The 143,427-nt window shown below is 39.3% G+C and overlaps 11 protein-coding genes, 1 non-coding gene and 1 pseudogene across 16 annotated transcripts; 6 read left to right on the top strand and 7 right to left on the bottom strand.

Moving 5' to 3' along the window:
* The first annotated feature begins 5,363 nt into the window (after positions 1-5,363).
* LOC112170991 (putative proline-rich receptor-like protein kinase PERK6) lies at positions 5,364-10,265 on the top strand. Of its 2 annotated transcripts, none has more exons than XM_040508263.1 (9): positions 5,364-5,516; positions 5,769-6,793; positions 7,381-7,896; positions 7,978-8,064; positions 8,275-8,345; positions 8,558-8,634; positions 8,751-8,898; positions 9,137-9,298; positions 9,594-10,265. In XM_040508263.1, the coding sequence occupies exons 2-9, from the start codon at positions 5,857-5,859 to the stop codon at positions 9,822-9,824; spliced, it is 2,229 nt and encodes a 742-aa protein (XP_040364197.1). In that variant the 5' UTR covers positions 5,364-5,516; positions 5,769-5,856; the 3' UTR covers positions 9,825-10,265. The 2 variants fall into 2 exon arrangements, with proteins under 2 accessions (XP_040364197.1, XP_040364198.1); XM_040508264.1 differs by having other exon boundaries at positions 7,387-7,896.
* A 1,985-nt stretch (positions 10,266-12,250) lies between these two features.
* Positions 12,251-19,197, top strand: LOC112171839 (coatomer subunit gamma). The gene is made up of 18 exons (XM_024308956.2): positions 12,251-12,453; positions 12,934-13,028; positions 13,139-13,189; positions 13,344-13,457; positions 13,546-13,746; positions 13,838-13,939; positions 14,350-14,457; positions 14,536-14,769; positions 15,010-15,260; positions 15,381-15,552; positions 15,658-15,813; positions 15,954-16,004; positions 16,233-16,373; positions 16,539-16,736; positions 16,837-16,968; positions 17,046-17,219; positions 17,721-17,960; positions 18,625-19,197. The coding sequence occupies exons 1-18, from the start codon at positions 12,408-12,410 to the stop codon at positions 18,817-18,819; spliced, it is 2,661 nt and encodes an 886-aa protein (XP_024164724.1). The 5' UTR covers positions 12,251-12,407; the 3' UTR covers positions 18,820-19,197.
* A 969-nt stretch (positions 19,198-20,166) lies between these two features.
* Positions 20,167-22,765, bottom strand: LOC112173083 (laccase-11). Its single transcript, XM_024310630.2, has 6 exons — positions 22,610-22,765; positions 22,366-22,517; positions 22,022-22,266; positions 21,779-21,907; positions 20,621-21,544; positions 20,167-20,520 (listed from the first exon to the last, which is right to left on the bottom strand). Exons 1-6 carry the CDS (start codon positions 22,715-22,717, stop codon positions 20,390-20,392), a joined length of 1,689 nt encoding a protein of 562 aa, XP_024166398.1. The 5' UTR covers positions 22,718-22,765; the 3' UTR covers positions 20,167-20,389.
* A 3,607-nt stretch (positions 22,766-26,372) lies between these two features.
* LOC112174106 (epoxide hydrolase 4) lies at positions 26,373-31,506 on the top strand. 2 transcript variants are annotated; one of them, XM_024311806.2, is made up of 4 exons: positions 26,373-27,090; positions 27,187-27,276; positions 30,847-30,914; positions 31,135-31,506. In XM_024311806.2, the coding sequence occupies exons 1-4, from the start codon at positions 26,476-26,478 to the stop codon at positions 31,268-31,270; spliced, it is 909 nt and encodes a 302-aa protein (XP_024167574.1). In that variant the 5' UTR covers positions 26,373-26,475; the 3' UTR covers positions 31,271-31,506. The 2 variants fall into 2 exon arrangements, with proteins under 2 accessions (XP_024167574.1, XP_040365569.1); XM_040509635.1 differs by having other exon boundaries at positions 26,373-27,015.
* Positions 31,507-50,275: 18,769 nt separating this feature from the next.
* On the bottom strand, positions 50,276-64,166 carry LOC112170993 (annotated as a pseudogene).
* Positions 64,167-67,232: 3,066 nt separating this feature from the next.
* On the bottom strand, positions 67,233-73,384 carry LOC112172926 (guanine nucleotide-binding protein subunit beta-2). The gene is made up of 6 exons (XM_024310429.2): positions 73,047-73,384; positions 72,841-72,935; positions 71,225-71,649; positions 70,244-70,601; positions 68,335-68,448; positions 67,233-67,570 (listed from the first exon to the last, which is right to left on the bottom strand). The coding sequence occupies exons 1-6, from the start codon at positions 73,150-73,152 to the stop codon at positions 67,535-67,537; spliced, it is 1,134 nt and encodes a 377-aa protein (XP_024166197.1). The 5' UTR covers positions 73,153-73,384; the 3' UTR covers positions 67,233-67,534.
* A 17,273-nt stretch (positions 73,385-90,657) lies between these two features.
* On the bottom strand, positions 90,658-90,729 carry TRNAE-UUC. Its single transcript has one exon. It is a non-coding gene; the product is annotated as a tRNA-Glu (tRNA).
* A 463-nt stretch (positions 90,730-91,192) lies between these two features.
* LOC112169935 (glucan endo-1,3-beta-D-glucosidase) lies at positions 91,193-95,480 on the bottom strand. The gene is made up of 5 exons (XM_024307043.2): positions 95,103-95,480; positions 94,282-94,946; positions 93,022-93,345; positions 92,021-92,327; positions 91,193-91,464 (listed from the first exon to the last, which is right to left on the bottom strand). The coding sequence occupies exons 1-5, from the start codon at positions 95,167-95,169 to the stop codon at positions 91,289-91,291; spliced, it is 1,539 nt and encodes a 512-aa protein (XP_024162811.1). The 5' UTR covers positions 95,170-95,480; the 3' UTR covers positions 91,193-91,288.
* A 2,711-nt stretch (positions 95,481-98,191) lies between these two features.
* LOC112169937 (mitochondrial import inner membrane translocase subunit TIM14-2) lies at positions 98,192-98,771 on the top strand. Its single transcript, XM_024307045.2, has one exon. The coding sequence runs from the start codon at positions 98,244-98,246 to the stop codon at positions 98,580-98,582; it is 339 nt and encodes a 112-aa protein (XP_024162813.1). The 5' UTR covers positions 98,192-98,243; the 3' UTR covers positions 98,583-98,771.
* A 265-nt stretch (positions 98,772-99,036) lies between these two features.
* Positions 99,037-103,577, bottom strand: LOC112169936 (cyclase-associated protein 1). The gene is made up of 10 exons (XM_024307044.2): positions 103,204-103,577; positions 102,440-102,608; positions 102,283-102,347; positions 101,794-102,109; positions 101,572-101,719; positions 101,367-101,476; positions 101,142-101,197; positions 101,007-101,063; positions 100,571-100,714; positions 99,037-99,539 (listed from the first exon to the last, which is right to left on the bottom strand). Exons 1-10 carry the CDS (start codon positions 103,474-103,476, stop codon positions 99,450-99,452), a joined length of 1,428 nt encoding a protein of 475 aa, XP_024162812.1. The 5' UTR covers positions 103,477-103,577; the 3' UTR covers positions 99,037-99,449.
* Positions 103,578-105,308: 1,731 nt separating this feature from the next.
* On the top strand, positions 105,309-111,051 carry LOC112170994. The gene is made up of 5 exons (XM_024308244.1): positions 105,309-105,477; positions 105,562-105,956; positions 106,200-106,677; positions 106,956-107,362; positions 110,761-111,051. Exons 1-5 carry the CDS (start codon positions 105,309-105,311, stop codon positions 111,049-111,051), a joined length of 1,740 nt encoding a protein of 579 aa, XP_024164012.1.
* A 9,686-nt stretch (positions 111,052-120,737) lies between these two features.
* Positions 120,738-124,436, bottom strand: LOC112174870 (cyclic nucleotide-gated ion channel 1). The gene is given in 8 exon segments (XM_024312701.2): positions 120,738-121,171; positions 121,174-121,264; positions 121,354-121,608; positions 122,183-122,297; positions 122,630-122,916; positions 123,179-123,382; positions 123,547-123,761; positions 124,391-124,436. Coding segments are annotated over 8 exon segments (1,647 nt in total).
* An 8,158-nt stretch (positions 124,437-132,594) lies between these two features.
* LOC112174128 (LEAF RUST 10 DISEASE-RESISTANCE LOCUS RECEPTOR-LIKE PROTEIN KINASE-like 2.8) lies at positions 132,595-137,675 on the top strand. 3 transcript variants are annotated; one of them, XM_024311845.2, is made up of 4 exons: positions 132,596-133,273; positions 133,396-134,087; positions 136,140-136,172; positions 136,265-137,675. In XM_024311845.2, the coding sequence occupies exons 2-4, from the start codon at positions 133,496-133,498 to the stop codon at positions 137,389-137,391; spliced, it is 1,752 nt and encodes a 583-aa protein (XP_024167613.1). In that variant the 5' UTR covers positions 132,596-133,273; positions 133,396-133,495; the 3' UTR covers positions 137,392-137,675. The 3 variants fall into 3 exon arrangements, with proteins under 3 accessions (XP_024167612.1, XP_024167613.1, XP_040365034.1); XM_040509100.1 differs by having other exon boundaries at positions 132,615-132,713; XM_024311844.2 differs by having other exon boundaries at positions 132,595-134,087.
* The last annotated feature ends 5,752 nt before the right edge of the window (positions 137,676-143,427 follow it).

A 143,427-nucleotide genomic window follows, 5' to 3' on the forward strand; every position in this document is an offset into this window, starting at 1 on the left:
AGCAAGAAGTTTTATGCCTACTTGGACTGCTCCAATATGCATAAATTGATAATTTTTTGCTTTTGCTCTAGCAACTTCTTGAGGAGTTATCACTAAGAGATCTGTTTCTCCTGTTGTGGATGGAGTTGTAAATTCTAATAATTTGAAATGATGGCTATCCATCAATTCAAACTTTCCTGTTTTGTAGATTTGTTTGAAATCTAACTTCGGAATTGAAGAGTTTTTTACCTCTTGTTCTATTTCATTATATTCAAATTCTTCAGCATTTAGGAGTTGTACTCCTTTCTTTTTCCCAAAGATGCTCATCATTTTAACATCTCTTGCTACCAAGTGTTTTGGTTTTTCATATTTGATACTAGTCAAACTAGTAGTTGGTTCTAGAAAAATCATATTTGGATTAAGATTCTTCTCAGGTTTTTCTAATGGTATGAACCCATTAAATTTCTTGGATTTTACTGGAACCATTTTCTTTCCTTTCAGCAAATGTTTCATAGAATCCAATATTTCTGTATGTTCATTGATTTTTCTACTAACACTTGTTAGCTGTTCTTCTTCCTTTTTAGGAAGATCTTTGATATAATCTAGTTTATCTTCCAATTTTTCTAATTGGGAGACTATATTTCGTAATTTTTCTAGATGATCTTGACATCTAGATAATTCTTTTATCAAATTCTGATGTTTCTCATCAGAAGATTTTAATAGAGAGTTCATTTTCTTTATTATTAATTCAGACGTTATCACCATTGGGGATTCCGTTTGAGCTTTTTCAGCAAGCTCTGATACCAGTTTATGCGGATCTAACCGATGCTCAAATAATTAAGAGGTTTTTGTTCCTCTTCAAGAGTATCTTTCAGATCTCTAATATTTTTCTCAACTTTATAAATTCTTTTTTGGACTATGAAGATAATATCCCAGTAATCTGGCGTTTTTCTTACGAGTCTTGATATAAAATCTTTTAATTTTCTCAAATTTTCTCTTTCTTATGCTAATTCTTTACTAGTTCTACTGCAAATAGCAAGTAAATCTAGTCGGGAAAGGATTGAAATTATAAATGATAAAAATTAACTGTTTACCTTTGAATATTGAGGATGAATTTTAACTGCAATTGTTATTTAAACAAATAACTTCAAGATATGGGCCCACCTTGCTCCGTCATTAAAATTTGAAATTGAAAAATAATGTTCATAGTAAAAGTAAAATAGAAAAAGATGGTGAAAGGTAAAAGGGGTAGTAATGGTAAAATATTAAGTGGATTTAAAAGTTGGGAGGAAAAAAGGAAAAAGTTTTGTGTTAGGGATAAAAATAAGTTTGTGGGGTATATGGGAAGTATTTTGATACAAAGTGGGTAAGTGGTCATTTTCCCTAATTTTATTACATCTGGGCTTTTTTTTCCTCTTTGTACGTCTTTCTTCCTCTCTTTTCTTTCAATCTTTCTAATTCATATAGTAGCCAAGTATTTTGATCATTGGAGAAATTGTCACTTTCTGAGGAAAATATCACTTCACTCTTGTAGATTGAACATCAAACTTGGATCTAGTTTTCCTGAAATCTTCAACTGTTGGAAGTTGTGGAAATTTTACTATGCCATACGTGTTGTGATCATATTACCATGCTAGCATATTATTCCGCCTTTCGAGGCAATATGACTACGATCTTCCCGATGGAGTCACAAAAGCCTTTTTCACCTTTGTGTTGATGTGGTGCTGCCTTATTGGAGGCATCACGATAACCTAGTTTTTTTTTTCGCCTCGGTCGCTTGAGGGTACCGAAGTATAGGAGTACTTATTAGCCTGAGAGACTCACTTGTATGGCTAATACTTCTTCCCCTTGTTTTATTTTTTATTTGACTACCAGGGCTAGTTCGATTTTATTTGACCAGAGGGGCTGACCCTATTTTACTAGTTTTTAGTTTCTTTGAATGGTGGATTCTTTCTTCCCCTTAGTTTACTTTCCTATTTGACCAGTGGGACTGGTTCAGACTTGCAAGTTATCAAAATTCTCCGTTTTCTTTTGCTACTTGACTAGCGGGGCTAGTCGGTCACAAAATTTATTTTCTTTGAAATATTTTCTTAAACAATTGCATGCATTGTTAATTTTTATAAACTTTTTCAAAGTGGGAAAGTATTAAGTTCTTATTTTCGTTTTATTTACGATGATTTATTTTCGTCCACTCACGCTAACGTTTTTAATTACTTTCCCCTGAACCCTTCGGTTTCAAATGTTTAGTCTGCAGATTAGCTAGTTCGGCATAGTAGGATTCGGAGCATAGGATTAGCTGCTGTTGTATTCTATATTGTAGGTTACTTATTTACTCTATGTGTAAATTGGATTTCATTTTTTTTCCTCCTTTAGCTCTGATAACCTATGCGATTAATGTTTTTAAGTCAGGAGTTGTATTCGTATTTTTGGAGATATGTTAAATTTCAGGTACTCAGTTGACTATTGTGGAAGTGTTGGACTTGTATTTACTTGGATGTGGAGTTGATATGATTTGGGGAACAGGGTGGCTTCAGAATAATAAGGGTGGTTTTTAATTAGAAATATATATTGTGTTTTCTACAAGTCTTTGTATAGTCCATCTTTAGGGGTGATTGTGCTGAACTTTTGGTAGAGTTATCCTTAAAGGTGGGCCGCATAGGGACATGGGATTTTAGGGTGAAATTCAGGACGGGTCCTGTCAGGACACTCATGTCCAAATAGTCACATGTATGCATAATTGGTCAGTATAAGAGACTAGCAAACAAACCCACGCGATGCCGCTGCACTTTGTAGAGGCATAACATTGTTGTTTCTATTAAATATTTAACATAATCGAGGACTTATAACGCAAAGTCTTTTTCTTAACCAGGACACATGTTTTGTTCATGTAAATTAGTCTGTTTTGTTAAAATATGCAACTATATTACATACATGAACAGAGCAAAGATAAAGTTGGCAAGACTTTCGTACGCGCTCCAAATCTATCAAACTCAAACCATCAGAATTAAGAGCATTAGTTCAAATCATCTGAATTGTAACAATCACTAAAAGCAGAAGTGCGCATCTAAGCTCCTTCAACTGAATTTGTGGTACCTCAGATGATGTATCAGCCAATCAAAAGACTGCCTCAATTCAAACTCTCTAGAAGACCTTGGGATCAAAGAACAAAACTTCATAAACTACTCTCCTCATGATACATGATTCCACAGCTAATATAACTGTGAATTTGATTATACCTTGGAGTCAATGAGAAAGTAATGCAGAGCATTAACAACAGAAAATGGAAGCTGAGGTAAGGATTCAAGCATTGCAATTGCTTGTGCTGGAGTGACAACATCTTTGTCCTTCTCCAACTGATTAATCTTATATGACAACCACCACCATAAAATAATCAATGACCAATACACTTATCTAAGATGGAAGAGAAACAATCAATTGAGCATAAATTCGACGGTGATTAACTCACGTCTATAACTCCATAAAAGCATGTCAAATCACCACATCTCATATGTACCCACATTTGTACAGGTTTATTAAAATGAATTTCTACAAGGTATTCAATTCAAGATCAAAAAAATGACTAAATACATCCCAGGGCAGTGATGGTTCTTCTTCAGTAGCCTGCATTTCAAACATTGCCATACCCTTCAGATTCCCATCACAGTCTTACATTCTCAACACAAAAGCGAACTCTCAATTCAAGCAAATTACATATGAAAAGCATTGCATTCCACAGTTCAAATTCCCAGCTCAAAAATCATGATTTTCTACCTAAACTCTTCCTAGCAACCCCAACACTATACATAAAGCTACAAACGAAACAAACAAAACTAAAATCCAATTGATGAACCATACTCCTCATTCCTTCTCCAAGAAATTGCAGCGAATAGCTTCAATTTCTCCACCTAAATTCTCAATCACATTCATTCAATTAAACGGTCGAGCTAAACTTCCCTAGCTTTTTACGCTCCAAAAATTTAAAACCAAAATAAAAAACCACTCAATAATTTCCGGCTCATTTCTTCACATTTTCTCAGCCACCAAAACAAAAATGGAAATTTCAAAAAGTATATATATACTACGCACAGTTAGAGGCAGAGGATAAGAGTTGTTACCTTCCACGTCATCCGGGCCTCGGCAGATATGGCCGATAAAAAAGAGTTGAGAATCGAATCGGTAATCGAAAAAGCTTAACAATTTAGAGAATCTAACACTGCAAGCCTAAAACCTTTTGAAGCGCTTCCCTCTGCCCCTCTTGTAGATGTAGTTCCCTCCACCTGATAATCAATCCGGGCATAAAGGGAATCACCGAAGATATCAAACGGAAAACAAACGTTCAGAAGAATTGCAGGGGCAAAACAGTCAGGGAAGTATTCATTTCATTTGTCTTTTTGTGGAATGAGTTTTAGTATAGTTACTAGCAAATTGATTCGCGTGATGTTGGGAGTTTGTTTTTTTAAAGTTTCATATATAATAGATGAATATTCACAATTTAAAAAACATCGCTATTTAAAATATGATTTGTTTTGTTGTTAATAATAAATTAGCAACAAATGCAAACAGTAATAAAATTTTTCCATAATAAATAATAATGAGGTGATTTTGAGTGGTTCGCTCAAGCTCCAGAGTTAATCTTGGATGTCATTATGTACGATTGTAATCATTGTAATTGATTGATAAAAGCTCGGAATTTTATTTCAAAAAAAATAATAATAAAATTTTTCCATGATTTGTAGAAATTTACAAATACAAAACAGAATTGTTTTCCCTTAAAAAAAATGATATGACAAAATTGTAAATAAAATAAATAAATGATATGGCAGAACTGTAATTTCAGTCAAAAGCCAGAGGCAAAAACGTCACTTCACTGTTACATGAATAGTAATGAACAGTGCCATTTTTAGTATTTGTATAATATAATAATTCGTTGTATACAATCGTGTGAAGACACATGAGCGTGTGACCTAGAAAGATTAAATTTTTTTTTATCAAGCTAAATATGATTATTGTTATTTCAGTAAAACTAATTGAATAATAGTCACATGATTATTGAAACTGAGCACTCATGTCCAAATAGTCACACGTATACATAATCCGTCGATATAAAAGATTTATTGAATACAATCGTTGTACCAAACACATGAGCGTGTGACCCAGAAAGATTGAATAATATTATCTTGTTTTTTGTAAAGCTAAATATGATTATTGTTATTTTTGGCTAGAAGTTAGCTATGTATTTGTGTGTGTTAATGTACACAGATGTCATTAACATAACTTCAACAGAAGTTGTGAAGTCTCCTTGGGGTTGTTCTATGCCAAAGAAAAGTGCATGGTGGTTTCAAAAATAGCAAAAAGGAGGATGAAATTCACTTAAAAATAGAAGTTCGGGAAAAAAATAGCCCAAGTTTTATCGGAAGATGATCTGGGAGAAGGAGGACCACGGTTTCTTTGTTCTAGAGTTGAATTAGTACCATGCAACATCATTTCTCCTCTCCCTCCTTTGAGAATCCCCTCCCCTGCATGCCCTTCTTCTTTAGGTAAAACCTTTCTGTCTCGATCATTACAACCACATGCACCTAACTATTCACGTATGCACTATACTACGCATACAATACCAAGAACAACTTGATTTAGTTTGCACATTCATGCCATGCATTATGTGTATATGATCAATCAAAGGTTTTTTTTTATTTTTTTATTTCTATTTCATTTGAATTGATTTGTTTTCTATATTTCATGATAAAATGTTCTTTTCAATACAATTCCGTGTTTGAATGTTGTGGTTATAGGGGTCATCAGGTTCCACTTTAATCGAAGGAGCGGCGGGGTTTCTCCGGCACCGTCCCACGATTATATTGGTCGGGAGCTCCTCCACAAATGGCGCCTTCATCTAATGATTCGTCATCATCGAATTCTAAACAATCCTCATCAACTTCTCCATCATCATCGTCATCTTCGAGCTCAAACTCTACACCATCTAATCAAGGGAATGGTAACTCTGAAGGCAACAATAACAATTCTGGAGGTAATAGCAATAACAATTCAGGAGGAAACAACAACAATTCTAGTGGGAACAACAATGGAAACGACAACTCTAGTGGGAATGGTAACTCTGGAGACAACAATGGGAACAAAGATTCAAGTGGGAAAAACAATTCGAGCGGGAACAGCAATTCTGGGCAGAACAACAACAACAATTCTGGGCAGAACAACAACAACAATTCTGGTCAGAACAACAACAACAGTAATTCTGGACAGAATGGCAACAGTAATTCTGGACAGAATGACAACAACAATTCTGGACAGAGCAGCAATTCTGGTCAGAATGGCAATAACAATTCTGGGCAAAATGGCAACAACAATTCTGGGCAAAATGGCAACAGCAACTCTGGACAAAACAACAACAACAACAACAATGGCAACCAAAATAACAACGGCAACCAGAACAAAAACAACTCTGGACAAAATAATAACAATAACTCTGGACAAAACAACAACAACAACAACAACAATGGCGGGAATGGTAACTCTCAGTCATCCCAAGGGAATCATCCACCACCACCCAAATCGCCCAGCAATTATTGGCATGCACCTCCACCACCGTCAAAAAAGTCCCCTCCAGCACCACCAGCTCTATCTAATAAAGACAACAAATCATCGTCCAGCTCACCTTCCTCGCCACTCATAATAGGACTTGCAGCTGGAGCAGGGCTGTTGTTTGTCCTGGTTTTGCTCTTTTTGGCATGTTCTAGAAGGAGGAAGAAGCGACAGTCCTCACACCTCATGGATAACCCTGATCCTTATCGTCCTAATGGTATGTACTACTTTATAAACTTCAACTTTCAAAAGCCTTTATTCAATTAACATTGGTATGATTTTGGACTCCCTTGTAAAAAAAAAAAAATTATCTTCATTTATTTGATAACATATTAAAATAATTATTGCTATTTTGGCCATTAATTTTCACACAATAGATGAAATAATAGGATTTACTGATCTATAAAAATTAATATGATAAATTTAAAATTTCATAATCGATCTTGTTTGCTTATAATGTAAAAATAAATACTAAATGCTAGAAAAACAAATGAGATTCACTAGGCTAGATGTAGATTTATTAAACACAGATCATTAGTAATTAAATAATTAATCCTTGGGACATTTCATAATAATTACTTGAAGCACTCCAAAAGTAATACTTATATATGGGTATTATCTACAAATAGTACCCTCTCTTTTTTTGTTACATATGAGCAGATTCAACTCTTGATTATTCTGACGACCTTTCAGTCCCTTTTCTCACCAAGGGCTTAAGGAGACAAGTTGATGTATTTGGAAATATAAAGTTATAATGAAATTGTTGATGCGAAAAGATTTCAATCTTAACGAATGTGAATGTAGGAACAGGAAATGAATACTGGCAAAGTGGAGGGTACAAAACCAATGAGCACGTTATGAACATGCCTCCACCTTCTGCATTATCTGGTTGGACTAACACAGGAGCGCATCAGCCACCCATGATTAGCAGCGAGATGAACTCCTCCAACTTCTCAGGCCCTCATGGCCCTTTACAACCCCCTCCACATCCTTCAGTGGCTCTCGGGTTCAACACGAGCACTTTCACTTATGATGACTTAGCAGTTGCGACTTCAGGGTTCTCCCAGGCCAAATTGTTGGGTCAAGGTGGGTTCGGGTTTGTGCACAAAGGGGTGTTGCCAAATGGCAAAGAAATTGCTGTGAAAAGTCTTAAAGCAGGAAGTGGCCAAGGAGACCGAGAATTCGCAGCAGAGGTTGAGATTATTAGCCGTGTCCATCACCGCCACCTTGTCTCGCTTGTGGGATATTGCCTTAACGGAGACCGAAAATTGTTGGTTTATGAGTTTGTTCCAAATAACACCCTTGAGTTCCACCTTTATAGTATGTGCATATACCCTATATATCTCTTAGATTTATCAACTTATTAAGAATTATTCAAAATGATCTATTTATTTTTTCTAGGTAAGAATCGTCCACCATTGGATTGGGCCTCGAGGGTCAAGATTGCGTTAGGATCTGCTAAAGGACTTGCTTACTTGCACGAAGATTGTAAGTGTTTCATTTCTTTAAATCTAGATTCTCCGTAAACCTAATTTGCCTCTAAGCTTAATACGTATCATGTGTTCTAAGTTCTAACACATTATTTACACTGTTTTCCAAATTGACTCTCGTATGATAACATGATTGACAATCCATGAGTCACCAAATTTTGATAGACCATCATGTTATTTCTAATACATTATTCATATTTGCGCGCAGGTCATCCAAAGATTATCCACCGTGACATTAAAGCAGCAAATATTTTAATTGACCATCACTTTGAAGCTAAGGTACTTTTAGTGATTTAGATTTTATTTTCCCTAAAATGCGAAGCATAAGAAAAATTTTAACGTTTATTTTCTTTTATTTTTTAATAAAAAATATAACTTTTACCTAAAAAATGTAACTATATCTAAGAATTGTTTGTATTGGCTAGTAACTAGCTCTTCTCTAATTAATTTTGATATACACATACATACATATAATAGACTATATATTTCAGGTGGCAGATTTTGGGCTAGCAAAGCTAAACCAAGAAAACGTCACTCATGTGTCTACTCGTGTCATGGGGACATTCGGGTAAGAAACTAAATCAAGTAATTTTCAGTTCCTTTATATGATTGTCTAATTTTTACAATTAAACCATGAAGAAAAAATAAATCAATACGATGGAAATTAACAAAAGATGCCCATAGGTACTTGGCTCCTGAATACGCATCGAGTGGCAAGTTGACTGAGAAGTCTGATGTTTTCTCATTTGGTATCATGCTTCTCGAGCTGATTACTGGACGACGCCCAGTGGACACCACTGGAGAATATGAGGAGGACACCTTAGTAGACTGGGTTTGTACACTGTGTCTCATTCATAACAATTTTGACGACTAGAGAATGTAAATTAAATCGTATAGTAGATTGATGATCTGTGTCACGTTGTCTCACAAGAAAATAATTGTTTTGCATATCCTTCGTGTTTGAAATTTTTTTTTTTTTTGGTCTGAAAGATCATTTCATAATTGGTTTGGAGAGTAATAATATAATTACTGAAATTGAACTAAAATTTGAAGTAATATTTGATTTACAGGCTAGGCCTTTGCTATTGAAAGCAATAGAGGATGGGAACTACAGTGAGTTAGCTGATCCACGACTAGAAAATAAGTATGATCAGGAAGAGATTGCACGCATGGTTGCATGTGCGTCAACAAGCGTTCGGCACTCTGCAAAAAAGCGACCCAGAATGAGCCAGGTAATAAAAATGTGTAATTAGTTATCTCCTTTAATTAATTTATACTAGTTACTTAGCTTAACATATACTATTAATTGGCCTACTTTCTCTAGACTCTGGCGCTTAGTCTAATGTGGTATCATTCATAATGCTAAGTCCATGAGTTTACTCTCTAGCCTCAATCTCTAGGAGGAGGATGCATGTGAGAGAGAGAGTGTGTGTGTTAGCTAACTTGATATACATTATTGACCCACATATTGGTTTTTGAACGTTTAATGCTTGTTTAACAATATATATACGTATGGTTTTTTAACAGATTGTACGAGCACTAGAAGGAGATGTGTCGCTAGAGGACTTGCATGAAGGAATAAAACCTAGTCCCAGTGCTTTATTTGGTGGCTCTAATACTAGTTCTGAGTTTGATTCCGACTCATATAATGCTAACATGAAGAATTTTAGAAAGACGACATTGGGGGAAAGCCAAGACTATCCAAGCAGCGAATATGGGAACACCTCTAATAGCGAAGAGATGGTCAAGAAAGTATAAAGGAGTCCCGAGCTTCACTAGTAATTAAACTCCACTTTCCAAAATAATTGACAATACTTAATTTGGAGTATATATATAGACATCAAGATTGATCGATTGATCCAGGTTGCATTGTCTAAAACATCAATCCTTCTATTCATGTCAAAAGTGGTGGACATTTTTGTATTCACCACAAACTGATCAGTAGGTACGCACCTCCAATTAAGCATGTATAAAAAGATGGTGGTAGAGGTTATGAGGTTCCTAAACATGGTCATTGATGGAGGGAGTTGTAACAAGACTGGAGGTAGAAATTTTGGGGTTTCCCAAATTAAGATGACCATTAATTGATGGAGTGAGTTCTTTTTTCTTTTATTTTTCTTTGTTTGGAATATGGTTGAACCTAGCTATATGCATCTGTTTGTATTTACTTTTAATATAAAAAGCACAGATTTGTTCAAATAATTAAGTAGATTTGGTTGTATTTTTTTTTTAGAGAAATAGTAAACTAATATTGAAGTTCAGCAAAATTACATATAATGACCCGCTCAGTAGAGCTGTTAGATAGAGTTACTACCAAAGTAATTCGACATTTTTAAAGAACTAATAAGCATATCCAGAAGCTACCCTACATTACCTACAAAGAAATAACAACATAGGCTTTGTGGGTAACCCTGGCGACATTCCTCAAACCTTAAGACCTATAGACTTCCCCTTTAAAAAAGGAGAAGTCCTTACAAAATTAAATAACAAAAAATAAAACATGCCAACTGGAGCCCAAGTCTTCAACCTATTGCCCAAGGAAAAACCCTAGACCAAACAACTGATTCGCTCAATCTAGGCCATCAAGCTACACCAATCACCATAACCGATGCATGAGCACCACCGTGCAACACCACCCGCCGCCATCGATCACCTCTCGACCACCAATCCTAACACACGACGCCGCCCGAGTCATCGAGGCTGAACCATCCAAACCACCATGACATCGGCAGCTTTCCACTAAAAACTTTGAAAATTTGCAATGAGAAACCACAGCACCAGTAGCCCCATCACCGATTCCCCCTACACGATCAGGAGAGGGGTGTTCCCCTGCTCTAGTCGCCCATGTAGGCCTGACTGGACATTAGGGGAAGCTCCCCCCACCACCGCCGACCACTGCCTCTCAAGTGAGAGTAGAAGAAGAAAAAAGAGAGAATAAGTCATCTACTGATTTGGTTGTATTTTACTTCTTCTTCTCTATAACTAAATAATATCATTTGTGATTAACTTGTTTAGTTTAGGATATCTGGTGAGTACATGCATAATAAACCCACACAAAATCCTTTTTCCGATTGATTGGACACGACCAACTAACTTGTGATTTAGTTTTGAATTTCTTCTTTGTGGAAAGAGGTACAAATTTTTCTTTCTAAAAATAGAGTTCATCGTACCATAGTTAAAATGATAAATACATGTATTAATCTACACTTGTACTATAAGAGCATATTTAGCAGATTCTCTATTTTGACTCCTTAGCTATTTTAGACAACATGTTTAACTTTTTATCTATTTTAGCAGTTGCACCAGGCTTCTAAGTGGCTCTCTATTATAACTTTTAATTATCTCGCACCTAAATATAGAGAGCGAGATGAGGCTTTTATAATTTAAAACATCCATTTTGAGTTATTTAATATAGTTTATAAATATATTTAAACTATCTAATGTTCATTTAAAATATAATATAAATTCAAAATTAGCTAAAATAGAGACCACTGATACATATGTATTTCTAAAATAACTAGCTAAAATAACTTTTTAGCTATTTTGGCTAAAAATTAACTAAAAAATGATTAGCATCGCTAAAAATGCTCTACATCAGTGGCAAAGAAAATTAATAGAATTGACAAACATCATTCATTAGACAATTGATGCTTGCACTAATCTAAAGAAGAAAGGAGCATATTAATTAAGAAAATTCAACAATCTCAAGGAAAATTCATTTAGCACTCGTTTGTCCAAGCATGGAATAAAAGAAAATGCCACATCTTAAAAATGAATAGGAGTACCTCCTTGTCTATAAAAGTTGCTGATAAAAAATTAAACCAAACAAATTTATCAAACGCTCCTTAAAAATATCATGTTCACAAAATAACAAAGTGAAATTTAGGAGCAATAATTGACAAAGAACCAAACTGACCAAGGAGGTCTAACCTTGGTTAATACTAATTAACATATGTTACATAGGAAGTAGGATAGGTTTTTTTTGTATGAAGTAAATCACACGGCTTGAAATTACGCCGCGAAGCATGGGGTACTTTAGAACTTGCGCCACGGCTGTCTACTGCACACCTGACGTGGCGGGTTATGATTCACGGAAAAGCATCACCCACCAGACTCCCTCCCCGCACAGGATCCCACCTCCATCTCCTGCCTCGAGCCCTCTATAGGTTCTCTCTTTCCGTTCGTAAACAACTTCTTCACATTTGAGTCCTCCTCCTCTTCACTAAGTAACGCTCAGAGCGAGCCTAAGAGGGACGAGAGAGAGAGAGAGATATATATAGAGACAGAGACGAAGAGGTCCGTACAGTTGGTCCAGATCTCGGAGATTCATTCCGGTTTCCGATGGCTCAGCCTCTCGTGAAGAAAGACGACGATCGCGACGATGAAGGTAATGTCCGTTTTTCTGTTAGGCAAATCAATTTCCACCGCTCTCAAATTCGATCTGGTCTTTCCGCTCCCAATTTTGCATACTGTTTCGGTGCTCTGGTTTTGAAACTAGCAAATCGGCGATTCGTTTATTCAGATCTCTTTGTTTATTGCCAATCTGTTTGAACTGGTTGCGCATTGTGAGGCGTAGAAATCAGATTTGAGTGAATTGTGGTGTAATTCTTGTTGATCTGGTTCGGTTTTGGCTGATCTGGTGAAATTCTGAGTTCTGTGAATCTTGTGTGTCAATGCTGATAGTGAACTCATTGCAAATCTGCTTCATTTGCTTTGATTCAATTCCATTGGTTTAGTGATTTGGATCTTGTAGTATTCCTATAATTGGTGCGGGTTATTGGATGTTAGCAATGTTTCATTATGCGATTTGTATGGTAGTTAGCTGCTTACTGAGGCTGTAATTTGTGTAATGTTTGGTTGCAAGCAGAGTACTCTCCATTTCTGGGGATTGAAAAGGGGGCTGTTCTTCAAGAAGCTAGGGTCTTTAATGATCCTCAGCTAGACGCAAGAAGATGCTCTCAGGTTAGTGCTTTGCGACAGCAAATAATACCATCCAGTTTCATTTTTTTTCCTTGATTCGTATTTGTTATGCAGAAATTAATTGTGTATATTGTATTTTCTGGCACTTTCAGGTTATCACAAAGCTTCTGTATCTACTGAATCAGGGTGAAACCTTCACTAAGGTTAGTTCCTTCTGTACTTAAGAGTTCTTGTCTCTTCCCTGAATAAAGTCAATATTTTTTGTGTTATGCGATTGTATTATTATTAAACTTGCAGAGGTTATGTTATTGTATGATTGGTCATCGCTTGAGATGTTAATTTTCATTAAATTAATAGGTTGAAGCTACAGAAGTTTTCTTTTCGGTGACCAAGCTTTTCCAGTCAAGAGATATAGGATTGAGGAGAATGGTTTATCTGATGATAAAAGAGTTATCGCCTTCTGCTGATGAGGTACATAACTTGATGATATGATTTCAGTTTGTATTTGTCTTTGCATGATGAGAGTACTAAAACTGACTTCTGTATCTCTGGTAACAAGGTTATTATTGTGACAAGCTCCCTAATGAAGGACATGAATAGTAAAACTGATATGTATCGGGCCAATGCCATTCGTGTGCTTTGTCGGATTACGGATGGAACCCTTCTTACTCAGATTGAGCGGTATTTGAAACAAGCCATTGTTGACAAGAATCCAGTGGTTGCGAGTGCAGCTCTAGTTAGTGGGATCCATCTACTCCAGGTACTACTTAATATTCATCCTATTCAAAGTACCAGGATTATATGTGGTTGACTTTGCCCCCTTATGTTCTTTTTTTTTTTGCTTTTGACAGACTAACCCAGAGATTGTTAAAAGGTGGAGTAATGAGGTTCAGGAAGCTGTCCAGTCAAGGGCAGCCCTTGTACAGTTTCATGCACTGGCTTTACTTCATCAGGTATTACAACTGTCAGTTTTGCAAACTTAAATATCTTAAACTTAAATAAATTTCGTGTTATATTACCATATTGTTACTCAACCAATTATCCACATCCAGAAAGAATTGGTTGGTTTATCTGAGCATCTGTTTTGTTACGGGCTGACTGAATATCAGTTTCCCTAGTGATTTCTTATTTGTAAAGCCACGATTTAGCTTGCCAACCCACAGTGTCTTAATATTTGCCTGTTTGTTTTGTCATTTATGCCATATAATGTGATAATGTAGTTAAGAAGGGACCTTTATTTTGGAATTTGTATAATATATAAAGAAACATTCTTCATATAACAAATAATTGCAATTAGATTATACTTATAATGAGTATGTTTAGAACAAAAGATGTTGACTAATTTGTTATTGTGAAATTTCAGATAAGACAAAATGACCGTCTTGCTGTTAGCAAGTTGGTTACCAGCTTGACAAGGGGCACTGTCCGTTCTCCATTAGCTCAATGCCTGTTGATCCGCTATACTAGTCAGGTGCTTAGTCTGTTGGGAGCTTCTTTTCACCTGGGTTGGTGTTTTTGTGTCTTGTTTTAAATAATTATATGTGTGCAGGTAATCCGGGAGTCTGCTGGGAGTACACAAGCAGGTGACCGTCCTTTTTATGATTATCTCGAGGGTTGCCTGCGGCACAAAGCAGAGATGGTAATTTTTGAAGCTGCCAGAGCAATTACAGAGCTCCATGGTGTGACCAACAGAGAATTGACTCCAGCTATCACCGTTCTTCAGCTATTTTTAAGTTCTTCAAAGCCAGTGTTAAGATTTGCTGCGGTCCGCACCCTAAACAAGGTTTGCCTTCTTTGTTTTTTTCTGTATTATAAGTTGGGGGAAGTTTGTTTCAGTATTATATTATTTTAGTTTCTTCTTTTGCAAGTAATATAAGCTGACTGACCAGCGTACTATAATTGTGAGGTGTTTATTATTTGTGCAGATGAAGGTTCTGATCATTGTTAGATTGATTGTAGTTTCATAATTAATCTGCTTGATACATGTTCTTTTTTTATTCTGTATTAATGACTGAATTTTCAGGTGGCGATGACTCATCCAATGGCCGTCACAAACTGCAACATTGATATGGAGAGTTTGATTTCTGACCAGAACAGAAGCATTGCCACACTTGCGATCACCACACTTCTGAAGACAGGAAATGAATCAAGTGTGGATCGCTTGATGAAGCAGATAACTAACTTCATGTCAGATATTGCTGATGAATTCAAAATTGTAGTTGTGGAAGCCATTAGATCTCTGTGTTTGAAGTTTCCATTGAAGTATAGAGCTCTGTGAGTGATATATCAAATACTCTGTTTTAATTTTATTTTAAGAACATCTGGATCTCTTTGATGGGCGTTGTTTTCCTTTGTTTATATCAAGTAATGTCTCTTACCTCTTGCTTTCTACAGCATGAACTTCCTAAGCAACATTCTCCGAGAAGAAGGCGGGTTTGAGTACAAAAAAGCAATTGTTGACTCAATTGTGATTCTCATTAGAGATATCCCAGAGGCAAAAGAAAGTGGCTTGCTTCATCTCTGTGAGTTCATTGAAGATTGTGAATTTACCTACCTTTCTACTCAGGTGGCATTTCTCTCTCATAAATTTTGTTGAAGAATCTATTCAGCTCCATTTGTTCGTTCCCCACCTCTCTTATTATTTTGGTTGATTTAAATCTTCTACTATCAGATACTCCACTTTTTGGGGATTGAAGGGCCAAGAACCTCGGATCCAAGCAAATACATACGGTACATTTATAATCGAGTGCATCTTGAGAATGCCACTGTCCGGGCCAGTGCTGTGAGCACATTAGCCAAATTTGGTGCCATGGTTGATTCATTGAAGGTAGCATTTTTTCTAGTGAATTGTGTATTTTCTTATGTCCCCCTTTATGGAAACGTGTTTTTTTTTTTTATATACAAATTTTATTTATTTTATTGTTTGTTACTGATATATAGATGTTATATGATTCTTCTATGTTTCAGCCCCGAGTGTTTATTCTGTTAAGAAGGTGCCTCTTTGACAGTGATGATGAGGTATTGTATATTAACTTTTGAGGCTTTTTATATAGGATCTATAATATATGTATGAACATTCATCTAGGGAGAGATATGTGCCTCTGTTCGTATGTCAGCAATTCATTTGTTTCGCTACCATGCCTTTACTTTCGTGATTTATTTGTGTTAGTTTCATGTAATTATTACACTTTTTCTATGCTGTCCTTCAAAATATACTGAATTATTTCATTTCTTACATTTTGCCAGGTTCGTGATAGGGCAACACTCTATCTTAGTACACTTGGAGGGGATGGTTGTGTTGTTGAGACTGACCAGGATGTAAAGGACTTTCTCTTTGGGTCTCTGGATGTCCCCCTCGTTAATCTTGAGACAAGTTTGAAGAATTATGTAAGCCACCTCACTTTATTAGAACTTTCGATCACAGTCCTGAAGTTCTTATGGGAAGGAAACTGTTTCTTATAGTGACATTGAAAAAGTATATTGAACTTTCTTCTCCTGTGTGCCATTAAGGCTTTTATCTGATGCTTTCAGTGTTGTTTAATATGACTGCAGGAGGCTTCAGAAGAACCATTTGACATCAATTCTGTACCCAAGGAGATTAAGTCTCAGCCACTTGCTGAGAAAAAAGCCCAGAGTAAAAAGCCAACTGGTCTGGGTGCTCCTCCAAGTGGCCCTGCATCCACAGTCGATGCTTATGAGAAGATGCTTTCTTCTATTCCAGAGTTTTCAAACTTTGGGAAACTTTTCAAGGTTTTGTGACATGAATATTCATCTCTCCTTACTGCCATGCTTGTAACTGCTTTATTTTTACTTGCTTTTGGAATTAATTGCATTCTTTTGTACCTATCAGTCCTCAGCACCTGTGGAGTTGACAGAGGCAGAAACCGAATATGCAGTTAACGTTGTCAAGCACATTTTTGATAGGCATGTTGTGTTCCAGTACAACTGCACCAACACCATTCCCGAGCAATTACTGGAAAATGTAATTCCTGAGTGTATATGACAGCATTTAACTTTTGTAGCTCTTCTTGGGAAGTTCTTATAAGTTGCTTCTTTCAGGTTATTGTTGCTGTTGATGCTTCTGATGCAGAGGAGTTTACTGAAGTGGGATCCAAGCCTCTCAGGTCTCTTCCTTATGATACACCTGGCCAGACCTTTTTGGCGTTTGAGAAGCCAGAAGGTGTCCCTGCAGTTGGAAAATTTTCAAACACATTGAGATTCATTGTTAAAGAGGTACAAGTTCTTCTCTTCCTCCCTTGATAATGATGTAGGTTCTTAACAGGCTCTTAGGACCAGACTACTGGACATTTGACTGACTAGTTTTAACAGTTTTATAGAACCAGACTCCTAGATATTGGATATGACTAGTTTTAGCTTTAAACTTGATCTAATATTCTCTATAATGTAGTCTTGTCAATTTAAAATTACCTCATGGAAATGTCATGTTCCAAGCTTATTTCTTACTTTCTAAACTTCATATCCATAATTCTGTGTTGGTTCGCAACACTGATCTCTGCTCATAATAATAAATCACCTCCATACCTTTAGGTAAGAATGGCTTCAAATCTTTCAATTATGAGGTTTTCTTAATTCATGCCTTTCTTTGAATTGTGTGTGTGTGAAGAAACTGGGCATGCATTAGGATATACAATATCCAATAGCTAATGATTAGAATTGTTGATTTTTTTTTTTTTTCTGGTATTCATTCCTTATGAGTTTGTTGTGTGTCACCAGGTTGATCCAACCACTGGAGAGGCAGAGGAAGATGGTGTAGAAGATGAATACCAGCTGGAGGACCTTGAGGTGGTTGCTGCTGATTATATTTTGAAGGATCAAGTACTCAATTTCAGAAATGCATGGGAAACCATGGGCCCAGATTGTGAGCATGTAGATGAATATGGCCTGGGCCAAAGGGAGAGCTTGAATGAAGCAGTCTCTGCTGTCATCAGCCTCCTTGGAATGCAGCCCTGTGAGGTAATTTTGTTTTCAAGGATGTAGTGTTGATTATGCAATAATTTTTAACTATGCTTATAGAATAAGTTAATAAGAAACAAGACTGAGAAAAATGGACGGGAAGGCAAAGTGCAATTCAATTGATTAGTTCAGAAGAGTAATGAGCAAGATAAAAAAGGAAAGGCATATACATGACAGTTTTGTCTGATTGATCAACAGTAAAAATGTGTACAAGACATTTGACCGGATGTTTTTGCCCCTTCATTGTTTATTTTGTTCATGTTTTTCTGTGCTAATCAATTACATTGCACTTTGTCCTCATTTGCTGCTTGTTCTGGGAATAAAGGTTTGATAAAATTGTACACTTGGTACTTTCTGGGATTAATTTAGGATGAGCAATTTGTTTCGTAGTTTTATGATTTCCAAATTTGCTTGAAATCCTATGGACAGTTTGGTTAATTGTTTTGGAACCCAGACAGGTCCATCGACATTATCAGAAGAAGTTTATAGCACTTTGCTTAAACTTCGATGGAATGTCTGGCCTGATCATTATTACTTTTTACTTGGTCTAGTCCATCAGTTTCCCTTCGCATCTGGTTCTTTCATAGCGAGCAAGATACAACATGTTTTTTTGATACAACATATTGGGTAGTAAAGTATGTTATATTTGGTGGTATGGTTGCAGGGCACGGAGGTTATTGCCAGCAACTCAAGGTCCCACACTTGCTTATTGGCTGGTGTATACATAGGCAATGTGAAGGTCCTCGTGCGGTTGTCTTTTGGAATTGATAGTTCAAAGGAGGTTGCGATGAAGCTTGTGGTTAGATCTGAGGATGTGACTGTCAGCGATGCCATCCATGAGATTGTGGCCAGCGGCTAGTTGAGGAAACTTGAAATGTTTTCACTACACTACGGCCTTTTCTTTATTTCTCTAATGAGAGCACTGTCAGGGATGGCTGCATACAGAACAAACATTTTGTAGAAAGAATTGCACATTACTAAATTCAAATTTCGGTGAGATTGCAAGGGGTTCAAATTTGCAATTTAGTGAGCGTTTCCTGCTCATCTATTACCTGTTACACCCTTCTATTTTTTTTTTCCTTTTCTATTTTGTTTATTCAAGTGTAGTTTCAATTGCCTTTCTAATGTACAAGACCTGAATTTTGAGGCACTCTGGATTATACAGAAGTCGATTGTATTGTTTGGGTACTTATCTCAATCTGAAAAATTGGCAGATACTGTAATACTTGTGTGCTTACATTTTCTGTTAACACCTTATAATGATTTATTATTTCTTACATGAGAGTTTCTTAAATAACCAAACATGAATAGGCTGATGGCAGACTTGATTAAACCCTCCCTATTAAAACAAGTTTTCTGGTCGACTTTTTAACTCTCACTAGTTGGTTTTCATGAGAAGTAGTTGGAGATCTCAATTATAGTGGAGAAAGCGTTTTTTAAGGCTCCGATTGAGATTGCTTTGTTTTAAAAAAAATCAGTTTTTATTTAAAATTTTAGATTTTATTATGTTTGGTAAATAAATAAAAAATAGTTTTAATTGAAAATTATAGGTCACTGACAGCAGATTTTTATGTATTGACAGCACTTTTCAAAATATTATTTACCAAACACGAAACTGTTTTAATTCACAGCTGATTATTCTTACAAAACAGCAGCAATAGTTTTTTTTTTTATAAGTCATAGCAATCCCAAACTAGCTCTAAGCCTCATGTTGATCACCGCTCCTTTTTGGGTGCAGTGGATCAGCTCGCGAAGTTTTTGGCCTTTTTACATAAAAAGGTCTAATGGAGATGAAGGGAACGAAGCTGTTTACAGTTTACCTCTTTCACAATTGCAATGATCACTGTTAGAGGCTAATGGCATTTCCTTCAAACCCAGCACGACCAAATTCCACTCCGATTGGATTTATCTGTTTATTCATAGCACCATCGGAATTTACTTGAAACTTGAAAGCAAGAGTGAATGCAGTTACATTTGTATTCCGTTTTCGATCAGCAAGTTATTTACAAGGCATAGATCTGTAATGAAAATTTTTTTCATTCGGTTCTCCAAATGACCGCCATGTATATCAGTCTATGTGAACCTTTGTGCATGTGTGTTTATGTTACGACCAGCAATGTATTCTGGTATTTATTTGGCGCGTTCTTGCTGAGTTTGAATGTTGACGCCTTGACGGCAATTCATCCAGTGCTATATAATCAAGTCATTTTGGGCTAATTTGTTGCACAAAAGAGTGTTTAATTTAGCATTAGATAGTTTCTGATACAAAGCACACTTTTATTGGTCTCGTCAATTACAAGTTATGAATGAATGTTTGCTCAACTCCTGCATTTTGCAGATGTTTGCAAGAACTGTCAGCCAAAAGGCCTTAAACAAGTCTTTGTTCCCCGGTCAACTCTGTTATGAGTTATCCGTACAAAAGGAAGGAACTAACATGGTGGAAGGTCTGCAGGTGGAGGCAAGACAGATTGATCTGAACCTTTCCCATTTTCTACCACAAATGCAGTCTTCAAACCCCAGCTGGTATGCAGCTCCAAGTGACAGTGCATGAACCACACACCTATGCATGAGCAGATATTGTTTAATTAGTTTTCTAAGGATGTAACTTTGAGCTTTGAAGTTTAAGGCAGCATGCTATTTGGTCATGATGATGTATTTACCTGGATTGTCAGCCCTGAATCTTATGGCAGCCCAGCCACCGGTGGGAACTCCAACTGTGTTTCTTTCAGGAGGATCCACCAAGTTAAACTTAGCCGGGTCCTTCTTGGGGTCGAAGTTCCCAACTCCAGTCCCAACAATGAAAAAATTGTAACCATGAAGGTGGAATGGATGGGATTCCACAGTCAGAAGATTGGTATCTTGTAGCACCAACTCTACGGTTGAGTTAAATGCGATCTTGCTTAGTCGGGTGCCTAGTTTAGTCCCAAGGTTGGCAGTGAGTGGTGCACCAGTATAATTGAAAGCTGTTGGAGGACGGTCAGGGAAGTCTGTGGTAAATACCCCCTTGGTGTTGAAGTAATGAGCTTGAAGCAGCCCGATTTGGGGCATCACGAAAGTGATGTTGTTCAAAGAAGCAGTGAGCTGTGTTCCATTCAGGCAAGTTGTGCATTGGTTGATTCCTAAACCAATTGTGTAAAAAAGCTGTCTATCGACTTTAAGAGGTACATTTGCTGGGTACTTTGCTGTGTTTAGGCTTCTCAGCTTTGCATTGTAGCTCAGCACAAAAGCTGTGTCATTGAGTGCTGGAAGTTGGGAAAGAACTGGCAGAACAGAATTGGAGATGCCTTTATATTGAAGGATTGCAGTGGCGGTCTTATTGTCTATGGAAAGAGGTGCATCCATGAATGGCCTTGCAGCCATGAAGTATCTACTGGGGACTTGGTTTGCCTGAACAAGAACATTGGTGGTCTGGCCTGGTGCTATTAGTATTGCCTGAGATGTAAATGGTTTGGTATAGACTGCATCAATCTCTACCACTGTCAAGTTGTGGCCGGCTATGGCAAAGAATAGCTCGTCATTGAGTGCAGCATTGATGATCCGTAGCAGGTAAGTCTTTCCCTGTTCAACCTCCATTGCAAAGGTATCTAAGATACCAAAAAAGAGAAATGAAAATGCAAAATTTCATTATGCAGTTCTAAACAGTTGTGCTATAAAAAGAAGTGCTAGCCAAATTATGGAATCATTGAAACGTCAATTTGTCACACTCATATTTTATACTGGCATACTATATAATCATTGATTTTGTTCATTCTTGTTGGATATATGGTTGGCACTTTGGCCTAGATTTGCAGTAACATAACATGAATGACTGGACTTACGTTTTTCAGAACATGGGAAGAGCGGCCCTGGCTTCCCATTAATGGTATGTGCATCTGACATATTCGGAGGCAATCCCAGTCTGTTCCCTTGTTTCACAACCTCTTCAACATCATTATTCCACCATTCTCCTATACCATGTACAAAAACTATTGCAATTAGTTTCTGCTTTCTGATAGTTTGAGCACGTTGTTCAACATCTACTACAAATAAAAGTTCAGGCACTTATGAAAGCTGACAGTTACCTAAGACAATATTAGCTTCTCTGTAAGGCTGAGGAAAAGGAAATGGAGTGCCTTGTTTGGGCATGATGACAATAGCTCCGTATACAGTGGCTCGTAGCCAAAAGATGTGAGCATGCCACCATAGAGTTCCTCTTTGCCCTGTGATTGTCATATTGTAGGTGTAACCGTTTCCTGTCTTGATTGGACATTGTGTGATATAAGCAGGTCCATCTGCCCACCCATTCCTGTATTGCTTTAGTCCATGCCTGGAAAATTAATCCACCAAATCGTACATTATGAACACAATTATGATAATAGATAATGCTATCATAATAATCATTTACATCAATATTGAAATGTCTTACCAATGAATTGACATGTTATAGTGGGCATGATTGGTGACATTAACTAGAACTGTATCTCCTTCTCTAGCATAGATTGTAGGTCCAGGGAACAACCCATTTACTGTAACAATTGGCTTAGAATGGCACAACCTGCTCACATTCTTCACTTGAATCTGCAAATAAATGGGAGAAAAAGCATGTAAGGTTGTGTTAAACTCTGAAGAAAAATCAGAAGAGGAAGCTCAGGCATTCGTGAAGTGCTTACGTCAAATTGGTATGACTTCACAGCAGCTTTGGCTGGAATGAAGAGGAACCCAACAAAACATAAGAAGGGAAGTAAAGAACAGAAGCAGAAGTTGTTGGTTTTTGCCATGTTCGAAGCCAATTGTACTTGTATGGAAGGTCAAGAATGTTTGGTGTGACATTACTGGTCAAGGTCTAGTGGTTTTATAGGTCTGAATATAATATAAACTATCCGTTTGTAAGATGGAGGTGGTGTTGTCAACAGTAGGTAGAAATTGCAGAGGTTGCATACGAAAACTTGTAAGCAAACTACGGATTACTGGGATAGGGACTTAAAAGGGAGTTAAACCGGCCAGCTTGAATAGGGAAGAGAGTACGTAGCTGAATAACGTAATATTTTATTCTGTATTGTTTAAATAATTGAGGTATAAAAGAGCTACGTGAAGCTAAATATTTTACAGCAACTCTCAACTTTATCGTTAAGGAAAAGGGTTAGCACTAAAGAGTATGTTTCCCATTCAAATTCTGTTTTTGAGCTTCCATATCTTTGTCAAGCATTTGTTTGTTAGTACTTAGTAGTAAGATCGGCCCCTCTTTTTGTTTGGCCAATAATGTGGATATTCCTAAAAGCAACATTTTTTGCACTGTGGACCTTTGCTTAAGCAATACCAGAACCTTGCTTCTAAGCTTTGTGATAATAGGCTTGGCTAATAGGCTTGGCTTGACACAGCCTATGTACATAGGTTTTTTTTACTTTTCTGGAGTTCTAGTTTTAAGTACTATTGTTGCACATTTTCGATCTTCTCTCTCATTTTCCATATATCATTCTCTATTTCTTTCATATCTTTTTAAGTTGGAATGAATTAATATTCTTCGTACTGCAAAGTTCACTAAAAGAAAAACAAGGCCAGGTTTTCCATGCAAGGGTATTAGTTTCATGACTATTATTTTCTGTAGTATATGCTTTATATATAGAATAACCCCTTCCCTAGCTCTTTAGGATAGTTTTTTGTCGTTATTATTCTCATTTAGCTAATTATGCTACCGGTTTCACATAGGAAAAGATGCATCATGCATGTGGTACGTTATTCGCTTTTGCAAGGTTAAGTCATGGTGATTAGTGGCAAGGTCCGTACTTCTTTGTATTGAAATAACTAAACAGATCGAGTTGTAACACGCTTCTGCAATTGGAAATAACTAAAAGATGCTGCTATAATGCTTTGGACTCTTGGTGTAGTAGTGAGCTAGGTTTTCTGTTATGTGTTTCTGATATTGAAGTTAGTGTCTTTGAATTCTTTAACACTTCCACAGAATCTTTGATTATATAGCTGTTCTGTTTCATCTTCATGATTTGCGCATTTGATTAGTGAACGCAACTTAATGGTTAGTAAGGTGAGCAAGTTTATTAGGAACACTATTTGCTTTACAAATAAATCTGCCGAATGGGGAAGGATTAAAAACAATCCAGAAAATGACTCAACTCAGAGAAGTCCACCTCGTCTCTTTTGAGAGCAGTGATCAGTAGGGTGCAGTCATTTTCAATATCTATTTCCGATCAACCTTTACAGGCCTCCACTTCCATGTTAAATGGCAAGTGTGCGTGCACAAAAGCTATAGCAAGTGCTGCAATACCCATATCATCTCTGACAACTACACCAATTCCACCGTTACCGCTATCGATCGTGTAAGCCCAACGTATCCATCATATCAAATACCCAGTCGTTCAGAGAGGGTGCAGGATGAGCCCTAGCTTGCATCTTCAGTGGACAGAAAAGCCAAAAAGCACCCCGCAAAGTTTCACAATCCTTGAATAAATGCTTGCCAGTTTCCGCCACCCTATTACAAAACAGACATCGAAGAAAAGCAAGGAATCAAGCTGACGTAGTTTTCTTTTGTAAGCAAGGAGTAACAATTTGAACCATATATAAAGCGCTCAAAAGGTCTATAAGCAATTGATCTATTGGGAAATGAACGAAACCTTGGTGTCTGCATCAATGGTAAATTGGTAATCTCATAACACATATTGTCTTCAAATTACGCGTAATCTTAAATCTTTGGCTCAACACAAACAAGGAAAGAAAATAGAAGTAGAACGATTACAATTGTAAGTATGGAATACGTACGATCGAGATGAAAAAGAAAGAAGAAAAAGATCTGAGAAACTCCTTGGATAAACCGATGAAACAATAGTAAGTATGATTTGGGATAAAACAATTACACTAGTTTATGCATCAAGGCCACTCGTAAAGTAATCCAAGCAGATTGGTTATCAAAAAAGGCTGGCATCATCATATTTAACTCTAGTTTTGGTTAAGAGTTTAGGGCCAGAAGCTTCAAATTGTTGAGATCAATCTTTCTCGACCAACACTATAATTTGAACTCCATCCCTGAATTAGTAAATAAGAATGAAATAAAATAAAAGGACTAATTATGAAATGAGTTAATTACGGTTTGAGCTTGCAAATAAGCATAAAGTCGAACAACATAGCTGAAAGAGGAATGCAATTGAATGCAGATCCCACATCGAATATGAGGAGAATATAAAGGCGTTTAGGGTTTAGTCTCTGGACTTAACAATGGATTAGTCTCTGGACTTAAAAAACCTTTAAGATACCATGAACAATCAGAAAGGAGAGTGTCAAAAAAAAAAAAAAACATTTATAGTACCACTCTAGCTATTCATATGGCTTGCCTTCCTTAACAATTAATGGGACAACTAAGCAATATGATGCTAATGCTTTTTTCATGTGCGAATTCACCACATGGTTCCTAAGAGCAGCCCCAATAGTTTCCTCATATTTTGATTTTTCTCTATTTTAGAGAAAAATGAGTATTTTTTGCTCCAACATATTCCCTACAACTATTCTCATTTTAGGGATAGTGAGAAAAAAAAAAACACAAAATTCCCCAAATTTACAGCAATCTCGAAAATTTTAAGGAAGAATTATGGAGATTTTAGAGACTGCTGTAAAATAGGGAATCTGTTGAAGTTAGAGAAGAAAAATTATGAAAAATTTTGACTTTTGCTTCCTTATAATACAAATATTATAAATAAGTTATTGGAGTTGCTCTCACATCTAACTAGAAGGGACCGACAAACCATCATTTACTAGCAACAATAATGCCTCCTCTTCAAAGCGTAGCTATAGGACCACATAACACAAACGATGGCCAATCACAGCCAATTTCACCAATCCCAACGGCATATACCATATGAGCAGAACATATCGTCTTAGAGAAGCCACCAACATCAAACAACCAAAACATGGAATAGAAGAATTGCGCTCAAAGGCGCAACTGCTTCAGAAAAAATCCTTTATATTAATTTGATAAATCTTAACAATCATAGTTTGAATGAAACTTTTATTTATTTATTTTGTTTTTTGAATAAAATTTTTATTTTTTATTTTTTTATTTTTTATTTTTTTATTTTTTATTTTTTATTTTTTATTTTTTTATTTTTTATTTTTTTATTTTTTATTTTTTATTTTTATTTTTTACGATGAACAAACTGAACCTAAACAAAGAAAACAAAAACTAAGAGAAGCCACATAAACAAAAAGCCCTCATGTATGGTTCAAATTTACAGTTGAACAAATGAACAATAATAGACGTGAAAGAAAAATATGTGAGACCTACCATATTGTTATCCCATGCAGTATTTTTGCATAATCTATTACATGGCTAGGTGTACGTGCATTTCGTGCCAGCAATCATCCTTGCATAATAATATTATATAGTCGAATTCTAACGTTGACATCATCTTAGTTGTCTCATTATTTTCTTCCCCCTTGGCTCCTTTGCTTCTGCAACTTTGCCAGTTTATATCTGATACTGCTGCCAAAAGTTTATTGTTAGAGAGAGAGAGAGAGAGAGAGAGAGAGAGAGATGGGAAACATTTTTGCAATATACAAGCCCATCTTGCATGGACTAATGAAGCTGGCCGGGGTGAGACCCCAAACTCTAGAGATCGAACCAGGAACTGTAATGAACTTCTGGGTTCCTACTGAAACCAACTCGAAGAAATCGAAGCCAGCCGTGGTCTTTCTTCACGGTTTCGCGGAGGACGGCATCATGACATGGCAATTCCAAGTCCTATCTCTTGCCAGATACTACGCCGTTTACGTACCCGATCTCATCTTCTTCGGTGGATCCATTACGGATAAGCCCCACCGGTCGCCGGAGTTTCAAGCCGAGTGCGTAGCCAAGGGTTTGAGGAAGCTTGGGGTGGAGAGGTGCACCCTTGTGGGGTTGAGCTATGGAGGCATGGTGGGGTTTAAGATGGCGGAGCTGTACCCCGATTTGGTTGCGGCCTTTGTTGTGACTTGCTCCGTTATGGCTTTGAACGAGTCCGTTAGCGACGCCGGACTTGGGAGGATTGGGTTCTCACGGTGGTCGGATTACTTGCTTCCTGGCTCGGTCAAAGGAGTAAGAAACATTTTTGAAATTGCTGCCTACAAGTTTCCTCATCTTCCTGATTGGGTCTACAGACACTATTTGGAAGTATGTATATATAGAATTATAGATATATCTTTATCTTTCTTGATCAGTTTTACCTATATTTTCATGCCTTGAAATTCAATCCATGAGTGCTGGCAGGCAATGTTTGACAACCGAAGGGAGAGGGAAGAACTTCTAGAGGCTTTGGTCATCAGTGACGAGGATTTCACCGTGGCTAATTATCCACAGGTTTGATCGATCTTGCTTTATATAAACTTGATTAATTATTCATCCAAGTTTATGAATTCAAATCATTACAATTAGATTTCCGATCTTAAGAGTTTTATAACTTCAACCTTTATTGTAGTTCCACCATGCATGCATGCATGATGCATCTTTAGGTTTCCAATATTAGTTCATGCAAGTTTCATTTAATTTTTTGATTTCGAACCCTTCCATCCGAAAAAATCGATCACTATAAGTTCACACTCTAGTTTTAACTTATCAAATTGTACTCATTTATTTGATTTATTATTATGAATAAAGACAATTAGGAACAAGAACAATATTATTATAAACCCTGAACACGAATTATTAGTATGGAACTATGGAACAATAATTGTTCTATATATATATATGTATATATAATGATAAAAATGATAATCAACTTCAGTTATGGGGTACTGACTTTTTTCTCTCACACATTTTATGGCGATTCATATATACACAACTACATAATAACATCAAGGAAAATGATTTGTGGCCTCAATGAGGCCTAAGATTTGTGGCCTCAATCCTAGGTGTCATGTCATGTCACCTATACACATCACCTATTTGTCAAATCATGCCATGTAATTCTTGAGTAAAAAGACTATCTTATCCTTCCAAAATCTAATGGCTCTAAATTATTTTGGTTTTCATCTAAAAATAAAATATATTATTTTGGTTTTTTTTCTTTCTTTTTTTCGTTATAAATATAATTTGTCAAAAAAAAATTATAGACAAATATGTGTTTGTGTGTATAAATATATATATATATATATATATATATATATATATATTAATGTCATAATTCTAACCCACAAAATTAAAAAATAATTTTGATTAAAAAAAAGTCAAATTTAAAATTGATTCCACAAAAATGGAAAGAAAACATATTAATATCTTAATTATAACCCAACAAATTTGGTAAATTGAAGTAATATTCAACTCTTTTAATAAATGAATTTAATAAAATTAATGGAAGATTAGTTTACCTTACACTAACAAGTTAATTAGAAAAGTCAAAAATTAAATTGGATCCACAAAAATGGAAAGAAAATGTATTGAAATCGTAATTAAAACCTATGAAATCTGGTAATTGAAGAGGTAAGAAAATATCATTAGGAAATGTTCCTTAAAGGTCAAGTGAGACTTCATTAATACAACTGTTCGTTTATTTTTACATGAAAAAACAATTATACTGTTATTAATACTATGTAGAAATTCAATGAACAATAGGTGTATAACATAGCGATAATCAAAGAAAAAGTACAATTAAGGAAGGTGTAAAATAGAAGTCATCGTCCACATTAACATTAAAGTAAGCTAACATGTCTTACACGAACAAATAAGTAATAAGTAGCTAATAATGAGCCAGTAAAGTTTACTAGGGACTTTTCCCTAATGGCATATTTACACTGAAATAGAAATCATCATCCACACTGAAATTTAAAGTCAGCTAATATGTCTTACAATAACAAATAAGTACTAAGTAGCCAATGATGAGCTAGTAGAGTTCACTGGAGACCTTTACCTAATGGCATGTTCACACTTAAATAGAGCTATCATCTACTGAAACTGAAAGAGCTAACATGTCTTGCACGAACAAGTAAGTATTAAGTAGCAAATGATGAGTTAGTAAAGTTTACTGAGGATCTTTTCCTAATAGCATAATTACACTAAAATAGAAGTCATCATCCACATTGTCTTACAGTAACAAATAAGTACTAAGTAGCCAATAAGGAGCTAGTAAAGTTCACTGGGGACCTTTTCCTAATGACATAATTACACTAAAATAGAAGTCATCATTCACATTGAAATTTAAAGTTAGCTAGCATGTCTTACACGAACAATAGGTACTAAGTAGCTAATAATGAGCCAGTAAAGTTTACTAGAGACCTTTCCCGAATGACATATTCACACTAAAATAGAAGCCATCATCCATTGAAACTTAAAATAAGCTAGTGTACGTGTCTTGCACGAACAAGTAAGTACTAAGTAGCCAATAGTAAAGTTCAACGGGAAATCTTTCCCTAATAACATATTCACACTAAAATTGAAGCCATATATCATTCACATTGAAATTGAAAGTCAGCTAAGTACTAACATGTCTTATACGAACAAAAAAGTACTAAGTAGCTAATAATGAACAAGTAGAGTTCACTGGGAACTTTTTTCTAATGACATATTTACACTAAAATAGAAGCTATCATAGTATCATACACTAAAATCATTATTGTCTATTGAAAAATTTGGGATCAACAAAATAAGTATACTTTCAAAATTAATTTCCTCATGTGCAATATATTGTATTCCATATTAAGCAATTTCTTTTCAGATATCAACTTCCCAATCAATTTAGATATCTAGGTTTTCAATCACCAGATTTTATGAGTTAAAATTACGATTTAAATACATTTTCTTTCCATTTTTGTGAATCCAATTTAATTTTTGACTTTTCAAATTAACTTGTTAATATAAGGTAACTAATCTTCCATTAATTTTATTTATTAAAAGATTTAAATATTACTTTAATTTACCAGATTTCATGGATTATAATTACGATAGTAATATATATATATATATACACACACCACATTCATTCTCCATCGAAAATATATAAATTTTTTGGACGAATTATATATATATATATATATATATATATATATAACTTTGGTTTTAACGAATTATATATATACACCCATACTTTTTTTTTAATTGTATAAAAAAAATCCAAAATAATGAAAAAGAAAGAAAGGAAAAAAAACCAAACAATATTTTTTTTAGAAGAAAGTCAAAATAATTTAGAGCCGTTATATATTCAACAACATAAATATATATATATATATATATATATTTTTTTTTTTGACTAATTATAGATGAATATATATATATATATATTCACAAAAATATATAAATATAATTTTTTTAGACGAATTATATATATATAATAAAGAAAGAAAAAGAAAAAAAATAAAATAATGTATCTTTTCTAAAAGAAAGCTAAAATAATTTAGAGCCATTAGATTTTGAAGGGATAAGATAGTCTTTTTATTCAAGAATGACATGATATGATTTGACAAATTAGTGAGGTGTATAGGTGACATGGCTTGACACCTAGGATTGAGGCCACAAATTTTAGGCCTCATTGAGGCCCTATATCATTGCCCTAATATCAAATGCATGAATTATCTTTTATCCAATATAATTAATTAACCATAGTAATAAGCTGAGAATTAATTTCATTTTTGACCTATATTGTACCACAGTATATTCATACACAGACACACACATATATAGTTAATGTCCAGTGAGCTGTAATGTGTATTCTTCTACATAACTCGCTAAATACCAAGTCTACCCTGCAGCTACCCAGTTCTTCAATAATGATCATAATGCGAATTTTATATCAAGTAGGGTTCCTGAAGTTGGGGATGACCTTCTCTAGCTTATAAATTACTAATTAATAATTAGTCATCAGAACATCAACGAGATCGACATCTAGCTCTGTTTATATTATAAATGGATGCATATCAATCCCTTCCAATAATTTTGCAGAGGGTGTATCTTTTGTGGGGAGCGAATGACAAGATCTTCGACATAGAATCTGCAAGCAACCTCAACAAGTAATTTTTCAATTCCTTCAATTCATGCATGATCTGATTCACAATAATTCATCTACCTTGATTCTAATACAAAACAACTAACTGGTCAATTCACCGAATTTTGTCATAGTAATGGGAATTTATTTTTTATACATATCGTAATCAAAACAAAACCGTATTATCGAGATTCTCAAAATATGAAAAGAAAAATACTTATGATTTAAATTGTGATCATTGATAGGCAATTAGGCAACAACGCATCAGTCTATCATATAGAGAAAGCAGGTCACCTTGTTCAATTGGAGCGACCATTCGTTTATAACAGCCAGCTCAAGAAATTTTTGGCTTCTTTGTCCGAAGATGTGCACCAAGACTAACTAGCTACTAAATAGATTATGCAACTGGCAGCTGCGCGCTTGTTTAATTTTGAATTAATCCTAAAGTCAATATGATGTGTTTATTATTAATCATGTACGGTTTTAATCTAGTGTGTAACTGTGTATTGAGAGGCTTGGCCAAAATTGATAGTTCCATTGATAATAGCGCATGCCATTACATACTCACCCGCTGACACATAACAATGGTCAGAACAATGATTCATGGAGGAGCCACAGTGGACAAGGATTCCTTGATTGTATTATATTATGAAACAAAAATTAGTTATAATCGCTAAGTACAATTTAATTTAGTGGCATAAGTTTTCTCTTTGTAAGTGAAAGGTCGTGGATATGAGGTTTGCTAAGAGGGCGCGGGACATGCGCCTTTGAAAAATTCACACAAACAGGGAGTTTCTGCATTCTAGGGTTCCTACCTAGGGCTACCACAGTTTCGCGATGTCGGCGACAAGCGCCGGAACCTCAAGAGCGGCTGCATGTCCGTGGGCTTTCTTGTGTCCATTGGAGGAGGGTTTGCCTCATCCTCAACCTATTCCAAAGGGCAAAACATTCGCCTCTGTGCTCTCTAACTCAGTAGAGTCTTCGGTCTCTCTTAGCGAATTGCCTGCTCCAGTCATACGCGGAGACAAAACTTACGTAAAAATCAATGAAGCTCTATACCAGGATCAATTGAAAAATTTCAAAACCAATCTTATTGGTAGGCTGCTACTGCAAAAGGGTTCTGTCCCAATGAAAACATCCATCCTCAAGAGCTTGCTTGCCGATCTATGGAAGCCATCAGCACCTTGGCGCTTGGTTCGGCTTGGGAAGGGATACTTTGACATTCACTTTGGCACTGAGGAGGACCTACGACGAGTTTGGGGTGGTGGTACATGCACTCTGCCTGACGGCCTCTTCTGATTGGCTCAATGGAAGCCTGACTTTGTGCATGGGGATGTCCTTCCACAAACACATGACCAAATATGGGTCAGATTATATGGCTTGAGCCAAGATTACTGGCATCCTCAACATCTTATGGAAATTGCGCGGGGGGTGGGTACGCCCTTGCAGCTGGACAAGGTGTACATACCTCCACTATTATGGAGAATTTGCTATGTCACCAAGCATATGTAACACCCTCTTTGGGGGACCCACAAGCCATGGTGGACCCAACTGCAACATGCATCCTGTAGCCCAATGTCCAAGCTATGCCACGGTAGTCGGAATGGACCAATATCTCACCGGGAAGCCACCTTTCCGACCTTGCCAACTTGCATGTACAACATGCTTTGAAGACTAGAAGTGGGACTCTTTGTCCCACATTGAAGAAAATGTAAAGGAGAGTGGCTCCCTTCCTATAAAAGGGACCACTCCTCCCACTTAAACATCCATCCCATTACAACTCTTGTAATCTTGTTGAGTCTCAAGGCCCGACACATAGTAAAGCTTTAAGTGGACGTAGTCTCCCCCAAAGTGGGAGACGAACCACTATACTTGTCGGCGTTATCTCTCTCTCTCTCTCTCTCTCTCTCTCTCTCTCTCTCTCTCTCTCTCTCTCTCTCTCTCTCTCTCTCTCTCCTCTTTAATGTTAATTAGAGCTTTCGGTTTCTAACATCAACAATTGGCTCCGTCTGTTTACCACCCGTTAAGTCAGCTTAACGAAACTTTCTTAATTTTTCTTTGAGTTATAATTTGATCGCTCGCAGCCACCAATTTTCTTTGATCATCACTCAATAAAACAATTTTTTTTTTTACATTGACGGAGAAAACTTAACAAGCTCCACAAGGACCACCGCCATATTTTCTCTGGACACCGAGAAATGTTGGCGTCAAACTATTCTCTCTTGTTGGTTCGTCAACTACAAATTCCACCTCTAGTCAACAACAATTTAGAGCCAGTCAACGCCAACCAAAAAAAAAAAACTTACAACAGAAACTTCAAACTTTGCGGCCCGTCAACCAATGCTCCGTCAAAGTGTCAAGCACCATCCGCCAACAGCGACAACGACCATCAACTCACTCTAATTGACGGAGCACCAACTCACTCTCCTTGACGGAACTTCTTGGCGAAGCTTCACTCCAGATTCTCTTGAACAATCCACCGCCAAACTCCAAGCTCCTCCGTCAAGTACGGGTTGACGGCCGCCGAGCTCAAGCCTTATCTCCTCCTTGATGGGCCGTCAGCGTCACTCTCCGTAGCGGAACGTCAATTGTAGGAGAACTTCAATCCGTAGCGGAACTTCAATTATGGCGGAACTTCAATTGTGGCGGAACTCCAATTGTGGCGGAGCTTCAATTGTGGCGGAGTTTCAATTATGGCGGAGGGTCAACGGCAGAGAGCGTCAACTGCATGCTTTAGCAGCGAGTATCAAGTGCTCAGCACCCCAGCATTGAACGCCCAATCTTCTTCAATTACTCACCAACCAACAGCAAACATAACGTGCTCATTTCATTCACAGCGGTAAAGTGTTCTGTCCAGTAGAAAGCGGAAGCAATAAGCACTCCGTCAGCGTCACCTCAACGTGATCTTCATTGGGCAAACGACTCTTGGCGGCTTTAGCTTGGCGTCAGTCTCAGCCTTGGCCTTTGATCTAGAAACCCAAAATATTGATTTGGACCCAAGTCTCCGCCTTCAGTCGTCGCCGCTAACAAGCACCATGGTCCGTCAAAGATTTGTCCGCCAGGGATTTGTCCGTCCGCCAAGTCCGCTAAGCGTCAACTTGCCATGACATCCTCCATCGACAACGACCCAACGTCTAACTCGGTTCCCTGCCTCAATCAGCAAGTAGGAGACTGATCGATGCTCGCACACCCATGAAATCAATTACTCGATATACCCGGCCATGGAGCAATTTTTCTCTCCACCCAAATCTATGGACTTAGATGTCCGGCGCTCATCTTCCCGGCTTCTCCGCGGCGTTCAACCCAGCAACTTTTGCAATCAAGAAGCTTGCTAACTTCTATTGTTGCAACGACAAGTTTGAGTTCCCTTTCAACCACCAGATCTCAATGATGCAGCACCTGCCAATAGCCCTCGGTGACATGAACATCGAGCTCCTTCTCGGTAACTCTTCGGTGTGTCCACACAAAGATAAGCTCCCTTGTCGTCAATCGTTGATTGCCCAAAAGTCATTAAATTTCAGTACTTCACGTGCCATGAATTACAGCTACCTCACGTCTACATTATGCGCACATGACCTGCTACGCATGCTTTGTCAATTGTCATATCTCATCGTCAACTTATATATATATATATATATATATATATATATGTATGGTTTACTATGCTCTACGATCAAGTGCCACGCACCAATATCATGAGACACTTGTTTGCTAATATAGACGTACAACACACATAATCTGCATGTTTCCTATATGTTATTTATACATGATATGATATACCACACAAAGAAACTAACCAATGATCACATGTGTCATTCAAAAAGAAGTCCTTGACAACTCATGGACATGTTTAGCTTAGTTGTGTGCATAGGATCATTCAGATGGGCAATAATTGAACAAAAACTCCAATGGGTTTAGACCCTCTACTGCTTACAGACCCAACCCTACACATTATATGATAATTAATATAGCTAGCATGTTTCCACTTTGTCGTGGTTCACAAAAATTTCGGGAATGTCTCCCAGTTATGCAAAGTTCAAGAAAATTTCCTCTGTGTGTGTGTATATATATATATATATAAAATTAAAATATTATTTGTCATCAGTCACTCAAGTGGTACATAACTCAAATAATTATCTATTTTATCAAAGGACGTTTACAGGATGTTAGTGTTGATTTTACGTACTTATGTACTAATTACCTATTTTGTTTTAAGGAAATCCAAATATATTCCTATCGAGTATTTACTTACTTGCAAAGAGCACCTCTATGACGATACTTGTACCGATACTTGGACAACTTCAACATGGAGCGTCATGCTTGGACAACTCCAACATGATTTGGTACTTATATATTGATTCCAATTCCAATTACAATCTACTCTAAATCGGTGTAAGATAAGTAACCATATATCCTTCTTTATGCTTTTGCAATTAGAGGTATTTGTCATGCTTTTACTACTTTTAGGCATGCCCATTGTAACGTCCCGTATCTCAATTACCCGTTTACTAGTCATTTGGACGGTAAACGACCTTTATTTTCACTTTTACTATCGTTTCAGTACGTTTAGTGGCCCTAAAAGTCGACTTTTTGTTCGGGTCAAAATTTGAAAAAATTTCCTTCATGAAAGTTGTAGAGGACGTTAAACCGAGTGCGTGCATATGTGGTACGTAAAAATCGGAGCTCGTATGCAAAAGTTATGAGTGCAATTCAAAAATTACTGTTCATGGTAATTTTTGAATAAAAATAGAAACTTACCAGGGTAGGTTTCCAAAACCGAAAACCCACCCCCCCCCTTCTCTCTCTCTCTCTCCCCGACTCTTCCTCCCCTCTCGGCCGAATTCCTTCCCCTTCGATTTCTTCCTCTTCCGGCCGACTCCTGACGTAATCCGGCCACCCCCAAGCTCGGTTTCTTCCCCCGGTCACGTCTGTGGAGGTATCTTTGGACGATTTGGCCGGAAAAGCTCGGATCGAAGGAAATTCCTCCCCGGTTGCAGTTTTGGGATTTTGCCGATTTCCGGCCATTCCGGCCACCTCCGGCCGCCATATTCCCATCGAAGGTACGGTTTTTGATGGTGATTATTTTCCCTACGGTGGTTCGTTCCAATTTGCGTTGTAGAAGCCGAATTGACAATTTTCCATTCTAGGGTTCTTGGAGCTTCGGGGCTTTCCTTCACCGGCTCGATTCGGCCACTTAGAGGTAAAATTGATCAATGTTGTAGTTGAGAAGTTGATTGGGTCTGTTGAGATGATGTTGTTGCCGGAATTTGGTGGTCATCGGAGAAGGTCGCCGCCGGCGCGTGGGGGCCACTGTAGGTAGCGTGTGGTGGCGCGTAGACTTGTGTTTTAATTGTCGTTTTCATCCTATATACCCTATAATGATTGTAGAATGTAATGCATGAAGTTTGGTGGAAATTGGAGGATTTACAAATTGAGTTTAAATGATTAATTATTGATTATCGTGAATTCGATCGCCGGATTCCTTTCGAATTCACTCTAGGTATTGCATCAATGACAGATTATTGTTGGAGCATTAAGGATGGATATTGTAGAGGGTTGAGGAGTCGGATGTTAGGAAGGGGGATGTTTTGAATTTCCAATTAAGTATCGTGAAATTAAAATTCCGTCCTGTGGATTATATATATATTTATGATTGTTATCGTACAGGACGTGAGGAGGATTCCCTCGAGGAGGGTTCGGATCGACGGCAGGATTAGCCGTACACTGTGAGTGGACTTTTGTTTTTAAGTAATTGATGCATGCATTATTTTAAAAAAAATATATGCTCTATTTATTCATCAATTTACATTTCGAGTATGAGATTATAAATTGATTTCGTATTATCTCATATTAATACTTTGATTATTGATTCGTTTCCGAAATTGCTTTTGAGTTATAATCTTAATGGTGAAATTATCTTATTTCCGAGGTGATTTCCGGAATTATTCTCTAATTATATTTTATTTCGATTTGAGACTTTTAAAGGAGTTTCAAAATGGGATTTCGATGGAGTTGTATTTCCTCTTTTTTTTTATCGACTTCGATTTTGGCATTGAGAATGCCTTGTTGTTGATTTTGGAAATGGATTTTGTTCTGGTTTACGAATAATATTATTTCTGCCTATTTACTTTGAATTTGAGATGATCTTGGCGTGCGGGGTCACGTCTTTATACACTTGGATTCTTATTTCGTGAGATATGTGGGGAAACTATACAGATTTATTGGCTTTCTACGATCTTCTTCCTCACCATACGCGGGTCATGTGAATAGGTCTCCTCCTCACTTACTTTGTGTTTGTGAGTGGCAGTGAGGTAGCTTTCTCCTCCTCACGTGGGTGGTAGTAGAGGTGATATTCTCCTCCTCACACAATCTATGTGTGAATGGAAGTTGAGGTTATTAGTTCTCCTCCTCGCACAATCTATGTGTGAGTGGCAGTCGAGGGTAGGTTGAGCCTGAGGGGCTCCATTCCCGTATGGTGAACCCATTTTCCCCATGTTCTTTTGTTGTTGTTCTTGACTAGCGGGGCTAGTCGGTCTCTTCTTAATTATTTGCATGCATCGGAAGTTTTTAGAGAAATAAATGTGGGAAAGTATAAAATCCCTTTATTTGAAATTGTTTATTTTTGTCCACTCACGCTAATGTTTTTATATACTTTTCCCTGGGCCCTTCGGTTTCAATGCCCAGTTCGCAGTGTAGCTGTTCGGCTTTAGGAGTTGAGGCTTAGCACCACCGCTGTCATCTATCCCTCGTAGGTTACTTGCTAACCTACTATGTGTATCATTGTTCTTTTGGTGTTAGACTGCTCTGATGACCTGGAGATTTTGTATTATATTGTAACCTCTGACTTGGTTGTAATTTGTGTTAATGGGATAATTTGATACTCTAGATTGTGAAGTTGTGCGGTTTTGGGAGCAGGGTGGCTCCAAGAGTTTTGGGAGGGTTGTTTAGAAGTGAAATTGAAATGCTACAGGTTTTGGGTTACCCATTTTTAAGGGAGGTTATGCCGAATTTTTTGGTAAACCTTCTTTAAAGGTGGGTCCCGCAGGGCCACTTCGGGTTCCAGGGTGGAATCCGGGGCGGACCCTGTCACCCATAGTATATCACACTTGATATGCATTTACATGCTTTTAGTAACTTTTAAAGCATGCTTACGTTATGTACGTATCAATTTTAGTAGCACACCTACTAGGCTCACATACTATTGCCATGGCAATGCCATGCTTTACATCTCAATGATCCTTAGCATGTTTACAACAATACAAAAATGTTATTAGCAACTTTACTACAAGTACATACTATACACATGTCATGCTTAAATCAATTTAATGTGACACTCACATAAGAAAACTATGTCATGCTTGAAACTTTGTGACACTTGTGACATAATTAAACTTGTTCGGATTACGACTTTGCTTGGGTTACGACTCGCTTGGGTATCGAGCATGGCCACGACTTGCTTGGGCCCAGCCCCGCATGCTCGCACAGCGCCTACCCTCTCAACTTCACCCAACTTACTCGAACACAACCCAACTTGCTTGAACATATACAACATGCTTTAGTTAAGCCCCAAGTTCACAATGCTTCATACTATTCACCGGGAGCTACTCCCAAAAATTTATATGGACACCCATTACACTTGCCGCTATCTATTATGCATGTTACATGGCCATAAGATTTACTTAATACTACTTGCTATGCTTATTTGTTATTGTCCATACAATTAGCAAATTTTTACATGTACTCTATATGTAAGCATATTTTGTCATGCCTCCGAGGACCATACTTTGTCAAAACTCTCCATACGGGAAAAAGACCTAAATGCGTCTAGACTCCACAAATCTGTGGTCCATGACCAATCGCCAAGCTGTAAGGCAACGCCTCATAATGACAATGACCGCTATGTGACATCGCAGTCAAACTTTTCTCCTCCGGGAAAGTAAAGGGACCGGTTAACGCAACCCACGGTAGTCATTGATCCGACAGTTAACCCTCGACGCTTGGGTATCAAAGATTAGATTCGCCACCTAACGCCTACTGCTTTAATGCAGCTACCCTCATCAAACAATTTTTCCGACCACACGGAGGTCTATAGCCAAGAGTGGGGGACTCCTTGGATGGCCTAGCAGGGGCCTACCCAAAAAGGCATAAGCGTTCGCTTCGACAAATCCTAGGTGGACAACGCACTCGCACTAATTATGCTCGTTATACGGCACAAAGCTACGCTTTGGTATCAACCTCGCAAGAAAACTCTCCTTGACTGGGGACTTCAGGGACTTGTATATACAGCCCAACATAATTAGCAACGATTACGCTCATGCCTTAGGGCATTACCTTCGAGCTACCTGTTGATGCCTCATGGCATCCCTGAGCTTCAATGCTCATGCCTTCCCGACATCCCCGAGATTCACGCTCTTGCCTTCCCGACATCCCCGAGCTTCACGCTCTTGCCTTCCCGGCATCCCTGAGCTTTCACACTCTTGCCTTCCCGGTAACCCCGACCTTTATGCTCACACCTTCTTGGCATTCCTGAGCTTTACACTCATATCTCCTCGACATAATACACATTAATGAAACATTGAATTCTTTTACCATTTGTCGTTTGCAACAATCGAATTCCTTTCACGTTCCATTAATATAAGCGAAAACTAACTAACACAAATGTTTGCGTATTCATTGTTCATGAGTTACAAACTCTTGCCTTCACGGCACTCATGCAACGTACACCTCATGAGCGTAACCCCGTCAATCCGACCTCATTCGTCTTCTTGCGCACATCACGCATTTATGCACTTCATATGCTCATTAGTCGTATGCGCACACAACCATATGCATTCACGAGCTCATAACTGATCATACTCGGTGCCATTCACATATATACATCATAATGTATCATGCAGCTCGTACATTGGTATTTGCCAACGCATATCAATGCAACTCACTTGCGTTTCCCAAAACAACAAGCATTCTCCGTGCGCATGTTCTTATATTTGTTTTACAGGTTGAAGAGTCTCTTCTTTCTTACGGAGTTCGGGGACTTGTAGGGGCTTGGCACCGCCCAGACGTCACTTATGCTTGATGACATCATGTGTATAACTCCCCAACCAAGAAGCTCATCTTACTTGGGGACTTCGGGGACTTGTACATACCTCCACTATTATGGAGGATTTGCTATGTCACCAAGTATATGTAACACCCTCTTTGGGGGACCCACAAGCCATGGTAGACCCAACTACAACATGCATCCCGTAGCCCAATATCCAAGTTACGCCACGGTAGTCGGAAGCGACCAATACCTCACCGGGAAGCCACATTTCCGACCTTGCCAACTTGCATGTACAACATGCTTTGAAGACTAGAAGTGGGACTCTTTGTCCCACATTGAAGAAAATGTAAAGGAGAGTGGCTCCCTTCCTATAAAATGGACCACTCTTCCCACTTAAACATTCATCCCATTACAACTCTTGTAATCTTGTTGAGTCTCAAGGCCCAACACATAGTAAATCTTTAAGTGGACGTAGTCTCCCCCAAAGTGGGAGATGAACCACTATACTTGTCGGCGTTATCTCTCTCTCTCTCTCTCTCTCTCTCTCTTCTCTTTAATGTTAATTAGAGCCTTCGGTTTCTAACATCAACACAAGGTTACCAAGGAGCGTGAATTTGGGTACTACGCTCGGGTGCTAGTGGACGTTGATCTTGCCGGCGAGTTGCCTTCTTTGCTCATGGTAGAGCGTGAGACACATTGTTTTCCTATTGAGATTATTTATGAAAACATGTGCACTCATTGTGGTATGGTTGGACATATAGCCAATCACTGTAGACAATTATAGGGTGATAATGATTCAAAGCCTCGTAATATTGAGAAACCTACTAGAGTTCCGCAGCCGGTGGTCCGCCAGGTATATAGAGTGAAGGAGAAGACTGCTTCAAAAATTCAGACTACAGAGGTTGACCTTAGCTGAGACAACTGACACTAATGCTGTGATTCCAACACGCGCAGAAGTCATGCATGTTCATGATGGTCAAGATTCTTTACAAGTTGCCAAGAGAAATATAGAACCTACTGATAATGGGAGAGCTAGTAGTCCAGGGAACATAGTTAGGCTGGGAACTCCTACTACCAATGATAATCAGTTTGCCATTTTGGCTCAAGATGTCATTGTAGGGGCTGCCAATGATTTAATTGAGCAATTAGCAGACCAAGTGTTCCTTGAACCAAATGATCAATCCATTGCCGCAGAGCATTCACGGGAGATCACTATTCAGGCTTCAGTTGATGAGGGGGACTCAGTCCCTACCTCCCCAATTGTGATGGAGGGAAATGCAGTTGTTGTTCAAGGGCCAGAGGACGGTATGACCGTTGTCCTTTCTAAATCAAAGCAAAAGAAGATAATGCGTGAGAACATATTAGAAGAGCAAGCTTCAAACCATTACCCTGCCCGTGATAGGGCTCCCACCTCACGCCTTAACCTATGAAGATTCTGTTATGGAATGCTCGGGGCAAGGGCAATGCTCTGACTCAAAGAGTTTTGCGTAGGATGGTTCGCAGATATCAACCCTCAATTATTGGTATTTCTGAACCTTTTATTAATTTAAGTACATTTAAATCTTTCTTTTGGCGTTCTTTAAAGATGTTTCCATTTACTGTAAATGACCTGGGTGACCAACCTCCAAATATTTGACTCTTCTGTGATCAAGCTATTCAACCGACCCTATTACTAGTGACAAATCAACAGCTTACAATCTCTTGCACTTTGGACTCTATCAATTGTGTTCTGACTTGGGTTTATGCTAAAACAACTACACTGGAGCGTCGTTGACTTTGGCAAGATTAATTTCATGTTAAAATTAACTTTGTCCACGGGTCTTGGATAGTGCTGGGAGATTTTAATTGTGTTCTAGGAGCTCATAAAAAAAGAGGTGGAATTCTTCCCAATGTGGCTTCATGCTCGGAGTTTCAAGATATGTCAACTAATTGTAAACTGATTCATCTTCCTACTAAAGGCTTGCCTTATACTTAGACAAATAGAAGGGGTATTAGTGCAAGTGTCGAAATGAGGCTTGATCGGTGTCTCAGTAACTCTTCTTGGATGGATATTTGGCGTCATTTGAAATGCTTCAGGCTGCCACGTTGTTCCTTAGATCATTGTCCTCTTTTAGTGTCCTTTTCAAGGCTCATGCTTATTCAAAGATCACTACTCCGATTTCAACGCATGTGGTTGGATCATTCAAGTTTTCATTCTTTGGTGACAAATGTCTGGCAGAGTGTTCAATTCTATGGCAATCCAATGTTTGTCCTGGCTTCTAAGCTTCGAACTCTTAAGCAGTGGATTCGGGCTTGGAATAAAACTGAGTTTGGGGATGTCAACATAATGGTGGAAAATTCCTTTGTAGACTTGGATATAATTCAGCAGGAAATTGCTAGTTTGGGTCCTTCAGAAGGCTTTCTAAGGAGAGTGCTGCTAGTGCTCAAGTTCATGTGGCCCTTGCTCTTCAATAAATTTTTTTTTGTGATAAATCAAGGATTAAGTGGCTTACAAAGGGTGATCATAACACATCTTTCTTTCATGCAATGGTCAAGATTCGTCAACTAAAACAATCTTTATCCCTTATGAGAGATGGAAGCCGTATTGTTGATGACCCAAAAGAGTTAAGTGATCATGTAGTAAATTATTTCAGTGAGCTCTTCACAGCATATCCTTCAGTTAGAGATATTGGTCTGGCTTCCTAGGTAATTCCAGAACTTGTAACTAATGAGGATAATGCTCTGCTAACAGCCATTCCTATGTCTGAGGAAATTTTTCAAGCTATGTGTTCCATGGATCATAATAGCTCTCCAGGTCCTGATGGCTTTGGGGGAGTTTTCTTTATGAAATGCTGGTCAATTGTTGGTGTGGAGGTAGTCAGAGTTGTTCAGAGTTTTTTCACTAATGGTTACATTCTCCCCCATTTTAATTCAAACCTAATGATCTTGATTCCGAAAGTTCCTGGAGCAGACTCAGTAACACAGTTGCGTCCCATTTCTATGGCGAATTTTGTTTTCAAACTTATCACAAAAATTATAGCCGACAGATTGGGAAATATTGCTGCTCAGATTATATCCCCAAACCAAAGTGCTTTTCTTAAAGGCCACACTATTGCAGACCCTATTATATTGGCTTCAGAGTGTATCAACCTTCTGGATCGTAATTGCAAGGCTGGTAACATAGCAATTAAGTTTGATGTGCGAAAGGCTTTTGATACTCTAGACTGGGGATTCTTACTTCGTGTTTTGAAGGCTTTTGGATTTTCTGATATTTTTCGGGATTGGATTAAAGCTATTCTGGGTTCTGCGCACTTGTCAATTTTGATAAATGGTGCAATGGAAGGGTTCTTTTCCTGTTCGCGTGGAGTTCGTCAAGGCGATCCCCTATCACCTATTCTCTTTTGTCTTGCTGAGGAAGTATTGAGTAGGGGTCTGACCAACCTAGTAGAAGATGGACGTATTGATTTAATATCAGCTCCTCTTGGTATTACTCCGCCCTCTCATGTTCTTTTTGCAGATGATATTATGGTTTTCATGCGGGGTACCAAGCGTTCGATGAAAAATCTAATGCATTTTATGGAGGAATATGGCTTGAATTCAGGGTAACGAATCAACAAAGGTAAATCATTAGTTTTCCTGGGAAAATATGCTTATCATCGGCGTTTTATTATCCGGAAAATTCTTGGGGTCAAGCAAGGGTCTCTTCCTTTCACTTATCTTGGCGTCCAGATTTTCCAAGGTCATCCCAAAAGAATATATTTTCAGGCCATCACAGATAGAGTTCGGTGCAAATTATCATCTTGGAAAGGTTCTTTACTCTATCAAGCGGGTAGGCTACAGCTCATTAAGTCAGTGATTCAAGGAATTGTGGTCTACAGTTTTCAAATTTAGAAGTGGCCAACAGGCTTACTTAGTGAACTTCAATCTTGGATTAGGAATTTTTTTCTGGACAGGAGATCCATTAAAAAAAGGCATGCCTCTTGTAGCTTGGAGTCGTTGTTGTAAACCCAAGGAGCAAGGAGGTTTGGGACTACGTGATCTCTTTGAGGCGAATCATGCTCTTCTAATAAAAAGGTGTTGGGAGGTGCTCTCTTCTTCTTCTCCGGCTTCTGTCTTGATGCGAGCTCGATTTTTGAAGGGAGGTTTGGGACTACGTGATCTCTTTGAGGCGAATCATGCTCTTCTAATAAAAAGGTGTTGGGAGGTGCTCTCTTCTTCTTCTCCGGCTTCTGTCTTGATGCGAGCTCGATTTTTGAAGGAAGATTTTCAACCTATAAAATCTTACAAAAGATCCTCAGTTTGTTTGGGTCTCAAAAAGGTTTGGCCTACATTCTTTAATTCACTACAATGGTGTGTTGGGGATGGTAGGAAAATCTCATTTTGGCTAGATAATTGGCTGGGTGAGCCTCTGGTTTCAACTATTGGAGTCAGTGGTTCTGTTCCTCTTCAAGCCAAGGTGCACGAGTTTATTATGGATTCACACTAGGTTATTCCGGCAGATTTTACTGCTTCATTCCCTCAAGTTGCAGAGAAAATACATCAAATTTCTTTGCCTATGGAAGAAACATCTGACTCACTTTTATGGCCAGGATCCTCCTCAGGAACTCTGATAGCTAAGGAAGCCTTTATGTTCTTTTCAAATCATATTGATCGTCAAAAATGGGGTAAGGTTATATGGACAAAACAATTCAACCATGCAGAAGCCTTGTTATTTGGAAGGCTCTTCATGGGCGATTGCTAACCGATGATGCTTTACATTGGCGAGGTTTTTCCCTCCCGTCTCGTTGCTCTTTATGTGGTAGTCATGTCGAGTTGGATGTGCATCTTCTTCTATGCTGTCCTCGAGTTGTGGATTTATGAAAATGGGTTTGTCTTCTTTTTTCTCATTCTTTCTCCCCTTGGAATGCTCTTGAGGACATGTTTTTTGGAGCTTCTGTTTCTGCTCTCTCTAAGTGTAAACGTCAGCTTTGGTTTCTAGTAACCTGCAACCTAATTTGGTATATTTGGATTACTAGGAATCTGTTGCGTTTTGAAGGCAAGGATTTTAATGTGTTGGATGCCCAACGTCATCTTTTGGGCTTATTCAAGGAGTCTGCTATGCATTCCTTCCATCCCTGCAATAAACATGCAGACGTTTCTATTTACTCTATTCTTGGTATCTCGCAATTGTCAGCCATTGCTCCAAGTTTCATTCCATGCTTTAATTCTTAAGAGGTGGCGCATATTTTTCTATGTCTTCAAAGGAGCAACTGTACTATGGAAGCAAGGACAAGAAGCTGCTGTTGGTTTTGCATGAATGCACAATTAAGTGAGCATTTGTTTATCATCTCTAGTTAGAGAATTGTAAGATTTGGGAGGTCAGGTTTTGTCCCCCTCATTACTTGTACTATCTTTTCAATAAAATAGTGGGCTGTTTGCCCGCTCTTCCAAAATATAAATATATATATATATATATATATATATATATAGAGGAAGGCAAAAACACTACGTTTCCGCTGGGCTTGGTATCGCAAGCTTGTAACCGAAGTGGGGGCATTGCGGTTCTAGGACTCCAAATAGCGGGCCAGGCTCACTAGCATTCTAATCCTTACCCTTTTTTGTGTCCCCGTTCTATTTGGATCGGCTGTGAGGGGGTGTTAGTCGAGGGTTTGTGTTGTAATTTTGTCTCTTTTTTTTTTTTTTCAGTCATTGAAAAAAAAAAAAAAAACGGGCCGGGCTCGGAATAGAGAAGGCTGACCCGCCCATTCCGAGCAAAAAAAAAAAAAAGGTTCTCGGATAAGTGGAAAGAAAACGGGTCGGTCTCCTTCCGAGAGTTCCCACTCCCATTCTGAGTCATTTATTTATTTTATTTATTTCTTTCAATGTTGATTGAGAAAGAACCACACAAACAGTCAGATAGAACACACAAATGTAACGTGTGGTTCAGCAAATTGCCTGTATGTTTTGTAACCCTGAACTTGATGATCAACTAGAATTACGTACGCTTTTTGGTCTTCCTAGCAGCTTTCTTTTGGTCACTGTTCCTATGAGCCTAACACCTTTATAATGAGGAATCTAACTAGATTTGTATTCCTCATATTGGACTCGAAGTATAACATTCACCAAGAAATCCTCTCATTGTAGCATCTCCTAATTCAAACGTAGGAGTAGAAAGCTAGCTAGGTTTCCAAGTCTGGAAAGAATTCTACAGGACTCTCTCTCTTTCAACTCCAAATGAAGTCATGTGATGAATTGTTTCAAATCTATACACAATTTGTGAGTGTTCATTTTTTATTTCCAGGACACTAAATTAACGTTGTGAGATCAAGTTCTTGCATTCTCAATAGCAGCAGATGCAACTTGAGCTGATAAGCTATAGTTTTCAGTACGTTCTAGCTTATATCTCACTTGTGCATGAATTAGTTTTCTGTTATAAACAAGGAAAAACCAAATGGAACAATGACAACTTGTACTTCACGAACATGCTTGCGACTGATATTCTGTACCCTATCAGCAATTAATTATCTTGGTTCATTGACTTCATTGGATTTAAAAGAGTGGCTGATGTTTGTTAAGATCGAGTTAGTGGTTTACCTTGCTCTTTTTCTAAAGTTTAGGCAGTAGATGTTAGCTCCTTGCTTTGGCAATCAACGAATGGAAACTTTGCTCTCAGTAAGTCCCTTGACCAATTCAGCTATCTTCATGAAGTCTGGTATCTACAATTTCATCGATGCGCATCCCCAATTCAATTACAGTTTTTATAATTATGAATTGAAGATGTTGTGCTTATAGGACAGTTTTGTATCTGAACCGATAATCTTTCTTAAAGCCCTTCAGTGCTGAAGGGCAATATTGTGGGCATAGGTCTAGAGAGCATGTTCAACCAGCTAGTTTATCAGAAATTTTGGTGTTTTTTAATGGCAGCATATGATTCTTAATCATTAGTGTCTGCATCAATGTTAAGGAACAATACAGAGAGACCAACTGTAAGCACATGTTTGTAATCTTATGTATCGATCCTTAATATTCGACGCAAATATATGAGGAGAATAACAAACCGTAGGGCATAGATAACTTTTAGGAATTCCACACACGCAGCCATAAGAATTGTGGGTATGGAATAGATGGCTTAAAACTGTCTATTCCAGCCTCACTAGTTCGTGTTTGTTAACATCATTCTCTTGATGTGAAGAGCAATTGACTGGTGGATAAAAGAGCCTTTAGACTCTTGATTCACCCAATTTCAATCACGCTTCCACCAAATTTTTCATTTCATCTCCTTGAATTGGCTCTTTAATTTGAAAAGGATTAGTTATGGACTATGTTTTGAGCTTGCAAAGAAGCATCAGAGTCAAACTTCATAGCTGAAAGAAGTAGGCAACAAGGTGGACTCAAATCCCACATGGGCAAATATTAAAGAGGATGAAAGAATAAGCTGGCTGTTTGTCCCACATCGAAGACATGCTATATGCTTTCTTGTTTAAATGCTACAGACGAGGTTACCGTATCGCCGAGCTTTGTCACGCAAGCTTATAACCCAAGTGGGGGCGTGAGGGTGTTGGAACTTTGGTTCAGCATTAGCTAGTCGGGTTCGGAATGGCTGTATTCTGACCCGCCCGTTCCAAGCAAGGAGTTGGGCTATGTGGCTTGGGCGAAGGCTCTGGGCTTCATGGTTCCTAGAGAGGAGGGCAACGCGTGAGGCTGGTTTCACAGAGCAGCGATCACCTCCCTCTCTTTGCAGTGGAAAGATAACGGGTCGGTGCCTTCGGGATCCACCATGGCTCGCTGGGCTGTTCCATTTGAACCAACACTTTTTTTATTTTTTCTTTCGGAGAATATTGTAATTTCAGAGAACAAGATACAATGATGATCAAGATTAAGAATTAGAAAAATATACAGGATATTTGCTGATTCTATACAAATTACAAGAAGTTTTCTATTTCTATAAAGAATATGGACACTAATTCCATTTTCTGTAGTCTTGTAATGTCTCAAGTATGAACCAACAGATGAGGAAGATGGAAATGGGGACACTAATTCCATTTTCTGCATGGCCTTGTTTTCTTCCCCACTACTGTTTTGAATGATGTTGCACATGACAATCCAAACATATTTCACATTCTCTCTCTGGTAGGTACAATGTTGCACCAGATCCATATTACAGAAACTCATATTTCAATTCCTTTCGTTACATCTCAGATTTTGTAGGTCACTGATCTACAGGTTCAGGAAATTGACCTCTATAGTAGTACATCTCGTGTTGTTCTCAATCACAAATTTTGGTTTACTTTGTTATGGATTCTGTTTCCTGGAAGACTCTTTGATACAAATGAGTATTGACAATCAAATGTGTGTATTGTGTGGGTCTTTACTAATAGTCAGTCTCCCTTCTCAGTTTCTATCATTATATGTAGAATAATCTCCAGTTTGTTGGTTTTTTTTTTTTCTCTCCCATAGAGATTGATAAGTGCTGCATGTGCTAATGTACTTGGGCTCTCATTAGCAGCTAGCTTCTCATACTATTGTTCTTAGCAGAATGTGGATGCAGTAAACTAAGCTGCCATCTATAATTCTCAAGGTGGAAACTATTACTGAAATTGCACTCGTGAAGATGTTTACTCTTCATAATTTAACCAGTTGCTTAAAATTCCACTTTGGTGTTGAATTTGCACAGTTTAAAGAACAAGCTGCTACAGAAACCTTTGTTTAGGGTTTAGGAATACCTCCTGTTTTGAATAGAATGGAATAGAATTTTTTATGAAGTTATCACTTCCAAAGTTCAGATATATCATGTTCCAAAATTCGAATAGCAAGACTCTAATGATGATGAAGATATAACCTGTGCAGAATAGATGTTCATTCTTAACGACAAAGTACCTCTATGGTTCTAAAGTCTTCTGTTGTCTTAAGTTTGAATAAGCAGAGAGGCATCTTGCTGTATTTTTCTCATTTGATGTATATAACGCAGCTTGTTAAGGTCAGTTTATTGATAAAAGGGAAAAGAATATGGAAGTGGGGATATATTATAGGCTCTTCCACTTCTGTATGTCCATGTTTTCTTCCCCATTTCCATGCGTAATGGTGTTGCACATAATGGTCCAAACATGTTTCACACCACCAAATCCATATACAGAAACTACTTCAATCCTTTTATTGCATCTCAATCTTTTATGATTCTTAAACTCCAAAAAATTAAACTATTTATTTGTACACTTCCTACTCTAAACAGATAAACAGCCAGCGCAGCTATATTCACATTCATTTGGTTAACTTAGTTATAGAGTCTGTTCAACAAAAGACAGCCATATCGGTGTCAAGTTGTCAACAGTCGAATATTGTATCACATTCTTTTTGTTGCTTTGGAAATGATTAATCTACCTTATCCTTTCTCAATTTTCATTTATTGTTGGTAATTGCTCATCCACTAATCTATGCATCAAGGCCACTCGTAAAGCAAATTGTTTCAAAAATGCTAGCATCATCATATTAAGTCTAGTGGCTGTTTAGAGTTTAGGGATAAGAAGCTTCAAACTCCTTGATTCACCCAATTTCAAGTAGATCAACATCAAGTTCAGTCGAAGACACTTCTTTTTCTTCTTTGGCGAATATTCATTTCTATATATCTCATTGAAAAGTGACATTTGCATTTATATTTTCAGAACTCAAACCCAGCACTCAACTCCCTTTGCATCTCCTTGTTACTCAACTTGTTGAAAACCAAGCTCAAACTAAGGCAGGGCGGAGGGCTAACCCATCCTTGCCCAACAGACCTCTACTTTCATTATGCCACCAAAACCAGAACCACCCCCATGCCACTTCCACTAGATGTTTCTCTTAGTTATAGCCCCATCAAAATTTACTTGAAAAGCAAGAGTGAGTCAAGTTACATTTGCATTACCCTTTTGATCAGTAAGTTATTTTCATGACATAAATCTTCTTTAATGCAAAATTCTTTCATCGTGCTTAATTTCTAAATGATCACTGTGTTCGTGAAAATGTCCAAGTGAATGTGCATGCGTATTCACAGGTGTTTATGTTACGACCAAGAAATGTACTCTTGTATTTGTTTGGCGTGTTCTTGCTTGAGTTTGAATGTTGACAGCAATTCCACCAATGTTATATGATCAATTCATTTTCTGCTCTTCCAGTGTTAATAATAAAAATCCTGGGTAATTTGTTACACAAAAGAGGGACTAATTTAGCATTCAATAGTCTCTGATATAATGCAGACTTTTGTTGGTCTCGTCAATCACAAGTATTAACTGAACATTTTTGCAGAACTCTGCATTTTCGATAGGATTGCAAGAATTGTCAGGCAAATGACCCCAAACATTATTCCCGCTAATAACTCTGTTCTGAGTTAGTTATCCGGTACAAGGAAGAAACTAACAAGGTGGAAGGTCTGCAGGTGGAGGCAGGATAGATTGATTTGAGCCTTTCCCATTTTCTACCACAAGGGCAGTCTTCATTCCCCACATAGTATGCAGCTCCAAGTGACAGTGCATGAACCACACACCTGTACATGATCAAATATTGTTCAATGGGTCAGTAAAATAACTTGGGTTTAGAGTTGTAATAGGAAAGTGTTCTAGGTATTCAATTGTATTCGGATTCTATTACTTATTGTGTACCTTGTAACTCCCTATATAAAGGGCTCCTATTATTAATAATAAACACAATTACAATTCTCCTACAACACGTTATCAGCACGAGCCCTAACCCTAGCCCAAAAAAAAAAAAAAAAACCTAAAACCCTAATCACCAAAAACTGCCGAAAACCTCTAGCTGCAAGCCTCCTACCGCAACCTCTGCTGCGCACCTGCAAGCCCTCCACCTTGCTGTCACACTGCTGCTACAATGCACTCGAGCGCCTGCTGCCCCGCAACTCACTACAACCCTGCATTCCAGCCCTCTGCCACGACCGGGATTGCAAACAGGCTGCAATCCTAGCTTAGAATCAAACGGCCACTGCAATCCTAGCTTAGGATCGAACGGCCATTGTAATCCTAGCTTAGGATCAAACAGACCCTGCAATCCTAGCTTAGGATCAAACAGCCCCTGCAATCCTAGCTGAGGATTGAAGTGTTACCACCGCTGCAAGCCTCGCTTCAACATCTCTTCGGTTAACTTCGATCCATCACGCCTGCATCAACACGCGCGTGACTCAAACCCCGAATCATCACGTAAGTTTTTGTAATTAAAGTTGCAGCTTTCATGTATTTTAAATTCCTTTTATTTTCTGCATAATCTTGGAATATATGAATATAGGAACATGTGTGGTTTTGAGTATTTAACAAAACGGAATTGTGGGGATTCATGCTTAACGAACTAAGAGTGTTCATAATTAAACGAACTAAGAGCGTTTGTATGAACTAAGAGTGTTCATAATGCTTGGACTAAGAGCATCCGTAAGCATCAAATAGTGACCATATTAAAACATCATTGTTTGGTCTAATCCAAAAGAGATTCTTGGAAATTGATTTCTTGGTAGCATAGCTCCGAAATCTTATTGTTTTAGTTTTCGTGGAAGTTTAACTCCGAAACTAATATATCTTCTCTTCTTATTTTCAAGATGTCGAATGAACCTAGACTCGACTTTCCCATGCTTGACTCAACAAGCTCGGATTACCACAGTTGGGTAACCGATGTTGAGAACCATCTCACTTCAAAGAGAATATTACTCATAATCCAGGCACCTAACCCGGATCTTGTGTTCGTGTGAACACCTACAAAGCATGCTCAAGCAGCTATCTTGATGCGACGCCATATGGACAATGCACTCAGATTGGAGTATATGTTGATCAAAAATGCAAGAGAGCTATGGGTAGCGTTAGAAGAGCGCTTTGGCAATGTCCAAGATTCCCTCCTCCCTGACTTGAAGGTTCAATGGAACAATCTGCGCTTTGCTGATTTCAAGTCTGTTGCTGAATATAATTCAGAAGCTCTTTGCATACAGTCCATGTTAAGGTTTTGTGGACAACCTGTCACATAGCAAGAGCTAATGGAGAAAACTCTCTCCACCTTCCCCGTTTCAGCCATTGTGGTATCAAAGCAATACCGTACTGAAGTCAATGTTGGACGGATCACGAGGTTTCATCAGCTTATCAATGTTATATCTGTAGCTGAGAAACATGATAACATACTCTTGAGGAATTATAATTCAAGGCCCATTGAAACTAAGAGCGTTCATGAGGCTAATTATATTGCACCCAAAGGAGGGTGCAAGGAGCGGTACCCTAAGAATTAGGGATATGAGGGACGTATGGGCCCATATAACCACCCTAACCAGAAAGGAAACTGCAAGTTTGGTGTGGATACACGTGGTGGTAATGCCACATGTGGAAGAGGGGGTCGTGGTATCCCTAGCCGTGGTGGTGGCGCCATGGGTCATGGTGGTGGTACCAACCCTCCTAGGGAACGCCCGCAACATGCATAACGTGCACCTCAATTAAAGGGAGGCAACCACAATGATGTGTGTCATCGATGTGGATCAATTGAGCATTGGTTCAAGCAATGCAAGGAAAACGAGCAACTAGCTGCAAGATACAGGCCATATAGGGACCTAAGGGAATAAGAAGTGTACCTTACAGAAGAAGATAGTGAAGATGTCAATCTCACCATAGAGGACTTCAAAGCTGAAGATGAAGTGCACAAGGATGCAGCAGACTTTGATTAGATTAGTCCTTTTATTTTTCCAAGAAATTTTGTAATGGCAATATGACTTAGTCAATAAATGACAATTGTATTAACTCTTTCTTATGTGGCGGACCCAATAAAATGTGATGTCTAGGAAAGTCATTGAGATTATTAGTACTTAAGAGAGCCTCGCTCCACCAACATCTCTCTCTACTTTCCTGGTCATATTTGATTGGAGTTACAAAACGGATAGAGTGACTACAATGTGTCTTAGTTTGATTTTATTTTGGATTAGATTTTGGAAACTTTGATGTAATCATTGGCTATTAATAAAGTGTCAATTCTTTTATTTAATGTCTTGGACATACCTTAATTCGAACTTTATTATATAAGAGCCAATGGTTTTCATGTGGAAACACATTATGAGAATGGACAGTGTTCCTTTGCATCACCTCTAATGACTACGGACATAAACGAGTATTAGAGAAACTTATGTGTCGCTCTAGTGGGTTGTATGCAACCACTATTTGAGTTATTGAATCCAACCATGTCATGAGAGACGACTTATGAGATTCTGACACATATAGGCTTTGGCATGATGATCCGTGTATTAAAGACTTTACATGGACATCCATTTTCAGAACGAAGAAAAGTAAGAACCAAGAATTGGTTCGAGGAGCTGCACATGCGCCTCATAGCGCCATGATTGTGCAAAGACAAGCCACACATGGCCTGCGCCGCCTACCCCCTGCGGCAAATACATGGCATTGACGCCATAAACCCTTATTCAACTCCTCTCCCAACTTCTCAAGTCCATTGTGACATTGTGGCTTAACCAAAACCTTCATTGGTTGATTATAAGGCCCATGTTTCATTCTGTAAAGCCTGTTACTTAGGATTGAGACCATCCTATGCAAAGGAGATTGAGGAAATAATTCAATTCTCACAAAGAATCTAAGGGAATTCTGTGGATTTGATCAACCAACTTGTGGACCGTATAGATGTTTTATGGTGTTGGTTGATACGCAAACACGCTAGTCACGTGTTGTGCCATTATCCACTCATAATGCTACTTATACTACACTCCTAGCACATAACATATGGCTATGGGCTCACTACCAAGATCATCCCATTCAGTCAATTTAACTTGATAATGCTAGAGAGTTCACATCGAAAATTTTCGATGATTATTGCATATCATTGGGTATTGATATCAAGTATCATATTCCCATGTACACACCCAATTGGTCTGGCAGATAAGCCACCATTAAAAGACTACGATGGTAGCCCGAACTTTGGTAATGCGCACCAATATTTCTGCTTGGGCTATGAAATATATCATGCAGCTATGCTCATTCGTCTACGACTCATAGCCTCCACTCAACTTTTATTTGCATTACAGCTAGTGACTGGGTTCGAGTATAAATATCTCGGACTTATGCATATTTGAGTGCGCGGTTTATGTGCCAATTGCGCCGCCACAGCGCATCAACATGAGTCATTGCAATGAATGCATATATATATATATATATATATATATATATATTTGTGTTGGCCATAGGCCTCCAACTATAACTCCGCTACATAAAACCCTTGACAGGCGATCTCTATTTCGCTGGATTTGCGAATTGTCACTTTGATGAGATAGTCTTCCCGTCGTTAGGGGAAGATTAGAACGTCAATGTTCAACAGGAACGACAGGAATTGTCGTGGTCTATCCCCACTATGTCTCATCTTGATCCCCTAAAAGTGACCAGATCACATATACCTACTGCAAACATGCCTGTAAGGATTGATGTCCCCACAAGAGGACATGGTGCCACCCAGAGAAGATGGGTACGGCAACACCACCATGGATGGTGGTATGGTGACGCCACAAAGGTGGCATAATGGCGTCATAGGCCATGGGTTCCGCTAGAAAGAGTAGGAGACCCATAGGTTCGATGGATTCTCGCCCTAAGAAGAGAGTGAGTTTGGCACAACTTGATCCATTGATCATTGATACTCAAAATCCGTCTCATGAGAATATTTTGGATTGTGGTTATGTCCAAGAGACATCGTTGGGGGACACCTCAATGTTAGAACCAATTCCTGAGAATATAAAGATATCTACGAACTACACTAGTGTACATGAGGATGTGGATTTGTTGAGACCAATGACATCGAACCTTACTCCGTTGAAGAATGCCAATGTAGAGAAAATTGGCCTAAATGGAAAGATGCGATCCAGGTTGAATTGGATTCACTAACGAAGAGGAAGGATTTTGGGCCTGAGATGCCAACACCTCCTAATAGGTCTTCGTTAGATAGCGTGATGAGAAAAAAAGATGGTAATCTCGCCTTATGGCGCAAGGTTTCTTACAACGCCCTGGAATTGACTACGAGAAGACATATTCTCTTGTAATGGATGTCATTGCATTCTACTACCTTGTCAGTTTGGTAAATAACTGAACATGCAGCTTACGAATGTGGTCACTACGTATCTGTATGGGGATCTAGATATGGAATATAATGAAAGTTCTTGTGGACTTCAGTTACCCTAGTCAAGTGGCTCAAGACCACGGAGCGTATTTGCAACGAGGTTGAAATGCTCACTAAAATGACTACTTGATTGGGAAGGGATATGATGAACTATGCCCACGCGTTTCCCTGACAAGTTCTGGATTTGCAATTGTCGCGGTTTATGTTGATAAATATAATTGGAACCCTTGAGAGTTAAGGGAAATCATTGGACACCTGAAATTCGAGTTTGAGAGGAAAGACCTTGCGAGAACACGGTTTTGTCTAGATTCAGAACTTGTATACCGTGTCAATAGATGCTTAGGCATTTTTGATAAAGTCAAAGATGCACCATGGTCATCCGTAGTCTTGGCCCTAAAAGGGATCCATTTCGTCCCAGGGATGATGACGAAAACGTGTTAAAACAAAAGTGCTTACTTATGTACAATAGGCGCATTATTGTCCTTAGCACAATACAAGACCGAACATCTCAATTATTATGAACTTGTTGCCTGGATATAGCCCCGTGCCAACGCAACGCCATTAGATTGGTATAAAGACAATCTTTCGATATTTGAGAGGTACGATTGATATGGGCTTGTTCTACCCCTACAGAGAGAAAAGAAATTACGGAAGTGTGGGATCGGACCCCACAAGGCAAAATACCACCTTCCATGCTCCTCCTCCCCTCCATCAAAATGACAACAAGCACTTCTAAATATTGAAGTGAACCAAATCTGATCAGAGGATAATATAGCGGACTTATTTACTAAGTCGTTACCAAAATCCACCTTTGAGAAACATGTGAAGAGCATCAGATTGAGAAAGTTATTCGAACTCCCATGATTGTAGCAATCAGGGGGAGATATTGACATCAGGGGGAGACATGTTGTCTACATGTTCTATCTCAAAGAGTGACGGACGTGTTGTGCTCTTTTTGTCCTTCAACCAGGGTTATTTTTGTCCCACATGGTTTTTGTTACCTGGCAAGGTTTTTAACGAGACAACAATCAAAGCGTCATCACCAAGTTTGAGCGGCACTGTGAGCTCCGGAAAAATGTATCGAGCTTAATGGAGATCGTACGTGAAATTATTCAACGATATCGATAAATGTCAAGATGCTCGAGGAAATTTTCAGAAATTTTCATAAATTGAAATCTTCAATTTAAGTGTTGGATAATAAAGTACACGACACGACGAGTTCGTGGAAATTTTCGGAGAAGTTTTCGGATACCCGGGCTTTTTATCGTGACTTTCCGAAGTTTGGGATTTTAAAAATTAATTAGAGAAATGGAAAATAAGTGGCGCGATCCTAGCCGTCCATTCCCTCCACTGCTTAATCTTAGCCGTCCATGTTAATTGAACCAATCTATTTATATAGCTGTTGATCAGTTGGAAAAGCCAGATGGATCGAGAGAGAGAGAGAGAGAACCAGAGCTCTCTCTGACCCGAAACGCGACCCGGAGACCCGCAAAGAGGATCCGACCGGGGCTACTCCATCCGGTCACCTCACAGCGGCGGACCACCTGAATTCTCTTCGTATCGACATCGCCGTCACGCCTGTGGCCTCGAATCGTACATGCACTGGCTGTAGACGGGGGACCGACAACTGGAAGCCCCGAACTTTCTCCGACAACCTCTGCAATCTCCGATGACTCTGGTCACCGATTGGCTTGCATGAGGTATGGAAATTCATCTCCTCGTCATGCTCTACACCCCAGAATATTTAGTTTTTCGATTTAATCAACATTTGAAGATTTTGTTTCTGGGTTGCTTCTGCCTCCGTCACGGTTCGTCGACGCCGATAGCTCTCTGGGCTTGTCTTCCACCTCGACTGCATCTATAGGTGAGGACTGACCTTGATTGAGGTTAAAGTCTGGAAACTTCGAGTTGGTGACTGCCAGTCCATACTTCATCACGAGTGAGCTTGGTCGAGTTTTCCAGAAAACGTTGAGGATCAAAATAAGGTTAGTTGAGTTACTCTCGGCTTTGGTGTATTGTCATTGTTGTGACGTTGTTGATGGGTTGTTGCTTTGGTGAAGTTGAAATTTCAGAAGCTGTGCATTGGTGGACATCGATTTGGCAGTGTGTTTTTAGCCGGGTTTCGGGAAAGAGTTGAAATTAGGAGCCTAGGTTTTTCACCTGCAATTTGTGCTATCGAAGGTAAATCGAAGTTCTGCACCTTTGGCATGTTTGGCATATTGGATGAACTGTGGTGTTTTGCCTAGTTTAATCGAGTTGTGCAGTTTTGGTAGTTTGTGAATTATGGATTAAATTGGAGTGAACTGATGGATCTGTTGGTGATATTGAAATAGTTGTGTTGATGAGACTTTAGATGATTGTGAAAAGTTTGGAAAAGATCAATTTCTAATTATGGGTGTCCAGAGTAAACTAGGTACATCCATATTGAGTTGAAATCATGTTGGAAAAATATTGGGTGTGTCCTTAGTAATTCCGTCGAATTACTGCGCGACACAATGGTTAAGTAAAGTCGAACTTATTTGTTGACGAGATTGGAAATTTATTATAACTTTCGTTGTTTGAGCATTATATGAAATGGTAATAAGAAAAGAAAGGAAAATAAGTAAAGGTTCGGTAATTTGGGTTAATTATCGAACAAGTCTCAGTTGGTCAAACGTGGTCAAATTGGTCAACTCCTGGTCAAACTAGGAAAATTTGGTTTGACGATTTATTAATCGTCAAGATTTCATATAATTGTTGAATGAGATATTAACTATCAAAATGTCGGAATCTAGGATTTCCAGTTACCCGAGGAATGGAAGGTTCGTGAATCTCGGACAACGTAAAAGGGTAAAGCATCGGAATCCAGGTAGGGGACTCGGGACTCATTCGGTTAGTTGTTTTCCGTTTTGAATTAAATGTTTGTGCATATTTGAGTTGCATGGTTTGGTTATTGATGGCTTGAGAGTGAGTGGAACATAGCGATTCCTTGGGCTTCGATCCCCTAAACCTCCGGAGGGGCCGTATGGACGGAATGGTGCCTGACATCCTCTGAGATGTGGCACTATTTCTACCTGGTGATGATTTTATTTGAGGTAAGGCCGTGTAGCTTGGTCCATCGGACAGGCCATCAGGTATTATGCATTTCTTTGAGTTTCAAGCATTGGATTTTGAGTCTGAAAGATATTTAAAGTTTGTCGTTCTTTAAAGAAATTGTTTAACTTTTTCATATTGGGATCCCAAATTATTATCTTATGTGTCGATTTTCAAACCTAGTCGGGTGAAGCCCCTATTGAGTAGCGAGAACGAAAGCTCACCCCTACAATAGTGTGGTTGCAGGTACTGTGCACTGGAAATGGGATTGGAGCGGATGGAGCTGGGTGTGCATATTTCAATAGAAGTCAGGTTCTGGGTTCCAATCTTATTCCTGTTCCTTAGAATTGTGTTTTCGCAACTTGTCACAATTTGTTTGTTATATGCTAAGTCCTTTATTCCTCGGTTGTTTGCAACGTTAAGTCCTGGACGAACATTTGAATTAAAAGTTTTAAAGTTTTCACCTCAATATTATTTTAAACGTTTTCGCTGTGCGGTTTACGAAAAATTATTTAATAAAATGCCTTGCGGGTTTCTGGAATGTAAATCGAAACTTCGGTTTAATTTCGAGGTCTCGCGGCACTGTGATGTGCTCAAGCTGGTGAGGTGCAATTTGGGGCGTTACAGGCACAATGGGGAGTGTTGAAGGATGTCGACAGAATGTGTGCCTCTACAAACTGGGGTTTAGAGTTGTAATAGGAAAGTGTTTTAGATATTCAATTGTATTCGGATTCTATTACTTATTGTGTACCTTGTGACTCCCTATATAAAGGGCTCCTATTATTAATAATAAACACAATTACAATTCTCCTACAACAGAATACAAATAATTAGTTCCTTTAAGCTGAGTAAAAAATAAATCTTGCACTATATGAGCTTTGAAGTTTATTACAACATGTTATTTTGTTATTCTGATGTATTTACCTGGATTCTCAGCCCTGAACCTTATGGCAGCCCAACCACCCGTGGGAACTCCAATGGTGTTTCTTTCAGGAGTATCCACCAAGTTAAACTTAGCGGGGTCCTTCTTGGGGTCAAAGTTACCAACTCCGGTCCCAACAATGAAAAAATTGTAACCATGAAGGTGGATTGGATGGGATTCCTTAGTGAGAAGATTGGTATCTGGTAGCACCAAGGTTCTAAAAAACGCTAGGCGCTAGTCGGGCGGTGACCCAGGGACTAGCGCCTAGGGGCCTAGGCGGTTTTTTTTTTTTTAATTTTAAATTATTTTAATGACATATAATAATATAAATGACAATATTTAAAGTCTAAAAATTAATTATAAATATAAAAATAGTCAAAATATAGAATAAATTAGGGTTTATGACCGCCTAGTAGCCCAGCGCCTAAGGGAAACGCCTAGGCCAAAATCGGAGCGGTTTCTTGCCGCCTAGCTCCTAGGCATCGCCTAAGCCGTTTTTTAGAACACTGGGTAGCACCAACTCTACTGTCGAGTTAAAGGCGATCTTGCTTACCCGGGTGCCTAGTTTAGTCCCAAGGTTGGCAGTGAGTGGGGCACCAGTATAAGTGAACGTTGTTGGCGGGAGGTCAGGGAAATCTGTGGAAAATACCCCCTTGGTGTTGAAGTGATGAGCTTGAAGCAACCCGATTTGAGGCATCACGAATGTGATGTTGTTCAAGGAAGCAGTGAGCTGTGTTCCATTCAGGCAAGTAGTGCATGGGTTGATTCCCAAACCAATTGTGAACAAAAGATGTCTATCCACTTTAAGAGGTACATTTGTTGGGTACTTTTCTGTGTTTAGGCTTCTCAGATTAGCATTGTAGCTCAGTACAAAAGCTGTGTCATTGAGTGCTGGAAGTTGGGAAATGACTGGCACCACAGAATTAGGGATGCCTTTATATTGTAGGATTGCAGTGGTAGTTTTGTTGTCTATGGAAAGAGGTGCATCCATGAATGACCTTGCAGCCATGAAGTATCTGCTAGGGACTTGGTTTGCCTGAAAAAGAACATTTGTGGTCTGGCCTGGTGCAATTAGTATTGCCTGAGATGTATAGACTGCATCAACCTCTACCACTATCAAGTTGTGGCCAACAATTGCAAAGAATAGCTTGTCATTGAGTGCAGCATTGACGATCCGTAGCAGGTAAGTCTTTCCCTGTTCAACCTCCATTGCAAAGGTATCTGAGACAGGGAAAATGAGAAATGAGAATGCAAAATTGCTGGTCCAAGTAGTTGCGTTATGAAAAGAAGCTAGTGCTAGCCAAGTTATCAGTTTGAATCATTGAAATGTCATCTTATCACTTACTTTTGTTGTAAACTATTATGGCTATATTATGTAAATATATATATATATATATTAGAAGATGCATTTCTCCTCCTAGTTTTAAGGGATCCATGTTTTAAGGAGGACTTTAAGGGTCCTTGTTTTATGGAGGACTTTAGGCTACATGTTCCTTGTCTTCCACTATATATGTAGTCCATTTCTCATCCATGTTGTGAGATGAAACACAACATACTACACTCCATTCTCTGCATCAAAGCTCTCTCCATTTTCTGAAACGCTTTCACTTTCATTTCACAACACGTTATCAGCACGAATAGCTCTAGGATTCGGATTGTAGATTGCCAAGAGAAGAGGTGAATAACGGGGTTTCAGAGAAGAGGCGGTTCATCATTCAATCAACGTCAATCTACCAAGATCTACAACCAAGTAGGTTTTTCCAAACAAAAACCGATTTTGCTGTTTCATTTTACCTTCTGATCTCTGTGTTCCAGTATTTATTTGAAATAGTAATTCAACTCCAAAACTCACCAAATTTTGTATGCTGGAGCCCTTGTGTGTTTATTACGTCTCTGTAAATTTTTCATATTTTTCTAGGTAGTTTTTCTTAGTGTTCAGTTCGACTTTTGTCTGTTGTTCAGTAGGAACTGCAATCACGTTTTATGACTTTTATTGAAGCATTTAGTTTAACTTAATCCTCTATGAGAGACACTTATTTCTCTTACACTACAATTGATATATTTGAATGAGAAAAAGGAAAATCAGTAGCTTTTAATTTGGCTATCAACTTCTTCAGTTCATGTATATTGTGACAAATATTTACATATACTTGTTTAGACTTCGCAGTCAATATATATGATACATCTTTCCTTAATTATTTATTATGATAATGAATTTGTGGTGTTACCTGCTCATATTAAATTTAAATATTTTACCCGCTTAAATTCTTTGCATTAGAATATATATATATATGTGCGGAATGAAAGTACTTAACAAACCAGAAGTTCACACATGAATATTGAACCAGAAGTTCATACATAAATATTGAACCAGAAGTTCATACGTATCGAACATGTAGCTTCGATAATACCATAGAAGGAACTTGAAGTTCCCTTCACAAATTCACCATACATGTTTAATCCGATTTTTTCATACCATGTTATAGAACCGGAAGTTCTTACTGATTGCTTATGGAAGTTATTACCCATAGCACTAACTATTGTCCTTTAAATCCTTGTAGCGAATGTCAAATCTCAACAAGCTTGACTTTGTCGCTTTGGAAGTTTCCGGAAGGAACTACCTCAAGTGGACCCAAGATATCAAGCTTCATCTGACTGCAAATAAGATGAGATCAACGATTATTGCTGACAACATCACCCCTGAAGACATGAAGGCAAGGGCTATGATTTTCATCAAGAAACCTATGGAGGAAGCACTCAAAGTGGAATACTTAGCTGAAGAGGACCCACGATCTCTTTGGGTCGCTCTAGAGGAGCTATTCAACCATCAAAGGGCCATCTACTTGCCGGAAGCAAGGCACGATTGGCAGAACATACCTTTCCAAGATTTCAAGACTGTCAATGAGTATAACTCTGAAATCTGCCGGATTCAGTCATCCTAAAATTCTGTGGAGAAGAGCTCACAGAAGCTGACCTACTGGAGAGAACTTTCTCCACCTTCCCTCCTTCCTGTATGGTCCTGCAGCAACAATACATGGAGAGAAACTTTGCTAGATTCTCAGAATTAGTCACCATCCTGTTGCTTGCTGAAAAGAAAAACAACCTACTTTTGAGGAATGATCAAGCAAGGCCCACGGGTACTAGTGCAGTTCCTTTGCCTGAAGCAAATACTATTGCCCATCACAAAAATAACTGTGGAAGGAGGAACCGGGGCAGTGGAAGGGGAAGAAGGTTTGAACGTCCGAGGCATGGAAGGAGAAATGGGCCCATAAATGGCCCATATGACCGTGACCACCTAGGCAATGGCCCAAGGGGTCGAGGAGGATGTGGACAAGGCCCACGTGGTGGAAACCAAAATGCCCAAGTCCGACAAGCTCAAATTAGAGAGAACGCTGGTCCGGCCCGTCGCCCTCAAAATCAGCATAATCTATGTTATAGATGTGGAGGCACTGACCATTGGTTCCGCACCTGTCGTGCAACAGATGAAGAGATAGGAGAGTATCACGCCAGACGCAGAACTCGAGAGGCCAACCTTGTGGAAGAGTCAGTCCCTATGGATACCACCTTGGAAATCAGTAATCTCCAATAAATTAGGTTTAATCAGGTTTAATTAGGTTTTCTAGTTTTAGTCTATAAAAAATTGTTTTTTATGTTTTCTAGTTGTATTAGGTTTATGCTATATGCCATATATAAGGCACCTCTTATAATGTAATTTTCATTCAAGTTATCAATAAAAAACCAAATATTAGAGAAGTTTCTCTATGTTTCTTACGGCTGTGCCCGTAATTGATAGTAGATTATAACTTATCTCATATGGTTTTCGACTCTTGACGGAGGCTCTTGATATTGTGTTCACGCTTCCCGCATCAAAACTATTATGGCTATATCATGTAAATAGATATATATTAGAAGATGCCTTTCTCTTCCTAGTTTTAGGGGATCCATGTTTTAAGGAGGGACTTTAAGGGTCCTTGTTTTATGGAGGACTTTAGGCTACATGTTCCTTGTCTTCCACTATATATGTAGTCCATTTCTCATCCATGTTGTGAGATGAAACACAACATACTACACTCCATTCTCTGCATCAAAGCTCTCTCTCCATTTTCTGAAACACTTTCACTTTCATTTCACAACAACTTTCATATTTTATGTCCATTGCCACACTATTTTCAGTGGATATATAATGCCTAGATTTGCAGTGGTAACGTACATAACCTGAATGGCCTGACTTACGTTTTTCAGAACATGGAAAGAGCGGCCCTGGCTTCCCATTAATGGTATGTGCATCTGACATATTTGGAGGCAACCCTAGTCTGTTCCCTTGTTTAACAATCTCTTCAACATCGTTATTCCACCATTCTCCTATGCCGTTTTCAGAAAAAACATTGCAATTAGATATATAGGTAAATATCTTTTAGTACAAGAAAAAGGTGCAAGGCACTTATGAGAGCTAACAATAACTCAAACTTACCTAACACGAGATTAGTTTCACTGCAAGGCTGAGGAAAAGGAAAGCCAGTGCCGTGTCTGGGCAGGATGACAATTGCTCCATAGACAGTGGCTCTCAGCCAAAATATGTGAGCATGCCACCATAGAGTTCCTCTTTGCCCTGTGATTGTCATATTGTAGGTGTAAAAGTTTCCTGTCTTGATCGGACATTGTGTTATATAAGCAGGTCCATTTGCCCACCCATTTCTATATTGCCTTAGACCATGCCTGGAAAATAAATCCACCAGATGTTTCATTAGTAACACAGGTTGTGTTCATATATGCATCCTATCATAATATCCTTATGCCTTAACACTGAAAAGTCTTACCAATGAATTGACATGTTATACTGTGCATGGTTGGTAACATTAACTAGAACTGTATCGCCTTCTCTAGCATAGATTGTAGGTCCAGGGAACATCCCATTAACTGTAACAATTGGTTTAGGATGGCACAACCTGCTCACATTCTTTACTTGAATCTGCATATAAATGAAAAACATTTACGTACGGTTTTGTTATAGTGTAAGCAAAAGCAGTAGAGGAAGCTCAGGTTCCTGAAGCACTCACATCGAACTGGTAGGTCTTCATTGCAGCTTTGGCTGGAATGAAAAAGAACGCAACTAAACATCAGAAGAGAAGTAAGAATGCCCAGCTGAAGTTGTTGCTTTTCGCCATTCTTGAAGCCGCCAATTGTGTACTTAATTGTATGCAATGTCAAGTATGTTTGGTGTGGCATGATCAGTCGAGGTCTAGTGGTTTTATAGAGCTGGGAAGAATATAAAACATTAACATACTATCAGTTTGTTAGATTGAGGTGGTGTTATCAACAATAGGTAGAAATTGCAGAAGTTTCATACGAAACTTGCAAGCAAATTATGACTAGCTTGAATCGAGTATTAAAAAGGGTGTTAAGCCAGCTTGAATAGGTAGAGAAGAACCTAATATTTTATTTCCGTATTGTTTAAATGATATTTTAAGCTTAAGCTAGCGCTACTCTCAACGTTATAGTTAAGTTAAAGAGTTACCATTAACGGTATGTTTGCTACATATCCTCTCTCTCTCTGGCAATACTCAACGAGCTCTCCACCTATTCATGTGAAGCCAAGGTAGTCCTGGCCTTAGCTGCCTTTGTTTGGAATGTGGTGTGTTCTGGCTCCTTGCCCGATTCAGCAATCTGATCTACTTTCCAAGCCTGTCACAATCCTTAAGCGAGTGCCCATCCTCCTCTAGTCCGCTGACCTCCAGAAACGCCAGCAGGCGGTTGTCCAGCTTAATTAACACTCTTCAAGACCACATTGCAAGTGACTGAGTGCAATTTTGAGGAGGCGAAGGTTTCTGATTATGATCCAAACTCCTAAGTACGTGCCTGCATTGGGCATTGCCATGGAGTCATGGACCATACCCAGATGGCCTATCTTAACCCATTGTTGCTTGTGCCACTGAAGTCACCCTTCTCAGTTCTCACCAGTGATGAGTAAGTTCTTAATTCATGTGATTAGTAAAAGGTGCAAGAGTTGATAACGGCCAATTTATATATGTCATTCACCTCAATTTGCTCAAAACGTTCATTACATCCTAAACAAGCTTAAAATTCAACTGAAATCTGCAAATTGCAAAAACAATTATGTACTAATTGTGATTACTTCCCAGTTGTTGAATACCTTATACTACAAGCAATGCTGATGAATTCTTGTTGAAAACAGAGGTACAGACATATATGGCATCAATGTAATTAAATTATCATCTATGATCAAACAATATGGCATCAACATAATATAAATACTAATGTACCATTATACAAATTTTATCACTTGGATAACACATGAACCATTGAACCCGTCCAAAAAAGGAAAAAAAAAAAAGCACAAGCAAAAAGAGTGGGGAATCCAACCAAAACCTCTCAAACAAAAACGAAAGAAACAATAAACTAAAAATTAGAGACAAAAAAAATCTCTATTGCAAGGGATTAAACAGAGGGCTATTCCAATTAGAAACTTGGTTCAATCCACAAATGTTGCAATAAAGAATTAGGGGTTTCTTCAAGTAGTGGCTCGATTTTTCCATTTGTCATATTAAAAACACCAATGTCCTTGCGTTGGAACCCATAAAAGTCACCCGTGAGATATCTACAATTGGCGTTGCATCCAGAGTGCTTTGTTGCATCGACTGAGAATGAAGAATTAGTACCTACGAACTAGCTTCTATTTCCCAAGGTCTTTACCTCCGAGTCCAACCAATTGCCATTACCAAATGGCACCTCAAAAGCCCTAAACTCCTTGGTTTCATAGATAAATCTTTCGCTTAGCGAACTAGTTCGCGAAACCACGAACAAAGTCCCACCTCTAATTCCACCAGGTATAATTTCTGAATACAAGGACTTATAAATACCATTGTCATAGCTCAAACAACAACCCTAGTCTTTGGTTTCTTAGGACCTTCAATGTCACAAACCATTACATTGCCAGAACAGTCGACAGCATAAAATTGTCCTTGATAATAATTAATGTCTAGAAAATAAGGCCTATTAATCATGCTCCATTCATTGTCTTCTTCTGGTCTGCAAAATGCCTATATCTCTGAGCTATAAAGAACCATGACCATGTAATCCGAGGTCCAAGAAGGACTTGCTGATAGCACAAACTTTTTCACAGCGAACTGATCGTACATGTCGATTACATTACTAGCCAGATTATCATGCTGATAATACTTTTCATATAGCAAGTTATGTGGCAGCTCAACTGTCTTTTGATTTAAAGGATGCGATAAATTAAGTTTGAGATATTGAGATTGAGTCATGAGCCATCCTAAAGAAGAGCAACACAACTTGTCAGCAGTTTCTGGCAAAATTAAGTTTGCAAAGCTTACCTTTTTTCAGGTTGTGAAACTCACGGATGGTCGTTCCATCCATTTCGGGAGTATACGTCAACTTGATGTGTGGATCGGCCGGTAAAGTTTTCCTCTATGACAGCTGATTTCCATGACTGCACCTGCAGTAACAAAATCCTCAAAGGAATCCATCTGTTTGGCAATGGAGACAACATCTTAGAAGAAGATCGGACCAATGAGTCGTGGAAAGTCACTTCTTGTTAACCGGCCGTTTAGCCATCAAAGTTCAATCAGACAATATTTAATTGAAGAGAAAGAATAAGAAATTGTATAATCAGAAGAGGATATACTGAATCCACCAATCAAGTATGAATGGGTTGCTCAATGTTCACAGTCGACAGATACAAATCCAATCATTCCGAGGAAAAACATCAGTTTTCCCTGGCTGGATTTGGTTTAGGTTTTTTTTATTTAATTAATACCGATATATTAGAAGCACTGCAAATATATTACACGAGGAGGAGTACGTCGGTTGGTCTGGAATTGTTGATGGTCGGATCTTATGGTAGTGTCATAGAAGTACCCGAGAACTTTGCCAAACCACGTCACGTGTATCCTATTCCTGAATAAATCCTAGTTTTAGTAGAGGTTCATTTAACGATGGCAACAAAAAGCTCCAAACAAAATTAAGCCCGCCTTCAGGCCGAAAAAAATGTCTCTATATATATATATATACATACATACCCCAATGTCAAACCATTAGGCCAAACCAGTGGACACAACATGCTGCAGGGTGTTCAGGGCTTCAGAGTTGAGACGATAGAATAGGGATAGAGAAATCCACTTAGGAAGGGAAGAAAAATCATTCATTATAGGATTCTAATGGAGGCTACTTGGTGTGAGAGTACCTACATATCGAGGGTGAGATATACTCAGGCAAAGAACATTAAAATTGTGTGAGAGTACCTACATACAAAGACTGTTTATCCGGCCCCAAGTTCTAAAGAAATGTATACTTTTCCCAATATTAAAATGGCCAGTTTTTCAATTCGAGGTTTACAACAAGCAACACACTGGATCCTAGTTCCTCAAACTGAGTAACTCAATCAACAACAGAAAGAAAGCTACACAGGATATACTATGAGAACCATGGAGAATAATGGGTGTGAGAAGAGCTGAAATTGAGGATAGACAATATGAGATGAGAACTATGCTGCTCAAATTATTTTCCTATGCCCTCCAAAAGCCCATATCTGCAGCGCAAACACAAAACAAAAACATGTCATAAATTGTTCTCTTTGAGATGTCAAACCTAGAATAAGCAATAAACGTTATAGAACTCTTTTCTAACCAGGAACACATGTTTGCTTGATGAGAACACAAGGAAGAAAACCAATTGAACAAAAGACAACTAATACCATAATGCCTTGCAACAAAGACAACTTATACCATAATGCCTTGCAATTAATGCCAGGATCAATCAATCCGAAAAGTAATATCTTATCTAGGATTTAACTTGTTTGGAAAGGAGATGGTTGATACATGTATATCAACACATTCATTTAACAAAATTGCTGTGCAAGTATATCTCAGAGAGGTGGTCGATCAGTAAAGCTCAGTAGTCATAGTGCCTATGAAGGAAAATTGCGATAACATACTGAAAAGCTTGGACCCTATACTGCATCTTCAAATTCTAAACAGAAGTTCCTATTGTTAACATAAATCTCAGAGCATAGCATAAACTAGAAGTACCTTGTTTACAGATATAGAAATTGAACCAGACCAAAAGCATGTAACATACAATGTCTATCTTGGAAAAAGAAAAATAAAGAAATATTGCGGGTCGACGTATTATAAATAGTAAACCCTAAGCATTGATATACACTGCCTCAGTTTCTCACCTTTTTAAGTAGGAAACAGATACAATAAGAAAGAAAGAAAAAAATAAAAGAATTTAGTAAATATGGTTTTTTCTCCCAAGTACATTGCGTGTCTAAATTAAACAACAGAGCCTAACCTTTAAATTAGTATCCCAACTTCCAGTACACAATGCACTTCCATCAGCTGACAAACCCAAACAGCTAATCTGGGCCTCATGTGAGTTTTGGAGAGATCCCAAGTTCAAAACCACCTGCCACAGAACAACAGACAATATTAGACACTTGATCCTTTTACATGAACAAAATTCATCATGCACAAGTTAATGTTAAAAATACAATTGAAGACTAATCAACAGGATCACCTACAGATTATTACTAGGACATTTCAAAAGTATAATTACTTTCATTCAGAAGAATATCCGGAATCTGAATTTCACATAATGCAGCATGGATAAATAACACTTTCCAATGAACGATGTTTACTGAACTTTTGTCTTCAAATGGCATGCAAGGCTATGTTATTTTGATACTATTTAACCACCATGTTGAATGTTGGCGGCCCTAAAAGAGCGGTTTCTGCAATACTGGAAAACTAAAACTTTACCATCGGAAAGCAAAGAGATCCTGAGCTGAATCCTTGAATTGACTACATACATTGAAGTTTATATGTAGGACACTACTAGTGGAGAGAGACCTACATATGAGGGGATTTAAGAATATAAAACCATGGTTGGCCTACATCCTAACAGCTTATGGCGCTTTTACGTTGAGGATGAGGAGTCAGAGAGAGGAAGAAAAGATGCAAAGGGGGTGAACAAAAATAACTATTATTAAGATGTCTACTAGCATCCGAAATTTAAGTAGAAACACATGAGTGTTTTTTGGTTCAAAAGTTTGTGTTTTGAAAAACATAACAGTGTTTTTGGATTATTGTAAGAATATGAGGGTAATTTGGTATATAAAAATTTACACTTAAGGAGTAGGAATCAGTACCTAACACGCCCCCCCCCCCCCCCCCCCCCCCAAAAAAAAAAAAAATCAAAATGGAAAAGAGGGAGTCCCAAATTTTCTCAAAAAATAAAATAAAATAAACTCGGTGGTGTTATTATTTGGGAGCGACTATTTTCCTTCATCATGGTTAGTAAACAACCCCTTCAGCTTTTGGGAATAGCAGTAGACCAACAAACTTTATCACATGATTATATGGCTAGATAGCTAACCCAGAAATCTTGCAAAATCCAAGATGCAGTTTAAACGAATAGCTATCACAGATAAAATAATCGACTATATTTTCACCAATGAAAGTTAAACTTATATTAAGAATATATCAAGTACAACAAACTAGGAGACACATGGTTAGTGGACGATAAGATCTTCATATTACCACCACCAATTCAATGGAACCAGTTGATTTAAACCATAAACTGTTAGAATATGGTAAACCAAAAGTTAAGAGAGAAGAAAGTGGCGGCTTGCTTAATCATAGCAGAGGCCAAAGAGATATTATTTATAAAGAGAGGAAACCTCTAGCGCATAAGAAACTTTACACCTTAGGAAAAGACTACACTAACCCTTAACTAAGAAACACAATAAAAGCTTTAAATAACTAAAACTATACTACATTCACATAAACAACACCCTGCTAATTGCAGAAAAGAACTATAATTGCATAGATACAGATAACCTCATCCTAACTCCAAAAATTCACTTATTTACATTATGTTACCACTGATTCATTCAATGCAGATTAGAAGTAATACTTGACAATCACAAATTAATTTATATACAAAGAGACTGAATTATACATCAATTCTATGTAATATTGCTCACAAAACAAATGATGTATGTAATACAGAAGTTGCCATATAAACATGCTGAATGAAATCCTTTTACTTCCAAATATCTTTACTACAAGACAACATGATCATACAGCATCAGCAGTTGTTTTTCTTATACAGTAAAGTGGCCTTAACTGAAGATGCAAAAGTAAAAGGGATAAAGGTAGGCAAAAAATGAAGAATAAAATTGACTTTAAAATACACATACCCTTGCCAACAAAGTATCCCATACATAGCAATCACCATTTGTGTATCCAGCAAACAGAAGCCTTCCTGATATTGAGAATGCAATGGTTTTCACAGGTGGGCTTTCATTATCACCATGTTGCTGGTGGTATACTTGGAGTTGGTGGCCAGTCCTTATGTCAAATAACCTACAAGTTCCATCATCTGACCCAGTTCCAAATCTATTACCATCTGGAAAGAACTTCACTGCATTGACATCTCCCTCATGACCATGAAAAGTCCGCACTGCTCGACTTGCAACACGAGTGTCCCACAATCGCGTGGTTGCATCACAAGAACCAGATACAAACATTCTCGAGTTGGTTTGACAGATGGAGACACTGAAAGAATGTAAAAAACATTCCTGTTAATCACTTGCCACATCAAGTCACCATCACCAAGGTGGATGTCACATTTAGAATCTTCACGATCAGAAAATAACACAGACAACAAGGAAATATTATGGTTTTATGGAAAATTCGTCCATATTTCAGGATTAACTTATGTGTGGTATAAGATCAAATAATGTAACAAGCAACAAGAACATTAATCATAAATGACCATAATTTCTAAGAGAAACCTTCAAATGAAGGGCTACCCTGAAACTTTAACAAGGATGACTGGAAATGTAGTCACAGTTTCTCACCGCACTAAACAATTAGACCAAACATTGCCATTTGTAAAATCAATAACCTGAATGTGAAAAGATAATTCCTTCCATTAGCAAACCTAGGAAACGCTAAAACAATGAATTTCATTGTAGATTAATTAAAAAGAAAAAAATTGTTCATGAGTTATAATTTGCAAAATTATTAAGATGACTTGAACCACTTCTGTCTGTATGCATCAACTTGTAATGCTGGGAGATAAAGATGTGTTGAATAAAAATGGTTATTTTGTTCTCAACAATATGCATATGTTTATTTAATACAATCACATTCAAGAACCTGATGCAATAGCATACCTCAGTACGTCTGCAGTATGTCCAGACTGAAACTCGCCTCCAAAAACTGAAGTCCTGAGTCCAGTAGTAATATCCCACAAGACACATGTTTGGTCACCGGATCCAGTAATCAGGTGAGTATCTTCATCTGGAACATATTGGCAAGCAGAAACATAACCCTTATGCCCATTAAGCGTTCTTGACACGGGCAGATTCCCATCCTTGTCGCACGGGGAACTCAAGTTGAATATCGAGCAAACACTATCAAGACCACCACAAGCAACAGATTGACCAGTTGGTGAAAAAGCACAAGTCATGACCCATGCACAAGGCAGCTTTATGGCATGGGTCTTCTGGCTTGTTAGTGCATTCCAGACTATCAATCTCCCATCTTGGGATGCACTAACAATTCGATTCCTTTCTGGAGTCCAATCTAATGAATACACCTGAAATGGCCTTTGTGAGTAAAAATCTTAATAACCTCATCATTATCTTTCTTTCTTTCCTTTTTTTTTTTTTTTTTTTGCATAAAAAAGACATAACCTCATCTTCTTAAAGGCGCATCACAAGTTCACAACTATGATAATCAAATGAATGAAAAAAAAAAAAAAAACCACCAATGGTCCATTTGATTACTTCAGAAGGCAACCAAACAAAAAGGAAATGGAGCCATAGATAGTCTGCAGTGTTAGGGACTAGAAAGCACAATTAACCAAAATTCAAGAGCAGAAGTTTATGAAAAGGAGGGGAAAGGAATAAAAAGACTTTGTGATGAATGTGCAACTGTTACTGAATCATCCCAGTATAACTAAATAACTTGCTATCCACTCAACTTCAACAAACTTCATAAGTATACCATCCCATGGCAAAGGCAAAGGAATTATTTTCCTTTCCGCAAAACAAACCAGGCCTCCATGTCTAGCTCCATATACACCCGAAGAGTTGCTCTCTACACTAATCTTCTATTAAACGGACAACTTTAACCCTCTACACCCAAAGTTCAAAATAGACTAATTAAAAGAAGCATGGGTAGACGTAGATCCATATCCAACAGGTCATGGCTTCTTTTAATAATATATATAGTGGGTTTCAACAAGAACATTGTTCAGTTAAGAAACATTATGGATGAGAGAGCAACTCTTTGGGGTTCAATTGGGGTTTACCCTTATATTGTCCTACATATTTTTCTTGCACCATGATCTTAAGCAACTCTTGCAAATCTTCAATTTTGGTTGGACTTATAATCCATAGATAGATTTGACACATCTTTCCAATTTCTGCTCCTAGGCCATTTTTCACTTCAACAATCCTGGAAATACTATTCCATCTATCTAAAATGTCTTGAACTGTTAGGTCACTCCCTTCAACACATTTAACTTATCCACATCATTAATCAACCTACCTCACTTTTCTACTTGCTTCCTCTTCTCTCTCATATACCGCATCTAGTGCTTCTTATGTAAACAGCTAAATTACCCTAAAAAATCATCCCTAACAGTTTTTAACTTTCACAATTCACAATCTCAAATTATAGCCCGATACTCTTTAAAGGCACATTTCGCAACACCGATTCCTAGTTATTCATTCAACCCATAGAAATGTGCAGTTCATTCAAACAACTAAAGAAAGCCGAATACCTTCCCGGTATGACCCTGCAATGTTCTGCAGCAAACAAGATCAGTAGGGCCAAAAGTAAGCGCAGCCTTCCCCTGAGACCTTGCATAACCAGCCACTGCAAACAATTTCACCAATTAGATTCCCAAACCCCCAAAAACAACAACAACATTTCAATCTCTACTCTCTCTCTCTCTCTCTATTTAGTAAACAGTAATTACTTAATTACCATCGGTGTCCAGCAACGAGGCTCGCTTCTGCTTCAACCGCTCCCGGAGCGAGTTGACCGTCTCGCTGGCCGCCGCGTGGCGCTCCTTGAGCTCGGCGACTGACATTGCTCGCGGAATTCGAGCTCAGGATTCGATCATGGACCGATTCAAAGCGAAGCTAGGGTTTCCATTGCTTCCTGTTCTCTTCTCCAATTTGGAATTCTGAACTTGCGAGCGGGCCACGAGGGGGAGGAAGAGGAAGAGGAAGGGCTCTGTCAGAAAGGTGAAGAAGGCGAGAAGAGTCACCGCTCTGAACAAGTCAGTGAAGATGAGCAGAGAGAGAGAGAGAGAGAGAGTTTGAAGAAGAAGACGACGCTATGACTTGGTGAGTGGCACCGTCAAGGGCACAAGTGTAATTGCAACTCACTGACGGATACTGGACCCACCTCGATCCACTTGTCAATTTTTGTTCTATGTCACAGCTGACGTGTGAAACACTGAGAAAGTGAGAATGCTTACCGTTACAATTAGCCTTCGAAGGCTTAGAGTCCGCCATTTAATGTTTTTTTTTGAAATAAAGCCCCCACTATCTGGAGAAATGCTAGCAACGTTTCGTATCTACCTTCTCTTTCTACTTTTTCTCACTTATTAATTGACGATACATTTCACTCAAATTCATGACATTAATATTGCAAAAACTGACTTTAATTTCTTCCGAATATGCCCCTAATTATTGCTTATGAATAATTTTATCATTTTTCTTCTTTCTACTTAAATTCTTTTCTCATCACTCTCTCTCTCCCCCCAACGGGAGAAGAATGAAGAATTTCTTCCTCGTTCTCTATACAAAAATCCAATTCAGATGATCATATTAATTATAACAAATCACCATGATTGAAGAACATTGATGACCTATTATTCAAATTCTGATTCAATTTTGATTAAAACCTAGAATTAAACTACATGATCTAAGAACAGGGAATGCAAACAACAGTAAAGACACCCAACACCTATATTCGAATAACTTGTAAATTTTATGCAACCAAATATTATTGAAAGTTTCTCTCTCACCTTGAGAAACCCTAAGGCCCTCAACCGCTTGAATCCAGTCTCGTCCGACGGCGCCCGGGCCTCGGTGCTTGCCTCCAGCCTTGCCGCTGCCGTGGGGTTTGTTGCCGGATGGGAGATCTACATGTCCATAGGAGTCGGTCGGAGGAATATGCACTGGCTTAGTCAGATGGTTCGGCTGGGAGGGCGACCACGGCGGTGTTTTGTGCTTTACGGTTTGGTGAACGATCCCTGCTGCTGGGTGTTTTGGATTATCGAGTGCCATGGTTCGATTGTGGTGGGGTTCGAGGCCTGGTCAGGATTTGTTTTCTGGGCTGATGCATGTCGTGGCGGCGTGGCTCGGAACAACTTCGATCACCGGGATGATGGCGTGGAGGGGCGGCTCGTGGTGACTCCAATCGAGTGATGTGGGTGAGCCGGAACTTGGCCAGACGGTGAGGCACGACGGGGCTTTGGTGGAGAAGTTGGACTAGACTTTACCAGATTGTTGGGCTTGGTGCTATTCCTTGGTGGACTGCCCTATTGGGCCACGAACAGTTGGGCTAGGGTTCTGACCTAGTCCATTATTTGGGGCTAGGGTTTAGTCCATTATTTGGGGCTAGGGTTTAGGCCATTGGCCCAACCCTATATTTATTAGTTTTGTCTAATTTCTATGTAGGCCTTTTCTGGGGCTGTCTAATGGATTTTTTCCTATCTAGTTTAGTATTGGGTCTTGGTTTTGTCGACTTAAGTCTCAGTGTCTCTAGTTGTACACAAATTGAGGTCTATAGGCAACTAGATTCACTGGTTTTCAAAGTTAGGTTGCGAGGGCCGGGTTCTTCTATTTTCTAGCACCTCCGGAAGGGGGATCCTGCCATGTCTACGATGTATTCAATGTCAAATGAGTGGTCTAGTTCTATGTACCACTGTGGGTACTAACATATCTTCTTGTCTGTCTTATGGCAGCGGAAGGGTATGTAAGGGTCATTCTGGCTTTTGATCAATATATTGGCTTTTGCCTTCTTTCAAACAAAAAAAAAGGAATGCAAACAACAATGAAGGTTTCTAGGCTTCAATCATTATTTCTATATTTTTCGTTTTTCATTAATTCTACATTGAGAGCGTGGAAAATTTCTTTGATCTAGGCTATATAATTGAACCAGAAGGTTTATAATTGGTATTTGGTTTTGGTATTTCATTATATTGTGGGTTGAAATTTTGTTTGATCTGGTGTTGGAAACTTGTTTTGTCTGGGTGTGAAATTCTTTTTTCTTCTCAGAGCTATGCAAATGTTCCAAGAAGGTTTGTATTAGAGCAAATGCACCGGTGGTTTGATTGGTGGACCAATTGGGCAATTACTAACAATTGGGCAATGCACCAACAAAATATTGTCTGACTAATTGCTGGGGCCCACGTGGGGACTAGTTGTCTGGGCAATTGGTTGACTGATTATTGCCCAATGAAATGCCCAACTGATTAAGGTGGGCTGCATATCTTCTGCCAACAATTCTATTTTGAAAACACACAAACATGCAACGGTTTAAAATTATGGCTGTTGGATCTCAATCCAATGGTTGTAATTAAATATCAATGGTAATTTTTTTGCTTTTGTTTTTACCCAAAAATTGATTCAAAAGATTTTTTTTTTTTTTTAAATCTGAAATTTATTTCTAAAAATTCTATAAATACTCATTCCTTCCCCTTAATTTCTCACACCAAATTTAACATTATTTTGAATTATTGAATTATTCAAATTTGAAGTGTGAATAGTAGATTGGTAGGCAAATTGCCTTTCATTAGTGCATTGTGTAAGTTAGAGGCAATTGCCAATTTGAAATGAATAGTGAATTGGTAGTACCAATTTAGTTGACAAATCAGCAATTGCCCTTGGTTCACTGGTGCATTTGCTCTTAAATCAAAAAAGAATTAGTATTGCACCAAAGAAGAATTAATGATACAAACAGAAAGGAAAAGGAGGAAGACGAAGATGAAGAAGACAATGAGAGAAAGAAGAATTGTTCGGAGAGAGAAAGGAAGAGAGACTTTTTTATTATTATTATTAATCAGGAAGAAGAAGAATTATTTGAATGGAAATATAAGAAAATAAGAAATAGTTGATTCTACAATAATTAGGGGTATATCTGGAAAATATAATACTCTTTTTTTATTTTTTTATTACTATTTTTTTTTATATTTAAAGAGGATCAAAAGATTTCAATCCTACCCCCATGGTGACTCAAACCCATGATCTGGATCTTAGGTAGTGGGTGCTCTACTTAGTTTGTAAAATATTAAATGCTATAGTTTTGAGTGAAATAAGATGACACATGTCAATCAATAAGTGGGAAAGGTAGAAAGTGAAGGTGGATGGGAAAAGTTGCTAGCATTCCTCTTATCTGAAATATATTATTAGTAGACTCGGTTAGCTTCCTCTTATGAAGCCACCTCAAATATTTAGAAGATATCCGATCACGGTGAAATGCATATTTTCAAATTTTGTTTTCATCTTCAAATTCATGCCACTTCAAGAAAATAAGATTTCACCGCAATGATAAAATTTTCAAATAAAAACTGCACATCAATATTTTCTATTATCATTTGTAGAGATTCAGACTTCATTTCTTCATTCTCTAATTGTTTTTTTTTTTTGGAATTCTCTTAATAAATTTTTTCTCACAGTGTTTTTTTAAAATTCACACTCCTCATTTTACAACCTACACTTCATGTTTCCTTTTTTGGTAACTTAAATTTTTTTCTTTAGTATTGTCTTTTATATAAACTTCTACTAAAAAATGAAATGAGGAGTGTAGATTGTAAAATGTGAAGTGTGAATTTCACTACCCTAAATTAAAAACAAAAAGCTATTGGAATCAGTCCAACTGCTTAAGTGGTGGGGTTTGAGAATTAAATTAGGATTAAGCTAGATAAGGTTTCATTCTCTTTCTTATAACTAATGAATTAAAAATGAAAGACATATGTTCAATGAGGTATAACAAGGCAACAACCTGCCTAAACTTTTCTTTTAACCTTGTGTCCTAACTTTCTTCATTCTTTGGTTCTGTCAGTTTCATGATTACACATGTTAATTGCAAGTAAACTATTCAAAATATATCTAAGATAATATTAAACTTTCATAACGAACTCGTTTTAAGTAGCCATAAACATGAAAATAATTCTTGAATGATAGCAAACTTATTGACAAAATTCATTACACTAGATTTTGATGTACAACTCTGTCAATTAAAAATAATCTTAGCGGCAAGAGTTTGGTAAATCGTTGACCCGGCTAAAAACTTTGTCCTATAACTCCAGTTGCCTCGCCACACCCTTTCCCTTCCTTTTGCATGGCTCTATTACCATACTAATCAAGTGGGTATTGCTTTTCTCCCAACACTCACTCCAACCACACCCCGTGATAGGAGAGGAATTTCTTAACAAGACCCAAACATGTCCGACGATGAGGGTGCTGTGAGCCTGTGACTTAATAAAATATAGAGACACAATCAATATCACACCATGAAAACATAATAATAATTAAACTACTACCAATCAATAAACTTGGAGAAATATATCTCTGGTAAATCGTGGATCCAATGAGTAGATTATAGCCATTATCAAGCTCTCTTACTCTACAATCGTCTTCTTCCTCCTAATCATAACCTTAAGGGGGCCTTAAAAATCTTCACTATTCTCTCTATTGGAATCTAAAGCTATTAGTGATTGCAGAACTAAGGATGAAGATTGATAAGAGTTTAAGTCCTTTTTATAGGAGAAGACGAAGACTGTTTTGGAGTAAACGACTGGTCATTCGCAGAAAAAACCATGGGCGACATAATAATGGACTGATTTGATTCTAGGGGTAAAACAATGGCTGGATTTTTTTCCATTAAGATATTTCCCTCTATACTCGCTGTGTTTTTTCATTTTCTCTTGAGAAAATTCAATGTATCTGTTAAAGAAAAATTATACGTATAAAATGTAACTTCTTTATACTCTTACTGAATAAGGATGTGCTTGCTTCTAGAATCGACTGAACCAAACTCAAGCCAGTCAATAATGTTTCTATCCCAAGCAAGAGGATTTCATGGGAGGTTTGATTTACACCACACATATATTTGAGCAAATGAAAACTTCATTTCTAATGTTTTTCATGTAGTTTTCAAAATATATCTATACATGAGAAGAGTTTTCTTTACTAGCACACATAAATAAGAATTGCAATAATAATTAATTTTTCCACAAAAAGATTATATTTGGAATTACAAGGTTTATAGATTCTTTTAGGCTTAAGTCCTCTGGCGGTAACAATTTTATTTTCACAAACAATTGAAAATGGTTGGCCTAAATGCACCCCAAATAGAGGTTATTACATCCTAATCCATTTTGATTTATCAAATTATTTTCTTACCCGGACATTTGTTTTTGTTGAAATAAACTTTATTTATATCAGGGCTAAACCTCATCAAACAGTACATGTTTTAGCCATCTGGAGTTAGAACAAATCCACATGTGAAAGTTAAAGGAACATAAACGCATATTTAGCTAAGAGGTGTGATACCTAATCACAATCACAAAGATAATACAATATTACAAAGAACCATAACAAAAGCTAGACTTGATGTCTACCACAAATGCCTCATAAGTAGCTAACACTTCTCCTTTAAATTAAGGAAGAAAATCTACTTCCTTTGCATCCATCAAAAGAATATGAGCATAATTGTCAAGTGTTGGGATTCCTTGCACATTAGGTTTTTACTTTCTGTTTGAATAATCCCTATTAACTAGGGTGTTTGTTTCTTGCTTTGACTCACTCCTTTGCACTTTACCACTTTATTTGTTAGTGTAAAATGTGGGCTGCACATTTACTTTCAGTTAGTTCTTGTAAAGCTATTTATTAGCCAAAGTTGTTGATCAATAAAGTAAGTCATTCTCCCAGTTTGTTTTGAGTTCGTTCTATTCAAGTTTTGATTTACAACATTCTAGTATCAGAGCCCCCCACTAAGCCTGAAGAAACAAAGCAGCAACCTTTGTGATTTGCAGCAGTAAGAGATGACGATTGAAGGGAACTTTGTGCAACATGCCATTCCTCTCTTTGATGGTCATTATGATCACTGGAGCATGCTAATGGAAAATTTCCTAAGATCTAAGGAGTATTGAAGTCTTGCGGAAATTGGTTATGTTGAGCTAGAAAGCTGTGCAGAATTGATAGAGGTGCAACAGAAGTAACTTGATGAGGTGAAGCTAAAGGACTTGAAGGTGAAGAGCTGTTTGTTTCAAGCTATTGATCGAACCATTCTAGAAACCATCCTCAATAAAGACACATCCAAACAGATATGGGACTCCATGAAGAAGGAATACGAAGGCAATGAAAGGGTGAAGCGATCTATTCTTCAAGCACTTTGCATAGAGTTTGAAACTCTTAAGATGAAGTCTGGTGAGGGTATTTCTGACTATTTCTGTACATACCTCCAATAATATGGAGTATTTACTACATCACCAAGCATAAGTAACACCTACTTTGGGACATCCACAAGACATGGCAAGGCCCAACCGAGACATGCATCGTGTAGCCCTATGTTCAGGCTACGCGGCGGTATCCGGAAGTCGCAAATCCGCCACCGGGAAGCCACCTTTCCGCCCTTGCCAAGATGCCCCCATAACATAGCTTTCTACATGTTAAATAGACTAGAATAGTAACTTTGCTTGTCCCACATCGAAGAACAAGTAAATGAGAAGCATTCCTTCATCTATAAAAGGAATGCCTCCTCCCACAACTCAACACATTCATTACATCTCTTGTAATCTTGTTAGGCCGCAAGGCTCGACACACTAGTATAGCTTTCAAGTGGACGTAGTCTCCCGCTCATGCGGAGGCGAACCACTATACATCTTGTGTCAATCTCTCTCTCTCTCTCTCTCTCTTTATTTATAGCTAACTAGAGATCTCGCTCAATCTCTAACGTTAACATTGGCGCCGTCTGTGGGAAGCCAACACAAAGGCTTCGTCACCTACCACGAACTTTGACCCAAAAGTGTCGAGTCAACGCTCATTCAACATCAAATTTGGGTTGGTCAACGTCCAGCAGAGTCGGTCAACGCCCGGCGGGGTCGGTCAACGCCCAGCTGGGCTGGTCAACGCTCGGCGGGGTTGGTCAACGCCCAACTCACAAAGGTCAACGCCGAACAAGGCTTGGTCAACTTTTGGTCAACGCTGAACCTTCAAAAAAAAAAAAAAAAAAAAAAAAAAAAAAATTGGCCGCCAAATTTCTCTGGACACCCAGCCATCTTCTCTGGGCACCCAGGGCATGAAGATGACGATCTGCAACGCTGCCCTATGGCTCCGCTGGTCCTCTATGATCCGCCGAACAGCTCCGCCCAACTCCTCAGCATTGCCCCTGCTCCGCAAACTGCTCAACCGGTGCTCCACCGCTCAGCCCAGAGAACTGCAGCAACCCTTCTTCACCGGGCTCGATGCCAGCTCTGCTCCGCCAGCAAGCTTGACCTCTACCAGGCCTACCGCCGAGCGAGCTTCGCTAGCCAAAGCTTCACCTCCGCTCGGCTAGGCACCGCCGGCAAGCTTGACTGCTACCGCCAGTAGGCCATCCTCCGGAAACGGATCGCTAGCTAACCTCCGACGGAAAATCTTCCGCCACACTATGCACCGCTAGCCTCCACCGCTGAGTGAAACACCGCCGAGAACCTCTGCTCTAGGAAGTTACTCCGAGTCTCCACCGCCAAACTTCTTCAGCGGCACCGCCGATCTCGGTCAGCGGTACCACCGGCCATGTTCCGCTGGACTCCACTGCTGGATTTCACCGCTGAACATCCCCCACGAGCTTCTCCGCCGGACTTCAACACGGCTTCACCACTGGGTACCTTCCTTGGCAAGCCTCCGCTACCGTCGGCCAAGATACCGCTGGCCAGGGATCAACTGACCAAGCTCCGCCGCCCAACATTCGCTCCCGCTGGACTGGTCACCGTCGAACTCCTCATCCGCCGAACTCTTCCTCCGCTGAGTTACGCTCCGCCAAACTCAAAGCTCCGCTAAACTCCAATTCCGTCGAGTCTCCGCTGAGCTCGGAGTTTCCGCCACAGCCCACTGCCGGCCATGTTCCGCTGGTCCCCTCCGTTGGACTTCACCGCTGGCCAAGGCTCCGTCTAGCTTCTCCGCTAGAGAACCACCAGCGGCGCTTCTCCCGCTAATCTCTGCCAGCCACAACTCCTCCCCTCAGCGGAAACCTCCGCTCCGCCGAACTTCATCCTGCTGAACACACACCGCCCAACTACAATCAGAGCACCGCTAGCTTCAACCGCTGGGCACCCCTCAGCCAACCGCTGGGCACCCCCCAGCCAACCGCTAGGCACCCCTCCGCCACCGCCAAGCGCAAACAGAGCCACTATAAAACAGTTGCAGCGCTCGCTCGTCTTTTTGGCTTCTCCGCTAGCAAATCACCTGGGCTCATACTTTTCTCCGAATAGGCATGCGTTCCCGCCTCTGCCGACACAGCAGCACGTCCACGCTTGTGGCTAAGAGCAGGAGATAAGTTTTCAACTTTTGCTCCCCTTGTGCAGGGTCAAAGCATTTTATATACATATATAGACCTCAGACACACTGGCACGTAGCATAGCTGCTGCAACGATGCAACACACTTGTCATGTTTTCAACTATATACATGCTCCGCCATATGCATGTTTTCAACTATATGCATGCTCCATGGAGTACAAAGTGCCACGCATTAATGGCATGGACACTTGTCTGCACACCTACTCAGTTGCTTCTCACATGCATCATGACATATATTCATTGTCATGCTAATTAGCCACGTACTCCAATATAAAAGTATATCCTGCCATTTATCATTGCAACGGATAGTTTACCATGTTCCAATTATCACACAAGACAATTATAAAGACATGATGCCATGATATATGGATGCCGCTTGAACATATCTACTATATATGTCTTCGGTATACACACAAGAACTGACAAAATAGGCTCATGCTTCTGACATAGGCAGGAAATCATACGTACATATAAAGGCTATGGCATATGTATATCAAAGTGATTATCTCACTTTACCATATGACTATTGCATTTACATATAAACGCTGCCATCACGGCCATGTTTCAATTGCCCTCACATATAATAAAGAGTTTGTATATTTCCCGCAAATTCAACATTCAAAATAGATATGTATATATACAAAATACTATTGTTGATTTTACATACCCATGTACTAATCACCTATTTTGTTTCAAGGAGATATAATCACCAATTACCTCCGCAAGTAATGAAATCATCATCTCTCTACAAAGAAACTCCGCCGGAGCAATGGAGCGTCATGCTCGGCCAACTCCGCTAGCCTCCAAACCGGCCTAAGATAAGTGCCTTCCTCTTATCTTTACGCTCTTGCAATTAGAGCTACTACCATGCCAATACCATGCTTTTACTACTTCTAAGCATGACTACAATATATCACACTTGATATGCTTTTACATGCTCCCATAAACTTCTAAGCATGCCTACAACATTTCGTAGATTTGGCAACACTTTCTAGGTCTCACATGCTAGATATGCCATGCTTCGTATACCGATCTCAAACGATCTCTAAGCAAGTTTACAATAATACAATGTTATTAGCAACTTTACTACAAGTACATGCTATACACATATGCCATGCTCCTATTTAATTGCAAAATTAAATAAGTATGGGACACTCAAACAAAATTTTATTACTTGCTCTATGTGTTTATCATTTTTCATTCAACCGCCAGGCGGTAAGGCAACGCCTCATAATGACAATGACCGCTACACGGCATTGCAGTCAAGTTTCTCATTCGAGAAAACAGCTAGGGACTAGTTAACACAGCCCACGGCAGCCATTGATCCGGCAGTTAACCCCGACGCTTGGGTATCTAAGATTGGGCTCGCTACCCAACACCCTCTGCTCCGCGCAGCTCCCCTCATCAAACAATTTTCCGACCATACGGAGGTCTATAGCCAGGAGTGGGGGACTCCCTGGCGGGCCTAGCAGGGGCCCACCCGAAAGGGCAAAAGCGTTCGCTCCAACCAATTCTAGATGGACGACGCACTCGCACTAATTATGCCTGATATACGGCACAAAGCTACGCTTTGGTATCAACCCGCAAGAACACCCTCCTTGACTGGGGACTTCGGGGACTTATACATACAGCCCAGCATAATTAGCAACGGCAACGCTCATGCCTCAGGGCATCACCGTCGAGCTACCCGTTAATGCCTTCGCGGAACCCCGAGCTTCCGCTCATGCCTTCCCGGCAACCCTTGAGCTTCCGCTCACGAGCTTTCCGCTCATGCCTTCGCGGCACCCACGAGCTTCCCGCTCATGCCTTCCAGGCAACCCACGAGCTTCCGCTCATGCCTTCCCGGCAACCCTTGAGCTTCCGCTCACGAGCTTCCCGCTCATGCCTTCGCGGCACCCCGAGCTTCCGCTCATGCCTTCCCGGCAACCCTTGAGCTTCCGCTCACGAGCTTCCCGCTCATGCCTTCGCGGCACCCCGAGCTTCCGCTCATGCCTTCCCGGCAACCCTTGAGCTTCCGCTCACGAGCTTCCCGCTCATGCCTTCGCGGCACCCCGAGCTTCCGCTCATGCCTTCCCGGCAACCCTTGAGCTTCCGCTCACGAGCTTCCCGCTCATGCCTTCGCGGCACCCCGAGCTTCCGCTCATGCCTTCCCGGCAACCCTTGAGCTTCCGCTCACGAGCTTCCCGCTCATGCCTTCCCGGCACCCACGAGCTTCCGCTCATGCCTTCCTGGCACCCCGAGCTTCCGCTCATGCCTTCCCGGCAACCCTTGAGCTTCCGCTCACGAGCTTTCCGCTCATGCCTTCCCGGCACCCACGAGCTTCCGCTCATGCCTTCCCAGCAACCCACGAGCTTCCGCTCATGCCTTCCCGGCACCCCCGAGTTTCCGCTCATGCCTTCCCGGCAACCCTCGAGCTTCCGCTCACGAGCTTCCCGCTCATGCCTTCGCGGCACCCACGAGCTTCCCGCTCATGCCTTCCAGGCAACCCACGAGCTTCCGCTCATGCCTTCCCGGCAACCCTAACTTTTCCGCTCATGCCTGCCCGGCAATCCTCGAGCTTTACACTCATGTCTACTCGACACACAACACGTTAATGGAACATTGAATTCTTCTACCATCTGTCGCCCGTGACAAATTGAATTCTTTTCGCGTTCCATTAACACGAGCGACAACCAAACAAACTTAAGCGTTCACGTATTCATCATTCACGAATTACAAACGCTTACCTCCGCAATGCTCATACAACTTACATTTATCGTATGCAATCCATATGCTCACACGACCATACGCGTTCTCGAGTTTGTACATCATAAGCGATCGTACTCCGCGCCATTCGGGTGTATACATCAACATGTATCATGCACCCCGTACGTTCGTATATGCCAACGCATATCAGTGCAACTCACATTTGTTGCCCAATGCAACGAGAATCCTACATATGCCTGTTTTTTTGTCTTTGTTTTGCAGGTTCACGAGTCCCTTCTTGCTTACGGAGTTCGGGGACTTGTAGGGGCTCCGTACCGCCCGGTTACTTATGCTTGATGACTTCATGATTTGAACTCCCCAACCAAGAAGCTACTCTTACTCGGGGACTTCGGGGACTTGTACATACCTCCAATAATATGGAGTATTTACTACATCACCAAGCATAAGTAACACCTACTTTGGGACATCCACAAGACATGGCAAGGCCCAACCGAGACATGCATCGTGTAGCCCTATGTTCAGGCTACGCGGCGGTATCCGGAAGTCGCAAATCCGCCACCGGGAAGCCACCTTTCCGCCCTTGCCAAGATGCCCCCATAACATAGCTTTCTACATGTTAAATAGACTAGAATAGTAACTTTGCTTGTCCCACATCGAAGAACAAGTAAATGAGAAGCATTCCTTCATCTATAAAAGGAATGCCTCCTCCCACAACTCAACACATTCATTACATCTCTTGTAATCTTGTTAGGCCGCAAGGCTCGACACACTAGTATAGCTTTCAAGTGGACGTAGTCTCCCGCTCATGCGGAGGCGAACCACTATACATCTTGTGTCAATCTCTCTCTCTCTCTCTCTCTCTTTATTTATAGCTAACTAGAGATCTCGCTCAATCTCTAACGTTAACAATTTCTCAAGAGTGATGTTTATTGCTAATAAGATGAGGGTTCATGGTGAACAAATGAGAGATGTTATAGTGGTGGAAAGATACTTCGATCATTGAGTGACAAATTCAACTATATTGTTTGCTCTATTGAGGAGTCGAAGGACATTGATCTTCTATCAATTAATGAACTGTAAAGTTCCTTGATTGTTCACTAGCAGAAGTTCCATAGTTACAATGGATAAGAGCAGGCTCTGAAGGTAACCTATGAGGATAGATCAAGAGGAAGCCAATTATGCTAAGCTTGGAGAAGAAGAAGAGATGTTGTTGATGTCATATGTTGAGATGAATAAAGCTAAAAGAGAAGATGTTTGGTTTTTGGACTTCAATGAAAGTTTCAGACAGATGGTGAAGCTGGGCAATAACTCGAGGATGTCAGTGATAGGGAAGGGTAATGTAACGCTGAAAGTGAATCGATTCAATCATATAGTCACTGAAGTGTTTTATGTGTCTGACTTGAAGAACAATTTACTTAGCATTGGGCAGTTGCAGGAGAAAGGTTTGGCAATTCTTATTCAACATGGCAAATGTAGAATCTATCATCCTGAGAAGGGCTTGATCATTCATACCGAGATGTCTGCCAATAGAATGTTTATCTTGTTGGCTACGTCACAACCAAAGAAGCCCGCTTGCTTTCACACAACTACACAAGACCTATCACATCTCTGGCACTGCAGTACATGGACATTTGAGTCACAAAATCTTAAGGACTCTTCAATACAAGAAGATGATGTGTGGACTACCATAACTCGAAGCCTCAACAACTGTGTGCACTGACTGTATGGTTGGAAAACAGCACAGAGATCCAATCCCAAAGAAAAGTACTTGGAGAGTATCTCAAAAGCTTCAACTCATTCATGCTGACATATGTGGCCCTAGCTATCACACCTATCTCAAACGGCAAGAAGAGGTATCTAATTAGCTTCAATGATGATTTTATTCGAAAGGCATGGATTTACTTCTTGGTTTAAAAATCTGAAGCTTTAATCACCTTCAAATATTATAAAAGATGTGTTGTGAGCGAAACATGTTCTTATATTAAGTGTCTGCACACTGATTATGGGTGAGTTCACTTCACAAGATTTCAATGATTTTTGTAAAGAAAATGGCATCAAGAGGCAGTTGACTGCAGCTTACACTCCTCAACAGAACGAAGTTACATAAAGGAATAATCGGACCATTATGAACATGGTTCGAAGTATGCTTTCAGAGAAGAAGATTCCAAACACATTCTGGCCAGAAGCTGTTAACTAGACAGTGCATATTCTAAACCGAAGCCCTACTCTAGCAATGAAGAACATGGCTCCGGAGGAAGCTTGGAGTGGAGGAGTAAAGCCTTTGGTTGAACATTTTTGAGTGTTTGGTTATATTTCACATGTTCGTATACCTGATGTCAAGGGAACCAAGTTGGAAGACAAGATCTTTACTTGTGTGTTGTTGGGAGTTAGTGAAGAGTCCAAAGCTTATAGGCTCTATGATCTAATAGCCAGGAAGATTGTAGTTAGCAGGGACGTAATTTTTTAGGAGAACAAATCTTGAGATTGGGATAAGAGCTATGAAGAACAGGTGATAGCTATCTTGGAATGGGGAGATAACGAGGAAGATGCTGCTGTGAATGATGAAGGTTAGGCCGAGAGTGAAGATCGTAATAGTACAGAAGAGGTTGAGGATGGCTATCCAAATCCGGTGAATGAAGAGAGATCACCCAGCTGTAATGAAGGAAGAAGTAGAAGGCCACTAGTTTGGATGGGAGATTATGAAGTTGGTGAGGGTCTTTCTAAAGAAGATGATGAAGCTAATCTAGCAATGTTTGTGTCTAATGATCCTTTTTATTTTGAAGAACCTGTGAAAAGTGCGAAGTGGAAAGCAGCCATGGATTTTGAGATAAAAGCCATAGAAAGGAATGATACTTGGGTGCTAACTGACTTACCAGCAGGAGCAAAGAAGATTGGTGTCAAATGGGTTTACAAAATGAAGCTTAATGAGCATGGAGAGGTAGACAGGTACAAGGCACGTATTGTGGAAAAAGGATATGCGCAACAACATGAAGTTGATTACATAGAGGTATTTGCACATGTGGCAAGAATGGACATAGTTCGAATGATTATTGCACTTCCAGCTCAAAAGAGTTGGACAATTTACCAACTAGATGTGAAATCAGCCTTTCTCCATGGAGAGCTAAGTCAAGAGTTGTTTGTTGAGCAACAGAGGGGTTATGAGTAGAAAGACAATCCACACAAAGTATACAAGTTGAAAAAAGCTTTATATGGACTCAAACAAGCTCTACGAGCTTGGTTTAGTCTTATAGAAGCACACTTCATGAATGAAGGCTTTGAGAGGTGCCACAGTGAGCATACTTTGTTCGTCAAAACAAGCAAATGAGGTAAAATTTTAATTGTTAGCTTGTATGTTGATAACCTCATTTTTACTGGGAATGATGAATCAATGTTCCATGAGTTCAAAAGCTCTATGATGTGTGAGTTCGATATGATTGATTTGGGGAAGATAAGGTATTTTCTTAGAGTTGAAGTGTTGCAAAGGACTGATGGTATTTACATTAGTCAGAAGAAATATGCTTTAGAAGTATTGAAAATATTTGGGATGGAGGGGAGCAATTATGTTCATAATCTGATTGTTCCAGGTTTTAAAGTCTTCAAGGATGAAAATGGGGTAAAGGTGGATGCAAAGTTTTTCAAGCAAGTGGTAGGAAGTCTAATGTATCTAACAGCAACTCGACCCGACTTGATGTTTGTGAGTAGTCTGATTAGTAGATACATGGGGCAGCCAACTGAGCTTCACTTAGAGGCTGCAAAGAGGGCGTTGAGATACTTGAGAAGCACAGCAAATCTTGAGATCTTCTACTACAAGGAGGGAGGGAATGAAAAACTGGTTGCTTATACTGATAATGACCATGCTGGTGATTCGGAGGATAGGAAAAGCACATCAGGGTATGTGTTCATGTTGAGTTCAAAAGCTGTGTCTTGGTCCTCTAGAAAGCAACCTATTGTTATACTTTCCACAACTGAAGATGATTTTGTAGCCGCATGTCACTCCTCGGACCCAGTGTCAGTGGATTTTAAGCACCTGACCCCGAATCTGAGGTATGAGTGTTACAAAGAGCAATGTAAATAAACTCTTCCTTCTAGGCTTTTCATTATAGGATTGTCCAACCCACTTTGGCTCGTCAAAACCTAAGTACTTCTCTGCAAAAAGTACCAAAGATGGGTGGGTGAGTAAAATCACGCGCCCAATGAGTAGATCATGTAATATGGCAGTAAAGCCATGTCATTTTTCACACGCTAGAAAGTAGTATATCGTATACACATCAATTCATCACATCGCATCATCCTTTCTTATTAATTATCCTTCAATTTAGTGTACCCCACAGAAACCCTAATGGCTTTCTCTAGCCCTATACCACCATGTGACACATCTTTGCCTCGGCATAATCAATCAAGAAGTTCTCATGTTCCATGACTTGTCAAACAATATCCCCAGTACATAATATATATAAACTTTGCATATTTCGCAAATTGACATGTTTCACTTGAAAATAAGAGATATTTCACAAATAGCTAAAATCATGCTTTTCCACCATTTTTATAGAAAATAAGAATATTTAAAATATATTACACAACTCACTCACCTCGACAATGCAAATCGTCTCCTAGAACACTGATCGTAAATCGAGCCTTCTAGAAATAACCGTTGGATATATCTAACTCCAACCTCTATGGATAAGAAATAGGACATCAAGACAAATACATAGCTTTTCGCAGATCCTGAATAAGAGTTACAGATAAAAAGTTATGATCTGTCGAAGTTTTACAGAGAGAAAAGTAAAGAGAAAAACTAGAAAGAGAGTAGAGAGAGAAGGTCTCTCCTAAAAGAATGGGTACAGAAGAATAAGTGGACTGAGTCCTATATATAGGGAAAGATGGAAAATCAAAAGGTGACATGTGTCAACAAGTACAGTTCCCACCAAGGTGCTTGCACCACTTGTCAACTAAACACAAAACTTTGTCTAATGGAGTGACAAGTATCCCATGACTGTTGTAATTGTAAGTGGCACGTATGGCTGCTACTCCTTGGTCACTAAGTAAACCCTTTGACCAATGGGAAGGCGCCACATCATCAAATAAATCACTTTGCATCCAAACTTTAGAAATTCCTTAAAAATCGCTCGGGAACTTGAAAAATTCACTGGAAAATGCTACGAACTTGTGGCGACCTCTACTTCACTTCCAACCTCAACATAAGATTCAAGCAACTTTAAAATTCAGGATCTCACACCGCAGCATCCTGTGCATGTCAAGCTGTTTGGATGAGAAGAATCTTGGAGAAGCACAGTCATTCACAAGGTGAGTGCACTATTTTGTGATAATAGTTCAACAATTGAATTGTCGAAGAATCCAGTGATGCATGGACGCAACAAACACATAGATGTACGTTTTCATTTTCTGCGTGATCTTACAAAGGAGGGAGTTGTGGAGTTGGTTCATTGTGGCACACAAGAACATATTGCAAATGTGATGACTAAGCCTCTCAAGCTTGACATGTTTCTGAAGCTAAGAGAGTTGCTAGGTGTTTGTGAAGTTCCAGATGTAATCTAATTGCTGTTAGCAGTTAGTTTAAGGGAGGGTGTCAAGTGTTGGGATTCCTTGCAGTTTAGGTTTTTACTTTCTGTTTGAATAATCCATATTAACTAGGGTGTTTGTTTCTTGCTTTGACTCATTCCTTTGCACTTTACCACGTTATTTGTTAGTGTAAAACATGGGCTGCACATTTACTTTCAGTTAGTTCTTGTAAGGCTATTTAGTAGCCAAAGTTGTTGATCAATAAAGTAAGTCATTCTCCCAATTTGTTTTGAGTTCGTTCTGTTCAAGTTTTGATTCACAACAATCATTAACATTTCTTGCCAACCGAAGATGTCTAAAGGCAGCATTCAACTCTATAGCCGTAGGAGAGATGTTTTCAATAAGTCGTTTGGAAGCCGTTGCCAAAACACAACCATCCCCAATACCATCACTAAAGAACTAGAAGAACCAATATGGCCCTAAGCATGAGCCTGAGTCGTCCAATAGTCACTCTTAACCGTATATGTTTCACTATGACTAAAATGTCATATCAACTTGCAGATGCGATGGAGTGGAAATAAAAGGATCCAAATCTCTCAAAAAAAAATAATAATAATAAATCTCACAGGCAAAGAAACAATAAGAAAGTAACCACAAATTTCAATTCTCATTCAAACCAATTAATAATGATATATAAGATAAAAATCGAGAAGGCAACCAAACGTCAGACCTTTCAGATACACAAGACCTCGGAATCAGAGGCACGTACTCGCATTCAAAATAGACGCAAAAAGTTCCATTGCCGGGAATCGAACCCGGGTCTCCTGGGTGAAAGCCAGATATCCTAACCGCTGGACGACAATGGATCCTTGTTGGAATGTTGTCAGAGTATGTAATATCATTCTACTTTGGGACAGTATTTGGGTTCCTGTTATCAATTAGTATTGTGCTTTTCTTTTGTTTCCCTTCCCCACACCCCCTTGTTTTTTCTTGGCAATCAATCAATTGCCTCATAACTCAAAAGCAGAGGGTGATAAATGAACCTTGGACGATCGGTCGACCATATTAGGTTGCAATCATTTGAACAATAACACAATATCGCGGTCCCTCTCCACTCTCTTGAATCATGATTCCAGACACAGACAAAGTGTGTGGTTATTTCATGAACTCGTTATCATCATTCATCAGTTTTGAATAGTATGAGGGCAAAACTTGTACGTGCCGGCAACATGTTGAAATTCTTGGAAAAAGAATTAATACATGCATTGATTTCATTACCAATAACTGTTCTACGATTGAGTCAAACATGTGGACAACTATAATAACAGATATTAACAAGTTTTGAGCGGATTCATTATGGCCTCCTACACTTCTATTTTAAATTCTCATTTATAATATATCAAATAGAACCAGCATTCTTTACAATCAGAGGGATAAGCTATAAATTAAAAACAAAAAAAGGTACACCAGGACCTTATTCCTTATACTTAACAGATTTCCAACCTTAGAAGATCCATTAATTGACATCGTATCAACCTTCCCTGCTTCGAAAGGTAGTTTGCTAGTACTTCCTCCACCAGGGTAAACACAAGAATTGTAACCTACAATTCAAAGTGAACAATCAGTTAAAAGAGCTTCACAATCAAAATCAAGCTGATTTGTGAGATTTTCCTACTTTGATTTACATGTTTGTCTTGAAGCTTAGTAGGGCAGTAATAAAGCTCATACTCTTTATGATTTCTAATAATTGACCTTTATCAATTATTAGTCTTTGAAAGCAAAATCACCACTTTTATAAAGGCTGTTCCAAATCATGGTAAATTGGTAATGATGATTCATATAGGAAAATTGCTGCAACAAAAAAAAAAGTATATATATTGCAGCAATGAAGCTCATTCTCTTTTAGATTTCTAATCATTCACTTTATCACTTATTAGTCCTCGAAAACAATCGTGTTCCCTCATGGTTAATGACTTATTCAGATATGAGAAATGCTGAAAAATCCGCATCTTTACTCCGCATTAGTTGATCACACAATGTAACAATTGACATGTACTTTATGACCAACCGCATGATTTGATTCATATATATAGGTGGTTTCTGTAGCATTACTTTTCAGATTTATGGTATGGATATGTTCTTTTGAGGGAAACTTACTGGGGTTTGTGGAGGTCAGTGTTGCTGTTTGTGAGAAATCACAATTCATTGGATCTGTGCCAACAGTCTGGTAGTAAAGATTCATGGCGTAGGCAGCATGGGATGCTACTGTGTTTGGGTCAAAACAGGCACCTCCGGGTTGGATTGCGCTGCAATCAATTCCATGGCCACAAGCATAGTCGAGATTTGCCTGCAACTGAGCATCAGAAACGCCACCAGTTTTGGGCACGCACCACTTTGATGAAGTAGTAGGCTTAGGTGAAGGAGTAGGCTTCGGTGAAGGAGTCCCTGATGGTGTTGAGGGAGTCTGAGAATAGAGAGAACCAAGGGTTAAAATTGGCACTGCAGATGATCAGGAATAAAGGATATCCCTATTTGTCAAAAAAAAAAAAAAAAAACATGAGGCTACAGAAAGATAGGTTTTATTGACAATTTGACTCCCATCATTCTCCCACTCTAAACTATTGTTCTACCTTTTCAATATCTTACTTGACGGTCAGAATTGCGCTTACTAAAATGTAATTTGCCTCTCCATACACAGTAAACTGTGTTTCACTTAAGAGTGGCATTGACAGTTGAGCTAAGAAATAAACAGTAAGGAGTGCATAAGAACATTCTGATAACATCTCCCATTTAAACACAGATTCATTTTCTAGAAACTTAGTTTAAAAACTGATTAATTTTCTGAAACTTAAAAAACCAATACGTTTCAGATATGTCAAGGTTTTGCCATAGTAACAATCAACCGACATGTGGTTTGAGATCAAGAATTTCAGGCTATCGACCTCATAATTAATAGTCCCTTCAAGTTCAAATTTTGGTTTTCTAATTCTTTTCATAAAAATGGAAAATTGTTATTCACTAAACAACTTTCACCACTCCATAGACATGAGAATGTTAATTAAAGGACAGTCAATATCATCATCTTGAAGAGAAAAAAGGTTAGCTTTCCATGTGAACCAGATAAGTCCTATAAAGGGTAATGAGGTTATTGTGTTTACCTGGCTACTCTTTGAGAGACCAGCATCATAAGTGGGAGATAAATCAAGCTTGAACAGCCCGAACGATCGCTCAGAGGTTGGACCAGGTTTCAGATCCTCATCATAGAGTGCAAATATGTATGTCTCCACAGGTTTTCCAGGAATCAATGGAGTCCCAACCATGGATCTAAGATGCTGAATCAAATTGCCATTGTATGCCTTTGCATTCTCAACACTAGGTCCAACTTCATTGCTATCTCCGCGGTATGGCCATCCTGTCTCGGCCACCAAAATATCAATGTCATTGAATCCAATTGCATTCAGGGCAGACTTCACAGCATCAACCTGCAGAATGAAAATTGGTCACGTAACTTATTATCAATCAAAGAACTCTAGTATCATACTAACGATACACTATCAATAAAAATAAAAATAAAATACTAATGATATACACTAAAACATTGGGGACAAAAAAAAAAAAATTGGAGGCCATATCCCATCAACTATTCTCAGTCACAAAGATCGAATCTTTATTTCATAGTCATATAGTTGGCAAGCATTATTTGGCAAAATAATAACCAAACACAACACTACTATAGTTTCACTAACATTTTCTCCAATAGTAGGGGCATTAAATGTGGTCCCAAATTGAATTTTGGAGCCGATGAAAAGAAAAAAGGTTCTTCGCTACATTATATAATTGTCTTTTTTGTCTATACTTATTTTTTTCTTCACCAAATTCATTTAATCTACCAAATCAAATGACTATATAAATCATGCATCAATAGACTAGTGTAAAATTATTGTAACGGCCACCCTGTTACACTGCCACCATGCATCAGTACACTGCCACCATGCATAAGGTATAAGGTCACATCATGACTCATGACTCATGACTCATGAGTCTCTTCAAAAGCTCCCATCATATCATTGAAGAAGCAAGGACAAACTAGTGTAACGTCTGAAATCAAAACTCTATCGTATGAATTACATGTTTTTACCTCTATTAAAACTTTCATTGACCAAAAAAAAAAAATTGAACACATATAGGATGTTTCGATATGAATGTATAAAAAAAAAAAAAAAAAAAAGTCATGTAGAAGTCGTCATTTTTGTGGACTCGTAGCTTAGTTTAGTTTATGACAAAAAGATTTGATGAGAAAAAACAGAAAACGTCCTACACTTGTCCGTTGACCGTTGACTCACAAGTCGGTCATCGTGGAAAAGGGTAAAATTACGAAAAGGCCCTCCCAATTAAATTCAGTTTTCATTATTACTGACCTGAGCATCGAACATGTTCATGTACTTGATCCCGGAGCCCGGGTCGACTCGTCCCGCGTTGGGCTGGAAGAGGCAAAACGCGAGCGTGTCGGGTCTCGGGTCGCTCTGGTAGGCGAAAAACGGGTACGGGTTGATGGCGAAGGGCGAGGCATTGTCCCTCTGGAACGCCAGCAGCCCCTTGAGGACGTCAACCAACGCCGGGTTGAACCGACCCGAGGAGGGCGGGTCGGACTGCGACAGCAACGTCATGGCGTGGACGGAGGAGACGCGGACCTTCCCGCCGAGCGAAGCGGCGGCGAGGGCAGACTGGACATTTCGCATGGCGGGGAGGAGCTGCGAGATGAGGCCCTGGTCGTTGGAGAAGAGGACCTCATTGCCGACGTTGATGAGGGTGATATTGCTGGCCGGGTAGAACGGGACGACGTTCGAGTTGACCCACTGGGCGGCGGCGTTGGGATCGGCGGCGAGGGAGGGGATGGCGCCGTTGGCGATTCCGATGACGATGCCGATACCGGTGTTGGCGAGGGCCTTGATGACGTCGGGGTCGGATCCGTAGAGGCGGACTTGCTTGATGGCGGTGGACTGGAGGAGCTTGGCGGTGGCCGCCGGCGCCGGGAGGTTGTCGGCAACCTGGCCGTAGTTGACGCCGATGAACGACTGGGACTCTGCAACAGAGAAAAAAATAAAATAAAAAAAGAGTCGGTGCTTTTTGCGGTTTTCACGAGGAGAGAATAAAAGTGAGTAACTAAAAGCGGAGTGACCAAGCAGTTTTATTGTGGTTTCTGTTTTTTTTAAGTGTTTGTGGGAAAGTTGGAACTGACCTGCGGAGGTGAAAGCGGTGACAAAGAGGAAGATGAGGATTGGGAGTTGTGAGGTGAGGGATGCCATGGTATTGAGAGCTAGCTGTGTTCTGATTCTGCAGAGCGTGGAAGATGATGATTCAGAGAGAATATTTAAAAAGGACGGACAGAAGGAAGAGACGGGTCGATAAGGTTTAACGGTAAAGAAATCCAAGTGATGACTGATGCGAGAGCAAGTGTTTCAACTACCGATCTTACTGGCTTAGCTGGACAGAACTCTCTCTCTTTCTCTCTCTCTGGTGGTGATGACTGGGAGGGGATCGTGGCGTGGGACCCTTGGTGTCCGTTTGAGAAAACTTGGCGTGTGACTATTCTGTGATGAAAATGGTGGAGTTGGGAACTGACCCGTATCATAGAGTGTCGGAATTGTGATGTATATTTTAGTATTTATAGGCGCTTCTTGCGTCTTCCAGGGGTTAGGGTGACCTAGAACATGATTATAGTTCATTATTATTATTATTTTTGGTTCGTTAATATTGAGTAATTTGGTTTGCAGAAAGAAAAGGTTGGTAAATGATAGTCGATCATTTTCGGTGTTTGGCACATTTAAGGAAATGAACAACTTTCCTATAAAAAGGAAAAATAAGAAGGAAATGGATCCTCGCATACTCCATGAGATTCATTTTCCTTCATACTTTTCTTGTATTAATTGTACATTAACTACCTACTCTAAATATTATTTTAATAGTTGTTATTACTAAATTATCCAAAAAACTTTTGAATCTTGATTCTTAAATTGTTTATGTTTTGATATTAATGATATTATTGGAAAATTGATGTTACCTACTTTTCTATTCATGCACAAACCAAACATCGGAAAAGAAAGTAAAATATATTTTGCAATTACCTTCCCGATGTTTTCAAACATTAGTAAGGAAACTAGTGGGAAATTTACTTTTCCACGCTCATGGGAAAGATCAAGAAATCATTTTCCTTTCCGGCAACCAAACAAGGCCTGAGAGTTGATATTAATTAGTGTTGTTGTGTGGAAGACTAACTTGTTTCATGAGAGATTCTTACATAAGACAAACGTACCACGTGTCTAGTAGGGCTGACCATTCAGTGCACATGCAGAGAGTTGTTTTGGGTATTCACTTTAGTAAAGTAAGGATAATTTCAGAACACACTTAACATTTTTATGGATTTTGATTGGGCAGCTCTACAGCCACGGGGTATGTTTGCCTTATGTAAGAATTTATCTGGATTAAGGGCAGCCGTTTTAGCCCTACCTCAAAAAAAAAAAGAATTTATCTGGATTTCATAAGGTGACCTAATACATGATTAAAGTTTATTATTATTATTATTAGTTCGTTAATACTTATTACATTATAAGAGTTGATATTGACTTCGACTAACTTGTTTCATACATATGAGTACAATAATATCGATATTCTATTTACTCTAGTTATCCAGGTGCAATAACCAAACGATGACTTTCATTTTCTTTAATGTGGGACTCCAAAGACTCCAATCTAAACCACTAATTCCAACGTCATTAGCAGAACCACTCCTACAATTGTCAAGTTCTCTGATTCTGTTGGCGATCATGGTAGAGCAATTAATGTAAACAAGCAATAAGACCTAACATGATGTTAATCTATAGCTACATGGAATTGAATTCATTTGATGCAATGAATATTGGCTATAGGTCTCAAAGTGCTAATTACATAGATTGCACATAACCATAAGCTTTTTATAAACTTTTCCCACCTGTAAAGAGCTTTCCTATACTTGTGCAAAGGGGCTTTCGGTGAAGGAAGTTACATGACATCATGTTACTATAAACAAGGACCTCGATTGTCAAGTTGTGATTTTCCACATTATAAAGGTAAAATATTGTACCAGTTGAAAAGGATGGTGGGAAATCAATCACGTTGGGAGGGGGGTGGGGTCCCCACGTGGTATTGATTTTCGTAGTGTGAATCTGAGAATCCACACCTACTGCGTGTGGAAACTAGGACTGTTCAGTTATTCCTTTTCATTATTTTTTACCGGAAGTCTATGAGTAAACTTCTCGGAAAACTTGTCTGAACGACGTAAAAAATAAGAGTGAGGAAGACTAGGAAGTCAAGTCTATCGGTAAACTTCTCTGAAGACTTGTCTGGTGTAAAAAGTACAAGTGAGGAACCTTCTCAGCAAATTCTTCTATCTTTAAATACAAATAGATGTGGGAAAATGAGTGGATCAAGTGGGGAAGGACTTTGAAGTTAGGCAGTTGGACTACAATTCTCTGCGGATGAGGGTTTACTTACTGTTGTGTGGTACTTGAACAAATGGGATTTCTAGAAGTGACCACGTGGGAGCCGAAGAAGAATGGCATCCTTCTTTTGCTGAGAAACTTGCTCCGGTTTTCTTTTCTTATGTATTTAGAAGAGTAAATTTTGTGACGGATCATCTTCCTTGAGTTGCTTCCCTTGATCTCTTTTGTGCTCTAGAGAACACTAGCTCTTAGGATGTCTTTGGCTTTTAATCAAGATCAACAGGGTTTGTACTTCTAGTTGCATGTCATCCTAATAGAAGAAATAAAAAATAAAGGGCTAAATACTGGTTACTACTCTATAGTTTAGGTCTAAAATTAATTCAGTCAATGAACTTCTAATTTCATTAAAAACACCCATGCACTTTCAATTTTGATCTAATAGGTCCAATTCGTTAATATTTTGTTATGGGTTCAAGTTATAGTTGGATTATTTGTTGAAAAACTATTTATTTTTAATAGTAGGACTCATTCTTAAATTGACTAGAGGTGGCCTGCAGACACCACATCATAAAACATAAGCCATCTATGAGTCACATTAACAAGTTAAATAACTCAATTGTCGGAAAACTAACAAATTGGACCTATTAGACCAAAATTGAAAGTGCAGGGGTGTTTTTGATGAAATTAGAAGTTCAGGGACTGAATTGATTTTGGATCCAAACTATAATGTAGTAATCTGTATTTAGCCCAAAAATAAAAATCTTTTCTGTAGGCTCTCTCAAAATCCTTATTAAACTCATGTATCTAACAAAAATAATTGGCATCAGATAATAGTCGGAAACACCATAAAACCCTTGCGTCGCCAACCAAACTATTTCTTCGACCTCCAAAGTAGAATAAAAATGGTAACTGCATCGATAGGAGGAGCGGCTGTTGCTGCTGCTGCTTATGCTGGTAGATACAGCATTAAGGCTTGGCAAGCATTCAAAGCAAGACCGCCTACAGCTAGACTCCGTAAATTTTATGAAGGTGGTTTTCAACCTACTATGACCCGGAGGGAAGCAGCTCTAATACTTGGAGTCAGGGAGAGTGTTCCCATAACCAAGGTCAGGGAAGCCCATAGGAGGGTGATGGTCGCTAACCATCCAGATGCAGGAGGTAGCCATTTCCTAGCATCTAAAATTAACGAAGCCAGAGATACTTTACATGGAAAAACCAGGGGCTGCAGCTCTGAATTTTGATGGTACTGGCTAGTGCTAACGCTCCAAGGGATTCAGGCTTAGTTCTCAACATTTGAGTTTTACGAGTATCATCTCTGTTTCCCATTGACGATTTATGGTGATCAGTGGGGAGTTTCTGTGGAAACAAATTCATATTATGAGGATCCTATAGCTGGACCACGTATTGGCAGAAGCCTTGTACTCTTAATTTCATGAACTTGCTTAGCAGGAATAAATTAATTTGTATTGATATTTAAAGGTTCCCAGTTCTTTAGTCAATTAAAAAAAAAAAAATCAGTAATAAAGTAGTGTAACCGAGCCCCATGGTAGTGATCAACCAGCTACAAATGAAAGTTAAGCTTCAAACAGGATTAAGCGGTCAACAATTTTTCTCTTCATCAACAAACCTACACATCTTTTGCAGTCAAAACAAGTCTAAACGCCTTCATTTTAACCAAAGAAAAAAAAATCAGCATAAAAGCAATATACCATTCACTTATCAAGATCTGTAGAAGATGACTACAAATATGAAATATATAATCAATCAAATATAAAAGTATATGTGTTACAAGAGCTCAAGTGCTGATTCCAGCTCACTCGCAGTTGCAAAAAGCTTGCTACATCACTCCTCTAAAAACAAACTTTCCGAGAAAACCATCCAAAAGAATCCCATGTTTGATGAAACATGCAGAAGAATCCCACGGTTTGATACAACAGAAAACCGGTGAGATTGATAAGAGCAATCCAACAAGAAAAAGATGCATCCCCTTTATATACCGAAAGCAATTGAATAAAGGACAGAAGAGAAAAAGCCACTCAACCATGCAAGTAGTCAAACAAAACAAAGAGATTATGGAGATGGTTAGATGGCAATCAAAAGATTCCAAATTACCCTCCTGCTGAGTGAGAGACTGGAGTTGTTTCAAAGCGACCATCCTTATACACATGAATAAACTGTTCTGGCAATGCGTGCTCACCCTGCAAGATACATAATGGTAAGCCCTCCCAAGTCAACTCGAGCAAACAAACTAATATATTATCATTTAGTCAGATTGTATTAGAAAGGTGCATTTCCCATTTGATGCAGGTAGAAAGGAAACTAAGTGATGCACCTCATTCATATTTTTCAACTTTTCTAGGTAATCCATACTACAAAAAAAAAAAAAAATCCATTACATCGCACACCAGAAGTTAAAAGCGATTTCGATTCAGTGAAATAAAAATTATTTATCACCTGCACTGGAGCATTCCTAATACCTCACAGTACATTCCTACTGCTTATGGTATTATGTACAAGCATATTAGTGAATCCAGACTTGTCTGCAGAAACTATCTAAGTTGGGCATTGGCGGATATGCTGCTTCTCCAGTCTCTTGAAAATACAGGAATGTCCACTCCCCATACATCTCATATAGGCATTGTAAGAAAATATCTAACCTAACTAAAGTGGTACGTCATTCCTGTCATTAATCATGTTACGTCTTACCTAACCTATATGGTAAATATTTTTTCCCCTTGATCCTATTCTTACTAACATCAGTTTTGGAACAACTGACCCCAACATAACCCTAATCCCACCTTGCCACCTAATCTTCAGGACAAGTGGACAAAAAGATCCAATACTGGGGATCCGCTTTGAAATAATGAAGAACTTGATGTGGTGAGAATTAAAACATTTTAAGGCAACAACCACCGCACACAAGCTCAATTTCAATCATGAAACAATGTTACCACTCCATAGGTGCAGATTAAACACGTTACTGCTGATGATTTGGACAAAAGATCTAACTGTTGCATCATACTGTGAGATTTTTAGGTATAAAGTTACTAATGCAAATGCAATGTAGGTAACATACAACATAAAAAGCCTAATGTTATTGGTAATAAAATATGCTTTGACCAATATTTTAATCAAAATCAAATTTGAAACATCTCTACATATACTGCATCAAGGAAAAAAAATTCGCAAAAGCTAAACACAAACTTAATAAAAGAACAAATAAACATACCCAATCGCCATCAGGTTCAGCACCAGGTACCATTATATTCACTTCACTTGATTTAGCCGTTGTTATAGATGCAGATAGAGCATCCTTGCTTAAATAAAATTGGCAGCCAGCTGTGTTGTCAATTGAAACTGTTGGGGCAGAGCCCTGGAATAGCCATAAAATGAGTTAATATAACTACTCACAAACCGAATATATGGATCACTATATAAGAACTGAGTAGTGCAATGTCGGATGGTAACATTGCAAAAGTTCCATTTGATGTCTTCAAGTCAAATTTCATATAACAAAGATGGTATGGTGATTTTGTACACTCCATATATTGTTGAGGTTACTCCTTACATCTACGCAGCCATTCCATGGCATGAGTATCACAAACTATGGAGAAACTCAGTATCCTGTGATACAATTATCAAGATTTTAAGAGAAAAATAGATACCTGACATTGCACCTCAACACGGTTGCAATTGACGATCTCAAAAGCAGCCACAACATCCTGTCATCAAAAGAGAACACAGAAAATGAGACTGGATACATGCATATGCATTGCTTCCATTAATGATGTTGTACTAACCTGAAATACAACTCCCATCTTAGTGCATTTGTCAATTGTAATGTTGTTCACTTTCCCTGCATATTCAGCAAATAACAATAAGTTGCACATGGCATTTCATACAAGTAGCCTAGCATTTATGTAGAACATACCATATGAATATGTATGGGGGTTGTTTGGAAAGACAATCGACATTTCAAGATATTTATACAATTGGGAATAAAGTTTGGCATATAGATAAATTACCTTGAATTTGCAAAACAGAGTCTTTGCATCCAAAAATATATACTGACTGTTTTGGATCACATTCACTAATCACCAAATCCTTCTTTCCAATCTGATTCTCAACAGCCCACCTGCCGAAGGCATAACAATGGCAAATATGAATCACTTACTGGCATTAATTCCTTATAAGAATTTGAACCATAGTACGATGAATATGAACACTCACTTCCGACCCATTTGAAGCTCAAACTTCGGAGGTCCTACTTTAGAAACAGCAGGTGCACTAGTACGACTTTCTTTCTCCTGGGTACCAACAACCCCAGTTCTGTCAGCACGATTCTTTGTCTTCATATCATCTGTGACCTTTCTCAGACCTAGGGAACAAGAAAACCAAATCACATCTCTCCAATGTAGCGAAAATATTGAATCAACAGAAACAAAAAAATACCTGTAGTCACAGGCTTGCCAGAATTGATCTCTTGGAAAACAGCTGCCATCCCTTCTTTCGGGCGTGATGACGAAGCCTTAGAAGTTTCAGAACTGAAGAGTGAAGCCGATGGAGGAGGTGGAGGAGCAGGTGCACCTGGTGCCGGAGCTTTTGGTTTTGATGGAGCAGCAGTAACAGCTGTGCCGGTTGGACTCCAGACTGGACCCAACGGATAGAAACTCTTAACATATTCTCTCAAACCAGGCATATATAGTTCCTTCATAGCTTTGGCCCACTCTACATGATTTGGGTCTTTGGTCTTATACTCGACAAGAATCTGTATATTTTCATGCCACAGAGTCAGCACCTTCTTACTGGAAATTTTGCTCATGTAAGCATCAGTGATCAACAAGTTGGTGATGACAGCTTGTGCAATTAGACAATGTGATTCTGGGACATGCGCATGTGTATTCATGCAATTTATGAGATTCTGGAAGATATGAAGAGTACCTTGTTGTTGTAAAATTCAGCCATCTGCCAACTTTCTTCGACATGTGCAATAGGCATGCTCATACCTTGTTTAAAGGGAGAAAAAATATAAGGGTCTGGAAAAATGAACGAGTTCTCACATTCCTAACCAAGTATAGTTATGGTTCATTTCCATTACCACATTCTTTCCCTGTATAGGCAATCCATGCTAAAGCTGAGAGACTGTCAGCAGCACTCTTCAAGTGATTGAAAAAATCAGATCGCCTTCCTTCTGTCAATTTATTTGCCTTTGTAATGACCTCGTTGAGTGGCTTCAGAAATTCAGCCAACCCTGCATTGTCAGGTTTCTGCACAAAGAGAAACAAAAAAACGGTGTTAAACTTGGGCAACCCAATTCTACCTCATATACCAGATATAACCTATAACTCGTTCTACCATCAAAATAGAAATCCCATCTTCAATATTCTTAGTCGATAATTGCAGCATGAATCATTCAATTCCACCAAGATAGCAACACCAAACTTCAAACTCGAAAAGTTGTTTCTTTTTTACATTTACCATTTCATCGCTAATTTGCTACTCTAAGTTTCGTCTTTCAACACAAAAAACTTGCATTTCTTTATAACTGTATAAATAATGCATCAACTATTCGCCAACAAAAATGGAGAACCGCCCATCAGATCCAAACACATAGGAAAAGATAGCACATTGGTTTCCCGGTCCCATACATAATCATTCACATTTCGAACCCAATTAACATTGCACACTAAAACTGCACCTCAATCTCAAATTTCACCATCTCTTAACCTAAAATCAAACCTCTCCTCCAATCCACACGTAAATCCAAAATCAAACAAAAACCAGCACCCAATCCAAACCAAACAAAAGAACAGGGAAATGAAAACTCAAAGCGAAAAGCCCAAAGAATAGGGTGGCACTGACCTTGTGTTGCTTGACCTTGATAATCAGGTCCTTCTGGGCAGCAAAAGCCTCCGCCACAATCTTGGTGATATCCAACACCTGTCCCCCAATCTTCTCCGCCGCGGCAGAAACCCTTCCCACGTACTGCCCAATCAGATCCTCGAACGCCAAAACCGACGGATCCAGCGGCGCGTCGTCCCCACTCGCCGCCGCCGCGGCAGAGCCCCCGGACATCGACAGCGCCTCCAGGCGCGTCACCGCCGATTCAAGCCTCTGTATCAGCTTCTCCTCCATCGCTCAAATTCTCTGTGGCTCACTCTCTGCGTCTGTGCCTGTGACTCTGTGTTTTAGATTAGATCTGTGTCGCGTGGTGTGGCCGTTAATTAGTAGAGTGTGTTCGTTTCGGCTATTATTCCTTTTTCTTTTTCTTTTTTTTTCCTTTAATTTTTTTTTTTTTTTGGTGACGCCGAAAGGTGAATTTGATTTGGCGGGGCCCTGGGATTAGACTTCGCGCGCGGATTTTGGGATTTTAGTTTTGGGAGACACGTGGCGGACACGGAGGTAAACGTGGCTGTTCGTGCGTTGTTGAACACCGAGCTTAATACTGGAGGGGATAGTGTGAGGTGGGGTCCGTCAATATTTAGCGTGCGACCTAAGCGTTCATAGAATCGTAGTTGATTACTCCCTACTTTTTGGTCTGTCCATTATTTGGTTACCTAAGACACAATTAAGGAGGAGATTAATAACGATCACTAATGTCAAAACTCAAAAGTGATCATTTATCAAAGTAAGACTTTTGGTTATTAGATGTTTGAAGTTTGAACAACTATATAAAGAAAGACAATCTTCAGAGGAATTAATATCTTGACCTAGCCGCTCTGCTAGGGTTACTTTCTAGGTTTTAGAAAGCAAATTTGCAGATCCATGGACGTGGATATGCTCAGTTGAAATTGTAGAGGGATCTGTAATGATGCTAAAACAAGAGCGTTGAAGGATATGTGTTCACAAAACAGGCCGCGGATTGTTTTTTTGTGCGAAACGAAAATCAGCTGCACTGGAGATTTCGACAGGCTGCGTAGGGCTTTAGGTTTCGCTCATGCTGAAGCAGTGTTTAGTGAGGGTCAGTCTGGAGGTTTGGTGTTGTTATGGACTGATGATGTGCGCTTGCAGATAGGTACTAAATCTACGCATCATGTTGATGCGATTGTTGTTGGTGACTCTGGGGCACCATTGTGGAGGGTTACTGGTTTTTACGATTATGCTAGAACAAGAGAGAGGGATCGATCTTGGCAGCTGTTAAAGGATCTTTCTGATCTCGATTCTCTCCCTTGGGTTGTGATCGGGGATTTCAACGAAATTTTAAACAATGGTGAGAAGATAGCTGGTCCTCTTAGAGCAGAACGTCAGATGAGTGGATTTCGAGAAGCATTGGGATATTGTGATTTGCTCGACTTAGGGCCGTGTGCAATGGCAACGTGGTGGAATTCGGAGACATTGTTGAGATTGGATAGGGCCGTGTGTACCCCATCCTGGTTTGATGTTTTTGGCCATTCTAAACTCTTCCATTTACCTCCATCTGATTCGGATCATGTTCTTCTACTGTTGAGGGCTAGTACAATTAGACTTCCTGTAAGATCCAAGCCTAATCGATTTAAATTCAAGGCTTTTTGGTTGCAACATCCGGACTGTGATAGTATGGTTAAGGACGCTTGGGGAACAGATGTTGCTGGGGCGCCGATGTTTTATGTTACTAAGAAAATCATGCTTACCCGGATCACACTAGATAAATGGCAGAGGGAGGTTTTTCAGGGTAGACAAATGCAGATGTTGTGGATTAGATCTCGGTTGGAGGAATTACTTGAGGTTCCTATCTCTGACGTGGTCCAGCAGGAGAAGAAAGCCTTGTCGGATGATCTCCAGAACTTGCTATTTCAGGAGGAGTTGTTCTGGAAGTAGAGGGCGAAAGTAACTTGGCTTAAGGAGGGGGATCGGAATACCAGATTCTTCCACCAAAAACAGACAATAGGAAACATAAAAATCTGCTTCCAAGGCTGTATGATGAGGCAGGTAATTGGAGGGAGGATGATGCTGGTTTGGAGGAAGTTATAACTAGTTATATTACCAAGATGTTCTCGGCGTCAGAGATTGATGTTGAGGCCCTTGATCGTACCCTGGAGGCGATTGTTCCATCGGTCACGTCCCAGATGAATGAGGAGCTCAGTGCCCTGTATACTAGGGAGGAGATCAAGCTTGCTCTTTTCCAGATGTACCCACCTAAGTCCTCAGGACCAGATGGTATGCCTCCATTTTTTTTCCAACACTATTAGGAGCTTATTGAACAGGATGTGGTTGCAGCAGTTCAAAATTTTCTCCATACAGGGCTGATTCTCAAGCAAATTAATTTCACGCATATTTGTCTCATTCCGAAGGTAGATAATCCTGAGAATATGTCGGACTTGAGACCCATTGCCCTCTGTAATGTCATTTACAAGATCTGCTCGAAGGTGATTGCTAATAGATTGAAGGTAGTCTTACCATCGGTGATCTCTCCCTTCCAGAGTGCTTTTGTTCCAGGGCGGTTGATTACAGATAATATTTTGGTGGCCAATGAGATGGCTCATTTTGTACATAATAAGAGGGATAGTCAAGATGGCTACATGGCTCTGAAACTTGATCTAAGAAAGGCTTATGATAGAATGGAATGGGTTTTTCTAGAACAAGTTATGATTCATTTTGGCTTTGCAAGGAGTTGGATTGAAGTGGTGATGCAGTGTGTACGTATAGTATGGTATTCTTTCTTGGTGAGGGGTGGGCCACGGGGTCTTGTTTTGCCTACTAGGGGTTTGTGACAAGGTGATCCCTTATCTCCCTACCTCTTTCTTCTTGGAGCGGAAGGTTTTTCGGCCTTGTTGCAAAAGAAACAAGCTTCTGGTTTGTTACCTGGGATTGAGGTGTGTCCTAACGCCCCCTCGGTGAATCATTTGTTATTTGCGGATGACAGCATGCTCTATGCACAGGCTTCTCTTGGGGCGTGGCAAGAGCTATTGGAAGTACTGGAGACTTATAGGCGAGCTTCGGGGCAGTTGGTTAATTTTGCCAAAAGCTCGGTGGTGTTTAGCAAGAATGTATCTGAGGAGGTGAAGGAGGAGATCTCGGGTACTTTGGGTGTGGAGGTTGTGGCCTCACATGAGAAGTATCTCGGGTTACCCACTTATGTGGGGCGCAAGAAAACTTCAACTTTTCATTATATAAAGGAAAGATTGGGTAAGAAGTTGTCTGCTTGGCAAGGAAAGCTGTTGAGTGGTGCAGGGAAAGACATTTTGATACGTGTAGTAGCACATGCACTTCCTACGTATGCTATGAGTGTCTTCCAGTTGACTAAGAGTTTCTGCGAGGATTTGGAACAAATGTGTGCAAGATTTTGGTGGGGTAGCACATTGGATAAAAGGAAGATTCATTGGAAAAATTGGAATGTTTTGTGCAACCCGAAGGAGGGTTAGGGTTCCGGAGCCTGTCCAATTTTAATTCGGCTATGTTGGCCAAGCAAGCTTGGCGTATTTTAAATGACCCAATGTCTTTGATTGCTCGGTTGTACAAAGCGAAATACTATCCTGATGGCTCTTTTTGGGAGGCTTTACCGCATGCTACTCCCTCGTACTCATGAAGGAGTACATTTTCCGCAAGAGATCTGATTCAAGAAAACTGTGTTTGGCAAGTGGGTAATAGGGTTGCAATTAATATCTTTACGGATTGTTGGGTATCGTCTTTACCAGGTGGTAAACCGGTACCTTCGGCTTTGGCTATTGTAGAGGTCAATAAGGTGGATAATTTATTGGTGGCTACGGGGGTGTGGAATGCTCCATTGATTAACAGGTTATTTTCGGATGAGGAAGCAGCGGCGATTATGGCTATTCCCTTTAGTACTAGGAATGTGGTGGACCGTTTGGTATGGAAGCTATCACGGGATAAGAAGTTCTCGGTAAAGACTGCTTATCGCTATGCTTTTACTCATTCATCAAGTTTTTGTCCCATGCCTTTGCCGGTTGGAAGTGCATTCTGGAAGAAGTTTTGGAAGGTGGCTATACCGAACAAAGCAAAGATACATATGTGGAGAGTGTGCCTTGACATTCTGCCATCTTTAGGCAGCTTGGCTACGAGGAGAGTATTGTTGGATTCTCTGGTGTGTGTGTTATGCGCCGCTCATAATGAAACGACACTCCATCTTTGTCGGGAGTGCCCGTTCACAAAATTAGTAGTGCAAGCAAATGCTATCATTCAACAGGTATGCTATAATCCTCAGATAGCATATGGGGATGTTCTTTCTTGGCTGAATAGGTGTGCCTAAGCTCTCTCTCTTGTTAACTGAAGAGGAAAATTTAGTTCCTTTTTGCTTCAGTTTGCATCGGTTAGGTTAATTAGGATTAATAGTTAGTTTAGCTTAATCTACATGTTTAGCTTCTAGTGCTCTACAACTGTATTACACGTGGCACACACTCAATGATTCTGGAAATGTATATAAGTTGTCTTTAGCTCTTGTAACAGACTAGATTGACTATTCCAAAAGTTTGTTAATGAAAAATATCTCATTTCTCTCGCTCTTTTGATGCGGCTAAAATAGCCTCACAATTTAACCCTGCAAAATGTAATTGTCAGTATAGGATAAGCAGGATCGTTTAGTCCGGGGATTGTAGGGTACACCTACACTAAAAGGTCAATTAACAAATAAAAGAATAAAATGGGGGGTTTTGAGATTTGGTTCTAATCTACTTAAAATAAAAACAAAACAAATAAAATTATCTACAATGATCGACTTCCGTAACCTAAACCACTACCACTGCAAAATTATTAAGTGTAAAAATAGAAAATCCTTTTCAACATGCTACAAAAACGTGCCCATCTTAAATGCTAGATAAGAGCCCAAATGAAAAGCTGTCACGGTCCAATCCATTTATATGATCCGTTCTTTGAATCAACTCACACGTGCAAATTAACCATTACTCAGAGCAATTAACACGTAATTTCCAGAATCGTTTAATCATTAAAGCATGATTTTTACCACTCTTTAGAACTAATTACTACTTGTTTAACTCAACGTCTTAACAAATAATAATTACTCTTGGCAAATTAAGCAAACACACATGAATACTCAGCGTGATTCTAGCATGCAAACTTATTAACCTAACTCTGAAAATTACCTAAACACATAAAAGGGCACAAGATTATAATATGCATCATCAAAGAATTCTCAAAATTAACTTAATAATAAACTGAAAATCTCAAAAATATTAATAAAAATATTCTGAAAATCTCATGTCTCCAATTACACAACTCACAAATCCAAACAAACAAAACCGAAACAAAGATTGGAAGTAGAGTCATAGTTACACTTTGAAGCTTTCCTTAGCGGCTTGGCAACAAGGTGATGAACTCGTCTCCGCTATGGTGGTGGATCGTCCTTGACTTAGCGCCTAAGAACTTCTTGGATTGATGGAAGGATGGTGGTCACGATCTTGTAGGTGATGGAGGTTTGAGAAGTGAATTGGGCAGAGCTATGGAATAATTTTTAGCTAAGAACTGATAAGCTAGGAAGTAATCTTGGTTAGGAAGTGATGATTTTGGAGTATAGAATGGCTGCTATTTATAGTGGAATTCTCATCTCTTGTGATGCAATCATGGCCAATCATCTTGAGGTGATTTCTCCTCCAAATTTGCTTGATTTCCTCTTGACAAAGTCATGAATTTTCTGATTTCTTTTCCCCTTAATGGTTCATTGTATATGCCTTGAATAGCGACTAGATACATCCCTTATTCTTCTCCTTTGATTTGCACTAATTTCTTCCAAGAATTGTACACACAATAAACTCCTACAATCAAGAAAAATCAAAATTTAATTAGAGTTTATAATCAATAAGAAATAAGATAATTAGGAATAAATATTGATTAAAAACAATCCATTTTATCTCCTCGAATTCTTCCTGATTAATCCTTCAATTTTTCTTGATTTAATCACTCAAGAGTTTCTAATGGGATGGACTCTCATTAAAATAGGAAAATCAGAAATAGAAAAGTTCAAATGAAGAAAGTTTCCTAAAACAAAATAGGAAATATTTCCTAAAATGAAAGAGGAAAGTTTCTAAAATGACTTGTCCTTAATTTATGCTCATTTCTGCTCTTTTTTACCTATTTTCACCATTTCCGACCATGAAGTAGCTAAAAACACAAACTATATTATAATTATTAATTTTAAGAGAATAACTTAGCCAAATGAGGAAAAATACACATTAAAAACGTCACACTTTGTGCTCCTATCAAATTTTTGCTCTCTCTGATTTTCTGTAAGCAATTCTTTCATGGCATCAAGAGCCAGGTTCGATCAGGATCAAAATCTTGCTGCGTTTACTTTGCTGCTTGAAGATTATAAAGCTGTAGTTCATCTCTATCATTCTGGTATTGATTTTCTGGAAGAATTCAAGCTTGAAGATAAGTTCATTTTTCTAGATCTGGAATTGTGATTGTTCTGAAAACCTGAGATTAGATACTGATTTCTGTTTTCGAAGCCTTGATTATATGATTGAAGTTGCCTGCTACTATCTTTAGTACAAGATTCAGTTGGAAATTGAGATTTGCTTGAGATTGAAGTTTGTTGAAACCCTAATTTCTGTTCATCGAAGATTAGTACTAGAATTGCACATCTCACAGTGAATTACTAGAAATTGAAGATTGTAGAAATACTACTTTGTGATAGCGGAAGCTTAAAACTCTTGTCTCATTTGAAATGTTCCATATAGTTGATTTTTTTTTTTGCTGGAATTATTTGCTTCTAGCTGTGAAGATTGGTTACTAGTTATAAGGTCTATATAGTTCGACAATTATTACAAGTTGGTCATACTACAGTTTCCTCATTGAAATGCATTGCTAGTATATAGAATGGTTATGCTACACTCTGCAGAACCTGGAACTTGTTAGAATTTGGTTTGACTCATCTGGACATTGTTAGAGCTTGGTTTTGTTAGAACTTGGTTTGGGGCTTCTAATTGTCATTGGAGCTCACTAGTGGTGATTGTTGAGTGTTGATTTCTGGTCATCCTCAGTCAAGATATTATCTTTTAGGTTGCCTACCATCATGAATGACTTAAGCAATTGTCTGTTGTCCAATTTCTGCAATCTGATTCCAGTCCGTTTAGAAAACTCGAACTATGTCACATGGAAATTTATGTTAGACACAATGTTAAGAGGTTGTGGCCTAATGAAATTTGTCAATGGATCATTTCCTTTTCCTTCACAATACATGATCACAGAAGCAGGAGGTGTCTCATCTGAAATGACAGCAAAGTACCTTACTTGGAAACAAAATGATTATGCTGTTATGACTTTGCTTGCTGCTACTCTATCCAGTAGTGTTCTCTCCTTTGTTGTTGGCAGTAACACTTCTAGAGAACTTTGGTGTTTGCTTAAGGAGAGGTTTGCTTCTACTTCATGGTTTAACAAAGAGAAACTAAAGACCAATTTCTACAATCTCCAAAAGGTTCAGATTCTATTGACAAATACTTAGATCGGGTGAAGATTGCTTGTGATCAGTTGGCTAATGTAGGAATTCATATGACAAATGAAGACATAATTGTCTCTGTTCTTCTTGGATTGCCATCAGACTATACTACCATGAAAACTATAATCAGGGCTAAGCATAACCCCATTTCAATGCAAGAGTTAAGGTCTCTTTTGCTCATTGCTGAAGCTGAAGTTGAAGAGGTTGACAAGTCTATTTCCTTACCTTCCAATACTGAAATCGTAGCACAAGGTGATAATGTCAGAGGGTCTACTCCTGCACCAACTCTTGTTACAGATGCCAAATATGACCAAAGTCGATAATTCAGTGATGCCTCCAAGCAGTGTTGCCCATTCTATTGAATATACGGCACAATCTATGCCTAATTAACGGTACATGAATGCTCCTTATGCCATTGCATCTATTCCTAAAATGGATTTTATATATGCTGCAAATACCGTGCTTAACAATGAGTCCCAAGGAGACTTTGTACAGTAATTCTCTAGTCCCTCTCAATCTGCTGATGTCCTGCAACCACACTTTGGTCATTCACAGCAGCACTTGAACCATTGTCAAAATAGTACTACTGACAGTTTCGTTACGGGGCTATACACTCAACCCAATACTGATTTTACTCAGCAACACAGTGGTTACTCAATGCACAATAGCAATCATGACTCGAGTGGAGGTTTTGTTCCCAATCATAACACTGCATCTCAGTCTCTATACATAAAAAATACTTCATCACCTAGTGCAATCACTCCTAGTCTTGCGACCTGTGGTCGAATATCACAAGTTCACAATGGTTGTTTTCCTCAACCCTCAAGTTTCTTGCAGCAGCATGGCTTTTCACAACCATTTGCATCATGCACTAGTACTACACAACAAAATGTTTATGGTTGTTTCCCTCAATCTACTGGTTTCATTGCACAAAGTGAAGGTATACAGAGGTCTTATAATGACATTGGCAATGGAGTGCAAGGCTATAATGGTTCACATCAGCTACATAACAATTCTCAAAATGCTAGAGGATCTGGATCTTATGGTGATACTGTTGATGTGAAGAATAGGTCAGAAAAGCATGCAGAGGCTCTTGTTTGTTCAAGTTCAGACCATGGAGATTATGAAAAAGAAGGTCCTTTGCACATGGGAACTCATGATGACAACTTTGGTGGTAGTTCTTTTAAGGCCAAAACGTCTTCTACGGAGTCCAATCAGAATGTTGTTGAGGATAATATGAACAATGGTAGCTATCAAAGTATTCAGCAAGTGCAACAAAAAGTACAACAAACCAATGCTTTTCAGCAAAATAATAGCTCTCAGCACAATGGAGGATTCATGAAACAGCAAACCAATCGTTCTGGATACTCTACCCAAAGATGTTACCAAAGAAACTCTCAGCCTTTGAATATTGCCTTGAGCTCATATGTGGAATGCCAAATATGCAGAAGGCCTGGACACATTGCCAAAATTTGCGATATAAACAACGGCCAAGTAACAGCTATCATAATACTCGACTAAGTTCCTATACTTTCATGCCACTCATTCCTCCTGGCTGAAGCACACATCTAGTCGGATATCTTGCAGATTTATTCACCATGGTTTTATGCTCATTTCAACACTGATACCTGTGTTCCAGCTTGATGTTAGCATCCTCCCATCAAGCTGAGGAGGGGTGTTAACTGAAGAGGAAAATTTAGTTCCTTTTTGCTTCAGTTTGCATCGGTTAGGTTAATTAGGATTAATAGTTAGTTTAGCTTAATCTACATGTTTAGCTTCTAGTTCTCTACAACTGTATTACACGTGGCACACACTCAATGATTCTGGAAATGTATATAAGCTGTCTTTAGCTCTTGTAACAGACTAGATCGACTATTCCAAAAGTTTGTTAATGAAAAATATCTCATTTCTCTCGCTCTTTTTGCTCTCTCTGATTTTCTCTAAGCAATTCTTTCATCTCTTACTTAGCTTGGTGAGCTTTTCTTCTTGCTTTGGGGAGTATGGAAGGAACGCAATGATAGGGTCTGGAATCAGAAGAGCAGGGAGGCAGGTGATGTGTGTTTGGGGTTGATATCTCGTCTACAAGAGTTTCGGTTTCATAACTCAAAGCCTCCCCGAAGTAGAATTGCTGGTTCAAGGGCAGTTCGTTGGGTTGCCCCACCTGCAGGCCTTCTGAAAATAAATGTGGATGGAGCTTTCCATCATCAAACTAGAGCAGGTGGATTGGGTTTTGCGATCAGGGATGAATGGGGTACTATGTTGGCAGGGGGATCTTGTCCTTTGCAGGGTTTGATTTCTCCTGAACATGCGGAGGTGCTGGCGTGTCAACATGCTCTGGAATTCGCTCGGAGTTATGGCTTTGTTCCAGCAATCTTGGAAACAGATGCCATGCATGGAGGTGCATCGTCAACTCTTGGCCTGCAGCTCGGCCAATACTTCTGCACTGGGAAGGATTTATGAGGATGTGGGGGTCCTTCTCGATGGTCAGCCTGGTATGCCAGTGTGTCATGTTGGTCGTCAAGGAAATAGAGTAGCACATCAGCTGGCTACCCGTGCTTGTGGTCTTGGTGAGGCTCATTTTTATTTTACTGCTCCTGAGTTTCTTCTAGCTGCTGTAATAGCAGATTTCTGTAGTGTGTAATTTCTTTCTATTCAATAAAGAGTTGACCTTGTTGGATTCAAAAAAGTTTGAACAACTATATATGAGTTTGATATTTACTTTATTAATACGTTGCGTGATACTAATTGTATAAAAATTGAACATTTTAATTTCAAGTTAACTTTATTTATCTCTGAAATAAATGGTTCAATAGGAGCTAGACGTTCATTCTTAAATAATAAGGTCACATAGCCATTGGTTCCTTGGCAATAGTAATTCCAATGGCGCTTCCTTTTGATTAGCTATATTTGATTTGTCCATTGGCGTTGATAGTTTATGGTTTGAGGAGACCCTAATGTACGTTGTTCGAATGTGTTCTCTTTGAAGATTGTAATCCTCAATTAGTCTGACTACTACTAAGGGTGTTTCTTTGAAGGTTATAATCCTTGATTATCTCTATACAAATATCATGATGAACAACAAAGTAATAGGTATCTGTTGAAGGAAAATCAAGTTTAGTGTGCCTTATCAAACTAGGAATAGGAATAGGAGAGAAGGTTCTAGATTTCCCAATCCTACACGGATTGGTATTCCTTGTAACATTAGATTATGCACTTTGTAATCCCTATATATAGGGCTCCTATTCTCTATAATGAAATACACTTCTCTCATCAATCTCTCTCAATACCAATATACTTAAACACGTTATCAGCACGAGCCCTAAACCACAAATAGCCAAAAAGCCAAAAACCCGAAAAGAATTTCATATCGCCAAAACTGCCGCAGCCCCTAGCCCGTGCTAGCATCGCTGCAGCCTGCCCCGCGTGCGCCCCTGCGCATACTGCTGCCACCGAAGCATCCTTGCACCTAGCCCCTTGCTAGCCCGCTGCTCCTGCAGCCCTTTCGGCCTGCAAACCTGCCAGCGCGCCCCCGCGCTCAATTCGCTGCCTTGCAGCCCCGCGCCCGTGCGTCCACCCTACGCTGCCCCTGCAGCGTCCCTGCTTCCCCGCGCACACCTGCGCACGCTGCTGCCCCGCCTACGCACCCGTGCACCTGCAGCCCTACACCACTACTGCTGCCCCTGCAGTTTGCCTCCGCTACTCCTGCACCACTACTACCACCGCAGCCCCTGCTGCCCCGCATTCGCTGCACGCTTCTACTCGGATTGCTTCGCTCCATCACGCCTGCATCGACACGCGCGTGATCCAAAACCAAAAAGTAAGTATCCAAAAGCGTAAGTTTTAAAGTTCCTAAATTGAAATTTCTTCTTTTCTCGGGGACTTAAAAACCTCCCTTCTTCTTCATCCCACCTTTCTTATAACGTGGGTTCGATCATTAAAAAGCGGAATCGTGGGGATTCACGCAATTAACGAACTAAGAGCGTTCGTAAGACTTCGGACTAAGAGCGTCCGCAAGCATCGATTTATGACCTTATAAACATCATTGTTTCGGTCTAATCCAATTTTCTTGGAAATCGATTTCTTGGTAGCATAGCTCGGAAATCTTAATATTTAGTTGTCGTGGAAGTTTTAAACTCCGAAACTAATATATTTCTTCTTCTTATTTCAGGATGTCGAAACTTGACTTTCCTGCACTTACCTCAACTGGCTCGGAATATCATAGTTGGGCCACGGATGTTGAGCACCACCTCACTTCAAAAGGGATCCTACCCTTAATTCAAGCTCCTAATCCTACTCTCATATTTGAGCGTACGGCTACGAACAATGCCACCGCCCTCATCTTGATGAGGCGCCACATGGATAAATCACTCCGACTGGAGTACATGGCAATCAAGGATGCTAGAGAATTATGGGTCGCGCTAGAAGAGCGATTTGGTAATATCAAGGATACCCTCCTCCCTGACTTGAAAGTTCAATGGGGCAATCTACGATTCGCCGACTTCAAGTCTGTAGCTGAATATAATTCAGAAGTTCTACGCCTCAAAACCATGTTGGGGTTCTGTGGACAACCCGTCACAGAGCAAGAACTAATTGAGAAAACTCTCTCCACCTTCCCCGTCTCAGCAATTTTGCTCTCAAAGCAATATCGAACAGAATTCGATACTAGACGGATCACGAGATTTCATCAGCTCATTACTATTATGTCTGTAGCTGAAAAACATGATAATATCCTCGTGAAGAATTATAATTCAAGGCCTATCGGAACTAAGAGCGTTCATGAGGCGAATTATAATAATGCACCCAAAGGAGGGCGCAAGGAGCGGAACCCTAAGAATAAGGGACACAACGGACGTTCTGGTCCATATAACCGCCCTACAAAGGAAGGTACTCGTCAGAATGAAGGACGATCACGTGGCAATACATGGCAACGTGGGAGAGGAGGCCGTGGGGCTCCAGGACATGGAGGAACCACCCAGGGCCGTGGGAATGGCGCCAACTCCTATGGGGGACGCCACCCAAGTGCAAACAATGCACCTCAATTAAAGGGAGGAAATCACAATGACATGTGTCATCGATGTGGATCTAGTGAGCACTGGTTCAAACAATGCAACGCAAGCAAACAATTAGCTGCGCATTACAAGGCATTTAGAGACTTCAGAGAGCATGAAGCCAATTTTGCCGAAAATATAGAAGAAGATGGTGATGATGCCGACGTCAATCTCACCATAGCGGACTTCAAATCTGACAAAGAATTGCACAAGGATGTTGCAGATTTTGATTAGTATAGTCCTTTACTTTTCCAAGAATTATGTAATGGCTATTATGCCTTAAATCAATAAAATGACTTATTGTATTAACTTTTTCCCTCTAGGCGTACTCAAGAGTACTTGTGATGTCTAGGCAAGGTTTGATCTGAGAGAACGGTTTTAAAAGTGAGCAACGCTCCACCAAAATCTCGCCTTACCTTACCTGGTCACAACTAAATTGAAATTACCGAAAGGATTGAGTGACTACGATTTGTCTACGGTTTGATTTTTATATTGGATTAGATTTTGGTCAAGAAACTTTGATGTAATCATTGGCTATTATTAATAAAGTATCGATTTATTTTATTCAAATGTCTTGGACATATTCTAAATTCGAACTTTATTATTTTTCAGTATGTTTCCCGGAGAGCTCGAATGCCTCGTGGATAGTGCTACTACACATACCATCCTTCGAAACAGGCAGCTATTCCTATGGATGGCGCCTACTCGATCTTCTGTGACTACGATGGCTGGACCATCTCAATTGATTCATGGTCGAGGACCAGCTCAATTTATGTTGCCTAATGGCACTACCTTGAATGTCACCGAAGCTCTTTATGCTCCTAGGGCAGGAAGAACCCTATTGAGCTTCAAAGATATAAGAGCCAATGGTTTTCATGTGGAAACACATTGTGAGAATGGACAAGAGTTCCTTTGCATCACCTCTAATGACTACGGACATAAACGAGTATTAGAGAAACTTATGTGTCGCTCTAGTGGGTTGTATGCAACCACTATTCGAGTCATTGAATCCAACCATGTCATGAGAGATGATTTATGGGATTCCGACACGTATAGGCTTTGGCACGACCGTTTGGGACACCCAGGTCGTGACATGATGATCCGTATATTAAAGACTTCACACGGACATCCCTTTTTCAGAACGAAAAGAAGTAAAACTCGGTTTTTGGACACCGAAGGAGCCCCTGCGCCTCACGGCGCCGTTCACCCCCAAATCCGGCCATCCTTGGCCGGCGCCGCCTTCCCCCTGCGGCCTCAGGGTGGCATTGACGCCACCAAGGGTCCTTTGTCTCCAACTTTTACTTCTAAAGTCACTTGTGACTTTGTGGCTCAACCAAAATCCTCATTGGTTGTTTCTAAAGCCCATCATTCGTTCTGCAAAGCCTGCTCTTTAGCAAAGTTAGGATCAAGACCATCCTATGCAAAGGACACCAAGGAAAATATACCATTCTTGCAAAGAATCCAAGGTGATATTTGTGGACCTATTCAACCATCATGCGGACCATTTCGATATTTTATGGTATTGGTTGATGCATCGACACGCTGGTCACATGTCATGTTATTGTCCACAAGGAACGCTGCATTTGCTAAACTCCTAGCACAAATAATTAAGTTAAGGGCTCACCACCCTGATCATCCTATTAAGTCTATAAGATTAGACAATGCTGGAGAGTTTACATCAAAGACTTTTGATGATTATTGCATGTCCATTGGGATTGATGTTGAACATCCTGTTCCTCATGTTCACACCCAAAATGGTCTCGCAGAAGCCGCCATTAAACGACTACAAATGGTCGCTAGGGCATTGGTAATGCGCACCAATCTCCCTATTTCTGCTTGGGGCTATGCAATATTGCATGCAGCTGTGCTTATTCGTCTGAGGCCCACTGCCACTCAACCCTTTTCTGCGTCCCAGATGGTGACTGGGTATGAGCCAAATGTCTCACACTTACGCATATTTGGGTGTGCAGTTTATGTGCCAATTGCGCCTCCACAGCGCACCAAAATGGGTCCTCAACGACGATTAGGCGTTTACGTTGGTTATGATTCTCCAACGATCATCCGCTACATAGAACCCTTGACAGGCGATCTCTTTACCGCAAGATTTGCGGATTGTCACTTCGATGAGACAGTCTTCCCATCGTTAGGGGGAGATAAGAACACCAATGTTCAACAGGAACGACCGGAATTGTCGTGGTCTGTCCCCACTCTGTCTCATCTTGATCCCCGAACCGCACAGTCCGAAATTGAAGTGCGGAGAATTCTCGATCTTCAGAACGTAGCAGAATCGATGCCTGATGCGTTTTCTGATATCGCTAAAGTGACGAGATCACACATACCTGCTGCAAACGTGCCTGCAAGGATTGATGTCCCTAAAAGTAGAGGACATGACGCCAACTCAAGAGTGCATGAGCATGGCGCCAACGTCCCATCTCTCAATGATGGTGACGTTATGGCTAGGCCCACGGCTCCTGCCAGGAAGCGCGGGAGGCCCATAGGTTCGATGGATTCTCGCCCAAGAAAGAAAGCGAGTTTGGCACAGAATAATCCATTAATCATCGATATAAATAATCCATCTCATGAGAATATTCCGGATTATGGTTATGTCCAAGAGACATCATTGGGGGACGCTCCAATGTCAGAACCAACTCCAGAGAATAGAGAGATCTCCATAAATTACACTAGTGTACATGAGATGATGGATAGAAATTCTATGGCAATTGATGATGCATTTGCATATCATATTGCGAAAGGGATTATAGAATATGATGATATCGAACCTCGCTCTGTTGAAGAATGTCAACGAAGAGCAGATTGGCCTAAATGGAAAGATGCGATCCAGGTTGAATTGGATTCACTAACAAAGAGACAGGTATTTGGGCCTGTAACGCAGACACCCCCAAGTGTAAAGCCTGTTGGCCATAAATGGGTCTTTGTTAGAAAGCGTAATGAGAAAAATGAGGTGGTAAGATATAAAGCCCGCCTTGTGGCGCAAGGTTTCTCACAACGCCCTGGAATCGACTACGAGGAGACATATTCTCCCGTAATGGACGTTATAACGTTCCGCTACCTTGTCAGTTTGGTAGTTTCCGAAAAACTTGACATGCAGCTTATGGATGTGGTTACAGCATATCTCTATGGGGATCTAGATTCAGAGATATATATGAAGGTTCCAGATGGACTTCAATTACCCAAATCAAGTGGCTCTAAACCACGGAGCGCGTTTTCAATAAGATTAAAACGCTCACTATATGGATTAAAACAATCTGGACGGATGTGGTATAACCGTCTAAGTGACTACTTGATTGGGAAGGGATATATTAACAATGAAATATGCCCATGCGTGTTCATTAAAAGAACAAGTTCCGGATTTGCAATCGTAGCAGTTTATGTCGATGACATGAACCTAATTGGAACTCTAGATGAGTTAAAGGAAACTGCTAATTACTTGAAATCCGAATTTGAGATGAAAGATCTTGGGAAAACACGGTTTTGTCTCGGTTTAGAACTCGAGCACCGTAGTGATGGGATTTTGATCCATCAGTCTGCATATACTCAGAAAATTCTAAGGCGCTTTAATGAAGATAAAGCAAAGCCTGTGAGTACTCCCATGATCGGCCGTAGTCTTGAGCCCGGAAAAGATCCGTTTCGTCCAAAGGATGAGGACGAAGAAGCATTAGAGGCCGAAGTGCCCTATTTAAGTGCAATAGGCGCATTATTGTACTTAGCTCAATGCACAAGACCGGATATCTCATTCGCAGTGAACTTGTTAGCTCGACATAGCTCTGCGCCAACACGCCGCCATTGGATTGGTGTAAAGACCATCTTTCGATACCTAAGAGGTACGATTGATATGGGCCTATTCTATCCCTACAGAGAGAAAAGGAATGACGGAAAATTGGGATCGGACCCCAAAAGGCAAAACGCCCCCGTCCATGGAATGGCCGCCGGCCATGTTGCCGGCGCCGGCGCCGCCGCCGCTCATGGTGGCCGGCGTCCTCCTATCTCCCTCCATCAAAACGACAATGATGTCTTGATGGGTTTTGCTGATGCAGGGTACCTCTCTGACCCTCACAAAGGTCGCTCCCAAACAGGTTATGTCTTTACCATGGGAAGCACTGCGATATCTTGGAGGTCTACGAAACAGACCCTTGTTGCTACTTCCTCAAATCATGCAGAGATTATTGCTCTACATGAAGCTGTTCGTGAATGTGTATGGCTAAGGTCTGTAATTCGACACATTCAAGGAAGTTGTGGTTTGAAGTCTACCACAGATGAACCTACATGCATTTATGAGGATAATGCAGCTTGTATTGAACAAATGAAGTTAGGTTTCATCAAGGGCGACAACACCAAGCATATATCGCCTAAGTTCTTTTATAATCAGCAACAACAATCACTTCTAAAGATTGAAGTGAATCAAATCCGATCAGAGGATAATGTAGCGGACTTATTCACTAAGTCGTTACCTAAATCCACCTTCGAGAAACATGTGAAGAGCATCGGATTAAGAAAGCTATCCGAACTCCCACGATTATAGCAATCAGGGGGAGATATCGACATCAGGGGGAGTTATGATGTCTACATGTTCAATCTCGAAGAGTGAAGGACGTGTTGTGCTCTTTTTGTCCTTCGACCAGGATTATTTTTGTCCCACAGGGTTTTTGTTACCTGGCAAGGTTTTTAACGAGGCAACGGATGAAGCGTCACCACCAAGTTTGAGCGGCACAAGGGGGAGTGTTGAAGGAAAATCAAGTTTAGTGTGCCTTATCAAACTAGGAATAGGAATAGGAGAGAAGGTTCTAGATTTCCCAATCCTACACGGATTGGTATTCCTTGTAACATTAGATTATGCACTTTGTAATCCCTATATATAGGGCTCCTATTCTCTATAATGAAATACACTTCTCTCATCAATCTCTCTCAATACCAATATACTTAAACAGTATCGTAATTGTTTCCTACCGCCCACTCATCGAACTAGATGACTCATAGTAGTAGATTGGAGCGGAGAGGGTTCGGCTCAAAGCCCTCCTAGCTTTGTGGCAGCGCCAATTGGATTGTATAAGATTTGCACACAACTGCCGTGGCATCCCAACCTCTGTGCTAAAATGACGCCAGGAATGGGAGGCTACACTCTTCAAGTCACTGGCCATTAGAGCAAACCCTTCGACTTTTGTGAGAGACTTAACAAATCTTGTGGAGACGGGCAGTGCAGAAAATGGTGAAAACGTAGACGCCCAATTGAGAAGTTCTTCGCCATGAAAGTTACCTCTCTCAAGACACTTGGTGGTCGAAGAACTTGCACTGCTACTTGTCCCAGCACTGTTAGTGGTGTAGGTCAATAAAATGCCTTGTGTGATGAAGATCATCTTAACAATCGGCTCCCCCTCACCACTATGTTAGTGTCCTCAGTATATCTCACTGGCTTAAGATTGTCAAAGATTGCCTTCAATACTTCTTCATCCATAACTCGAAGCATTGGCACCTACATCAGAAAAATAAAACTACACATTACAATAGGCAACATCTATCATCATTCCACCACAAATTGAGCAGATAGACAAAGGAACTGACTTTTTTCAGCATAGGCAAACAGAGATGTCGCTTGATAAATCTTTTCTGCTCCAATGGAAGAATAGAGAGGATATTCCCCACATGAACATCTTTGTTTTGCTCAAGTTGTTTGTGTACATTTTGCATGATCAGCGTCTTCATGTTCTTAGGGATGTCATTCTCTGATAACCAGATCTGTACTTCTAGATCTTTCATTTTCATCTGCCGGATGATTTTCACCTTTTCTGACGATCGAGTTACCAACTGCATACATACCTATTCAGCAACAAAATAGTCATTTCTTCTTTTAACGTGAAATACATGCAGTACAATATACAATGATCAGGTAAACTGCCTGGTCGGTACGTAAATAACAAATGTAACCATATTTCTAATATATCTGAACTATACAGCTTCAGGATCAAATGTTTACTACAAATTTGCACATTTCCAACCAATCATCTCATCTTACACACCCTACTTCTCTGTTTGTATCCAAACCTCTATGTATATGCCTCCTTAGTAGTACTTATGATCAGTACAACTTCCCATTAATTATAACTTTCCATGTCTAAGATTGATCATACAATCCAAAACTGTCTAACACTCTCGTCTAAAATCAATATGAAGACAACATCATCGATGTAAGGAGTGTATGCGTGATCAAGCTTTGGGTTGTCATAACTCATAAGCAATTGAGAATGAATTATCATGAAGATAGTATATTGTACGTCTTCACAGTTTGTCTTTTCTAATAGCTAGTGAACATATACAGATAGTACTGGAAACAGAAACTTATGAGGAGCTTAAGTTACAAGAATAACAAGGATTGTATTGACTGGGCACCAACCTTCAAATTTGTAGTGAGATATAACAAAACTAATAGCAAGCCAGTAATTGAAATAAAAACCACAAAGATGTTTTCCCAAGTATAGATACTGGTCTCAAGGTTCTGTCCTAGAGAACTGCAAAATTGAATGAATGTGTGTTAACTCCTAAGTAAATTCATTCTGTTTAAGTAAGAAAGTCCAGAATCGCTTCACCATGTGAAAAGCATTCTTAGTTAAATAGACCACATCTATTGACATAAGATATTTGACGTAAGATAAACAGGACAGAAACAAACCTGAAAACATGTACTATTCAAACTTTCAAAGTTACTTTTATATCATCTTGGCTTGGTTGTAAACCAAACAGACTTTCATTCAAAGAACTTGAGTCCAAGAAAATATGTACTATTCAAACTGAAAACATGTACTATTCAAACTTTCAAAGTTATGAAATGCAAACTGCAAACCTTAGATTTCGCAGACCCCACCAGAAACAGTGTAAGAACTTTTTTGGTAAATTGGTTGACTCCAGCACACTATGTTGAACGGCATCAGAAAACATACCATAATCAAATGATTGTGTATGACGTGAATTATTTACAGAGCATACATCATCCAGAATTGTGATGTTTCTGATTGAACTGTCATTACAGTAAAATGTAGTAGGTTCAGATCCATTTTCCCTCCGACAAGCATATTGCCAGCTTGATATCACTCTTTGGATAGCTAAGAAGTACCAAAAGGCTCCAAATACCTACAGGATTGGCAAATTAGTAATAGCAGATCTTCAGAGAAAGTTAATGGAAACATGAAGAAAATATTATAAAGTCAACATCAAAATAAAAGATGACTCCTGGGATACTTGTTATTACCCTTTCTGCACCATGTATATTTTTTCTTCATAAAAGTTACAACACTAATTCACAAAGAACCTGGATGCTAATAAGAAATCCGACCAAAGATTGGTAATTCAATGAAGAAATTAGAATTAAGTAATACATGAGATTGAAACTTACATGACTAGCAAGGATGTAGAGAAAGAAACTGAATGCACCTTTGAATAAAATCCATACTTCAGTCTCTCTCATAGGAGTCTTGTTAAGATCTGTACACAATAAGTAAATGCGAAGCGTGCGTGGCACATATTGCAACAGGGCAAGAAAAGCCAGAAACTTCATTTCATTCAAAGAACTTGAGTCCAAGAAAATAAGAATCACGACCTGGACATATTACAATGGTTTAAGCCACCACTGAAATCTAATTATCATATGAAAATATTGTTTTAAATACATCCACTTCTCAGCAGCTTCTTTTTTCTTGGGTTGCATGGTCAAACATACAGTTTGATAGTAAGAAAAAAAAAATGATCAGAAAGCCTTTGTACCTGAGGAATGGGAAGAACAGCTAAAAAGTTAACTAGGATGTGTGACCAGACTTGCCAAATCAGCTTAATCATTGCCAATGCATCCTCAACTAATATCATTCCTTTTGTCAAGGCCATCGTATGCCAATATGATCTCCCCATGACCCTATATGTTGGAACTTTAGGATCAATATAAATTTGAATACTAATGTCCAATATATACAAGAGATCCGTTGCTGATCGTAATGAAATAACTATTGCCTTCAAATGTGAGGATGAGGAAGTCCTCTCTTTTGAAATTCTATAGTGTGCAAATGTGCTTCAATTTCTCCAAAAGGTTCTCTAGACTTAATATAATTAATCGTATCCTGTAATTTTATGTTAAACATTCTCGAAATGATGTCAGATCTTTCTTCAACTTTATACCTAGGTTTCGTGTTAAAATATCTTTCTATTTCTAGCCACTTAACATTGCACGTAAAAGTTATAAATAAATCTGGATTACCATATTGTCTGCAAATTGCCATAGCATCTTGATAGTTATTAATCACATCTCTAGGACTTCCCGTATGAGAACTTGGTAAAATGATTTTTTGTCCTAAATCACGACCTTTATTAATTCCTGCTGAAGAAGCAGCAAAAATATCTTTATAAATTTCAGTTCGAAAATTCTTTTGATTTCTTCTGATCCAATCTAAACGATCTTCTTCAGCTGTTACATAAGCATCAACTAAAAATTGTTGAAATAATTGTCCTTCATTATTTCTATCTTGAATTTGATATGCAATATAAGCACGCATTGACATTTTCTGTCTTTTCTTTGTATTATTTCCTGCAATTTGTTGCATCGATAAATCTATCTTACATCCATCTTCACCATATGGAAAAAGTATTGGATATTGCAACGCCATATACTTTGGATGAATTTTGGAAATACGTTGTAAATATATGTTATTTGACTCAATAATTATATCTTTATTTGAATTGTGCTCTCCAATATCACCAATTATTAAACCACCAATTTCTTCAGTCATTGGTTCTTCATATTGTTTACTATCAGTAGGTTGACAATTAAGTATACTGATATTTAATTAGAGGTGGCAAACGGGCCACTAAGCACGAGCACGGCACTGGCCCGGCACGCTTAAAAGCGGCCCGGCACGACCCGAGCACGTTAGAATAACGGGTCGAGCTGGGCCTAAGAATATTGACCCATTGGCCCGGCCCGGCCCGAGCATGACATATTGTGGGCCGGCCCGTTACAAACACAAAATTTCATTTTGTTTTTAAAAATATTAAAAAAATACAATGATGAGATTTGAATATGAGACCTTTTTATTTAAAATCTCATGGCAATTCCACCAATGTTTTCTTCTTGTCAAAATAATGAAGCAAAACATTATATCCTTGTTTTGACATAAGTATTTTTTCTAAATATTAAATATATGTTTATTAATAAAGACTAATCTCATAATAATACAACTATAGAATGAAGGAAAGAATAATAGATACTAAATCTTCATTATATTAATAAAGATTAATCTCACAATAATATACTAAAAACAATATATTTTGAGTTTTTTTTTCTTCTTTCTTTCTTATAGTGGAATATAAAAAATTATTAGAAATCTAATATTAAAAAGCTAAGACTAAGAAAAACGTTGTAGAACTTAATTTATTTTAATTTTCTAAATAGTTAAATAAAATTAATTTTTATTTGTTCAAATTAAGATTTTAAAATCGTGATTTATAGTGGGTAGGCACGAGCACGGCCCGGCATGATATGGGCTCGGGCCATGGGCAGGGTCGGGCTTAATGTTTAAGTAAATGGGCCGGCACGAACCCGGCAAGATAATAAATGGGCCGGCCCAAGCACGGCACGAAGCACTACTAGGCCCGCTTAAAATGGGCCCGGCCTGCCCGTTTGCCACCTCTATATTTAATGAAGGTATAGAATGATTTTCAAATTTATCTCTCATTGTTCGAAATTCTTTCACTAATTCATTAATTTCATCAAACATTTTAACCAGGCCTCCAACAATGTCTGCTTTGATATTTTCATTTACATGACTAGGATCAATTGCATTCATACGATTTGAGACCTCATTTTTTGTATCATACACATATAATTGAGCATATTTAGGATTTTCTCCATCAGAAGGTAATACAGAACCCATTAAATAATGTACTTGACCACTAATTTTAAAGACATAAGGTCCTGATCCAGTGTTTATTTTACGATCAATTGTAGCTCCCATCGATGTAAAAGAAAACATTGAATTACACACTCTGATATTTTCTCTAAAAACTCTGCTTTCTGGACCATTATTTGGATCTAATTAACAATGTTTCAAGAAAATTTGGTGTTGGTTTGAGTTGTTGAAGTTTGATTTGACATTTTTTGCAACAATTTGGATAAATTAGAGGCGCATTTGAAGATGTTTGTTTATTAGCTTCTCCAAACTAGAAACATGCGTTGGAATAATCACATACATGAATATTATCACCTGAATCTTCATACGTCACAATCATTCCTATGATCAAAATTTCACTTGTCATAGATAATTTATATTACAATCGTTGTCTCCAAACAATAACTTAAATTTGATAGGAATAACCTTCTCTACTTCTTTGATACACTACTTGACCAAAACGATGGGACGACTTACCTGAACATAGAATTTTGTAAAAATTTATCTGCCTATGAATAAAAATTTCTTACATTTTCGAGCTCTTAGGTAATCATTAAATGCAAAAATTAGACCTTCAACTTCATCACTGTTCAGATGTTGAGAAGAACTGCCTGTGTTTGAAAATTGTGAGGTCCTCGCATCCAAAAATCAAAATAGATAAGCTAATCGAATACAAACTTTATCCACTATTTTCAATTGCACTATAAATATGTAAATTTGCATGACCAGAAAAACTTTGATTTGAAATTGCAGCAGTGTGTTGTTGACTGCTTATAAATCTCTTGCAACAATGTTGAAATCGACTGACACCATCATTCCCAGCGCTATACTGAGTGTCTAAATGTCGGTCTCTTTTTCTTATCCTCAACTTAGATACTATAAACAAAATGCAGACATTATTACTTATTTTCAAGTTGTAAATAGAAAGCAGATGAACAGTTTAAATTCGATAATGGACGCTCACCACACCTTGATCTTGGATGATTTTGATGGTCTTCGTCCCTACTAGAAACTGCGGTTCCAGTTTCAGATATACTACCAATTACATTATGGTCATTAGATATTTCTTGGACTTCCCTTTCAGCATTACGATTTTCATCTTCATACTCCTATAACAATCTCTTACTTCTTGTCCACCTCATCTTTGGAGCCATAACTGCTTTCAAAAAACTATACATTAGCTTTAAATTGAAATAGTTTTGTTTTGTAATTTTGACAAGACCCGCCCCCGGATTTCACCAGTAGCCCTACGGGGTCCACCTTAGAAGAAATTCTTCCAAAAATTTGGCAGAACTTCCCCTAAAATGGACTACCCAAAACCTGGAGAAATGAAATTTACACTTCTAAATTACCCATCCTTATTCTCTTGGAGCCACCCTACTCCCCAAATCACAACAGCTTACAATTCACATACACAAATCTCAACTTAATAACATTAATCCCACAGGTAATTAGAGCAATTCTAATAAAAATGGTAAACAAGGAAAACCTAATTCAAAGGAAACCGCGGAAGCCATGCTGTTAACTATGCCTCAACTCCATGTATGCTCGACCTCAACTAATTTCGCCTGCAAACTGGGCATTTGAAACCGAAGGGCCCATGGGAAAAGTATTGAAAACACGTCAGTGTGAGTGGACAAAAATAAATAAATAAGATGATTTAAATGAAGCAAACTTAAATACTTTTCCCACTTATTTAAATTTATAAAACTTCGATGCATGCAATGTTTATAAAACTTTATTTCTTAAAATCAGGAGACTGGAAACTGGAAACTGTAAATCAAACCTACTGTGTATCGTATCATCGGACTAGACCCCGCTAGCCCAAAAATAATATAAAAGTAGGGGAAGAAGATAGCCATACGAATGAGCCTCCCAGGCTCGGGTGATAGCCTCCCAGGCTAAAGTACTCCCATATACTCCCGTTATATACCCACACGCCACTAAGTGTAGCGATTAGGATATTGGGCTTCAGCATTACTGTCACAAAGACAGTAACCAGCGCCACAAAGGCGGACGGGCTTCGGTGATCCCATCACCTCGCCACAAAGGCGGAAGATCAATGCTAGCAATGATAATAGTCACCCAAAGTATGGCAAAAGAAAATCCGAAAACCACATAAATCCATAAAGCTTCCCCAACTCTCGCAAATGAATTTCCAACGACGTGTCCCACACGCCAAGATAATCTCCATAAATCGAAACAAAACCAATTCCAAGATCATCATCAAGGTATTCCCAATGCCAAAACCGAAGGTCGATAAATAAATATGAAAACTAACTCCATCGAAATCTCATTTCGAAAATCTCTTATAAAATCTCAAATCGACGAATAGAAACATAATATAAATAGTATAATTCCGGAAATCACCTCGGAAATAATTCGTCGAAAATCATGCTTTCAAATAAAAGCCATATATTGGAGATACTTATCGAAGGCTCAAAATCCATTTCCGAATCATAATTGAAAATAATTTATAATTAATCTCCGAAAATAAATCATATTTCCGAAATTAAATCATAAATCCAAATCCGAGCATAATAGATACGTAACCGAAATTCATATGGAAAGACAATGTCAAAATTATAATCCAAGGCAAAATATTATGCTCAATAAATAAAATGATAAATAAATAGAGCAAACTTTAAGAAATAAATGCATGCATCATTATTTAAAAGCAAAAGTCCACTCACAGTACTATTCCAACGATCACGCATACGAGTTCCTTCGTCGAGCAATAGCTCGGTACGACGCCCTGAACACAAATATATTCCATGAATAACTATTCTAATTAAATACGATTCTCAAAATCGAATCCTCATAAATCATCTCTCCAATTCTTCTCGGATTCAACCCACATTCTACCACTAATACTAATTCGTTATCTTAAAGGTTCCAAGTCAGAACCGAGAGATATCCGACGGTCAGATTCTCGTAAATCGATAATCGAAATCCTAACTTTCTAGAAATTCATAATCGATTAAAAACTTCTCCAATTCCAACCAAATTCACATATTCAACCTCTACAAAAATTATAGGATTTAACTGGCTAAAAAAAAAAAGAATTTAAATTACTGTTTAAACGCCACTGTTCACGCACATCACTGTTCACGAGTGACACTGTTCATGCGGCGGCCAACTCCTCCTCCGGCCACCAAATTTCAACCACATAATCATCTCAACATTCTAAGCATTTTTCATAACTGTGACCAAGTGAGAAAATACCTTGAAGTGCTCCAATTTTGCCGATGAACACGAACCCGGAAATCTCCAAACCCACCAATTTGGAAATCCTTCAAATTCACCTTCCAAACGTGGAAATTTCAGCTAGAAGTCTTGAGGGAAGATGATCACTGACTCGAGGCGCTCCTAATAGAACCAATTTCACCGCCGGAGATAGCCGAAAACTGGAGAATTTCGCCGGAGTAGCAAATTGCTATAGTAACAATGATTGCATAAATTCGGGGTTTTCCGGCCAAATCGCTGATACCCACTGGTACCACCGTGTAGAGGAGGAAGAGACGGTCCAAGGACAACTGGAATCACGTCAATCGTTGAAGAAATCGGAAAAAGAAGAAAGGTGAGCGACGCGGGGAAGAGGGAAGTAGAGAGAAAATCTCGGGGGTACGTTTCCCGAAATTGAAACTTACCCTGGTAACTTTCTATATATATAGAAAGTTACCGTGAACAGTATCTTTAGTATTTAGGCTATAACTTTCACATACAAACTCCGATTTTTACGTACCACATATGCACGCGCTCGGTTTAACATCCTCTACAATTTTCATGAAGGAAATTTTCTCAAATTTTGACCCGAACAAAAAGTCAACTTTTAGGGCCACTAAAAGTACCAAAACGATAGTAAAAGTGAAAATAGTTGTCGTTTACCGTCCAAATGACTAGTAAACGGGTAAATTAAGCTACGTTACAAATTTGAACATCTCAAATACAAACACTGGAATATTTGTCTCTCTTTCAATCGGAACAAAAATAAAACAACAAATAACGTAACGACACAAACACTTCTAATCATAGTTTAACATAGGCCTCATCAAAAAAGCCCGCGGATCAAGTGGGCCGATGGAGGCCCGCCGGCCGGCAGGGCTTTTGGCCCGGCCCGGCCCGTCAAAAAACCTGCAAAAGCCCGCCTTGGTGGGCCGATGGAGGCCCGCAAAAAAGCCCTCAAAAACCCGGCCCGGCCCGTAAAAGCCCGCAAAATATTATATATATATATGTATATGTGTGTGTGTGTGTGTGTTATATATATAGATATATCTATATGTGTGTGTGTGTTTATAAATATATATATATATATATATATATATAGACACATATAGATATATATTTGTGTGTGTGTTTATATAGATATATATATATATATATCAATATATCATATATGTGTGCGTGTGTTTATATATATATATATATATATATATATATATAGATATATATATATATATATGTGTGTGTGTGTTTATATATATATATATATAGAGAGAGAGAGAGAGATATATATATATATATATATATATAGATATATATATATATATATATATATCAATATATCATATATGTGTGTGTGTGTTTATATATATATATATATATATATATATATATATGTGTGTGTGTGTGTGTGTGCGCGCGTTTATATATATATATGTGTGTGTGTGTGTGTGTGTGTGTGTGTGTGTAGAAGTTCTTATACTATTATACTTCTATATAAAATATGTGCATATATATATATTCTACATATCGGTTGACCAATCCGATCGGATTCGAAAATATGGTGAAATTGGCTAAATTTTTTACCACACTCATAATTTATTGTAATAAACTCATCCAACGGTCGGTTTTTCCATTTTCTTTGAATTGATTAGGGTTGCTCTTTGGAGTGTATGATATATAAATATAGGTTTATAAGAGTAACTACGTTTGACCTAGTTGATCGAATTCGAAACGAGAACCAAATTGGCTGGATTTTCTATAACCACCATAAAACATTACAATCTCTCCATCGAGCGGTTGGTTTCTCCGAATTCATTTTCTACTTCATGGTTGCTTTAGAATGAACCTAAACAATTTAAATGCAATGTATAAGTCATACAACTATAGGAATAAAATTGGTATAGACCAATGTGTTTGTAATTAAAATTAATTTTTTTTTATCTTATGTCCACGCACATCCATTGATGGAATATATACAAACGTGATGTGAAAAAATAAGCACGTTTCGCAGTTGTCACGGCATCGGTCAACCAATAAAACATATAAGTGACTACGGTTGACCAATCCGATCGGATTCGAAAATATGGTGAAATTGGCTAAATTTTTTACCACACTCATAATTTATTGTAATAAACTCATCCAACGGTCGGTTTTTCCATTTTCTTTGAATTGATAGAGGTTGCTCTTTGGAGTGTATGATATATAAATATAGATTTATATGAGTAACTACGTTTGATCTAGTTGATCGAATTCGAAACGATAACCAAATTGGCTGGATTTTCTACAATCACCATAAAACATTACAATCTCTCCATCGAGCGGTTGGTTTCTCCGAATTCATTTTCTACTTCATGGTTGCTTTAGAATGAACCTAAACAATTTAAATGCAATGCATAAGTCATACAACTTTAGGAATAAAATTGGTACAGACCAATGTGTTTGTAATTAAAATTAAATTTTTTTATCTTATGTCCACGCACATCCATTGATGGAATATATACAAATGTAATGTGAAAAAATAAGCACGTTTCGCAGTTGTCACGGCATCGGTCAACCAATAAAACATATAAGTGACTACGGTTGACCAATCCGATCGGATTCGAAAATATGGTGAAATTGGCTAAATTTTTTACCACACTCATAATTTATTGTAATAAACTCATCCAACGGTCGGTTTTTCCATTTTCTTTGAATTGATAGAGGTTGCTCTTTGGAGTGTATGATATATAAATATAGGTTTATAAGAGTAACTACGTTTGACCTAGTTGATGGAATTCGAAACGTGAACCAAATTGGCTGGATTTTCTACAACCACCATAAAACATTACAATCTCTCCATCAAGCGGTTGGTTTCTCCGAATTCATTTTCCACTTCATGGTTGCTTTAGAATAAACCTAAACAATTTAAATGCAATGTATAAGTCATATAACTCTAGGAATAAAATTGGTATAGTCCAATGTGTTTGTAATTAAAATTAATTTTTTTTTATCTTATGTCCACGCACATCCATCGATGGAATATATACAAACGTGATGTGAAAAAATAAGCACGTTTCGCGGTTGCCACGCCATCGGTCAACCAATAAAACATATAAGTGACTACGGTTGACCAATCCGATCGGATTCAAAAATATGGTGAAATTGGCTAAATTTTTTACCACACTCATAATTTATTGTAATAAACTCATCCAACGGTCGGTTTCTCATTTTCTTTGAATTGCTATATGTAGCTCTTTGGAGTGTATGATGTATAAATATAGATTTATAAAAAATTAGTGTCTTTAAAAATTTATTTATCAACAAATTAGTATCTATATATAAATATAGATTTTGTTTTGGTACAATATAGTTATATAGATTGTTATATTTGGTTGTATTTGATCATTATCCATTGAATTTTCAAAGCTTGATTAAAAAAAAAAATACTTGTGTCTTTAAATATTTATTTATAAATAAAGCCCGCAAGGCCCGGCCTAAAAAAGCCCGCAAAGCCAAGCCCGGCCCGGCCCGAAAAAGCCCGCAAGGCCCGCTTTATATGGACGGGCTTGGATCATTTGATTTTTAATAAAGCCCGGCCCGGCCCGGCCCGCAATTATTTAAAAATATAGCAAGGCCCGGCCCGGCCCGTTGACGACCCCTAAGTAGCCGAAACCCGATAACCTGATGTTGAGACCGAGTCACCAAACCCAAAAAAAGGAGAATGGGGTCCAAGACGGAACGCCGAAGTTGCAGGCGGCGGCTCAGAGGCGGTGGCTGGCCTTTTATCCTAAGGTAGATCCTTTCGATCTCAATGACTATAGATATGAGGGCCCTAGACTTCTGGGGTTACCCCCTCAGGTACAAACAAGTAATGGAATTGTCAAGTTCTTTGCATTTGATTATAATTTTCTTTCTTTCTATTCTGTTTTTAAACGATTTCTATTGAAGGGTTTTTTTCCAAGTCATCAAGCATTGACTTTGTCTTGCTTCTGGAAGAGCATACCATTCCAGCCCCTCATCACTCATCAGAGACGATAGTATTAAACTCACTAGTGGGTTAGGAAATTAGAATATGATTTATTCAATTACCAGTAGGTGACTTCTCCGTGTAGCAATTAATAAGATAGAGAGAAAACAGAGACAGAGGCATTAATTGTGTGGTTTTTCTCCATTGAATATTTCAAAGCTGACTGACTATATATGAATAGAGACGACTTGGTGACTTGGTGTTGGCCCAACTATATTACAAAGTTTACATTACTAGCCAGCACGCTCATTTCTCATTTTCGTTACTGGTGATGAGCTGATTCCTGATCATTGAACCTTCCTAGCTAGCTAATATGAATTCCTTTGTGCTTTTTCAGTCCTCTTTGATTCCTCTGCTTTTGATCACTTCCTTTCTGTCCATCAATTTTCGATTAAGTGTGTGCGCCGATGATGCATATGCTAACTGCAGCCAACCTATTACCTGCAGAGGTGTCAAAACCAACATCTTCTACCCCTTTTGGGGAGCAAACCGAGCCGAATACTGTGGCAAATCTGGGTTCGAGGTCACATGCCAAGACAATGTCTCGATGATCAGCATGCAGAAAATCAATTTCACAATTCTTGACAGCACTAGTACACCAACTCCGACTGTGAAAGTTGCAAGGCAGGATTATTTGGGAAATCTCTGTCCTAACTCAAGCCTCAAGTCTCCTGTTAACACAAGCCTCAACTTCTCTCTGTTTGATTACACACGTTGGACTAAAAACGTGTCTTTTTACTACGGATGCACTTCGACTGTAACTGCAGCGTTGTCAAAGTTAGGATATAATATTTCTGGTATCTCGCTTGAATGCAATTCTGAAGTCAACGTTACCTTTCTCACAGAGACGCAAACTGCTAAGCTTCCGGATGCATCTGCCTTGGACTCCTGTCGACATGCGGTTTTGGTTCCGGTGTCTGCGGTAGCTGCTGATAAACTTGACAACAATCAAACATCAACTATCTGGGATGCGATATTTGGTGGTTTTGAATTGAATGTGCAGAATGATGATACTGGTCTTTGCAACAATTGCGTGGACTCAGGAGGATCTTGTGGGCAAGACACTACTAATGCTCAGTTCATTTGCTATTGCTCGAATTTAACTTCAACAGGCACATGTACTTCCGGTTCATCATCAGGTATCAATTATACGCTCTCTTTGCCTATCAATATATATTATTATCTCTTTTGCTCTTTGATTTTAACAACTGATAAGTGATAACCAGAGTTGGGATTTAGTTGCCTTACAAGCTGATCTTTAGGTACCTTAATTGTTTAACCTCCCACATGGCCTTAAAGATTGTTCAAGTTTTGGTTATTTCCATATCATATTATTGAGCCTGGAGTTCATAATTGATAAATTAGCAGCCCTGCAGTTGTTGACTTGATCATCCATGCAATATGTTTGTGTTTGTTCTATAAGCTTTTAAGGTGCTTACTGCTTAGACTAGATGGTCTGGTCGATCGAGGTTTAGGTATACAGATTGAAAGGTTTACCCACTTTTAAGGCTGATTTATTTTACAACCAATACAAATTTGAAATAATAAAATTGACCAACACCATTAATTCCTAAACTCCTAAATTCCTAATAGAACCTTCTTATTTCTAATTATAAAAAATATAATAAAATTGTAAAAACTTAAAAACGAAACGATCCTGACTTTTATTTGTAATCACCCATCAGCTGAGAGATGAAGAGACGACTTCAACCTTCTTCTTGATTAGGTCTTAGATCTAACCAAACCACACACAGTCTCTATCTCTATCTCTAGAAATGCATCCCTATCTTCTCCTCCTGCAGCTCTTAATAATAATACTAGTATTCTTATCTGGGGTACCAAAATCCTTGGGGGCTGATGATGAGCGGTACCTCAACTGCGGCCAGTCGTTTGATTGTGCAAGTATCGGGAGCATGGGTTACCCTTTCTGGGGATTAAACCGACCCGACTACTGTGGCTTCCCGGAGTTCAAGTTGAACTGCAGCGGCGACGCCCCGTCCATCTCAATCCATGAACAAGAATTTCGAGTCCTTTCTATCAATCAGAGTCAAAGCAGTTTCACAATTGCTGGAGCCGATTACTGGAACACCGTTTGTCCTGTGTCCCTTACCGTTTGTTCTTGAATATGCTTCAGATGTTCAACAACTCTTGCTCTTCTACGCATGTCCCCCACTATACATTCCTCTCCCGCCTCAGCTTACCAGCCAATTCAACTGCACCTTAAGCTCTACTACTGATGCCATCAACTATTATGTGACAGAAGATCTCACCGATTTCGGGATCTCCAACATTAGTAGCACCTTTGGAACGTGTACCACAGCTGTCACCGTCCGACTTTCTCCATCGGCAGCTTCAAATTTGGCTGTGAATTCATCCAAGGAAAATCTAGGAGCTGCGCTGGATTCTGGGTATGGGCTGAAGTGGGATGCAAGTAATAACCTGTGTGAACGATGTCAAGGCTCTGGGGGTCGGTGCGGATATAACACAATCTTCACTTGAATTCAGCTGCTACTGAAAGGATGGACCTAATCCTTCCAACTGTGGAGGTGTGCGCCAACTAAATTACTAATTTGTCACATCTTTTAAGCATCATTTTCTGTTATTATAGTGCCCAAAATATGATGGTTTTATACGTGTCTTCTCAGTTCTTGAAATCCCAAGGTTTCCAATTCCAATCTTTGGTTATGGTGGGAAAGTGACCAGAACATTCATAATTAAAACCGAAAACAGGGGAGGCAAATGAAGCCCTTGGGGTATGGGAATTATCCATCTCCCCAATTGTTTCGATTCCCACAGGAAACTTGTTCACATCCTTATCTATATATAAATACACACACACACACAGTCTCACCAAGGATAGGAAATGATTGAATTTTTTTCTAAGCCTCAAATTCTCTAACAAACGAGATCTAAACGCAACATAGGGATTTAGAAATTTGAATCTCAACCACTTTCTTTGGTTAAAGCTTTACTACTTATATCTAATTTGTAGGCAAATGTGTTTGATTTTGGTAATAACAAACAATGGAATGGAGGAACGTTTATGCTCCTAAATGCCTAGACAATATTACAAATTTGCTTATATACAGTTTTAAATATGTACAGAACTACAGATTAACTGTTATAATTATTGGTTAAAAAAATTGATAAGACTCTTAATGATCGTATAACCACTTTGGTTGCACTTGCAGGTTCAAGTTCAAGATCACTCGGTTGGATAATAGGTACATAATCCATAGGTTCCTGTGAATAGTTAGTGGTTTAGTATGATGTTTCCTTCATTCCTGCACTAATGAATTAAATACATCACTCACAGGCCTCTCGGCGGGTGCTTTTGGAACCATCATACTCATTGCTGGCTGCATACGCATATCAAGGAATAGAGATATATGCATATCGAGGAAAAGAATATTGGTCTTCTTCAAGACAGATGAAAGGGATGAATTTGATATCGAGGCATTTATAAGAAATCATGGATCCCTGAGTCCAAAGCGGTACCATTATTCAGATCTGAAGGAAATGACGAACTCATTCGAAGATCAGATCGGTAAGGGTGGATATGGCACAGTATACAAAGGAAAGCTACCCAATGGCCTTGTGGTGGCAGTGAAAATCCTAAGTGAATCGAAGGGCGATGGAGAAGAATTTATCAATGAAGTTGCTAGCATTGGTAGAACTTCGCATGTCAATATAGTGACTCTTGTGGGATTTTGCTATGAAGGGGAGAAAAGAGCTCTCATATACGAGTGCATGCCTAATGGATCGTTAGATAAATTCATACATTATAAGCAAGGCTCTTCAGATGAAAGTTGCCGCTTGGAATGGAAAACATTATTTGAAATTGCAGTTGGCATTGCTCGTGGACTAGAATACTTGCACCGTGGTTGTAACACAAGAATTTTACATTTTGACATAAAGCCACAAAACATTCTTCTGGATAAAGATTTTTGCCCAAAGATATCTGATTTCGGCCTTGCCAAACTATGCATGACGAAGGAAAGTATTGTATCGATGCTAGGGATGAGAGGAACTGCAGGATACATTGCACCAGAAGTGTTTAATCGGAACTTTGGAGGAGTATCTCATAAGTCTGATGTTTATAGCTATGGGATGCTAGTTCTTGAAATGGTGGGTGCAAGAAAGAATTTGGATTCAGAAGGGTCACATACCAGTGAAATGTTTCCACATTACATATATAAAGATCTAGAGCTGGAGAATGAGATTATATGTGGGGAAATAACAGAGGACGAGAGCAAAATAGCAAGAAAGATGATATTGGTAAGTCTTGGGTGCATTCAGACCAGTCCATCTGATCGACCATCAATGAGCAAAGTGGTAGAGATGTTGGAAGGACCTCTTCATTCCTTGCCAATTCCACCAAAGCCTCTCTTATTTTCTGAAGAAGCATCTGCATCCATGTCCCAACCATCTGAAACTGGCTAATAAGCCAATTACTTGTATTGGATGTTATCTATAACTAGGAACTGCTGAACTTGTGTTGCAATGGAACAGTTCGTTATTACAAGTGACCTGGTAAACCACTATGCACTTTTTGTTTGGTATAATTGCCAATGTGTTCCCTGAATTTGGTCGTAATTGTTGATTTGCAACTCGAACTTGCAATTGCGAAAACTAACACCTTTGGCACACATTGTCATTACACACGCAATTGCAATTTGTGGATCGCCTTATAGTAAGGAATGCATGTATATTTCCCAATTTTCATATCTGGGTCATTGATAGTCCTTGGGCTATATTATGTATTACACTATGATGTGGTCTCTAGTCTACAACCCTTTTTTTTTTTTTTTAAAGGAGAAATGAAAACACTTTTATTACTCAGACTCAAGTACAACCAGTAGCATAAGTTACAAGAAGCCAGCCACGATTTGGAAAAACAAGCCCGTAAGTCCCTAGCTAGTAACAATCACTCCAAGCTCCTGGAGTCCATGCATATTGTGTAAGCAGGGTAAAGTCGAATACGGCCATTACTCAAAAAATGAGTCCCCCTACTCCCAAGCCCTAAAGAGCCCTAAGATGAAGCTAGGGCTCATTACGAAACCCTAGCTGCCATGGAGACAAGCTGCCAGCAGCCCATACCCCGTCGTCAACGTCTTCATCGCCGCCAGCAACCCTCTCGCCAACAGCACCACCGTTGCCAACCTCGCCACAGCCGACATCAAAACCACTACCTGGATCGATAAGCCAATCAATCAGCCTCGAAAATGTGTTTGACAGATCTGGATATGTGAAATAGCCAAAGTTACCGTCACCTGGCCCTGTTCAGGCGCTGTAGTGATCAAGCACCATGATTTTGGGATAAATTTTTTTTTTTTTTTAAAAAAAAGGGGGAAATGGGAATGGAGAAGATGGAGGAGCAGGAAAGAGAATCGGGAATTAGGGAATAAGGGAGAAAGATGAAACATAAAGGGGCTAGGTAGTGGATTGGAGATCCGATCCGATTAATTGATAAACAATAGACCTGACGACGACCAAACAAGGTTGAAGTGTGTTCTGAATTTTCCTCTAATGTACTTTAATGTGTGGGTTAATGATGGTTCTTCTTGGCTATCTCATGTATTACTCTCTGATGTATCTTAATTATTTTCTACATTTTGTAAAAACAAAAAATTTGTCGTACAAATAGAGAATTATGACCAAATTCATGGGGCATATTAGGATTCAAGATTTTTTTTTTCTTTAGGTGAAATGGGTGCTGAAACCCTAATTACATCAAAATAGCACGATGTCTAGACACTCCAAAATATAGAGAAAGAGCATAATGGGAGTCACCAACCAACATGAACCTGGTGGATATCAGGGACTTGCCCATAGTGTGGTTATGGCGTTGTCATCGTCTACTCCTGTGGTGAAGCGAAAAACTCCAGCTCCTATACATGCGACTCTTTTAGTCCCCTAGATCCTATTGTTGGTTAGTTCCACTTCTATTGTTGGGGACTTGTTGAGTCCCAATCTTGCTTCTTAGGTACTAGTTGCATATGTTGCCACTCACCTGCCATTTGGAGCCATACCCATATAATTCAAGGGAAAATGTTACTGTCACCATCGATCCAATACCATCAACTATGGGAAAAAGTCTAGGCCTAACCACTTTCCCCAACAAGACTCCTCCCCATTTGGCTAGTTTATAAGACCATCTCCAACGGCCAAGGTCTAAAATAGACTGTTTGAACCCAAAATAAGCACTTTGGCATGACAAAGCGTGTCTTGGAGAAATTGAGCCAATGTCAGGGGTTCAAGCTATATATTGTCAACAAGATCGAAATATATTATTTAAAAGCTAAATAAAGCCTACCTGCAGAATTATGGAAGATTATGCAAGCTGCAAGAAAAGGCATGCCCATGCGAATATTCATACTCCATTCAATTAAGGAATATGACATGCACATGGGGAAGCATTCAACTATATTTCATGGTGACCAACAGGGAATATGTCATCATGATTCCATTAGTGCTCAATTGTTAAACTCATCATGATTCCATTAGTGCTTAAGTGCTTAACCCACCATGATTCCATTAGTGCTTAAGTGCTTAACCCATCATGATTTGTTTAAGGCCAACCACTATGGCCTGGTAGCCTATATATGGAGGCTACAACGAAGTAACAACACACACAATTCATCAATTAATCTCTACGATTATCCAAGCCTCTCCAGAGCAACCTCTCTCCTTCTCTTACCGGTGACCACACTCCAGTCCCAGAATCCTCAGGAGCCGACTGTCAGTGCCACCAAACCCTCTGTTAACGTGCTTCGGTCCTAGTCTCCTCGGGAGCTGACTATAGTACCTCGACCACAACGGTTACGGAACCAGCCAAGCAAGGGTAACACCCTCGCAAACCAGCAAGCTAAAGTCACGCTTTAGCAAGTTCTCCCCACTTCCCAGTGATTTTGGCTATGCTCGATCTATGACGTCGAGTATCGATTGTGTGATTTTGAAAAAGCTTAGCAAAAGTCCTCACCACGAGGCACAAAGAATCCTGTGACGAGGTTGGTGCTCTCCTCGTCCACAATCGCTCGAAAGAAATCAGGTTAAGGGACACCCCCCTACAACAGCACCTGAACGGTGCTGGCACGCCCACTCAAAAAAGCGACCGTTGACCATCTACAACAAAACTGGAGCCAAACATTTTGGCACACCCGGTGGGACCTACGGCATAGCGTTTCTTCGCGATCGCAGCAATTGGGAAGTTAAGCTCAAACCCTTATCAAAAGGTTTACGCTGCCCGAAACACAGGACCTCCAGCTACAAGCCACATTGCCGTGTGAATTGTCATGGTCTTTCTAAAGAGCAAGTAAGTCAAAAATTTGCTCTTAGTTCCCCATCTCCCGAGATGGCAACCGACGAAGAACGAAACCCGACCGCTACCACCGATTTGGTTAGCGACGAGTGGCAAGCAATGGGTTTCATACCCATCCCCTTTCCGGAGAATGCGAGCGTGGAACAAAAGCTCGAGGTTTTTCGAAAGAATAATGATTCTTTTTATGAAAAGATGTTTAAAAACCACGCTGAACAAGAATAGACGCATGGGGTCCTGTCAAGCACGGTCCGGAGACTCGAACAAGAATCGCTGCAAGCACGTGGTAGCATCAGAGATTTGATGCAACTAAGCAAGAGAAACCACGAGCAGCTCATGGACCTGATAAGTGCCTAGAGTCAAACCATCGCTTCCGAAGTCGCGACGATTCACAAAGACTGATCCAACGTCGCAACCCAGGTGGCCATGCAGAAGGCTGACCTCGATCAGGCCAGAGAGGTTCTACATAAAACACTGGGAGATCCTAGCACCATTCTGGGCTCTCTAGGTCAGTCCCCTATATATGGAAAGTATGTACCGCCAAATGCTCGAGACAAAGTCATCGGTAGCAGCGCGGCAACCCACATTCCGGCTACAACCACCACGTTGGCCAGGAGTAAGGAAAATATTCTGACGATCGGTGAAAAAGTTGATAAGGCACCAACGGTCACGTAGAAAAATGGGACTTTAAATAGCGCCACGGGAATCGACCTTGAGCCTGTCATAGCTGCCCAATACGACAGCAATGGATACGAGTGCGTATTCGAAGAATCTCTAGGGGTTGACCAGGCTGGAAGTTCAGTGAAGGTCACAGTGACCGTGAAGAGTCAAACAGCAGCAGGACTTACGTTGCAGACGTTAGCCCAACCCAAGACGGCTCGTGTAGGTGGCATATCGTGGACTGGTCAAACATCACAGGCGCCACCCTTGATCCGGCCAGTTGGTGAAACAATATTCCACGTCCCTCCTCCTCCCCCGGATCCCGGGTACATAAGGAGAGAAGAGGTAGAGGAGATGATTAGGGCCGCGAACTAGAGGCCTAACTTGGAGGAGGCCTATCAAGGGCCTTTCCCACCTCACATTATGCACTCACCTTATCCTAGGGGATATAAGAACATCACGTTCTCTACTTTCTTGGGAGAGGAAGTCAAAAGTGTCGCGGCCTATTTGGTCAGGTTTCAAGTACAGTGTGGCCAATACTAGAACGATGACAGTCTGAAATGTAAGATCTTAGCCACTTCTTTGTCGGGGGCTGTCTTCACCTGGTTCACTAAGCTACAACCAGGATCAGTTGCGAGTTGGCCTGCGATGGAAACGCTGTTCAAGGAAACTTTCGGGACTATCGAGCCTGAGGTTGATCTGGCTTCACTTACTCAGATGGCTCAGTAGCCAACTGAATCTGCTGTCACATACCTTCAGCGCTTCCAGATACAGAAGGGGAAGTTAAACGTGATTCTGCCAGAGAAAGAACTGGTGAGGTTGGCAATCAAAGGCTTAGAGCCTCACCAACACAAGAAGCAGCATAGAAGCATGTTTAATTCCATGGGGGAACTGATCACAAAAGTAGGAAGTTTCGAGCACTTGCTCAGGGAGATGGACACTATGAAAAACGCCTCGAAAGGAACATACATCCCAGGGAAACGTCGAACAGTGGCTGCGCTCAGCTGTCAATCAAGTTCCTATGATCCTTACTATAGGTGCGAGGAATCCGGCCTGGTAAAGATTGCAGAGTCCGAGGAAGATGAAGTAGTAGCACTCGAGCTCACCAGAAAGAAGGCAACAACACTAAAGCAGCTGAAGCTGTGCAAAGAGCCGGTGAAACTCAAGTCGGTGGTCTTCACCAAACCTGAATTCATAAGTTATACCTATGATGCAAATAAAGCTCATGAGATCTTAGATGAGATGATCGCTGCGAAGATGGTGAAGACCGACTTCGGGCCATTCCCCAAACCAGATCAGCTTAGGGGAAAGAAATACTGTAAGCTCCACAATTTGTGGAATCATAACACAGCTGACTGTGTCAGGTTGAAGGATCAGATCCCGATCTGGTTGAATAATGGTAGCTTACAGGTTGAAGCGCCAGCAACAGCAGCAACACTGGTAGATTTAGATCCTTTCCCAGACACTGGAGTCAACATGGTTGACGTAGTTTGGGATACAAAGGATAACAGAGGTAGAGCCTAGATAGTACCATCGGGGGCTTAGAAAATGTGACGGAACAGTTTGTGAATAGGAGATCCAAGACGGCTCCACCTATTATTCTACGCTCACGGTGCAAGGAGGAATGTGATATCCAGGCGTTGCATGAAGAGGACGAACGGACTGTTCGCTTTGGCTCCTTACCACCAATGAAGTTACTAGCACATTCTAGAAGCTTCCAGCCAGGTAGCCCAAGAACGCACGCTGGGTCAGGAACTTCTTCCCCAAAGGATTCTAACTTGTTCAAGAAGCTGAAGGTTGCGAGAGAAGGAGAAAGGGCGAACGAACGGCCTGATGTTATGACCAGACCTTATATTCCCCCGGCGCCGAAGTCCTCTGTCAAAGAAGGAAGATGGTATACACAGAAGAAGGGCAAGGCTGTGGAGATGAGCTCTTTAAGGAAGAGAAAACTCCAGCGGAGGTTTGGAGAAGCAAAACGAACCTTGGAAGCGCTGGATCTGGGGTTGATTAAACCATCGCAGTTGGTGAGATCTCCGGAAGAATACCAGAGACAAGTGGAGGCACTGACCTCCAAAAGGTTCATCGCCCCGCGGGTTTTCCAGTGGCGTCCTGAGATGTCATAACTGGCTTCATAAACCAGTGCTCGCCAGAAGGACATTCAGGAGAAGTCCCTAGCTCCCGCGAGGCGTGAATCACTGCCAGCTCGTAAAGTTAGTATTTGGTGGAGAATATCTCGCGAAGGAAGAGATAGCGAGCCTTCAATCTTTGACAGGATGGGGGGGCAAAGACAATCAGTCTGCAATTATGCAGTGGAGGCCTAAGAAGGTTCAAAGCATAGTGGTTATGAACTCAGAAGGGGCTTCATTAGTGAAGTAGAGGCAGGACTCACCTAATAAGGAATTTACCTCCACGACGGATCAGCAAGAGCAGGTCATGATCAAAAAAGAAGGAAACCCTGGCTGCTTACGTCGCAAGCAAGTTCGCGGAGGAAGTGAACTTGA

Source organism: Rosa chinensis, chromosome 6, assembly GCF_002994745.2.
Source record: "Rosa chinensis cultivar Old Blush chromosome 6, RchiOBHm-V2, whole genome shotgun sequence".
Taxonomy (NCBI): Eukaryota; Viridiplantae; Streptophyta; class Magnoliopsida; order Rosales; family Rosaceae; genus Rosa; species Rosa chinensis.

Coding starts and splice junctions, on each gene's coding strand:
- LOC112170994 (XM_024308244.1), top strand. CDS start 105,309: ATGTTCTCGGCGTCAGAGATTGATGTTGAGGCCCTTGATCGTACCCTG. Junction 106,678..106,955: donor TTTGTGCAACCCGAAGGAGG/GTTAGGGTTCCG, acceptor CGTCTTTACCAG/GTGGTAAACCGGTACCTTCG. Junction 107,363..110,760: donor GAGTATTGTTGGATTCTCTG/GTGTGTGTGTTA, acceptor GCTTGTGATCAG/TTGGCTAATGTAGGAATTCA.
- LOC112169937 (XM_024307045.2), top strand. CDS start 98,244: ATGGTAACTGCATCGATAGGAGGAGCGGCTGTTGCTGCTGCTGCTTAT.
- LOC112172926 (XM_024310429.2), bottom strand. CDS start 73,152: ATGTCAGTCGCCGAGCTCAAGGAGCGCCACGCGGCGGCCAGCGAGACG. Junction 72,936..73,046: donor CTCGTTGCTGGACACCGATG/GTAATTAAGTAA, acceptor AATTGTTTGCAG/TGGCTGGTTATGCAAGGTCT. Junction 71,650..72,840: donor TGCAGGGTCATACCGGGAAG/GTATTCGGCTTT, acceptor AGGCCATTTCAG/GTGTATTCATTAGATTGGAC.
- LOC112174106 (XM_024311806.2), top strand. CDS start 26,476: ATGGGAAACATTTTTGCAATATACAAGCCCATCTTGCATGGACTAATG. Junction 27,277..30,846: donor CCGTGGCTAATTATCCACAG/GTTTGATCGATC, acceptor ATAATTTTGCAG/AGGGTGTATCTTTTGTGGGG. Junction 30,915..31,134: donor TCTGCAAGCAACCTCAACAA/GTAATTTTTCAA, acceptor GATCATTGATAG/GCAATTAGGCAACAACGCAT.
- LOC112174128 (XM_024311844.2), top strand. CDS start 133,262: ATGAATTCCTTTGTGCTTTTTCAGTCCTCTTTGATTCCTCTGCTTTTG. Junction 134,088..136,139: donor TACTTCCGGTTCATCATCAG/GTATCAATTATA, acceptor TTGCACTTGCAG/GTTCAAGTTCAAGATCACTC. Junction 136,173..136,264: donor ATCACTCGGTTGGATAATAG/GTACATAATCCA, acceptor CATCACTCACAG/GCCTCTCGGCGGGTGCTTTT.
- LOC112171839 (XM_024308956.2), top strand. CDS start 12,408: ATGGCTCAGCCTCTCGTGAAGAAAGACGACGATCGCGACGATGAAG. Junction 15,261..15,380: donor CCATTGAAGTATAGAGCTCT/GTGAGTGATATA, acceptor TGCTTTCTACAG/CATGAACTTCCTAAGCAACA. Junction 17,220..17,720: donor TGAGATTCATTGTTAAAGAG/GTACAAGTTCTT, acceptor GTGTGTCACCAG/GTTGATCCAACCACTGGAGA.
- LOC112169935 (XM_024307043.2), bottom strand. CDS start 95,169: ATGGCATCCCTCACCTCACAACTCCCAATCCTCATCTTCCTCTTTGTC. Junction 94,947..95,102: donor CACCGCTTTCACCTCCGCAG/GTCAGTTCCAAC, acceptor TCTCTGTTGCAG/AGTCCCAGTCGTTCATCGGC. Junction 91,465..92,020: donor ACTGACCTCCACAAACCCCA/GTAAGTTTCCCT, acceptor TTTGAATTGTAG/GTTACAATTCTTGTGTTTAC.
- LOC112173083 (XM_024310630.2), bottom strand. CDS start 22,717: ATGGCAAAAACCAACAACTTCTGCTTCTGTTCTTTACTTCCCTTCTTA. Junction 22,518..22,609: donor TGAAGTCATACCAATTTGAC/GTAAGCACTTCA, acceptor ATTTATTTGCAG/ATTCAAGTGAAGAATGTGAG. Junction 21,908..22,021: donor AGAAGCTAATATTGTCTTAG/GTAACTGTCAGC, acceptor TACATGGTATAG/GAGAATGGTGGAATAATGAT.
- LOC112170991 (XM_040508263.1), top strand. CDS start 5,857: ATGGCGCCTTCATCTAATGATTCGTCATCATCGAATTCTAAACAATCC. Junction 7,897..7,977: donor CCTTGAGTTCCACCTTTATA/GTATGTGCATAT, acceptor TATTTTTTCTAG/GTAAGAATCGTCCACCATTG. Junction 9,299..9,593: donor AGCGACCCAGAATGAGCCAG/GTAATAAAAATG, acceptor GTTTTTTAACAG/ATTGTACGAGCACTAGAAGG.
- LOC112169936 (XM_024307044.2), bottom strand. CDS start 103,476: ATGGAGGAGAAGCTGATACAGAGGCTTGAATCGGCGGTGACGCGCCTG. Junction 102,609..103,203: donor TCAAGGTCAAGCAACACAAG/GTCAGTGCCACC, acceptor CTCTTTGTGCAG/AAACCTGACAATGCAGGGTT. Junction 99,540..100,570: donor CTGAACCTGATGGCGATTGG/GTATGTTTATTT, acceptor TGTATCTTGCAG/GGTGAGCACGCATTGCCAGA.